At 25.3% G+C, this 144179-nt stretch overlaps 30 protein-coding genes across 32 annotated transcripts; 20 read left to right on the top strand and 10 right to left on the bottom strand.

The window, feature by feature from the left end:
- Positions 1 to 1943: 1943 nt before the first annotated feature.
- Positions 1944 to 4360, top strand: OCT59_023577 (uncharacterized protein; the record flags this gene model as incomplete). The annotated part of the gene is made up of 7 exons (XM_066134805.1): positions 1944 to 3038; positions 3109 to 3302; positions 3370 to 3590; positions 3774 to 4007; positions 4071 to 4113; positions 4192 to 4262; positions 4341 to 4360. The coding sequence occupies 7 exons, from the start codon at positions 1944 to 1946 to the stop codon at positions 4358 to 4360; spliced, it is 1878 nt and encodes a 625-aa protein (XP_065990891.1).
- An 8086-nt stretch (positions 4361 to 12446) lies between these two features.
- Positions 12447 to 13911, bottom strand: OCT59_023576 (uncharacterized protein; the record flags this gene model as incomplete). The annotated part of the gene is made up of 8 exons (XM_066134804.1): positions 12447 to 12628; positions 12695 to 12853; positions 12921 to 13098; positions 13176 to 13375; positions 13450 to 13543; positions 13613 to 13719; positions 13798 to 13826; positions 13898 to 13911. 8 exons carry the CDS (start codon positions 13909 to 13911, stop codon positions 12447 to 12449), a joined length of 963 nt encoding a protein of 320 aa, XP_065990890.1.
- A 6079-nt stretch (positions 13912 to 19990) lies between these two features.
- On the top strand, positions 19991 to 21981 carry OCT59_023575 (uncharacterized protein; the record flags this gene model as incomplete). The annotated part of the gene is made up of 5 exons (XM_066134803.1): positions 19991 to 20008; positions 20088 to 20288; positions 20358 to 20399; positions 20491 to 21196; positions 21281 to 21981. 5 exons carry the CDS (start codon positions 19991 to 19993, stop codon positions 21979 to 21981), a joined length of 1668 nt encoding a protein of 555 aa, XP_065990889.1.
- Positions 21982 to 27973: 5992 nt separating this feature from the next.
- Positions 27974 to 29105, top strand: OCT59_023574 (uncharacterized protein; the record flags this gene model as incomplete). Its single annotated transcript, XM_025333006.2, has 3 exons — positions 27974 to 28244; positions 28314 to 28708; positions 28785 to 29105. 3 exons carry the CDS (start codon positions 27974 to 27976, stop codon positions 29103 to 29105), a joined length of 987 nt encoding a protein of 328 aa, XP_025164218.2.
- An 8689-nt stretch (positions 29106 to 37794) lies between these two features.
- Positions 37795 to 39488, top strand: OCT59_023573 (uncharacterized protein; the record flags this gene model as incomplete). The annotated part of the gene is made up of 3 exons (XM_066134802.1): positions 37795 to 38996; positions 39060 to 39363; positions 39444 to 39488. 3 exons carry the CDS (start codon positions 37795 to 37797, stop codon positions 39486 to 39488), a joined length of 1551 nt encoding a protein of 516 aa, XP_065990888.1.
- Positions 39489 to 45213: 5725 nt separating this feature from the next.
- OCT59_023572 (uncharacterized protein) lies at positions 45214 to 46491 on the top strand (the record flags this gene model as incomplete). The annotated part of the gene is made up of 2 exons (XM_025329213.2): positions 45214 to 46233; positions 46306 to 46491. 2 exons carry the CDS (start codon positions 45214 to 45216, stop codon positions 46489 to 46491), a joined length of 1206 nt encoding a protein of 401 aa, XP_025187862.1.
- Positions 46492 to 46999: 508 nt separating this feature from the next.
- Positions 47000 to 47490, bottom strand: OCT59_023571 (uncharacterized protein; the record flags this gene model as incomplete). The annotated part of the gene is made up of 4 exons (XM_066134801.1): positions 47000 to 47012; positions 47105 to 47160; positions 47246 to 47342; positions 47414 to 47490. 4 exons carry the CDS (start codon positions 47488 to 47490, stop codon positions 47000 to 47002), a joined length of 243 nt encoding a protein of 80 aa, XP_065990887.1.
- A 1015-nt stretch (positions 47491 to 48505) lies between these two features.
- Positions 48506 to 48902, bottom strand: OCT59_023570 (uncharacterized protein; the record flags this gene model as incomplete). The annotated part of the gene is made up of 2 exons (XM_066134800.1): positions 48506 to 48574; positions 48702 to 48902. 2 exons carry the CDS (start codon positions 48900 to 48902, stop codon positions 48506 to 48508), a joined length of 270 nt encoding a protein of 89 aa, XP_065990886.1.
- A 2441-nt stretch (positions 48903 to 51343) lies between these two features.
- Positions 51344 to 53943, top strand: OCT59_023569 (uncharacterized protein; the record flags this gene model as incomplete). Of its 3 annotated transcripts, XM_066134798.1 has the most annotated exons (8): positions 51344 to 51667; positions 51735 to 52409; positions 52557 to 52720; positions 52967 to 53223; positions 53363 to 53410; positions 53488 to 53497; positions 53563 to 53621; positions 53699 to 53943. In XM_066134798.1, the coding sequence occupies 8 exons, from the start codon at positions 51344 to 51346 to the stop codon at positions 53941 to 53943; spliced, it is 1782 nt and encodes a 593-aa protein (XP_065990884.1). The 3 variants fall into 3 exon arrangements, with proteins under 3 accessions (XP_065990884.1, XP_065990885.1, XP_065990883.1); XM_066134799.1 differs by lacking the exons at positions 53363 to 53410; positions 53488 to 53497; positions 53563 to 53621; positions 53699 to 53943 and having other exon boundaries at positions 52967 to 53360; XM_066134797.1 differs by lacking the exons at positions 52967 to 53223; positions 53363 to 53410; positions 53488 to 53497; positions 53563 to 53621; positions 53699 to 53943 and having other exon boundaries at positions 52557 to 52724.
- A 1141-nt stretch (positions 53944 to 55084) lies between these two features.
- On the top strand, positions 55085 to 55628 carry OCT59_023568 (uncharacterized protein; the record flags this gene model as incomplete). Its single annotated transcript, XM_066134796.1, has 2 exons — positions 55085 to 55220; positions 55390 to 55628. The coding sequence occupies 2 exons, from the start codon at positions 55085 to 55087 to the stop codon at positions 55626 to 55628; spliced, it is 375 nt and encodes a 124-aa protein (XP_065990882.1).
- Positions 55629 to 57014: 1386 nt separating this feature from the next.
- On the top strand, positions 57015 to 58093 carry OCT59_023567 (uncharacterized protein; the record flags this gene model as incomplete). The annotated part of the gene is made up of 3 exons (XM_066134795.1): positions 57015 to 57164; positions 57260 to 57751; positions 57872 to 58093. The coding sequence occupies 3 exons, from the start codon at positions 57015 to 57017 to the stop codon at positions 58091 to 58093; spliced, it is 864 nt and encodes a 287-aa protein (XP_065990881.1).
- Positions 58094 to 63949: 5856 nt separating this feature from the next.
- Positions 63950 to 65360, top strand: OCT59_023566 (uncharacterized protein; the record flags this gene model as incomplete). Its single annotated transcript, XM_066134794.1, has 1 exon — positions 63950 to 65360. The coding sequence occupies one exon, from the start codon at positions 63950 to 63952 to the stop codon at positions 64949 to 64951; it is 1002 nt and encodes a 333-aa protein (XP_065990880.1). The 3' UTR covers positions 64952 to 65360.
- A 1237-nt stretch (positions 65361 to 66597) lies between these two features.
- OCT59_023565 (uncharacterized protein) lies at positions 66598 to 67711 on the top strand. Its single transcript, XM_066134792.1, has one exon. The coding sequence runs from the start codon at positions 66625 to 66627 to the stop codon at positions 67627 to 67629; it is 1005 nt and encodes a 334-aa protein (XP_065990879.1). The 5' UTR covers positions 66598 to 66624; the 3' UTR covers positions 67630 to 67711.
- Positions 67712 to 69304: 1593 nt separating this feature from the next.
- OCT59_023564 (uncharacterized protein) lies at positions 69305 to 70300 on the top strand (the record flags this gene model as incomplete). Its single annotated transcript, XM_066134791.1, has 1 exon — positions 69305 to 70300. The coding sequence occupies one exon, from the start codon at positions 69305 to 69307 to the stop codon at positions 70298 to 70300; it is 996 nt and encodes a 331-aa protein (XP_065990878.1).
- Positions 70301 to 78113: 7813 nt separating this feature from the next.
- On the bottom strand, positions 78114 to 78481 carry OCT59_023563 (uncharacterized protein; the record flags this gene model as incomplete). Its single annotated transcript, XM_025324141.1, has 2 exons — positions 78114 to 78397; positions 78469 to 78481. 2 exons carry the CDS (start codon positions 78479 to 78481, stop codon positions 78114 to 78116), a joined length of 297 nt encoding a protein of 98 aa, XP_025187861.1.
- Positions 78482 to 84229: 5748 nt separating this feature from the next.
- On the top strand, positions 84230 to 85012 carry OCT59_023562 (uncharacterized protein; the record flags this gene model as incomplete). The annotated part of the gene is made up of 1 exon (XM_066134790.1): positions 84230 to 85012. The coding sequence occupies one exon, from the start codon at positions 84230 to 84232 to the stop codon at positions 85010 to 85012; it is 783 nt and encodes a 260-aa protein (XP_065990877.1).
- A 1334-nt stretch (positions 85013 to 86346) lies between these two features.
- On the bottom strand, positions 86347 to 87321 carry OCT59_023561 (uncharacterized protein; the record flags this gene model as incomplete). Its single annotated transcript, XM_066134789.1, has 1 exon — positions 86347 to 87321. The coding sequence occupies one exon, from the start codon at positions 87319 to 87321 to the stop codon at positions 86347 to 86349; it is 975 nt and encodes a 324-aa protein (XP_065990876.1).
- Positions 87322 to 90767: 3446 nt separating this feature from the next.
- Positions 90768 to 91751, top strand: OCT59_023560 (uncharacterized protein; the record flags this gene model as incomplete). The annotated part of the gene is made up of 1 exon (XM_066134788.1): positions 90768 to 91751. The coding sequence occupies one exon, from the start codon at positions 90768 to 90770 to the stop codon at positions 91749 to 91751; it is 984 nt and encodes a 327-aa protein (XP_065990875.1).
- Positions 91752 to 92372: 621 nt separating this feature from the next.
- Positions 92373 to 92801, top strand: OCT59_023559 (uncharacterized protein; the record flags this gene model as incomplete). Its single annotated transcript, XM_066134787.1, has 1 exon — positions 92373 to 92801. The coding sequence occupies one exon, from the start codon at positions 92373 to 92375 to the stop codon at positions 92799 to 92801; it is 429 nt and encodes a 142-aa protein (XP_065990874.1).
- Positions 92802 to 93087: 286 nt separating this feature from the next.
- Positions 93088 to 93393, top strand: OCT59_023558 (uncharacterized protein; the record flags this gene model as incomplete). The annotated part of the gene is made up of 1 exon (XM_066134786.1): positions 93088 to 93393. The coding sequence occupies one exon, from the start codon at positions 93088 to 93090 to the stop codon at positions 93391 to 93393; it is 306 nt and encodes a 101-aa protein (XP_065990873.1).
- A 5162-nt stretch (positions 93394 to 98555) lies between these two features.
- Positions 98556 to 99393, bottom strand: OCT59_023557 (uncharacterized protein; the record flags this gene model as incomplete). Its single annotated transcript, XM_066134785.1, has 2 exons — positions 98556 to 98767; positions 99345 to 99393. The coding sequence occupies 2 exons, from the start codon at positions 99391 to 99393 to the stop codon at positions 98556 to 98558; spliced, it is 261 nt and encodes an 86-aa protein (XP_065990872.1).
- Positions 99394 to 100701: 1308 nt separating this feature from the next.
- On the top strand, positions 100702 to 101595 carry OCT59_023556 (uncharacterized protein; the record flags this gene model as incomplete). Its single annotated transcript, XM_066134783.1, has 1 exon — positions 100702 to 101595. The coding sequence occupies one exon, from the start codon at positions 100702 to 100704 to the stop codon at positions 101593 to 101595; it is 894 nt and encodes a 297-aa protein (XP_065990871.1).
- A 2072-nt stretch (positions 101596 to 103667) lies between these two features.
- OCT59_023555 (uncharacterized protein) lies at positions 103668 to 104693 on the top strand (the record flags this gene model as incomplete). Its single annotated transcript, XM_066134782.1, has 1 exon — positions 103668 to 104693. One exon carries the CDS (start codon positions 103668 to 103670, stop codon positions 104691 to 104693), a length of 1026 nt encoding a protein of 341 aa, XP_065990870.1.
- A 583-nt stretch (positions 104694 to 105276) lies between these two features.
- Positions 105277 to 106405, top strand: OCT59_023554 (uncharacterized protein; the record flags this gene model as incomplete). The annotated part of the gene is made up of 1 exon (XM_066134781.1): positions 105277 to 106405. One exon carries the CDS (start codon positions 105277 to 105279, stop codon positions 106165 to 106167), a length of 891 nt encoding a protein of 296 aa, XP_065990869.1. The 3' UTR covers positions 106168 to 106405.
- A 7960-nt stretch (positions 106406 to 114365) lies between these two features.
- Positions 114366 to 114777, bottom strand: OCT59_023553 (uncharacterized protein; the record flags this gene model as incomplete). The annotated part of the gene is made up of 2 exons (XM_066134780.1): positions 114366 to 114502; positions 114609 to 114777. The coding sequence occupies 2 exons, from the start codon at positions 114775 to 114777 to the stop codon at positions 114366 to 114368; spliced, it is 306 nt and encodes a 101-aa protein (XP_065990868.1).
- A 1187-nt stretch (positions 114778 to 115964) lies between these two features.
- Positions 115965 to 117079, bottom strand: OCT59_023552 (uncharacterized protein). Its single transcript, XM_066134779.1, has one exon. It carries the CDS (start codon positions 117022 to 117024, stop codon positions 116107 to 116109), a length of 918 nt encoding a protein of 305 aa, XP_065990867.1. The 5' UTR covers positions 117025 to 117079; the 3' UTR covers positions 115965 to 116106.
- A 1640-nt stretch (positions 117080 to 118719) lies between these two features.
- OCT59_023551 (uncharacterized protein) lies at positions 118720 to 121055 on the bottom strand (the record flags this gene model as incomplete). Its single annotated transcript, XM_025323384.2, has 5 exons — positions 118720 to 119914; positions 119988 to 120330; positions 120413 to 120597; positions 120683 to 120749; positions 120828 to 121055. The coding sequence occupies 5 exons, from the start codon at positions 121053 to 121055 to the stop codon at positions 118800 to 118802; spliced, it is 1938 nt and encodes a 645-aa protein (XP_025187857.1). The 3' UTR covers positions 118720 to 118799.
- Positions 121056 to 134748: 13693 nt separating this feature from the next.
- OCT59_023550 (uncharacterized protein) lies at positions 134749 to 136513 on the top strand (the record flags this gene model as incomplete). The annotated part of the gene is made up of 5 exons (XM_066134778.1): positions 134749 to 134762; positions 134960 to 135176; positions 135253 to 135832; positions 136192 to 136407; positions 136491 to 136513. The coding sequence occupies 5 exons, from the start codon at positions 134749 to 134751 to the stop codon at positions 136511 to 136513; spliced, it is 1050 nt and encodes a 349-aa protein (XP_065990866.1).
- A 1082-nt stretch (positions 136514 to 137595) lies between these two features.
- OCT59_023549 (uncharacterized protein) lies at positions 137596 to 138633 on the bottom strand (the record flags this gene model as incomplete). The annotated part of the gene is made up of 1 exon (XM_066134777.1): positions 137596 to 138633. One exon carries the CDS (start codon positions 138631 to 138633, stop codon positions 137887 to 137889), a length of 747 nt encoding a protein of 248 aa, XP_065990865.1. The 3' UTR covers positions 137596 to 137886.
- Positions 138634 to 140366: 1733 nt separating this feature from the next.
- Positions 140367 to 141244, top strand: OCT59_023548 (uncharacterized protein). The gene has a single exon (XM_066134776.1). The coding sequence runs from the start codon at positions 140866 to 140868 to the stop codon at positions 141133 to 141135; it is 270 nt and encodes an 89-aa protein (XP_065990864.1). The 5' UTR covers positions 140367 to 140865; the 3' UTR covers positions 141136 to 141244.
- Positions 141245 to 144179: the final 2935 nt, after the last annotated feature.

Genomic DNA, 144179 nt, shown 5'->3' with positions numbered 1-144179 from the left:
ATTCCCTTCCTTATCAAAACCACCTATTGCAACCTAGATTATCTATAATATGTTCAGGTTCATTCAGAGTCAAAAAATCTAAAAAGAAAAAAGAAACATGAGAATGTTTAACTTAACCGGAAACCAAAACACCCTCATATAGTATCTGCAATCGTCCAAGTCACCAAGGGTCAGTATTCCTACAAAAAAGAAAAAGAACTCCAAAATGTCTGACCTACATAAAAGAAAAGAATCATAAAACGTCTGATGAAAAGAAACCAAAACAACTTACAAGAAAAAAATCCAGAATCTGAACCAAACTTACAAAGAAAAAAGAAAATTTGAACTGACCTAAAAAAGAAAAAATCCTGTACCATCCTACAAAAAGAAAAGGACTCCCAAACTAATTTACAAAAAAAAGAAAAAAGAAACTTTCAAAAAAAATCTGTTGGCCTATAAAAAAAAGAGATAATATAAATAAAAAAGAAAGGGTAGTGAGTGGGGAATAAAAGAACAAATCAAAAAATATTTTTCTTTAAAAAGAGGGGTGACGAAGTTAGGAAAGTTAAAAAAATTTTTTTTAAAAAAAAAGGGAGGATGTCAAAGTTAGAAAAATAAAAAATTTTTTATAAAGAATAGAAAGAAAATTTTTTTTTTAAAAAAAAAGGAAAGGGCGGTGAGTGGGGAATAAAAGAATAAAGTCAAAAAAAAATTTTTTTAAAGGAGTGACGAAAAAAATTTTTTTTTAAAAGGAGAGTGATGAAAAAAATTTTTTTAAAGGAGTGACGAAAAAAATTTTTTTTTAAAAGGAGAGTGATGAAAAAAAATTTTTTAAAGGAGTGATGAAAAAAAAATTTTTTTTAAAGGAGAGTGACGAAAAAAAAATCTCTTTGTAAAGGGAGGTGACGAAGAAAAAAGAAAGAAAAATTTTTTAAAATAAAAAAAAAAACAAAATAACAAAAGACAAAAGAAAGGAAAGATAAAAAGGAAGATCAAAGTAATTGTTAAGGGTTTATATAAAAAACAAAAAAACGTATCATAACAAAACAATAAACAATCACGTGATCACGTGTTATGATACGGGATGATTGTAAAATTATTTTCTAAAATATTAAGTTTAAAAATTCCGTATACATTCCGCATTATTAATTTTTTCCGTATACATTTCGTATACGTTAGTTTTTTAAAAAAATGTTCAAAAATGAATTTCTTATTAAATATACGGAATTTGTATACGGAATCTATAGAAACGTACATAAAATGTATACAAAATGTATCCATTCCATATACAGATTTCTTATAGGGATATATTCATTGAGCATTAAAATATTTTTGTAAATATTCATAGTTATTGTGACTATATAAATTTTATTTTATTTTTTGTTTTATTAAATCATACTTTCTAATAATAAACATTATAATTACTATGCAAGTGAGAAATGGGTTCTTGTTAACGAAATGGCTTTTTTTGCATTTATTTTACGGCGAGTAATTTTCGCAAATGTAGATTTTTACTCAACTTATGATTCTGTATCAGATGTTTTTATTTGGTATTACAAAACAGTTTTTAACAGATATTATGAAAATCTTCAAATTTAGATCAAACATGGCATGGCGCCTTTATCTTTATTAATTTTATATGAAAGTTTTGCAATAAAAGAAAAATAAAATAAACAAACAAAAACACAGTAAATGAAATAATAAAAGATTATCACATTTACACTAGATCGTCCCCCATTCAAAATTAGCAAAATCTGCCAACATGTTAAAACAAATAAGGTTAGTCATACAGATCAACTTCATTCGACGAAGTACTTCTGTACCTCTAAATAAAACCGAATTTTCCGTAGTACCATAGCGAATTCACCGACAGAAAATTCCATAAGATTAATTATATATAAGAATTTGAAAAACTATAAATATGTCAAGTTTTCTATACTTGTTTATACTTGTAATATTATAAAATGGAACTTGTAAAATTAAATGATGAAAATTCTTTTGATCCAACACCAAAATTAAAATCTAGTCCCGTACCGATTTTTTTTGCTTCATTTAATTGGGAAGATAAAAATTGTTTTCATTGTGGAGAAGAGTATGAAACGACTATTTATCATCATCAAAGTTATTGCAAAAAATGTTTATCTAGTTATTTAACCAATATAACTGATAATAATATGTACTTAGACGTATATTTAAACACAAAGGAATTGGAATGTAATAAACATGAAGTAAGTAGAACAAAAGTACCACAAAATATCCAAGAATGCTGTAAAAATTGTTTGACAATATTATGTTTTAAACAAATAGCTGGGTATTATTTTTATTTGGATATGAGTAGTGTTCTATACAAAAATTTAATTGAAAGCGACAAATATTGTAAGCTATGTGAAAAATTATTATATAAAGAAACAGTCGATAGAAATACAAATGAGATAATATTGTGTTCAAGTTGTTATCTAATATCTTCCGGATGTATCGAATCAACCTTTACTAAAAAATTTATTTCAATTATTTATTTACCATGGTGGGATGATACATCTCAGTGTCATTATTGTGATGGAAAATTAGTATTTACATCAAACTGTCAAAAGTATTGTATGATTTGTTATATATTTTCTATTGGGTGTAGATACTGTTTAACAACAAATATGATTTTTGGATATACAAATCAATCGCAATGTAAAAAGTGCAAGAGAATATCAACTATTACTATTGATATTAGAAAGATTATTAGTGGGAATAGCGTTTTAGATGATTTTCTTTTTAGTACAAGATCATACTATCAATCAGCAATAACTAAATTTATTGGTAAAGTAAAAAATATTGATAAATGGTTCTCGTCAGTTATAACTGATTCTTTATATGATGGTATTGAAGCATATTTTTTTATGCATTATATACCATATTCTCAATTTACAAATGTAAAAGAATTAGCGGAAGGAGGATTTAGTATTGTGTATCAAGCAACTTGGTTAGATGGTCCAAAAAATAGTAATAAAATTGCTATTTTAAAAAGATTTAAAAATTCTCAGGACTTTAGCAAGTATTTTATAAATGAGGTAAATATTTTAGATTAAAAAATTCGTATTTGTTGTATGAAAATTTTAAATTTAATCTTTAAATTTACAGTTAAAGTCGAATTATCATTGTTATGATGGTTATTTGATTAAAACTTATGGTTTTACAAAAGATCCTCAATTAGATATTTATATATTAGTTATGGATTATGCTCAAAAAGGAGATTTACATAAGTATTTACGAAAAAACTTTACGGAAATTAATTGGCATCGTAAATTATTTATCCATAATTATATTGTAATGGGGTATTTATATTTTAAATATATTGATAAATGATTAAATTATAATACAATTTTATTAATTATTATTTAGGCTTCAGGGTATTCATGATGAAAATTTCATACATCGAGATTTCCACAGTGGAAATGTGTTGGTAAGTTCGGATAACTATTGTAAAATCGGAGATCTAGGATTATCACGACCTGCAAATGATAACCAATCTGATAATGAAATATATGGAGTGATACCTTATATTGCACCAGAAATATTTAAAGGGTCTGGATTTTCTAAAGAATCTGATATTTATAGTCTGGGTATGATTATGTGGGAACTGACAACAGGTTGTAAGCCTTTTGCTAATTTTGAACATGATCATAGTCTTATCTTTAAAATTATTGATGGTGTACGACCTGAAATTACAAAAGATACACCGGAATGCTATGCTAATTTAATGAAAAGTTGTTGGGATCCTGATCCCAAAAAAAGACCTTCTATAGATGAAATTGATGATATTAGTCATACATGGTATCGTCAAAACAATCATGCTGATCAATTGGTTCAGGCTGATTTAATAAGGAAAGAGTTAATAGATTCAAAGAAGCTTGGTCCTGAGTTCAGTGAAAAGCCTCATTCAAAAGCTATTTATACAAGTAGATCATTAAAATCTTACATTTCCAAGTGTTCATCTATATTTTCTAAATGTTCATCAATAAATTTTACATCAAATGATGGTATGTATTATGCCATTTAATAAAAGTAATCTTTGGATAGAAAAATTAATTTTTTTTTTATAGATTACATTTCAGAAGAATTAAAATTAGACATAGATATTGAAAGGTATTATAAAATTAAAATATTTGTCATTTATAATTTAATCAAATAACGAAGTCTTCAACAAATACAATTTTATATTAGTAGTGGACTCAACTCACTTGGAATTAAGAGAAATATTGAAGAATTAAATATTAATTCTTGTGAAAATAATGGTAAATATTTATTGGATTTAAAATATTAATAAAATTTGTTGCTTTTATTATTTATTTATTTTTTATTTTTAAAAATAGGAAAACGCATTAAAAATTAATTTCAGTTATTTATGAACTCCTCTTAAATCTCTCAAAAAAAAAAAAATAATGCAGAACTTTGTAAATCTTTATTTTTAGTAAAATGTTTAAATTTGATTTACAAGGCGCAGGTAAAATAATAAATATGTTGGAAAAAATTCTTACCAGTTAAAATTGACTTAACCAAACCCAAACTTGAAACGATTGACAAACCAAAAGTTGTTTCGTGTATAGAACTAATATTCACTTCAGCAATTTATTCATGAAAAAATAATGTAGGATTTGTAGTCAACATATTTTTCATTTATATTGTCTATTATAAAAATTTTTTATTTATATTAATTAATTATTTATATTATACTATATATTGCGTTAACGAATTTTTTATTTATATTATCTATCTATTATAAAAATTTTTTATTTATGTTAATTTCTGGTTATTATTAAAAAATGGACGCACATTTGAATATACATTTTGATTAAATTTGAAATAAGTAAAGTATTAAACATATATCGTAAAATACAACTAGAGTAACTTGGTAATTATTAGTGAGTTATAATCATTATACTGTCAGATTGACTCGAAAATTTTGGGTCGGGTCATCAAACGTTTTTATAATTAAATATAAAAAAAATTGATTTTTTTATTAAAAACGTCAGACTTGACGTTTTTATGATTAAAAAATCATTTTTTACGTTAGATTTGATTAAAAATCAAAAAAATTGATTTTTTTGGTTAAAAACGTAAGACTTGGCGTTTTTGTAATTAAAAAATCAAAAAAAAATGATTTTATTAATTAAAAATGTCAGACTTGATGTTTTTGTAATTAAAAAATCAAAAAAATGTTTTTTTTAGTTAAAAACGTCAGACATGACATTTTTGTGATTAAAAATAAAAAAAAATGATTTTTTTAGTTAAAAAATGTCAGACTTGACGTTTTTGTAATTAAAAAATCAAAAAAATGACTTTTTTAGTTGAAAAACGTCAGGCTTGACGTTTTTGTAATTAAAAAATCAAAAAAATGACTTTTTTAGTTGAAAAACGTCAGGCTTGACGTTTTTGTAATTAAAAAATCAAAAAAATGACTTTTTTAGTTAAAAAACGTCAGGCTTGACGTTTTTGTAATTAAAAAATCAAAAAAATGACTTTATTAGTTAAAAAATGTCAGGCTTGACGTTTTTGTAATTAAAAAATCAAAAAAATGACTTTTTTAGTTAAAAAACGTCAGGCTTGACGTTTTTGTAATTAAAAAATCAAAAAAATGACTTTTTTAGTTAAAAAATGTCAGGCTTGACGTTATTGTAATTAAAAAATCAAAAAAAATGACTTTTTCAGTTAAAAAACGTCAGACTTGACGTTTTTGTAATTAAAAAGTCAAAAAAAAATGACTTTTTCAGTTAAAAAATGTCAGACTTGACGTTTTTGTAATTAAAAAATCATTTTTTACGTTAGATTTGATTAAAAATCAAAAAAATTGATTTTTTTGGTTAAAAACGTAAGACTTGGCGTTTTTGTAATTAAAAAATCAAAAAAAAATGATTTTATTAATTAAAAATGTCAGACTTGATGTTTTTGTAATTAAAAAATCAAAAAAATGTTTTTTTTAGTTAAAAACGTCAGACATGACATTTTTGTGATTAAAAATAAAAAAAAATGATTTTTTTAGTTAAAAAATGTCAGACTTGACGTTTTTGTAATTAAAAAATCAAAAAAATGACTTTTTTAGTTGAAAAACGTCAGGCTTGACGTTTTTGTAATTAAAAAATCAAAAAAATGACTTTTTTAGTTGAAAAACGTCAGGCTTGACGTTTTTGTAATTAAAAAATCAAAAAAATGACTTTTTTAGTTAAAAAACGTCAGGCTTGACGTTTTTGTAATTAAAAAATCAAAAAAATGACTTTATTAGTTAAAAAATGTCAGGCTTGACGTTTTTGTAATTAAAAAATCAAAAAAATGACTTTTTTAGTTAAAAAACGTCAGGCTTGACGTTTTTGTAATTAAAAAATCAAAAAAATGACTTTTTTAGTTAAAAAATGTCAGGCTTGACGTTATTGTAATTAAAAAATCAAAAAAAATGACTTTTTCAGTTAAAAAACGTCAGACTTGACGTTTTTGTAATTAAAAAGTCAAAAAAAAATGACTTTTTCAGTTAAAAAATGTCAGACTTGACGTTTTTGTAATTAAAAAATCAAAAAAATGTTTTTTTTAGTTAAAAACGTCAGACATGACATTTTTGTGATTAAAAATAAAAAAAAAATGATTTTTTTAGTTAAAAAACGTCAGGCTTGACGTTTTTGTAATTAAAAAATCAAAAAAATGACTTTTTTAGTTGAAAAACGTCAGGCTTGACGTTTTTGTAATTAAAAAATCAAAAAAATGACTTTTTTAGTTAAAAAACGTCAGGCTTGACGTTTTTGTAATTAAAAAATCAAAAAAATGACTTTTTTAGTTAAAAAACGTCAGGCTTGACGTTTTTGTAATTAAAAAATCAAAAAAATGACTTTTTTAGTTAAAAAATGTCAGGCTTGACGTTTTTGTAATTAAAAAATCAAAAAAATGACTTTTTTAGTTAAAAAATGTCAGGCTTGACGTTTTTGTAATTAAAAAATCAAAAAAATGACTTTTTTAGTTAAAAAACGTCAGGCTTGACGTTTTTGTAATTAAAAAATCAAAAAAATGACTTTTTTAGTTAAAAAATGTCAGGCTTGACGTTATTGTAATTAAAAAATCAAAAAAAATGACTTTTTCAGTTAAAAAACGTCAGACTTGACATTTTTGTAATTAAAAAGTCAAAAAAAATGACTTTTTCAGTTAAAAAATGGCAGACTTGACATTTTTGTAATTAAAAAATCAAAAAAAAAATGACTTTTTTAGTTAAAAAACGTCAGACATGACATTTTTGTGATTAAAAATAAAAAAAATGATTTTTTTAATTAAAAACGTCAGATTTGACGTTTTTGTAATTAAAAAATCAAAAAAATGACTTTTTTAGTTAAAAAACGTCAGACTTGATGTTTTTGTAATTAAAAAATCAAAAAAATGACTTTTTTAGTTAAAAAACGTCAGACTTGACGTTTTTTAATTAAAAAATCAAAAAAAAAATGACTTTTTTAGTTAAAAAACGTCAGACTTGACGTTTTTTAATTAAAAAATCAAAAAAAAAAATGATTTTTTTAGTTAAAAACGTCAGACATGACATTTTTGTGATTAAAAATAAAAAAAAATGATTTTTTAATTAAAAACGTCAGATTTGACATTTTTATGATTCAAAAAATTATTTTTTACGTTAGATTTGACAATTTTGTAATTAAAAATCAAAAAAATTGATTTTTTTAGTTAAAAACGTCAGACTTGACGTTTTTGTAATTAAAAAATCAAAAAAAAATGATTTTTAATTAAAAACGTCAGACTCGACGTTTTTGTAATTAAAAAATCAAAAAAATGATTTTTTTAATTAAAAACGTCAGACTTGATGTTTTTGTGATTAAAAATCAAAAAAAATATTGGTTTTTTTTAATTAAAAATGTCAGACTTGATGTTTTTGTGATTAAAAATCAAAAAAAATATTGATTTTTTAATTAAAAACGTCAGACTTGGCATTTTGTAATTAAAACTCAAAAAAATATTGTTTTTTTTAATTAAAAATGTCAGACTTGACGTTTTTGTAATTAAAAAAACAAAAAAAAATGATTTTTTTGATTAAAAATGTCAGACTTGATGTTTTTGTAATTAAAAAATCAAAAAAAATGATTTTTTTGATTAAAAACGTTAGACTTGACATTATTGTAATTAAAAAATCAAAAAAAAATGATTTTTTTGATTAAAAATGTCAGACTTGACATTTTTGTTATTAAAAAATCAAAAAAATGATTTTTTTAATTAAAAAACGTCAGACTTGACATTTTTGTGATTAAAAAATAAAAATCAAAAAAATATTGGTTTTTTTTAATTAAAAACGTCAGACTTGACGTTTTTGTTATTAAAAAATCAAAAAAAAATGATTTTTTTAATTAAAAACGTCAGACTTTGACATTTTTGTGATTAAAAATCAAAAAAATATTGGGTTTTTTAATTAAAAACGTCAGACTTGGCATTTTGTAATTAAAAATCAAAAAAATATTGTTTTTTTTAATTAAAAATGTCAGACTTGACGTTTTTGTAATTAAAAAATCAAAAAAAATGATTTTTTTGATTAAAAATGTCAGACTTGATGTTTTTGTAATTAAAAAATCAAAAAAAATGATTTTTTTGATTAAAAACGTTAGACTTGACATTATTGTAATTAAAAAATAAAAAAAAAATGATTTTTTTGATTAAAAACGTCAGACTTGACATTTTTGTTATTAAAAAATCAAAAAAATGATTTTTTTAATTAAAAAACGTCAGACTTGACATTTTTGTGATTAAAAAATAAAAATCAAAAAAATATTGGTTTTTTTTAATTAAAAACGTCAGACTTGACGTTTTTGTTATTAAAAAATCAAAAAAAATGATTTTTTTAATTAAAAACGTCAGACTTTGACATTTTTGTGATTAAAAATCAAAAAAATATTGGTTTTTTTAATTAAAAACGTCAGTCTTGACATTTTTTGTTAAAAAATAAAAAATGAAGAAAAAACGTTTTTGCGTTATTTTTTTTTATAATTTTATATGGAAAAATGCCAAAACGTTTTTTTCTTAATAGTAATGCAAAAAAAAAGTTTTTGGCATTTTTTTTAATAATATTATATGAAAAAACGCTGAAACATTTTTTTTACAATTTTTTTATTTTTTTGCAATATTTTATGAAATTTTAATGATCAACAAAAAAATGAAATTATGCAAATATTGAATGATGCAACAATTTAACAGGGTCTTTTAGTGGCACAGGAAGAGTTTTTGCGAAAAGTTGGCATTAGAAGTTTTTTTCATTGTCATTGTCATTGACATTGACATTGACATTGACATTGACATTGACATTGACATTGTCACTGACATTGACATTGTCATTGACATTTACATAAAGCACCCCAGCCAAATGATCAACATACACAGTGAAATTCGATAAACCGGATATTCGATAAACCGGATTTGGGCCTAAACCGGACTTTTTTGCTGGAACCAAATCACGTATATTAAAATAGGCTCGATATACCGGAGTTTACTAGTAAAAGCTCGATATTCGCTATAACGGATCAATTTTCTAACCAGCTATAGTAAAAATGATTCGATAAACCGGATCACGTGACTGGTAACCAATAAAATTTAAGTAACGTGATTCGGTAAATTTTGAATTTGGCCGGAATTATAAAAATCTTAATTCCGGCTGAAGTTAAGTGTTACTTATATATTCAATTAAAATATTTTATATTCATTTTCATGACCTCTATAACTTAAAACTAGATGAAAAAATCAAATTATAGTGTATATTAGTTTTATTAGCATGAAAATTTTTTAAAAATTCAATAATAGATTTTCAATATATCGAAATTTTTTCGCTAAACCGGATATCCCGATAAACCGGATATTTTTAGTGGAACCGATAGATCCGGTTTATCGAATTTCACTGTGTAGTTTATAAGCTGGATGTTCGTGCGCTAACTTATAGCTTATAAACTGCCCATGGGCATATGTAGCCCACGGGATCTGATTGGTTCAGAATGAGGACAATAATGTCCCCGTAATTATGGACTATGTTGCGCCTTCAGTTTAAAAATGAGGACAATAATGTCCTCGTAATTATGGACTATGATAGTCCTTCAGTTTAAAAATGAGGACAATAATGTCCTCATAATTATGGACTGTGATAGTCCTTTAGTTTAAAAATGAGGACAATAATGTCCTCGTAATTATGGACTATGAAGTGCCTTCAATTTAAAAATGAGGACAATAATGTCCTCGTAATTATGGACTATGATATGCCTTCAGTTTAAAAATGAGGACAATAATGTCCTCGTAATTATGGACAATGACATGACTTCAGTTTAAAAATGAGGACAGTAATGTCCTCGTAATTATGGACTATGATGCGCCTTCAGTTTAAAAATGAGGACAATAATGTCCTAACGTAATTATGGACTATGACAAACCTTCAGTTTAAAAATGAGGACAATAATGTCCTCGTAATTATGGACTATGAAGTGCCTTCAATTTAAAAATGAGGACAATAATGTCCTCGTAATTATGGACTATGATATGCCTTCAGTTTAAAAATGAGGACAATAATGTCCTCGTAATTATGGACAATGACATGCCTTCAGTTTAAAAATGAGGACAATAATGTCCTCATAATTATGGACTATGATGTGCCTTGAGGACAATAATGTCCTAACGTAATTATGGACTATGACAAACCTTCAGTTTAAAAATGAGGACAATAATGTCCTCGTAATTATGGACTATGATGCGCCTTCAGTTTAAAAATGAGGACAATGTCCTCATAATTATGGACTATGATAGACCTTCAGTTTAAAAATGAGGACAATAATGTCCTCATAATTATGGACAATGACATGCCTTCAGTTTAAAAATGAGGACAATAATGTCCTCATAATTATGGACTATGATGTGCCTTCAGTTTAAAAATGAGGACAATAATGTCCTAACGTAATTATGGACTATGACAAACCTTCAGTTTAAAAATTAGGACAATAATGTCCTCGTAATTATGGACTATGATGCGCCTTCAGTTCAAAAATTAGGACAATGTCCTCATAATTATGGACTATGATAGACCTTCAGTTTAAAAATGAGGACAATAATGTCCTAACGTAATTATGGACTATGATAAACCTTCAGTTTAAAAATGAGGACAATAATGTCCTCGTAATCATGGACTATGATGCGCCTTCAGTTTAAAATGAGGACAATAATGTCCTCATAATTATGGACTATGATGCGCCTTCAGCTTAAAAATGAGGACAATAATGTCCTCATAATTATGGACTATGATGCGCCTTCAATTTAAAAATGAGGACAATAATGTCCTCATAATTATGGACTATGGTAGACCCTTCAGTTTAAAAATGAGGACAATAATATTCTCATAATTATGGACTATGTTGGGCTTTAGTTTAAAAATTAGGACAATAATGTCCCTATACATCATGGCGGATTTATAGAATACCCAAAAATTTGTCTGTCATGTCAAATTAAATAAATATTAGATGAGGTATTATTTTAGTCATCAAATTTCTATTTAAGTCCCAAATTTATTAGTGAACAGTCAAAAATGAGTTCTAAAAAATTTTTTTGTACCTTAAATCTTGCATCTAACCAATTTTCCCATTATCTAACCAATTATTTCAGTATTAAAGGCACATCATTATTTGACATTTTTTAGGAAAAAGCTTAATGTTTTGGTAAGTCAATTTTGATTTCTGAGGGCGCAGCAGGATTTTTGCCAAATTTCATAAATCCGCTGCAATAAATGATGGACTATGATGGACTTCAGTTTAAAAATAAAGGAAAAAATTATATAGTGGAACGGAAAGTTCACTATGACGAGCTTTGACTGTATAACTTTAGTTGCTTATTTAAATTTTTTTTTACTAGCTAGTACTAGTATTTTTAATTATCCAATCAAAATTATAGTCCAGAGTTTAAGTATTAAATAAGTTGCAAATTCAACTGTAAAGTTCTTTAATTAATTGCATATGGTTTAATATATTTAATTTCAATTTTTATATAATGATAATATACATGATTTAAAATGTACAATTAGCTTACTGGTATATAATGAATTGGTCTGTTCTGTTCTGATCCAGTCTGGTTTTAACAAAACTAGTCTTTTAACTAGAACTGGATCAAATCAGCCTTTGAGCCATTTTAAAGATTGTTCTTTAGACTGGTATAAAACTGAAATTATTTTGCTATATGTATGTAGCTTTGACTTAATCAGAAAGACAATGAAATTATCAGTCATAACTTAACAGTCATTATTTAATTATATCTAATTTGTAATAAACTGATATGAAATTTGAAATATGAAATTTTAATATTATATGATAATGAAATTAAATCATTTTATTGGATGAAAAATTTATAACCTTGGATTAAAGACCATAATAACCAGTTCTAGAACTGGGGAAATTATTTTATTACCAACTGTAATGCTAACTATTCTACTATTCACTCAAATTATTTATCTTAAAATATATGTTATTTAAATTACTTAATATCTTTTTCTTATCTTCAGTACTTAAATCAGAATAATTACAGAATAAAACATCTTCAGGCCATCCTATTATAGTATATTTAGTTTGGTTATACCAATTTTTATAGGGTATTCTTTCTTTTGTTATCAAATCTATAATTAATTAAGTATAATTATTATTAACTTTCCATTATATTTAAAATTATAATTATTACTTACTAAATTTCTCTTGTAAATATTTTCTAACTTTATCACGTGCATTCTTACTATTTGGACATTCTTTATCAATAATAGATAATTGATCATCTGCACTTTCTATCATAGTTATATCCTCTATATCTTTTTGAAATGTAACTTGTTTAATAATTTCATTTTTAGCTGATACAGAATAATATAAAAAGTTAGTTAATTTTTATAACATTTGTATAAAATAATATTATTATACCTGATTTTTTTAAACAAGAAAAATGATAAAAACTGTTATGAATTTCGTCTAGTTTTAAGCAGGACTTGTAAAATTCTTCACCAACTGGAGTTCCAAAATAAGAGATGTTCAATTCTTTGCTTAAAGGAATCACAAGTGTCAAAAATTCTACATCACAGGTAATTTGTAAAGTTCGATACTAGAAATCAAGCATTTAATAATTAATTATATAGAATTTTATATTTTAACTGATAATCTAATAATATATATACATACCAATTTTCTAATTTCACAAATTTGTTTATTTAATTCAGCTTTGCGAAGTCTTATACTTTCTATTAATTTTGGTTCTTTATTGAATCTATTTTCAGATAATTCTTCAGCTCTGTTTTTAAAAGAATTCAATTGTTCTTTATTAAGCAATGCATATTCTTCAGCACATTGTTTTTGAGCTCCTGGAGTAGTAACTTTAATTTCTAGTAAATATATAATTCTTTTAATAAGTAAATATTTTATGATAAATTAAACCAATAATATTTATAGAACATACTATTTTTTTTGAACCATTCAGTTTGAAATGTATTCCATGAACTAATACTGCGAGTCTTTTTTGGTGCTGGTTCTCGATTATCTTTCATGATACTCTATAATTTATAAAAAATTTGGTCAAATCAAAATAAATTATTCTTTGAATTGTATTCAAAATTTTTAACCTTTATAAATGCTAGCTCAAGTTGGCATTCATCAGATAACATTTGGATTTCTGCATCATGTTTTTGTTGTAAAGCAATAATCTTTTCATATTTTTCCTGTGTAAGACCTAAATTAAATTAATTAACTTAAATATAAACTGAAAGTATAAAGTATTTTAATATTTAAAACATTATATTGTAATTACCATCGCCTTTTTCTTTGAAAAGTTGATCACTAAAAGAATCAGATATGAGATATTAATACAAGGTAAATAATTTTTAAACAGTATATCAAAAAAACTTTACGTTGAAATATCCATTATGAGATGGGTGTAAAGAGATTAAATGATCAAAAAGATGAAAAGATTGTGATGAAAAAAGCATGAAAATGTTATTTTAATTGGCTGTCAGCTATTTTGATCAAGAATTATGATTGGCTAATAATCACCTGAAACAAACAAACAATCATTTGTACAATAAATAACGAAAAAAATATGATTCAAAGTTTTGGTGACATACTTTTAATTACTAACTTATCAAATTGCTTCTCTTTACTGAATTTTTAGAAAGCTTACTTATTCACTGTTATGGTATTTAACTCATTACCATTTCTAATATTTTCTCATTTTATTTTTTTAATAATTTTACTATTTTCTGAATTTTTTTGTTTTTATTATTTATACTTAACTCCTCTGTTTCTCTATCACTTCTTTTATCCTTCTCTAATCAAGAATCCCCTTATCTTTTAATCCAATTTACCTATGCTTTGAGACTTCTCAGAACTTACTACTTCTTGACATCTCATTTTCCAAATTTTTTCATATATATACGTCAAATATAAGTCACAACATATCTTCAACATCTTTGAATCATCTACTTTACAATGTTTATATTGCCAAATCTTGATGTTAGAAAGTCCACGCATTATCTCATATAGTAAATTCTTAATGTAAATAATCTTGATTTAACATTACTATGTTGTAAAGCTTTTCTCTTTCTTTATTATCTTCTGTAATTACATTGACTGCATCTATCCATAAATTAATAGAAGAATCTTGTTACAATGCTACTATATAGTAGTATGATCCCATGTTTCTGTTTCTTCATTACATCTTATACATTTCTCTGAAGAAGTTCCAAAAACTTTCCTTTGATATAATATTTCATATGTTGGCAATGTTTAAAGAAACTTTTTGATCCTAAAAGCTCTAATTTGAGTATCCATCGCATTAGTTGATGATTTTGATACACTTGTTTCATTACGAATTATCATAAACAAAATTGGCCAATTGATGTTAACTTATATTAGTTACAAATAGCTGTTCTAATTATTTTAATAACATAATTTTTTTCTTATTGTTAAGACTACTAAGGTCTTTGGCCCATTTCTATAACAACCTTCCATATTTTATTTTTTAAAAAAAAATTTGCACTGCATTTCTTTATTAAACAATACCATAGATATACATATTAACGTCAGAAATACCTAGAGGCATGTGAAAAAGCACATGACCCTATAGCAAACCAGTCTATTTAAATACAAAGAGCATATATAATTATATATACCTGAGCGTGCAAAAAGAACTAACAACAATATATAATCGATGTCACTCAACCCAAAAGAAACAATACAAAATAAAAAAAGAAAAACAAAAAACTTTCACACATAACATATATAAAAACTCTAGACCTAACAGAAAACTAAAATTTAACTAAAGTAAGATTACAAGTAACTTCCATTATACGGAAATGTGTTTAAAACCAAACGAAACTTTCATTAGTGACCACTCGCCCAGAATTATCACACCTCTTTTCCAACTTCCATCACCTATAATCCACTTATCCCTTTTTTTTATTTTTTTAATTTTAATAATGCATTTATTATCAATTACAAAAAGATTACATAAAAAAATTTTTAAAACACTAAAAAATAATTAAAAATTTTAATTATCTTCTATAACTAAAAGCATTTTATACTAAAAAATTTTTTTATACTAATTTATTTTAATACCCCCATGATTTCGTAATTGATATACCTTCCATTATTTCTAATATTGTTTTCTATATTTTTTCTTTATCTTTTTCTATATTATCTGCTGTTTTGTATTTTTTCTCGCTTTACCTCCTCCTTTTGCTCTTTTGATCTTTTTTACGTTTCTTTTTCTCACCTTTCTTTAAATCCTTCTTTTCTTCTATCGCCACTACATCTTTACATCTTTTATCCCATATTTTCAATCTTATATTCTCATAACAAAAACACCACAATTCTTCTATAATCATATTGTATTCTTTTTCTTCAAAATAAGATTGAAATTGTTATTATATAATCCTCTAAGCATCTCCCATTCTCTACTAAAACCTAATAAAATTCTTGTAGGCTTTTCTAATACTTGAACAAAATCCTATTAATATCTCATAATATTGTCGAATCATCAATCTTTTTTTCATCCTCCAACTTTTTATCGAATTCTCTATAATTTCTCTTACAGAAAATTCATTACACTCACATTTCCATTAATTATACCAATCTTCTTCTTCCTTATTGCATCTTGGGCAGGTATCATTATCAATCCAAATATTTTCCTTTTAAAAAGTACACTATATGTTAGTAATTCTTTTATCCAATTTTTAATTTTATACGCTCTTTCTTTTGTGTCCTCTTGCGCACATTGCCAAAATGTAAATTTGTTCCATTGCTTATAAATTTTAAAGACTTTACCCAATCGAATTTATTTCTGTAATTATAGGAAAATAAATCTTCAATCTTTTTACTATTTAAAATTTCGTTCTTCCATATCACTTCTGAAACTTTCTTTCGCCATCCCCTTAAATCTCCTAAAATCAAATTATATTTCCAATATAAATTGAATTCGTTGGTCACTAATCCCCCTTCATTAAAGTCTATCATATATGTTTCATTTTTGCTTTCTTTCATTTGCAATAGAATTTATCCATTTCTTCTTTACATATTTTTATATCGTTCGCCTCCTTCTCCGTACACGAAATCGTTCTTATATTCATTTGCGATCAAAACTTTTCTATTACCAATAACTCCATATTGTATTCATTATCTAACCTTCGTCTTGTACTTAAATTTTCTATAATTCTTTGATAATTCACAAAATTTCCCATCTAAACCTAAAATTAATTCGCTATTACTATTTAATAAAATGATACCTATTATCAAACATCTTAATAAAATTTTGTATTCATTCTCAAACAATACTTTAAATTTTCTGTTAAAATTAATCTCATTCTTTGTAACGAATTCTTCATGTCTTATCTTCCACATTACTAAATATTCAATCGATTTTTTCCCATTTTCCTTAACTTTACTTTTTAGTTTCATAACCTCTATCATTAAAAAATTTACCTTCCTCCTAAAACTAAAATCGTCTTTCTCTAAAATACTATTCTTTAAAATTCTATCAGATTTTTATTTGTATTAACCAAATTATCTATCATCTCAATTCTTGTATTAAATCTTTATTCTTTTTATTCTTCTCTTAAATATTTTTCCACCAGATCATTTATTTTTAATATTTCGGAATGTCTCATAAGGTTTGATATTCCAACCTTCGTTCCGTTTTCTAATAATCCTACTTTCTTCATTTTAAATAAATTAAACATTCAATTTTACTCTCTTTATTCATATTTTTTTTTACCTATATTCTTTTTACAACCCTTACATTTAATTAAAGTAGGTGAATCATCTATATTTATATTCTCATTTATCATGATCCAATGTATCCCTATCCTCTTATAATTTTTATTTCTTGATTTTTTCCTATCTTCTCCAAAGATAGGAAATCCTTTTTCATCATTCCATGTTATTAAATTATTTCTTGACACTTTCTCATTTTCATCAAAAATTTTCATATGAATATTATTTCTATCAAAATTTTTATTTTTATATTAAATTTCTCATCTCTTTATTTTCTCTCACTTCGTTTTCTACAATCTTAAACCAATTACTAGGTATTTTACCTCTAAAACTCAAATCATTTCCTATAAAACATGTTTCCACTTCATTATTCTAAATTGATTTGCTTCCAATAATTGTTCTAAAAAGAGAATTTCTTTCTTTCTTCGTGATAATGCACTTCTTTAAATTTCTGAATCAGGTAATAGATCTATTATCTCTATATTACCACCTTTAATCTTATGCCCTGCATTTTCGTCTAAAATCTCATGATTGCATAAACTCATGTTTCTGATTTCAACAAGTTAATTGCATCGTTAATCTAACAATTGCGTCCTTTTATTGCTTTACCATTTATATCTCCTATGCACACTGCGGTCCACAATCTCATTTATTCTTGCATTATCTTGATTTTAAATAAAGTACTCAATTTTTCATTACCATTTGCTAAATAAATAACATTCTTACTTAAACTTTCAAGTTGCAGATCGTAAATATTTTTTAACCCATAAAATCTTTCTCATATAAAATCATTTTTTAAAGCTTTCATAATTTGTCCCCATCAAAATTTTTCCTTCGTTAGAATTTTACTTAGTCATTTACCAGAATTTTCAAAAATAATTTTCTCGCTGTCTCTATTAAAGTAATTGGTTGTATCAATTTCAAATCTTGATTCCAGTCGGATAAATTAGACCTTTTTTCCATTCTCCTAAAATTACTCCACACTCCATACCCTCATTAATTATTCCTAACAAAAACCTTTTGTTAAATTTTTACAATATTTCCAATAGTCATATGGAATCCCACATTCCCACTAATATCTGGAGCTTTATTATTTTTTGCGTGCTGGCATCTCTATAAAAAAAATAAGAAATTTCAGAAACATTTCTTTAAAACAATTAAATTAAAGAAAAAGCTCTATCTCCTATAAGTGTCTACCTTCTTTGTTTAATGGCACCCTTTGAAAAACTTTAAATTTATATTTCATTTATACAGTATTCTCTATTGTCTCATGTTTTATTATACAAGTAAAGATTTTGATTATCTCAAATTTAGCTATAATAAATGATGGTACTGGATTATATTATAAATAGTTGATAGAAGCCAGGTGTAGAGTACTGAAATATTTGCAAAGAAATCTTAAAATAAAATTGGAATTTTAACAATTTAATTAGCGTTAATTAGGATAATCATTAAAAGCCGAAACCAAATTTACTTTTATACCATGTGAAATCAGACAATCAATACAAAATATGACGTAATAAAAGTTATTGGAAAAATCGAAAAATCAGAATTTTTTTATTTGATTATAATAAATATAAAAATAATTATTAAAAGTTTAATATTCAGTTTCATAATAAATATATAATATTTATATAACAACTTAATTAAAATTAACATCATGGCAGATTTATGAAATACCCCAAAATTTGTCTGTCATGTCAAATTAATTATATGTTTTATCACCAAATTTCTATTTAAGTCCCAAATTTATTAGTGAACAGTCAAAAATGAGCTTTAAAAATTTTTTTTTCCAGTGTTAAAGGCGCATCATTATTTGACATTTTTTTAGGAAAAATTTCTGTAAGTCAATTTTAATTCCCAAGGGCGCAGCAGGACTTTTTCCAAATTTCATAAATCTTTATAAATCTGCTGCAATGATGATAATCAGTAATATTTATTTCTTGAAAAAATAATCGCAAATGAAGTTAAATTTTTTCGCCTAATATGAAGAATTTTATGCCACAATAAATTTGCATCATTTTTGTGATTGATTTAATATATAAATTTGCACAAGAAAATAATTTTTACACAAAAACCCTATAACTATCTTTTTTTATTTAGTAATCATTAATTTAAATTTGATTGATGATATATTACATTTTATTTTCAATTGACCGTTTATGATTAAATAATCCTTTGTAATTTAAATTGTATTATAGTTACTAATTAAAAAAATTCAAATAAAATGTATAGATTTTTTTTTATTATTTTAGCCCCCATTTGATCGGAGTACAAACTATAAGTAAGTTTTCTATAATTTTTAACAGGTAATTAAAGTAATTATTCTATTTTGAGTTACAATCTAAAAATAGTATAGAAAACATTTCAAACATTTTCCCATTACGCGTTTAATTCTAAAAATAGTATAGAAAACATTTCAAACATTTTCCCATTACGCGTTTGATTCTAAAAATAGTATTGAAAACATTTTAAACATTTTTCCATTACGCGTTTAATTCTAAAAATAGTAAAACATTTTCCCATTACGCGTTTAAGTCATTTAATTCTATAAATAGTATAGAAAACATTTCAAACATTTTCCATTACGCGTTTAATTCTAAAAATAGTAAAACATTTTACCATTACGCGTTTAATTCTAAAAATAATTAATTACAAATGTACTAGAATAAAATAACATAAACAATCCCTATTTTTCTTTTTTTTTAACGTTTACGAAATTTTAAACTTTTACAATGTCAAATAATATAAAGGTAAATTGTACTTTTAGTTATTATAGTTAAATAAAATTATTTATAATGTATTTAATATGTTTATTTATTTAACTTTAAGGACAATAAAGTTTCATTATCATTATCTGATAATGACAATATAAAAATTTCAGAAGCTTTATCTTTTATTCGTAATAAACTTCAAGGCCGCCTTAAAAACATTTCTGTCATCAACGATCGTACAGCTGTCGTCATATATGGAAAACATAAAGATAGATTGATGATCGATTTGAAGGATAATAATTATTATGAAAATTTAGAAGTAAGATTATTAAAATTAAATTCTTTTTTTTCTCTATAATTTATATTTATATTTTTATATGCATATTAGGAAAAACTCGAAGCACTTAAAGCTGAAAATAATAATTTGCTGGTAAATAGTGTTATATATAATACAAATGTGTTTTAATTTTAAAATTTACATTTTATTAAAATTTTATTTAATATATTAAAATTTACTTTAGTCTAAATTGAAGAAGTTTGAAACCCTGGCGCGTTTTGATGGATCATTTTCAACAGTCGTATCATCAGATAATTATAATAACGAAACTAGTCTAGTTGATAACATATCTACAACTTCTACTGCATCTAATAATTTGCCATCAATGTCATCTCCGTCTATATCAACTTCTTCTAAACCTTTTAAATTAGAAGATTATATTACAGTTTTAAATAATGATTTAAATACCGTTAATCAATCAATTGAAGATGATTCTGATGAAATTTGGGAGAAATTAAATTCCAGATGCCACAAAAAATTTGGATATAATAACGAAATCAAACAACCTACAAGAGAGGATATAAAATGGGGGGCTGATATTCTACCTATTTATGCAGAATGGAAAAAACTAAAAGATTTTAAATGTTTAATAGAAAAATGGATCGCTAAAATCAACGAATATATGCAGAAAAATGATATGTTATCGTCGTCCCCAACTTTAATTTCATCTTCATCTTCGTTCTCAACATTAATTCAACCATCACCATCTTCAACATCAGTTCCATTATCATTTGTCTCTTTAATTAAAGGAAAGAAAGTAAGAGATAATGTAAATGAAAGCATAGAAGTTGTAAAAATTAATGTAGATAATAAAAATGAAGTGGACGAAGATGTAGAAATTATGGAGATTGATGTAGAAAATGACGATATACAAAATGAAGAAACTGAAGGTATTTCTGTTTTTTATTGAACTAATAAATATAATTATTATTAATTTATATTTATATAATCTATTATATTTCTTAAATCAATAGATAAAGCAAAAAAAAACCTTGAAGCTAAAGAATTAAAAGAGAAGAAATTCAAAAAATTTGGTGAAAAACTCCGAAAACTAGTTATGGATGATCTTCAATCAAATACTCATGATTCACCAGTTCAAAAATTGGCAGATAAAGATATGGTTAATGAATCGGATTTACAAAATAATAATTTAACGCACTCCCTTAATCTTTTAACTGCTGAACCAATTAAGATTATAGATAAAACAAGTGGTATACAAAGAGTCAAGCAGTGGGCCCTCCAAAAGAACCAAATAGAAAAAATTGGAATAGCGTTCAATGTATTCAAGTTTTATCATAGGATGTCCTTGATTGATATTTATAATGAAATTAATGTTGTGGCAGAATCAAATTTTCCAAATCAGAAGGGTAAACAAAGGACATTTGTAAAAGAGATTATTTGTATTCAAGAAGGCATTTCAGAACGTTCAGAACGACGTTTTAAAACAAGTGCAATGAGGTTACAACATATCGTTAGTGCAGGAATATCCTTTAATCAGATAATTAAAGTAGGAATGCACGTATCTGATTTTGAATCCACCAACCATTTTTATGAAATATTTATGGAAGCACTTGATATCAATTCAATAGAAAATTTAAATGAAGGAGTACGACCATTAAATACAAAAATTTTATTTGATAAATTGTCAGCATATGAAATAATGGAACTAGATTAATGAGTTTTAGCATTTATTAATTTTTAGTTAAATTTGTATTGTTTTTTTTTTTGAAGTAGGGAATTATTATAAAATCTTTACTAAATATTATTAAAATTATTGAAATAAAAGATTCTTAAAGTAATAGTTCAGTATAAATTAAAGTTACCGTGCATTGCTTAAAAGGCCCATTTTAGCTTCTATATTTAATACCGACCCAAAATATCATAATATATAGATTTTTTTTATTTTCTTAAATTAAGAATATTAAACCATTAAACCATTACTATAAGTTGAATGAAATCTTTCGTACATTAAATTTGTTTAATACAGCAGGATGTATGTATACACCCGATCTAATTAAATGTTTTAAACCTGGTAAATTGATTTATACCTAAGGTATTAGGCAGTGTTATAAGGTACTTATGGTAATATCTGCTAATCTGCTTTTATTTTATAAATAGATTTGATCTGCAGCAAGTAGTCTAATTGGCTAATTTAGTTTGATCAATCCCGAAAAATTTTTTTTTGTAAATTTATTCTTTTTACATATTTAATATGAATAAAGGAAATTTGAATAAAAAAGGTATTTATATTATTGTTATTAAAGAAATATATTTAAATTGTTACTTAATATCTTTTATTTTTAGGTAAAATTAGTTACAGGCCTTATTTAGTTTCTTCAAATAAAAAAAATGCAAAAAAAGTAGTTATTAATCGATATGCAAAAGGAAGTAACAAATATCGAGCCAAAAATTTATCTGAAAATATATATAAATCTACTGAAATAGTGGATGAAGATAGAAACAATGATGAATGGATAGATATTGATATTATAAAAGAAGATGAAAACTATAGTTCTGCTAAAAATACATATAAAAATGCTCAAAAAAATTTGTCCGAAAATTGGAGAAAAATCTCACCAAAATTATTTGACATTATGATAGAAAATAATGCAATTAATAAGGACTCCAAATGCTTCAAATGTAATTCACCTGCCATTTGTTATTGTTTAGATTGTGGTCTTAATACTTATTTGTGTTTAGAGTGTAATACTTTATATCATAAGGATATAAATTTATTTCATAGAAAAGTTTTTATAAGTAATATTTTTGATAAAGAAGAAATAAAACTACCACAATTATGTACAGGATTTTGTGAGCATGAAATTAAGGAAATATCAATCATTAATTTAAAAGGTAAAGTATAAATCTTATTTGTTATACTTTAATAAAATTTTCAATTAAATAAATATTGCATTAAATAGGAATATTTAAAGCAAAATTTCCAACTTGTGAAGGTTTGGTCGAAACATTAATCAGGCATAAATTATTTCCTTCCACCCCTATAAATCCACAAGTTGCTTTCTCATTTGAATTATTTGATATTTATCAAGAATTATTACTCGAAGCACATGTATCATATCTTTCATTTTGTCGAGTATTAGAATCATTATTCTCTGATCAAGATATAACTAGAGTTAAGTTTTTAAAAAATTTCATTATATTAATGTTATATAGTTTACTAATATGTTTTTATTATTATTAGAACATATATTATCTTTTTAAATCTGCTTTTCATCAATATTTAGGATTAAAAACTATGATTGAAAATACTATTAATAAGTTATTTAGTAGTAAATCACAATTTAATTGTCCAGCTTGTCCACAGGTAACTTTATTTTTTGCTTGATTTACTTCCCATTTATATTTTTAAAAACTTTTTTACATTATATTTTGAATTAATAAACAAATTTAATTATAGCCAGAAGAGAAAAACTCTAAAATTATAATTGCATTGGATGCTAATTTTCAACTTAAACGAATGAAAAGTGCTGGTTCTAATATTGGTGAAAGAATAATTGAAGAATCATTTATTTTAAACCAAAATAAATATGATGAATGGGTACAAAATTCGATTAATTTAAGTTCATTAAATACATTAAATATAAATAATAATAATGCGGTAAGTATTCTATATATATATTTGTTGTTTATTTAACTTCATTTATTATTTTAATTTGTTAATTATTAATTATTTATTATTTATTATTTCATTAAGCAAATAAATGTATGTGACAGCCATTTTAAAGCGGCTAATCAAACAAAAGCAAACCTTAAATCCAATTATTTGGACGATACAGGAATATTTGGAAGTACATGTAGGCACGGCATTCCTTTAAAATTTATTAATTTAAAAGGAATTGGTGAAAGGTAATTTATATATTATTGTAATATTAACATTTGATATTAACATTAGTTATTCATATTATATAATTACATTTTTATAGATTTTCTTTAGCAGAATATATTTTATCAGATTTACATAATATGTTTTATGAAGATTCTTCTACATTTATTGTCTTATATGATATTGCATGCAATCTTCATTCACATGTAGAAAAAAGTGAAAGTAGACTTTTTCCATTCAAATCTCGATTTAATTGGTGTGTTTCAATATTTCATGCCTATGCACATTCAATGAAATGCCAATTAAATTACCACCCAAGGGCTTGTAATTCCATAGGATTAACTGATGGGGAAAGTTTAGAAAGACTGTGGTCATATTTAGGACGCTTTTCTTCTACAACAAGATATATGAGACCACATCATAGATTGGATATTTTAGAAAAAGGAATTCAGCATATAAGTAGAAAAATGATTAGTAATTTAGGTAATGTTCAATTAAATTTATGATAATTTAAAATATTTATATTTTAATTTATATTTTTATTTTATATCAGCATGTAACTTAGTTAAAAGGTTTAAAAATGCTTATAAAATAATGAATGTATCAGTAAAAATATTAAAAGAAATGGAACAAATGCATGGAATTGATGAAAGTAAAATACTTTATTATATTCAGTGCCAGTATGAATCCAATTTTGGTAAATATTATGTATTTTATTATGCTAATTTTTTAAAAATTAGTTTTAATATATGAGATTTTTAGTTTTTAGGCAACATTTAATTGGAAAAGAGTTGTATTTCTTAAACCTAATGGAATTACATCGATATGAGTATGTACTAATTTTATTCAAGTAATAATTATTTTAATATTACTAAATACTAATATTATTTTTTTAGGATTGAAATATCAAAAGCTAACCACTGGTCGAAGTAGGGGGATGTGCAATACATTTACACTAGAGAAATTTTATATACACATCACATTTCAAATTGATTTACCAGTAATTTCAATTAATTCCAATTAAAGTGTATATTAAGGAAATTTGTTGTAAACTTGTCCAATTTCCATGAAGTGTATATGTCATTTGAAATTTACAAGTTTCTATTATATAAATGTATTTTAAATTGTGATAAAACCTTCTTTATATATCATTTAAACTTATAATACATTAAACAGAAATTTTTTATGATATAAGAAATGTTAATGAAATTTCGCTCATATTTGCAAATATATAGCTAAAATATTAACAATAAATACAATATAAATTTTATATAAATTTTATGTATATTATAATGAAACTTCACTTCTATTTAAGAATCATAAACTTCGTAGCCACGCTCAATTAAGGCAATGTATTACTAGACCTACACTAAAGATGACTTTAGCAAGGCTTTCTTTGTGAATTAAAAGAAATTTCATACATTTTGCCAGCTGGTGAGAAAGCCTATGATTTCTAACCTCAAACTTCTTTTCTACAAGATCCCTAAACATTTGATTCAGAGACCTAGACCATCTAAAAAAGAGAAAATTGAAATGTTAGTAAAAACATTTCATTGAAATGCATAATTAGAAACAAATCTCACCAAGTTTTCACGCGTTTAAAGAGTCAAAAAACCAACCATCTGAAAAAAGAAAGATGATGAATATTAGTGATCATTCTTTGTTAAAAGAAAAATTAAAGAAAAAAATTGAACTTATGAAATCCATGTTCAAAAATATCTCTGAATACCAAAGAGCAAGTCATCTATAAAAGAAACAAAAAGTTAGTAATCATTTTTTAATGTCAAAGAAAAAAAATATCTTACCGAAATCAGCCTCTAAAGAGCTGAAGACTTATCCAAATAAGAACGAAAATGAAGTTGTTAGGTTAATATTATATTAAAAAAAAAGTTTAAGAATATAAAAAAAAAGTACACCATAACCTATGTGTCTAAAGATCAAAATGAAGCCGTCTAAAAAACTGAATTCATTAAAAATAATAATTTAAAAATCACTTTCTCTTTTTTTAAATTAAAAAAAAAAGAACTTTAAAAAAAGAATTACCAGAAGTCCATGTGTCAAAAAAATCCACGTTAAAATAAGAGAAAAACTTCATCTTCCATTAACAAAATTCTGCTTCAAAGATCCAAAGTACCATAAGGCTAAAAAATAAAAAAAATAAAAATTTCATTAATAAAATTCTTTTAAAATAGGTTTCTTAAAGTCAATTCTGAATTCAAATAGCTTACCAAAGTCTGGAAATACAGAACCTATAAAGATTAAAAAAAGAAGCGTCAGACATTTCTTACAGATAAATGACGAATTCCTCTCAAAAGAAATAACTCACTATCCAAAAGTCTTTCACAGACAAGTCATTACCTACAAAAAAATAAAAAAAAGGAAATTTAGTATGTTCCTCATAATTAATGGCGAAATTCTTTTCCCAAAAATTTTACTTACTGTCCAAAAAGTCCCTCCAGAGAATATTACCTACCAAAAAAAAGAAGGAACATTTAATACATTTTTTATAGAAACTCTTTCCCCAATAATCACCAATCGTCTGAAGATTCTCTGTTACCTTTAAAAAATTAAAAAGAAAATTTTAATACATTTCTAATACTAATAATGAACTATTAAAACAAGACTAACTTGCCATTTATTTTAATTTCCAATTCTTGTTTTATTGTAAAGTATAATTTTTACTTTTGTTTTCTTCAAGTCCAGCTATCATAGGCTTGGAAAAAATTTTATGAAAAATAATAAGAAAAAAAAAGAAAATTATAGTAAATAACGATAAAACAAAAAAAAAATTCAAAAAATTGATAAAAATAAAAAGAAATCACCTAAGAGAGCACTATTTGCGAAAATGTTCAGTTCGTTCTCAGTTGAACTTCAACTTTGAGCCATTGGAGATATTTGTTCATTTCCTTTAATTTTTGTCAGTTGTTCATACCAATAGCTCATTGATGTCGTTGTTGTAAAAAAAAATTAATGAATGAGAAAGAGGGAAAGGAATTATGGGAAAGAACAAACTTTTTTTTTAAAGAAAGATTATCCGTCATTGAACTGCGCCTATCAGTTATTATATCATGTGATAAACATGACATTAATTTTATGTAAGATAGTAAAATAGGACCCGATTCCATTTTGAGGATTGATATAACACATTAAACTATTTTAACTATTTTAACTATTTTTAATCACGAATAAACTATTTTTTTAATTTTCTTTACATTTTCTTTTATACTCTTCAAAATAATAAACTGCAATTATGGTTTTTGATGCTTGGAATATGTTCAACTTAACCATCACAAAATGACACAAATAGCATATAATAATATAACATTAATTAATATAAATTGACTTGAGATTATTAGAGGTCATAAGCTTTCTCACCAGCTGGCAAAATGTATGAAATTTCTTTTAATTTCTCAAAGAAAGCCTTGCTAAAGTCATCTTTAGCATAGGTCTAGTAATACATTGCCTTAATTGAGCGTGGCTACGAAGTTTCATGATTATCTCTTTGCTTTTTTTTGTAATTTTGTAATAATATAAATTTTGTTTTAGTATAGCAAAATTTCAATAATAGTAGTAAATGGCTTGTTGCGAATTTAATATCATATTTCAAGTAAATTTCAAGCTATTATATGCGTAATAAACATTAATATTAAATTTAATTAAAATTTATTTAGAATTTATACATTATAATTAGCGAATTAGTTTTAAAATCATAAAATTTACAATAAATTTTACCCGTTTCAATCTATAAATTAAATTTGATGGAGATTTCTTAAGCGTAATTGAGATCAACAAATTTATAAGCTATTTATGGGCAATAAACTTCATGCAAATCATCCCACTTCGACCAGTGAACTCTGAAAGACAGTTGGAATCATTAAAAAGATCTCGCTCATTATATATAAAAAAAGTTGAAAAATGTGAATCAGATTTAGATATACCTGAATCAAAAAGATGGAATCCATTTAATCCTATATATTCCAAATATTTTCATGATTATTGTGAACGTAATTTGGATTTAATTTCTGATAAGCTTAGAAAATTTCGTAATGAATATATATTTAAAAATTCACAATTATATAATCAAGACCATATAGGTAATTATATATATTTGTAATCTTAACTTATTTATTAAAATATTATTTAACCATATTTATTTTTATTAGGTCATAAGTTAACATTAAAAATTAAATCAAGTATTAAAGATATTTCAAAACAAATTGAAATAAACATTTCATATTATGAATATTTCAGATTACTTGCACAAGAAAATTCATTTTGTAAAGATTATCCAAAAGCAATATTTAATGAAATAGTTAATCATACGTCAGATTTTTGGCAAATATTAGATATATCAATTAATGATAAAATGGATAATATACCTCGAATAGTTATATTCAATTCAATTAAAAATTTTAATAATTTACAACGGTCTAAAGAAGAAATATCATTAATTGTGCAAGAATTAAAAAGATTATATGATTTCTGGATGAATTATAAAATTAAAATTGAAAATAAATTACAACAATTACAACAATTTAATGAAAAAACTACAAAAAATGTAAGTATTATTCATTTTTATCTTGTAATTATTTTGAACAAGCTATTAATAATCTAAATAAAAAATTTGTTTGTAGTATGGAATGATTTGTATTTTGATGAAATATTATAAAAATGTAAGTAAAAATTTAGAAAATTGTCAGATAGCTTTAAACAAAATTGAAAATTACAAAGTGAATAATACTGTACAAGTAGTAGATGTTCCAATTTATGATTTAATTAATGAGATTGAGGAAGATAATCTTTTAAAAGGAGATTTAGCAGAAAATTTAACTGAATTAGAAATTTGTGATAATGAAGAATGTATAGAATATGAAGGGGAAATAGTAGATAAAAGTAAAGATTGTGAAGAAGAAATAATAACAGAAGGTGAAAGTATGGATTATAAAATAGTATAATCGATCCAAAAGGAGCAATATGAATTGAATATCTAATAAATCTGACAAATATTTTGATACTTAAAAAAATTAGTCATATATGATATAATATTTATTATAACAACTTTGAAATAAATAGAAGAAACCTATTTTACTTTAAAAATAACTTTTCTAACAATTTGATTAGGAGTTTAAAGCGGTAAAAAAATATTGCAATTAAAATATATTTTTATTTCTCTAAATTTTCTGCCATATTATTACCTTTTAGTTTAAATGGTTATGGCACAATTTCCTGACGGGATTACATTTGCCTGAAAGATTTGGCCAGTGTTATGCAGGTTATGCATGAACACGTGATCAAACGGCCAGCGTTAGGTTATTGGAAAAATGTCCTGTCAGGGAACAGTCCATAAGTGGTTTAAATAGACAATCAAATATGAAAATACATTTTAAACAAAAAGAACATGCTATTTATAATATAACCTGTTAATAGTAAGTTATATGAGTATACTACTGTTATTATTTTAAATGAGATCTATAATTATAAAGACACTATGATTGTCCATTTACTAATTAGGAGGTTCCTATAATCTATATATGAATACAGAAGCTGAATATAATTTAAATGAGAGGTCCAATATAGTCTGTAATTATGAGAGCTATTTTTAAACTAAAGGACTATCATAATCTATAATTACGAGGACATTATTGTCCTCATTTTTAAACTGAAGGCACATCATAGTCCATAAATACGAGGACATTATTGTCCTCATTTTTAAGTTGAAGGTCTATCATAGTCCATAATTACGAGGACATTATTGTCCTCATTTTTAAACTAAAGGACTATCATAGTCCACAATTACGAGGACATTATTGTCCTCATTTTTAAACTGAAGGCACATCATTGTCCATAATTATTAGGACATTATTGTCCTTATATTTAAACTGAAGATCTATCATAGTCCATAATCACAGGGACATTATTGTCCTCATTTTTAAACTGAAGACACTTCATACTAGTCCATAATTACAAGGACATTATTGTCCTCATTTTTAAGTTGAAGGTCTATCATAGTCCATAATTACGAGGACATTATTGTCCTCATTTTTAAACTAAAGGCTTGTCATAGTCCATAATTACGAGGACATTATTGTCCTCATTTTTAAACTGAAGGCACATCATTGTCCATAATTATTAGAACATTATTGTCCTCATTTTTAAAATGAAGATCTATCATTGTCCATAATTACAAGGACATTATTGTCCTCATTTTTAAACTAAAGGACTATCATGGTCCATAATTACGAGGACATTATTGTCCTCATTCTTAAATTGAAGGCACTTCATAGTCCATAATTATTAGGACATTATTGTCCTTATTTTTAAACTGAAGATCTATCATAGTCCATAATCACAGGGACATTATTGTCCTCATTTTTAAACTGAAGACACTTCATACTAGTCCATAATTACGAGGACATTATTGTCCTCATTTTTAAGTTGAAGGTCTATCATAGTCCATAATTACGAGGACATTATTGTCCTCATTTTTAAACTAAAGGCTTGTCATAGTCCATAATTACGAGGACATTATTGTCCTCATTTTTAAACTGAAGATCTATCATGGTCCATAATTACGAGGACATTATTGTCCTCATTCTTAAATTGAAGGCACTTCATAGTCCATAATTACAAGGACATTATTGTCCTCATTTTTAAACTAAAGGACTATCATAGTCTATAATTACGAGGACATTATTGTCCTCATTTTTAAATTGAAGGCACTTCATAGTCCATAATTACGAGGACATTATTGTCCTCATTTTTAAACTAAAGGACTATCATAGTCTATAATTACGAGGACATTATTGTCCTCATTTTTAAATTGAAGGCACTTCATAGTCCATAATTACGAGGACATTATTGTCCTCATTTTTAAACTAAAGGACTATCATAGTCTATAATTACGAGGACATTATTGTCCTCATTTTTAAACTGAAGGCACATCATTGTCCATAATTATTAGGACATTATTGTCCTCATTTTTAAACTGAAGATCTATCATGGTCCATAATTACGAGGACATTATTGTCCTCATTTTTAAACTAAAGGACTATCATAGTCCATAATTACGAGGACATTATTGTCCTCATTCTTAAATTGAAGGCACTTCATAGTCCATAATTACGAGGACATTATTGTCCTCATTTTTAAACTAAAGAACTATCATAGTCCATAATTATGAGGACATTATTGTCCTCATTTTTAAGCTGAATAAGGCGCATCATAGTCCATAATTATGAGGACATTATTGTCCTCATTTTTAAACTGAAGGCGCAACATAGTCCATAATTACGGGGACATTATTGTCCTCATTCTGAACCAATCAGATCCCGTGGGCTACATATGCCCATGGGCAGTTTATAAGCTATAAGTTAGCGCACGAACATCCAGCTTATAAACTATGTCGATCATTTGGCTGGGGTGACATAAAGTTATATAAGATTAATCTGAGAGTTTTTTACCAAAAAGGAAATTTTTTTATAAAAAGGGAAATGATTTTCAATTTCGAGGCAATTCAGCAGGTGTTTTAATAACAAATTGAGAAATGATTTCCATAGAAAATCTCGTGACAAAATTTATAATAAATTTAAAATAAATGATCAACAAAAATGATCAACAAAATCGTTACTAGTTTTATAAAAAACGCCCAATAATATCTTTTTATTGTTTTAAAAAGATTTCTGCTAATCTCGATCATATGATATTACTAAAAAGAATAGATCTTTAATAGCATTTTATAATCCACAATTCAACTCTGTACTTATTGGTAAAATTCAAGGAATAGATGAAACACAACGACCTGTTATTAAACATTTTCATGTTGATATGTCTCGATGTACTGATACACATACTTATATATATCAATGTATGGAATATGGATGTGCTGCTAATGCATCATTATCAACACGATCACCTTGTACGTTTTCTGCTGACTGGGAATGTTTAGTACCCTTATTAACAGATTCTCAATTTGCGCCTAGTCAACTTACAAACTTAATAGAATTCAATATTTTTAATATTTTTGATTTTGCAAAAAATAAATATGATATTATACATCGAGCGTTAACGCAAAATCACGTGATTTCTCCACAATTGCAAGAGAATATAATTTTGGATCTATTAGATTCTTCAACTTCAAGAAATGATTTGTTAATTATACAATGCACATTAGCTCCTTTTGACAACAACAATTATTATATTTTTGAGTTTTATACCGACGGATCATTAATAGAATTAGGTACTGAACAATGTAATATTAGTTGCGCGTTCGCTCAGATTAGTGATTTATTTGATATACCTCATGTCGAATTTTATTCTACTATTGATAAATGGCCTTCTGCGTATAGAGGAGAATTATTAGCTGTCCTTTTAGCATTAAGCGTTGTTCCAAAAAATAGCAAAGTTAGGATTAATACAGATTCGCTTAACGTTATTACACAATTTGAAACATTAAAGAAATCAAGATTTTCTCAAACCTCACGAGAATACTTTAAGGCTAATAATAATTTCTTATGGGCTATTTTATGTAGAATTATATTAACATTGAACTTGCATGTGGAAATGTTTAAGGTTGCTGCTCATGGTGAAGATTTGGGTAATAATTATGTAGATAATTTGGCGAAAATTGCGCATACTGATCAAGATCGCTATATAGTTTTTAGACGAGACGCTTGTTTGATGAAAGTTCTTCCTTGTTGGAATGGTATTATTATTGAAAATAAGCTGCGTTCATTTTTGAAAAATTTATGCAACTACAAAGGATTAGAAAAATTTATTAATCTGAATAGAAATTCTAAATATCGCACGTTAGAAGTTGACTGGACATCCACATTTAGTTGTTTAAATTGTGATATAAATAACAATGAAACTTCTGTTTCTTCTTCTAAAATGAAAGCTCAAAAAGTTCACTTGTTAATTGAAGAAATTCCTACAATTGAACAGATGAAGAAATCTTTGCTTGACTTATATGATGGTTGGATGTGCCCTATATGTGGATTGTATGATGAAACCTTTAATCACGTATGGACGTGTAGTGGTCATTATGATATTATTAACAATATTAGAGATAAAACTATTAATCATCTCTTGACTTGGATATTAGAATATAACGATAATATACAAGATTTCAATGCTCTTATGGCGCTTGATATATGGGATATATCATATGATCCTAATGTGTTTACTTTCATTGACATTATTAAAGGAATTATACCTATGTCACTTTCAGATTTGTTGAATTCTTGGACCACAAAGAAAAATGTTGCTGATGTTTTGATTCAAATGAGACAGTTTATTTTCAATGAAATATTTGAAGAGGTTTGGATTCCACGGTGTTCGCACTTGAAGGAATTTGAACGTTCGTTAGGGTTGACTAAAAAGAAAAAATTAAAGTTTAGAAGCGTTCGTTCATTACCTAATAATAATAGTAGTAATAATAATATTATTCATTATGATTCTTTAGATAGTGTTAGAAATTACATTTATTTTGGCAAAAATATAATAGAATTTTATACTAATCTTACTTCGTAGCGCCATCGTAGATTTTAGTAGTTGATTTATATAATTTTATAGGGTCAATTTTACTTTCTTCTGCAGGGTGGGCTTCAACTTACCAAGTTTCGGCTAGTGTATGGGAGGTAGTGGGTTAATTAAAGAAATGGTTTTTAGGTGTAGTTGGTTATATCTTTAATAGTTTCGTATTTAATTGCCCCACCGTCGAAGTAGATTCTTCTGATAGTTTAGTTCATTTTTTTATTTTACTTTTTCATTTTTGATATGTTTATAAAATTTGTTTTCGCTAACTATTACTGTTTAATAAAAATAAAAAATAAAAAGATTTCTGCTAATGTCGTACGTCTGAGAAAAATTCTGCTGTACACTTTGGCAATTTCTCAGATAGTTACCGTACAAAAATTTTCATATTCTTATATTCTTATTTTTAAAAATAGTTTGCCAAGGAATTTCCATAATATTGATATATTAAGTTTGTAAAGTAATATACTGTCATTGAGAACATATTTACTGAAAGTGATAATAAATATAAATTTTAATTAATCCCATTTAGTAACACGCATGTAAGTCGATTTAAACGGGATTCTGATCGTCATGGTTCCCTTGAAATTGGATAATTGGAACTATTGATAATAACAAATATACTTATACTATTATAATTTATATTTTTTCAAAAAATATTACAATGAATTACGAATAAAAAGTATGCATTAAATGAAAAATAATTTTTTACGTAAAAGTTCTTTGTTTATTTACAGTTGATTTTAGAATTTATGAATCACTTCACAGAATTCAACTTTTGGATTTTCTGGCACAGGTTTATAAAAATAATATGGCTAGAAAAAATTTTTGTTAATGTAAAATTTTATATGTACAGTGGCCTGCCAAAAGTAACCGACCACCTAAAAATTAATAAAATCAGTTATTTTCATTAATAATTTTTATATTTATTTTAAAATTAGAAATATAAAAACCTATTTTAAAAAGTATTTTTATACTTAATTAATAATAAAATTGTGTATAAATATCTAATTTTAATGTGAAAAAAAAATTGACTTTTTAACCAGAGCAGCTAGAGCAAAATAGATAGCAAAAATCGATTTTTCAACTAAAAATTAGCTTATTTTCAAAAAATCAGAAAAATTTGATTAGTAATTGCTGAGAAATCCCCTCCTAAAAATCGGCAAAATTGATGATCTACATATAAAAATTATAAAATTTCACCAAAATTCATGATTTAAAAGCAGATTTTTCCAAGAACTGCTGATTAAAACTTTCTGATTTTTTGAAAATAAGCTAATTTTTAGTTGAAAAATCGATTTTTGCTATCTATTTTGCTCTAGCTGCTCTGGTTAAAAAGTTAATTTTTTTTTTACATTAAAATTAGATATTTATACATAATTTTATTATTAATTAAGTATAAAAATACTTTAAAATAGGTTTTTATATTTCTAATTTTAAAATAAATATAAAAATTATTAATGAAAATAACTGATGTCATTAATTTTTAGGTGGTCGGTCACTTTTGGCAGGCCACTGTACGTCTCAATAAATAAATATATCGGAATTCGTTTGTATAGACGTAATTACGTTCACTTTAATTGGGTTAAAATATTTCCGTCAAACAAAAATGATAAATTGATCAAACTTCAAAAAAAAAAGAAAATTGATATTATCGTACGTTATACAAAAATATGAAAAAAAGATTAAAAAATTTAGAAAATTGCTAAACATAGCCTGGGTGATCATCGCCTTTACCAGCATTAGGATGGCATTTTGGGCGGAGTTACATTCATATTCTTAATTCTGCCCCAAGTTCTATCCTAATGCTGGTAAAGGCGATGATCGCCCAGGTGATGTTTAATTTCTAAATTTTTGATGATATAAATAAATATCCTTTTTTTTTGTATTACATGCATGCTTAAGATTTACGAACTTAGAATTAATCTTTATTGTAATATATAACCTAAATAAAATGGATATGATCACGACTATGCAAGCCAGATTTATCGAAGCGTACATACAAATATTACATTAATAAAAAATTTTTCATTTTATCTCATATTATGAACTATAGCGCTTGTAAACTCAAAATTAAATTTTGTGCTCATGAATTTTAAAATTAATTGTAAACAAAACAAAGTGCTTTATAATTTATGTGCGTAAAAAAATTGTTTTTTCATTTATTGCAATCTTTTTATTTGTAATTCATTGTAATATTTCTTGAATATATATAGTATATTATATAAACATATTTGTCATTATCAATAATTTACATTTTCAAAGGAACCATCCAATTTCAAGGGAACTATGACGATCAGAATCCCGAACCAAACGTTTCTGTAATATTACTTGAATATATTTACATTACAATTATAGTTAGTAAAAATATCGGTCACCTGTACATTATTATTATTATTATTATGCATGTTACACAAAATCATAAGTTTTCGGTACGTTCTTATATAATAGTTTGCATTTCGAGAGAACCATCCAATTAGAGGTAACTATGACGACCAGGAACCATAACCATGAAGATTAGAATTTCAAGAGAATTATAATCCGTGACTATAAGAATTTCGAGGGAACTGTAACCATGACGATCCGAATACAAGGGATCATAACCATGACGATCAGAATTTTAAGGGAACCAGATCAAAATTTTGAGGGAACCATAACAATGACTATCACATGACGATCAGAATTTTAAGGGAACCAGATCAAAATTTCGAGGGAACCATAGCAATGACTATCAAAATATTAAGAAATATTAAGAAATATTAAGGGAACCAATAGCCATGACAATCAGAATTTCGAGGGAACCATACCCATGATGACGATCAAAATTTCGAAGGAACCATCCAATTTCGAGGGAGCCATTCAATTAGAAGGAAGCATGATAACCAGAATTTCGAAGGAACCATCCGATTTCGAGGGAACCATGAACCCATGATGATGTTTTAATTGTTTACTTGTTCCACAATTACACCATAATAATTCCCGAAAATTTAAAATCTGCCAAAATTGCGTTTACCAAAAAAAAAAAAAAAAAAAAAAATCTGCCAAAATCCAAATTTGGTAAGAAAAATATACTAATATAGATTATAGAGTCATTGTAAAATAATAAAAAAAAAATTGGTAAAAAAAATTTGAAACGTATTTCAAAAGATCGGAAAATAAGAAATATATATATATAAATACAAGGAAAAAAAGTTTTCGTTTTCAACAATTATTTTTTTCTTTGAAAAAAAAAATTGATTTTATTTATTCAATATATTATTAATATATTATACCAATTAATAGCCTTGATCATAGCCAAAATTGGTTCGAGAAATTTCAAATGGACGTGAATGCTGACGTGCAAGATGATATTGATATAACAGTTCAAATTATACATGTTGCCGAAACTTTTTTTCAATTTCGGCCGCATTTCGGCACCAAAATATAGCTACTTGTAGATATATCAATAAAATTTTTTAAACCTCAGATAATTTGGGCCAGATCTGCAGCAACTTTTGGCAGACTTCAGAAAATTTCGGCATAATCTGCAATAATTTCGAATCGGACTTTAAAGTTTTGGCCATATATTAAATATATGTTGTCCGAAATTCCAGAGCCCTGCCGAAATTATGTAAGTTGGTCGAAATTCCTCAAAAGTTCTTTCATAGGTTCTTCAGACCCAGATTAACCTATTTGAAGCCTAATTTCAGCCAAATCTATGAAATCAGATGATCTTGCTTTGAAGAGTTTGTCACGTGGGCGAAATAGCCGAAATATTTCGGCAACATGTATAGTTCAAATAGATGATCCGCAATCAAAACGTGTATTAGTCAGTTTAAATCTTAGAGAAAAGTTATCAAATATTCGTAAAAAACTTGAACAAAATAGCAAAGTTAAAATGAATGATACATTTTCGTTCACAAATAAAGTCGGTCAAATTAACAATAACAATATTTTAGCTGAAATAGCAAAAGAAGACGAAGAAGGAGTAACTTTAGAAAAAATCATAAATAAAAGGACAAAATCTTATATTTAAAATCCGAACCTGATTGGAAATTTTTGAAAGATAAACATAAATTAGAATATGGGATTGCTTCAACATTAGAAAAGGCTAATAAGAAAGCATTTACAATAATGGAAGATTGTAAAATGACTGAAATTGTTGATGGTTGCAAATACAGTACGATTGAAATTGATTCGGAAGAAGATCAAATCATGAAAAATGATTTACTTTTAGCTGCGGACATTGACACAAAAGATTTTGTAAAGTTAAGCACGTCATTTGGAAGATTTAATATTAAAAAAACTAACTGTGACGCTAATTTAACTTGTACCATAAGTGAATATGGTAAAGCAACTTTAAAATTTAGATTACAACCAGATATAGAATTTATTAAAGAAGTAAAAGACGCCATAGAATCCAAAGACCCTAGAAATTTTAAGAAAATCATTGAGGAATATGGTCAGTTCATTCCAACAGAAATTACATTTGGCGGAAAAGCTTATTTTAAGAGATCAAATATTTTAAGGCATTGTTCTGAAGAAAATTCAAAAAAATTTAATATAGGTTTAGCTTCTAATATCAAAATAGAAAGTACTACTGAAAATTTAAACAATAATATTAATAATTCTAAACGTGAATGTTTTAAATTAATTGGAGGGCAACAGCTTAATGTTAATAATTTTGATGAAGAAGTTTGGGCTGGATCTTTGAATGATTTCAGATATTGGAGTTGCATAAAATTTAAGAATCCAATTAGTATTTTTCAACCTTTACCCGAAAATTTGCGTAAACGGGTCTTATTATCAATTGGAAAAAAAATACTTTATACTAATACTGAATATCATGATTATTCTTTAGTTGAATATGCAAAACCAAGAGTATTTAGATTAAATATACCAGAAAATATTTTAAAAATTATACAAAATAAAGATGCTGATTGTAGTATCTTTGCAACAGTAATTGACAAAAAGGAAAAAGCTATTTTTAATTGTCAAGTCATTTGGCCACAAAGTGAAGACCCAAGTCTTGTAATCCATTGTATTCAAAAAAAATTTAAAAAACGTAAATATAAATTGAGAATTAATTGGATGATTATTGGTTATGATTTAAATTTTGAACTTAATCATTCAGAATTTAATATTCAATTAAAAGTTCAAAATGAATATTTTAAAGCAACAGGTCATCAAACCATAATTAAATCATTAGATTTGGATGATGATTCATCAGTTCTTTGTTTTGGAATCCCTGTACTAAGCAAATTGAATTCTTCAAATAATTCTCTTGTCATTAATCATCATTTTTTTAATGATCAAAAAAATGGAAAAATTGGATTGTATGCATTTTCTTATTGTTTAGAAAAAAATCATTATGTCAATTTACCTGATTTTACTTTTAGTATTCTCATTATTTCATCTTACCCCAATTCTGATGATTATGGAATATTACCCATTAAAAATAATAATAAGATAAGAAATCTTATTAATTCTATTAAATTTAATCCACTAAAACGGCAGAGACCAAAATTTATAAGTTTATATTCTATGGGAGAAAATTGTGGCCCTAAATTTCTAAAACAAAAAATTAATCAGATTAAAATAAAATCTCTTGATATAAATTGTAATCAAAAAGGTTGTATTTGTAAAAGTAGAAAAAAGGATTCAGAAATTAATTTGAAATTTGCATTCTTAAATCCAATTGAGGTATTTTTAATTTCTTTTATTATTCAGTACAATTGTTTGATAACCTAAAATTGAAACAGATGTTTTACCCTTTCCTTTAGATTAAGACTGCGAAAAGAGAATCACCTTGGCTATTAAAAAATTAAATTTAAATTTTTATTATAATTTCAGATATTAATTTATATAAACGAACTAGTGTACTTTTGGATATAGTGAGTGAGTTTTATACTAATACTACTAATAAATTAATAAAAGATTTTTTTATAACAATAGATTGTGTTTAGTGAGATTTATAAAAAATTTAATGAGATTTCTTTTTAGTAATAGTTTGGTATAAAAAAATTTTCTGGGATTTTTTTTTAATAACAATATGTTGATAGTAGACAATTAACTTGTTAATAATTGTTTTTTAGTAAGATTTTTTTATAGTTCACAGTAACACTAATATTACTAGTAAGTAATATAAATGAAAGATTTTTATAACAATAGATTACATTTAATAAGGTTAATAAAAAAATTTTCTGAGATTTATTTTAATAACAATAGGTATGATAAATTTTTGGTGATTATTTTTTTTAGTAACAATAGATTGGTAATAGACAATAAAAAATGTTGTGAAAACATTAAAAACTGAACTGATAATGAATTGGTAAATCAGATCAGTTTTGGTCACAGTAATAATTGTCTATTACCAATCTATTGCTACTAAAAAAAAAATCACCAAAAATTTTATCATATCTATTGTTATTTAAATAAATCCCAGAAAATTTTATATATTGTACTATACTAATTTGTCATAAAAAAATTCCAGAAACTGATCTATTATATTAATAAAAAATCTAAAAAATTTTTTATATCTCTCCATTATAATATAGTACTGATCTGTTGTTATCAAAAAAATTTTTTATATTGATTTATTGACTCTATTGTTAAAAAAAAATTCAGAAAATATATTTATATCAATCTATTATTAAAAAAAAAGTTAAAATTTTTTTATATCTATTCATTGTACTATACCAATCTATTGTTATTAAAAAAAGTCTCAGTAAATTTTTTGTATTGATCTATTGTTATTAAAAAAAATCTCCCAAAATTTTTTTTATATGTCATTAAATATAATCTATTTATAAAAAATCTTTTATTAACTCATTAAACTAACTATTAATACCTATTAGTAGTAGTATTACTGGAAAAAATCTTACTAAAAAACAATTATTAATTGAACAAATTAATAATCAGTTGTCTATTACCAATCTATTGTTATTAAAAAAAATCACAAAAAAATTTATTAAATTAGTCCATTGTACTATACCTATCTATTGTTATTAAAATAATCCCAGAAAATTTTATATCTAGTAACTATTGTACTATACCAATCTAGTATTATTATTAAAAAAAAATCCTTAAAATTTTTTATTTCTATCCATTATATCATACTGATCTATTGTTATTAAAAAAAATCCAGAAAATTTTATACTGATATAATGACTTATTGCTAAAAAAAAATCCCAGAAAATATATTCATATCAATCTATTATTAAAAAAAAAATTCAGAAATATTTTTTTATATCTATACATTGTATTATACCAATCTGTTATTATTAAAATAGATCCCAGAAAATTTTATTATATCTATCTATTGTACTATACCATTCTATTATATCTCAAAAAATTTTTTTATTAACCTTATTAAATGTAACTAAAATCTTTTATTACCATTACTTATTAGTAATATTAGTGTTACTATGTTGAAGATAGGGCCGTCTGGCTAAGATAACGCATTAAAAATGTTGTCTACCTACTGAGTCTAACGATCACTCGACAGTGCACACGTGGGGTACTATACGTATGACGAGTGGTTTGTAGTTTAATTATATTAGAGTAGCTTTTAGAATCATACTATGTATACATATTCTTTTATTTTTCTACTTTAATAAAACTGCAAATGCGCTGCGATTAAAAAAAAAAGTAATATTAGTGTTACTGTGAACTGTAAAAAAATTATTAACTTCCGTTAATAAGTTACCAATCTATTGTAATTAAAAAATAAATCACAGAAAATTTTTATTATATCTATCTATTGTGCTATACCAATATATTGTTATTAAGGAAGAATTCCAAAAAAAATTTATTATATCATCTATTATATGATACCAATTTACTGTTATTAAAAAAAAATTCCAAAAAATTTATTACATCTATTTATTGTATAGTTAACCCTATTGTACTATTACTACTATGCTGATATATCGTTATTAAAAAAAATTCTAGAAAATTTTTTATACAAAGCTATTCTTATTAAAAAAAATTTCATAAAATTTTTTCATAAATCTCACTAAACACAATCTATTGTTATAAAAAAATCTTTTATTAATTTATTAATAGTATTAGTATGCTTTTAAAATAAACTCACCCATTATATCCAAAAGTACACTAATATAATTAAAAAAAAATCATTTTTTTTTTAATTTTTAATAACAAAAACGTCAAGTCTGACGTTTTTAATTAAAAAATATTTTTTTTTGATTTTTAATAACAAAAAACGTCAAGTCTGACGTTTTTAATTAAAAAAATATTTTTTTTTTGATTTTTAATAACAAAAAACGTCAAGTCTGACGTTTTTAATTAAAAAAATCACTTTTTTTTTGATTTTTAATAACAAAAAACGTCAAGTCTGACGTTTTTAATTAAAAAAAATATTTTTTTTGATTTTTAATAACAAAAAACGTCAAGTCTGACGTTTTTAATTAAAAAAATCACTTTTTTTTGATTTTTAATAACAAAAAACGTCAAGTCTGACGTTTTTAATTAAAAAAATCACTTTTTTTTGATTTTTAATAACAAAAAACGTCAAGTCTGACGTTTTTAATTAAAAAAATCACTTTTTTTTGATTTTTAATAACAAAAAACGTCAAGTCTGACGTTTTTAATTAAAAAAATCACTTTTTTTTGATTTTTAATAACAAAAAACGTCAAGTCTGACGTTTTTAATTAAAAAAATCACTTTTTTTGATTTTTAATAACAAAAAACGTCAAGTCTGACGTTTTTAATTAAAAAAATCACTTTTTTTTGATTTTTAATAACAAAAAACGTCAAGTCTGACGTTTTTAATTAAAAAAATCACTTTTTTTGATTTTTAATAACAAAAAACGTCAAGTCTGACGTTTTTAATTAAAAAAATCACTTTTTTTTGATTTTTAATAACAAAAAACGTCAAGTCTGACGTTTTTAATTAAAAAAAATATTTTTTTTGATTTTTAATAACAAAAAACGTCAAGTCTGACGTTTTTAATTAAAAAATATATTTTTTTTTATTTTTAATAACAAAAAACGTCAAGTCTGACGTTTATAATTAAAAAAAATATTTTTTTTTGATTTTTAATAACAAAAAACGTCAAGTCTGACGTTTATAATTAAAAAAAATATTTTTTTTGATTTTTAATAACAAAAAACGTCAAGTCTGACGTTTTTAATTAAAAAATATATTTTTTTTTTGATTTTTAATAACAAAAAACGTCAAGTCTGACGTTTTTAATTAAAAAAAAATCATTTTTTTTGATTTTAATAACAAAAAACGTCAAGTCTGACATTTTTGATTAATAAAATCATTTTTTTTTTGATTTTTAATAACAAAAAACGTCAAGTCTGACTTTTTTAATTAAAAAATTTAATTTTTTTTTGTTTTTTAATCAAGTTTTTGACATTTTTAATTAAAAAAAAAAAATTTTCACATTTTAATAAAAAATGATCAACATACTATTTCATGATCTGTCAAGTTAACATTCTTTTTGAGCAGCACAGTTAAACTCAGCGCAAAAAGTTTCCATAGTGAATGTTCACTTTCTCTGTACATGTACATGTACATGTTCATGTTCTTGCTCTTGTACTTGTACATGTACATGTACAGTACTGTACTAATATTTAAGATTAAACTGAGAGTTTTTTACGAAAAAGGCAATTTTTTTTGTATCCATGGCAACTATGCATGTGGATGATTTTCAAAAACGGAATAGAAAATTTTGGTGAAAATCTGACTGAAATGAAATGATCAACCAAAATTTTTGCCTTTTAAAGTAAAAAATCGCCTTAAAATCCTACTTGGGTGTTAATCTAGAAGTAATTTAAACCTAATCCCCTTTACATTTTATGTTTTTTACATATAAGGTTTTATTTTGAAATTTTAGATTTAAATCATGGTAAAAAAAAAATTGAGGAATTTGTAAGGTTACACCTAAATTAAGATTTTTTTACGTTTAAAATTTGATTGTTTATTAAGTACTGTATATAGATTTTTCATGTAATATATGTCAATAAAATTTTAAAATAATAATTACCGTTGAAAACTTTAAGAATCAGCGTTAAAATTGCATTATCAACATGCACCAGAAAATTATACTGAAGAAATTTGGAGACTATAATTCCATCTTATATTCATCTGATCATTTTTACATCACGCGATTTGATAATAAGCGAATAAATCAAAAACTGATATTTTTTATTGTAAACGCAATTTTAGCTATAGTGTGTTTATCACGTGACAGTATATAATAAATATATATATTGGATTTTTTGTTTCCTCGATTTAAGTGATCAACATATGCAACAGCAAAAATTAAAATGATCAAATCCTAACATGTGAGGTACAACGGCTGAAACCAAAACAAGGTTAGAATGAATAAATATGCAAGATGGCGGGATAATTAGACCGACATTGATTTACGCAATTAGAAAGTTTATTTTTTTCGTGTAACTAAACGTTCAATTTACTTAATATGGTACATATATAATGATGTTTTTTTAACAAAGAATTTTCTTAGAGGAACGGTTTTTGTACAATGTAAATAAATATCGATTTTTTGTTCTTGTACTTATTTAAAATAACGTAAACAATTATAGATTTCGATTTCGTATTTTTGAATCATTTTTTATATATATATATTTTTTATTATATCTATAAATAAAAAAAAAATGTTTGTGTAACCGTTATTCGATTCAGCGCGTGATTCATCTGCGCCTGTTCTATTAGGTTGACATTTTAATATGAAAGTTTTGGCTATATTTATTAACAGTATTTACTAAAACATTAAAACATTTGTTTATTTATTAGATTTATTAAAGAAAAAATTAAATTTATTCATGAAATTTATTTATTAGAATTTGTTTACTAAAAAAAATATTTACAGAATGATTTATGCGATTAAATTAAAAAAGTATACTATAAAATTAATAAAAATGTTATATTAATATATTAGTAATAACAGATAATGAAAAAATAAACAGAAAATATTAATTAATAATCAATTAAAACATTACAGTAGCTGATCCATTTGCACATCTTAAAATAAAGTTATAAGACCGAACCAAACTATAAAAAAAATAGATTTAATATAATTTAATAAATTGGTAAGAATAATAATTTTAAAAAAATAAAAAAAATGTTAATATTTAATAATTAATAATAATCAAAAAACACCCTATCTGTTATTAAATTTGCTGCAGTAGCTGATCTGTTCATCCATCCTGACATGAAACTATAGGGCCAAACCTAAAATCGTAAAAAAGTATATATAAAATATAATTTAAATTAGTAAATTGGTAATAATATTAAAAGAATAAAAAATACTAATGTTAATAATTAATAATCAAAAATACCCACCTGTTATTGAATTTTCTGTAGTAGTGGGTCTAAACCTAAAATTATAAAAAAATTAAAATTTATGTTAGTAATCTTGTAGTAAAAAAATATTAAATAAAACATATTAATTGCCGATCCACATGTGATTGATAGACATTTAATAGTAAATTGCGGCGTTATGTTAATTAATAATAAAAATACCGTTTGAAATCTCCGTTTCCCCAATAAATTGACAATGATAAATACACATATAACTCCAGGAAAACTTGTTGCAACTGGTGCTATTGTGTCAGAACTTCATTATGGTCCATATTCACGCGACTGGTGGATTTTTTCAGACGAAAACGCGTTTTATCCTATTCCTTTACGACTAGGACTTGAAATTATGTTGCAACTCAATAGACAGCCTTTTATTATTCGTATAGTTCGTCATGTTCACAGTCCTTTGCAACCAGGTTATATTTGTGAAGGGAAAGGGCAAAGTAGTGGCGTTGTTGAAAGTGCTTCAAAGGCCATTACTTCTGTTTACCAATCTGTTTTTGGTACCAAAACGAAATATGCTGGACTATCTTATTTAGGTTTAGAACAGCTGGATACAGTTCAAAAGCTATTAGAAGGAATTATATTTCGTCCTTTTATTATTGAGACAGAAAATATATCCATATTTGTTGGCTGTCTTGGTAAAATTCGGTCAAATACAAAAGTAATTGGTCATAATTATTCAGCATCTTTATTTTACAAGTATAAAGGAAAGCAATCAGTCTTTTTTCAATGTGTAGATCAAAATTCATTCTCAATTACAATTTATCAGAATAGTCAAATTATTGCTGTATATAAAGACATTTCACCTAATGCTGTATGGCGTAAAACTGGAATTCTAAAATCAATCTCAGGTGATACATTATTTGCGATGAATCATACTATAACTTTACAAAAATTAGGGCAAGCAGTTCTTTTATTACAAGTATCTATGCCTAATGAATGCACGCTAGCAGATTGGCATGATAAAACAATTATGGAACATTTGTTTAAATTTCATTTAAAAAAAGTAGCTAGTGGGTCAGTTGAAGAATGGCATCAAGTGTTTCAGAATTGGGCACAGCAAAAAAGTAATATAATTGAACTATTTACTCATATTGGCAAAATATATAATTCAAGTCATGAGTTTCATGAACGTGAATTGCGAGGATGGCGTGCAATGTTTCGTGCTGCAGGATGCACAAATATTACTCCACGCGAGAAAGAAATTTCTAATGTAAGTTTAAAAATAATAAATATATATGTGAATGGTAAGTCAATAACTAATATAAAAAGTGTTATATTATAGGTTGAATTTTGGACAAATGCGACTAATCCTGAAAAAGATCGTGAAACAATTGCTAATTTATATGTGGGAGGATTTCTGAATATAACTATACCTTCTCCAGCTGATGTATTTTGGAATTGCTTTCGTGATAGTTATAATGTAAATCCTAATGGAACAGATGGCAAAATACATTGCAGAAACCCATGATTTGTTACCATGCAGTTAAGTGATCGCCAATAAATCCCGACGATTTAGTATCAGACACGTGACTATCGTGGTGTCGGACTATCTCGTGGAACCATCGACGACAGGCTTTTTCGTAGTCTTTTCGAAGTCGTGACGTGGTCTTAAATAGATAGGAAATATCATCGAAAATTAGCCGAAACAATCAATCTAATATACTTTTTCGATGCATTAAATATTATTTACCGATTTCTTTATTTCTTTATTTTTTGTCACATTTATTTATTAAATAAAGTTGTGTAATAAAATTCATTTTAATAAAAAGCCGATTATATATTAGTAAAAATTTTTACTAATAAATTATACTTTTCTAATACTAATAATTGTGAAAAGCGTATTATCTGTTATATCATAATAGGAATATTTGCTATATAAAACATATAAAAATAATAAAATATTAGATATATTTTGATATATTTCAACAATGAAAACGATATAATGAAGGTAATCTATAAATCCACAATGGAAGAAGCTATGGGGATGGTCTAAAATTGAAAAGTCAAGATGAATTGATTGGTAAGAAAGGAGTTTGTAGGAAAAGGATCAAAACAACTAAATTTAGTGCGCCTATACATACAACATCTGAGGGTGAAAAATTTGTGGACGCACCAACAGCTCCTTTATCGACGATACCTAGAAATAAAGAAGTACACGAAGAATTGGATGATTTGAATAACAAATTCAGTAAAAGATTAGTTAAAATGAAAGATAAAGAAACCTTTATTTCAAAAAAAGTGACGATAAGTGAAGGAAAAGATAAATTCAACGAAAACAAAACCGTGTTGTGATGACACAGGGACGAAGAGAAGAAGAATCTGACAGTGAATGATTTCGTCTAGAAATAAACAAATTTATCCTTAATGAAAGAACAATTTTTAAGATTAACGTCTTTGGTTTTGCGTTCAGATTTGGTTGAAGAATATCACGGACGACTATGGAATTTCGGCCGGTTTTTGGATACATTTCTATCAAGGGCGCAGATTTAGGGATTTTGTTTCTTAATACTTATATTAATTTCAATTTTGTTTTTGTTTTATTTTGTTTCTTTTTATTTTTTAGATTTTTAGAATATGAGAGCTAAAATTTTTTTTCTATATCTGCGTGTTTTATTTTTTTGAAAAGATGAGAAAATTAGAGAAAACGTAGGATAATATTCAAAAAAATATATAAAAAAATTTTAAAATATTTTAGATTAGTAACGTCTATAACAGTAGATAGATTTAAAAATAACAATTATCAGTTTTTTAGATTTATTATAGTTTTTTAGACTAGAATGAACTCAGTTATAGAGGGAAGTAGGTCTTGTCTGCTTCTTTCTAGGTGTTTTAATTTTTATGTAACTATTTCTTTTGATTTGTTCATAAATAAAAACGCGTTACTGTTTTTTTTAAAAAAAAAAAATAATAATAAATATACTAATACAACGTATTGTATTTTAATATAGAGATTATGAAAAAAAGCGAAATTATTTCTCTTTAAATAATAAATTTGATTGTACCAATCTGGCGAAACTGATTAATAAATTTGATTGTATCAACTTAATTGTTTAGTATTAGACTTACATATAGACTTAAACTTTTATATACTTCTATAGCAAACCATATTTGGTTATAAATAACTATATCGATATTGTGTGGGAATGGAATGAGAAAAATTATCAATATTAATATGGCGATACCCTTTTCAACAGATATATTTTTATCTCTGATCTACAAGTAACGAAACACAATTGCGTATTAGCTTACTAAGAATGGTCAACAATATAACCTATATAAGTGATAATTTCGAACAAATTGTATTTTTTTTCTTCAATCGAAAGTTAAATTGTTAAATTTTAAATTATATTCGAAACTTATATACTTATATTACATTTTAGTGTATTTTAGTGTAAATCGAAAGTTAAAATTTAAACTATATTAAATCAAAAGGTAAATTTTAAATTATATCGATATATTCAAAAGCTAAAGTTAAATTCAATTTAAGCTATATTATCCCTTTCCTCCTTCTCTTTCTTCCCCTTCCCTCCTTCTCGTTCTTCCAGCATTTCCTTTTATAATTTCAATAAATTATAAATTAATAATTATACCTTCAATGGGTTACAGTACGTCAAAAAACCCTTTTAAACCTTCTTAATAATAAATTACAGTTTGTAAATTAATTATATTACATAATACCTTACCCCTTCTCATTCTCTCCTTTCCCCTTCTCGTTCTTCCCTTTCCCTCCTCTTTTCCCCTTCTCTTCTCGTTTCTCCCTTTCCCCTCCTCGTACTTTAATTTCTCTACTTCTCGTTCTTCCCTTTCTCTCTCTTTTGTCTTCCCCTTTGCTCCACGTTTCCTCTTCTTTTTTAGGTGGCTCCTCGGCTCTTTGGACATAGTATTTCGCTGAGTTTTGCAATGTCTTTTTAATTTCTTTATTTCGTCTTTTAAACAACTACTAAATTCTCTTTTTATTTCTTTTTCTTAGAATGATCTTTGGATGCGTGGGAATTCGGTGGGATGGAATTTTAACGAAACGTTTTACAATGTTTCCTTTTTAGGTCCAGCTTTGAAGTATAATATCAAATTTTTTCTTTAATTTTTTAACAAACATTTGCTAACATTTTTATTTTTTATTTTTTAGGTCCAGGACTCCATTTCAATTCATTTTGAAATGGACTAAGATTAACTTTGAATTTTTTTTCTTTCAGGGGGTTTTTTTTAACGAAATGTTTTGAACATTTTCGTTTTTTTTTTGTAAGTTAAAGAGAACATTTTAAAGGCCGTACTCATTTCAAAGGTATAAGCTTCGAAATCGTTTTATTTTTTTCGTTTTTATGCAATGAAGCGTTAACTTTTTTTCCTTAGTGAAAATGGAACCACGCAACGCGGAACCATATCATACGCACAAATAACATAAAGTGTCCAAAACCAAACTTGACCCCTGTTTTATAATTCCCGCGGTTAAATTTCTCGACTATCTATAACTAATACTAAAACTAATCTAAACTCAACTATAAGTTTGAACCAGCCCCTAACTAAACCTTATTCCACCGGTTGACTACAATCTAGTTCATCTGATTATTCCAGCAGTTCCCCCTAACAACCATATTCGTGAACACCACCTGGCTAAACTTCGTTCACCCCTCTGTATGTTTAGGTAACTAAATTTTTGTACCTATATTTAAAAGTTATAACATTGTGAACTTCTCTTAGTTCCGTAACCTCATCCCCCTATATAAAGCAAAAGCAAGAACGACTAGTTGTACTTCAAAGCATCCCGCCTGTTTGAAAGAACCTCAAATGTCATTAAGATTTAGCGTCAGAAAAATTTTTTACATAATTAAACGTGACTTCGACAAAAATGAGCAAATCATGATTCAGAATCAAAAACTTTCCATTTTGGTCATCCCATCACGAGTTCAAATTTTTTTGCTGCGCCACAAAAGGATGACGAAAGTCAAAATATTCCCAAGAAACTGAGTCCAAAGAGCTAAGAACTAAAGTAAAGAAGAAGTACCGTCTTGTCACTCTTGTCTAATGTTTTCAGCATCTTGTTCAAATTACTAGCCAACAAAGGTTTTATGGTAACACCGTAACAGTGAAGCTCTGGAACTTTTTGAGCAAGTACCTATTTTTTTTAGAATCGAAACTTTGCAAGCCAAAAAAATATTTTTGTGACATAATAACTCCCTCTCAAACTAGTATCAAAAAGAACCTAAAGGAATATATAAACAGTTAGTAATGTTTGTCCGATGCTAAAAAATTTTTTTTTTATGACTTTTGGACCTTCCGCCATTTTTATCAGCCTGAAAATTTTTGGACTGAATGATCGGTGGAAAGAGTTCCTCGAATGATCGAATGACCATGAAACGTTAACTAACAATTTTGTAAACACTGGCTCCAAGAACCCTGGAGCCAGGAAGTATCAAGTATGTTTTCGAAACACTTTCAAAAACTTTCTTTTAAAAACGTTTTAACAACTTTAATTAATTTATATATTTAGTAGGGAAATAGCTTCTGCAGGAATCCCAAGTTTCGAACAATTTCAAACCTTCTTTAAAAAAAATGAATATTATACATAGAATTAATAAGACATTTTACACTTGTAGAATAATTTATATTAATATTTATAGATTAGAATAATAATAGATTTGAGTAAGATTAGATTTAGAATAGAATACTTTAATATTTCTTTAATAAAGTTTATTGAACACTTTACAACTTATTAAAAATAAATTAACAATAACTTTACTACAATTTTAATAAAGTTTATAGAACACTTTACAACATATTTAAAATAAATAAATTATAACTTCACTACAACTTTAATATTTGTTTAATATAACTTAAACATATATTTATTATAACTTAAATATGCATTAACTATAACTTTAATTTGTATTTTATGATTTCAATACTATTTTTGTACGACCCGATTAAATCAGGTGCCGATTTCCTTAATATGCAGTAACTTTATACATACGATTATGTTAAACTTATCGTGGCAATGTGAAATCATATCGTGACTAAGTCTTGGTTATAATCCCTACGATAAAATTTTGACATGGTCACGATATGATTTCGATTTTAAAAGTTTCTGCAATGTACGCATATTGTCAATAATTGGAGAAAGCTTTATATACAAGGATGAGCTAGAGGTAAAAAAAATTGTATATTTTTCATGTAGTTTTTTGTATAATAAATGTGTCAGTTATAGTTAAAAAACATATATTTTTTAGGTTTCACCTAATTCAATTAATGCAGCACGAAAATTTTCTAGAATTAATGGACCAGGATGTGTTGCACTAAAAAAACCAAATATTACACGCTCAAAAATGTCTGAGGTTAAAGAAAAACAATTTGAATTATTTTTTGCAGACAAAGAAAATGTTAATATGAGCTCATATAAGGTGGATGCAAAAACACAATTGCCAGTTCTTTATCTAAAAAATCAGAAAAATGCACTTTGGGAAAAATTTTCCACTACCTATCCTGATGGAATGAAGCGTACTTCTTTTATGGCTCGTTTGCAAAATGGCCGGTTTAAATACCGAGAAGATTTAGAAGGTTTATGTCTAACATGCAATGACTATGGATATCAACCAATAGAGAATTTGATTGAATTAGTTAATATGAATTTTTCTGATAAAATATTACGGGTAAGTCAAATAATAACTTCTTTTATTATAAAACTTGTGATTAATTATAATTATATTTCTTATATAGGGTATTTTGATTCACAAATTAGAGCTTTTACGTCGTCATCTAAAGCGAGATTATGAAAAAGAATTAGTCATGAACGAAGATGGCACAACAGATCATGTGGATTGTATTAATCATTGTTTATTATTTGCATTTGGAGAATGCAAACAACAACATTTTTCACGATGTCAGGAATGTGATACATTTTTTACTATATTTGAAGATCTAAGATATCAGCTTGATATTTCTCATCATACTAAACTCCAAGAATATCAAGAACAATTGAAATGTTATCTAGCCCATCAAACTCGTAAAAAATACCTCAACGCTCAATTTAATTCTACATTAGTTGAATTAGATAATGAAGGAGCTGTTATTATTGTTGATTATAAAATGCGAATTTTACCTAAAACATCTAGAGAAACAAAAAGTGAATTTTTTGGTAAGCGTGGTTGGACACTTCACACTACCCTTGTATTTCGAAAAATCGATGAAGATTTGGATATTCAAGCTTATGATCATTGGAGTTCTGACACAAAGCAAGATGCATGGTTCACAGCATCTTGCTTTGAAGCAGTGTTTGAAACAATAAATCCTAAACCCCGTTGGATAAAAATAATATCGGATAATGGAGGGCATTATCACAATTCAGAGTTGATGGCGATTATTAGTCATTGGTATTGCTGGTACAATGTGGAAGTACGTGGTTGGATTTTTCTTGAGCCAGGGGAAGCGAAAACGACGGTCGATTCCCATCATGCAACGGCAAGTAAATTTGCCATATCATATATATAATTAGATATTTTTAGCATTTTATTAACCAATACTTTTATTCACAATTTATAGATTGCGCATGCATCCAAGAGATATGTTAGAGTTGGATGTGATCTTGTTGATGGAACCAATATTGAAACGGCACTTCAAGATCTAAGTGGAACATCAGTAGCACATATAGAACCAAATCGGGATCAATTATCAGGGCAAATAGCAGTAGAAAATGATACATCAGGGTAAACACTTGTTATCAAAATTGTATTTATTATTAACACAAATATAAATCAAAATTGGGAGTAAAAATTTATAGTAATACGAAAATAATAAATCAAAAAAATTAACATGACGTGAAAATAATAAAAATCAAAAAATTAATACGACGCGAAAATAAAAAAAAAAGATTTAGAATATTCATATCATATGACATTCATTAATGCAAGTTTATTTTTTGCGATATTATAAATTTTGGCTATTTACATCAGTAATAAAAAACAAAATGAAAAAAGAACTAAAACTATCCCTGGTATATCAAAATGGTTTGAATGGAACTGGCCAGTAACAGGACAATTTGCAGGGTATATTCGAGCACGTCCCCTTCCTAATATTGGTACATGGACTGAATTTTCACCCGCACAAGTTGCTAGTTTTTGTGGTGCTAGCTATAGACCGTCTCCCACAATTTCTGATCCAACTATACCAAAAAGTTCTTGGGTGATGCCAATTCCCGATGAAAAAAAAGGTAGTATTAGAATAATTGTTTTAATAAAAGATAATTATAATAGAGAAAAAAATGTCAAATGTAAAATTTTGTATTACCTTATAATAAAACTAATTACTATCCACAATCAATCACCTGTTATAAAAACCCGAAACTAAAGATTGGACAAGAAACCCAATTACTAATAATAATGAATCAGATATTGGGGGTAATTATTATTTGTAACATACCTTTGTTCTATTTTCTATACATAAAACTAAATATGCACATATGTTTCGTCACAAGAACACATAGGGTAAAAATTTATTCACGTGCGAAAAATCTCCAAAGACTTAGGCTAATAACATATTCTAATAATAGTGCCGACCCAGAGTTTCCTTTTGATGCAGGATGGGCTTTGAAAGAGAATCTACAACTTGGTAATAAGGGTGGAGGAAAGCGTATATCAAAAAAGGTTGTTCAATATTTGCAAGGTTATTTTTTAGCGGACCTGCAGATCGTTATTCACCTGAAGCTATGCATGCGAGTCTAGAAAATTTGGTTACAGAAGGTGAACTTGTTTCGGAAGAAATACCAACAATAAAAACTATCAAAGGTTGGATCGGAAGGTATAGTAAAAGTTTCAAAAAAGAAGCGTCAGAACGTGCACTAATAGAAACAAATGGCGTCGTAAACAATAGTAATAGTAGCGAGAGTAGCACTAATAGGGCTAGTAAACGTCAAAAGACAAATCCAGCATAAATATAATAACACTCACTATTAGACTATATGTTATGAAATCTGTCTTTCCTCCATATAAAACTTTTTGAATAATAAAAAATAATAAATTTTTTTAGCTCGGGTGGCTTATTGAAGATCCTAAAATCACATTACATTCATTTATTTAAACTGTTGTATGACAAATTAATCCGAATTATGCATTACAATCTAATGATCTACATCGTTCATATAATAAAATTGCGCCGCATTTTACTATAGAAATTCTATCCCTTTAATGCGGATCGGCAATTAATTAATAATCAAATAAGAAAGCCAATCTGTCAGTGGAACATTATACAATACCTGAAAAGACAGATATTTTCTCCTTTCTTTGTCTTTAAAACGAACTGTTGGAACCAAGATCTATACCAATGATACTCATCTAAAAAAAACATACACTCACATACCTATCATCAAGTAAAAAACCAAACCTCAATTGCCTAATCAGAACATACCTCAACTTCGTATTTTCCTTAAACAGACAATTCTCATCTGCAACTGTAACAAAATATTTTAAATACCTACGAGACTTAATCAAAGATAAATTTTTTGCCTTAAAACAACGACTAGAGTCGAACAAGCCCAATAATCGATGCACAAAAACCTACATACGTTTTAATTCTGGACAAAACGTGATATACTTAGGAATTTATTTGCGCTGCGGCTCGAACTGTACCCTCCCCGCAGCATTCGCCATGTCAAACAATCGTTGGAGATGCAATGAACACGTAACTAAAACATCATTATTACACGTTGACAATCTGTTGGCACGTGACCCACGGTTTTACCGAGAATAACTCACCATAACTAACGAAATGCACGATCAAAAACGAAAAAAACGTAAAAGAAGTCCATTCCAATCGTCTAGGTATTTTCCATCAGGAAATATAACACCAAAAAGGGAGAACGTAATCCCGAACTGAAAAAAGTCATGAAAATGCCAACTATTAAAGACAACATCGAGACCAAGCGGGTCTACTACAAAGAATACTCTAAATTGAAATTTGATATCGTCCGTTCACCCAAACAAGTGTAATGATGGAATCGTCTCACAAAAAGTATCCTCGGTTATTAAGGATACCACAATGACAAAACTAAACCTTACATACTTCACCGTTCTACGATGCGCCTACCTAATCCTACAGTGTTTAAACAGATTCATCATTTACCTGCAAAATACGAAATATACTCCAAACAACCTCCACTTTGTTATTCTTCAGATCCTGAAAAAGAGAAAAAAGCTCAACGACGTGAGAAAAGTTGGTTACGTCACACTAAAAAAAGCGTAATAAAGAGAAAAAGCCTCTACCTCCTTTACCGCCAGGCACTATTATCGCAACACTTACAATATCAACCTTTTTGACTACAAAATTAGACACCATTTTGACGTCAGTTCCATTCCTCAACACAATTATGGATATGTAATAGCTCTAGCGGTCAGACAACGATACCAACAAAGACAAATATACCGTACAGATGACATTATCACTAAAGCGAACACTACCGCTTTCTGTTCTATTTCCAAACATGATCAGGCTATATATCATCAACGCTCCGGACGTGTTTTTACGAAGAACTCCCATACAACCATGAGTGATTTATCATACGTATCTGCTCCATCATCAATCGATACCGTTATCTATCCGCTGACACCAGCACACGACTGACTAAATTGATCATCCTTAAAGTCTAATAACGGACCTCTATATAACTTACTAAGGGTGCACCCTTAGGGTTACGTCATATATCATGTGTCTACATGTTTAATTATAATATAATTAGTAATAGAATGCAAACTTATCCACTTCTGAGGGTTACGTCCTAATTACGTCTATGATGCGGCTTAACTAAGAGTTACGTCACATCATTAAGTTTGCACCTTTATAACTTACATTATTCTAACCTGACGGTATTTACGTATAGTGCCATATAGGTAGTAGAAGAAAAATACGATTAGCTTATCTAGTTCGAATTCCTTTTTTTTGCTTTTTTGTTCGCGATGATATAGTTAATGAGCCGATAGAAATTAGGTCATGCCTAGAATTTTTCAATAAGAGGCTGGACAACTTCGTTAGGGAGTTGGCCGTTGGGTGTTAACTTTTGTATAGTTTAATTCACTATTTGTAATGGTGCTAACTTACAGGAATTCCCTTGTTATCACCCCAGTCTACGTCTTTATTTAATAAAATAAAATAAAATAAAAAATTTTGAGTGATTAAAGTCACATTTTAATTAATTAAATAAAAAATTTTTTTCTTAATTCTGACCAAGAACCGGAATTAAATAATACCGAAGAGTTACGGTATAAAAAAAAAATTAGCAAATCGTATATTCGTATTTATTATGTACAGTACATAATAAATCTTCGATTTCAAAATAAAGATTTCGCTTTCAATATCACGAACTTTACAATATATATAAACATAAAATAAATAAATCGATGGAATAATTAATGTAAGAAGTTATTTTATGCTACTTATTAAAATAATCCAGCTTCATATGGCTGTTTCACCTATATTGTTGGAATTTGAGTGAATACTGGAATTAAATGATAAATATGTCACGACTATAGCTATGCATAGTTTTGAAACATAATTCATCTGCGATTCGACGATGTTTTAGAAATTGGCCCATCATATAATGATAATTCCTTATACAATTTTTTTTTGCATTCATGTACAAAATTAATACTCTTAATGAATAATATATTTTTTAAAAAAAAATTGAATGATGGAAAGAAACTAATTATTGTTTGAATTTAGCTAATCATCATTTAGTTATATGATTTTGATTGGTTGATATCCCCTATAAAAATCCGAATATTTCTGTAATTTCCGTAGAAATTCTGTGAATCAACATTTTTTACAGGGATCTTATTACATGATTTTTATTGGAACAATAAAATTATCACGTGATTTAGACAGAAATGATGTAACAAAAGCCGACCTGCAAACTGCAGTATCACCATGAAAAAAATAAATATCATTGCAAAAGGTGACACAAATTATACCTTTTCTTCTTTTTCTAATTCCAAATTATGTACTTCGCCCATCATGCAACTTAATTCGGATTTATCTAATACTAATAATACATTACATAAATTATCTCGAAATGTTCAAAAATTTGATAAAATAAGAATAAAAGAAATAGAACCTACGATTCAAAACATCCATGAAAATATTTTTGAAGAAGATATAGGTATTGTAATTGATAAATTAGTTCATATTTACTTTGAAGAATTGAATGAAGGAAAAGAAAGAAAAGTAAGAAAGAAGAATATTCTTGATAATTTTAATAGTTTCAATATAAATTTACAAGAGTTAGTAGTATTGATATGAAAAAAGCATTTAAATTATTTCAAAAAGCAGCAAGTTTAGAAAATAATGCAGCCCAAGTTTACCTTACTAATATGTATATTAATGGAGAAGGCACTGATAAATATTATGATAAAGCTTTTGAATTATCTAAAAAATTAGCAAAGAAAGAACTTTTATGTGGTATAAATCTGCTAGGACATTGTCATGATAATGGAATTGGAACTGACACAAATATTCAAAAAGCAATTGAATTATATCAAAAGACAGCAAATTTAGGCAGTTGTTTAGCACAGCATAATCTTGCTCATATATATAAGAATGGGGAAGGCGTTGAAATGGATTATTATAAAGCTTTTGAGCTTTTTAAGAAATCGGCTGAAAAAGAATATTCAGGTGGGATAACTATGTTAGGGTATTGTTATAATAATGGAATTGGAACTGATGTTAACAAGCAAAAAGCATTTGAATCCAGTGTTGTTAAATTGCCATGTCATTTGCCCATTTTTCAAATGACATTTGTCATTCCTCATACTTTTTCATAGTAAAATCGATGTCATTTAATATCATTTGATGTCATTTCAATGTCATTTCAGTGTCATTTGACAACACTGTTTGAATCATATCAAAAGGCTGCGAATTTAGAAAATCATTATGCTCAATATAATCTTGCTTTAATATATGAAAATGGTGATGGAGTTGAAAAAAATGTTAAACAGGCTATTTATTGGTATAAAAAATCGGCTAAACAAGGGAGTGCAAGTGCTCTAAATAAATTAGTAGAACTTACAGAAGGAACAGTTTCTAAGATTACATAATGTGGTTTATTTTTACATTTTTTGCTTCATACTTTTTTTTAAACTTAAAATACTTGTATGGTGGAAATGCTCATAATTCTTTAAGCCACTTCTTTATTTACTTCTAATAATGTGATTGCTTGAGGTATTATATTAATATAAAAGAGTGTATAATTGCTGTACTATAGGAAATTTTTCTCAAAATAAAAAAAAATGCTCCATTTTATTTGATCAAAGTAAAATGCAATTATAGCTTTCTAATATATTTTCATTTGGTCATTTTATGAGTTGATTATTGCATGTTACTTCTTTTAAAATCAACAAAATTGGTTTATCGATAAAATTGCCAGTTTGTATAAAGCTTGGCCTTTAGTAAACTAGTAGTGTCACAATGTGATAGATTTGTAGTGAAAAAAGAACTCTTTCCTTCCCTTTAATATTAGGATGACTTATCAAACATCAATAATAAGTAATAACTCATTACATCAATTCTACTAACATATTATTCATTAATGTACGAATATGGGGACGGATAAACAAGGAGATAATTAAATTGGGAGGACTTTCAAATGAATAATTTCGCGATAGTATACTTTTAATGTGATAGTTATTGATGATCACTTTCCAAATAAATGTACTTTTTCGCTTAATTTGGTATTTGTTGTGTGATCTTCAAGTATTTTTTCAGAAATTTGGAAGTGTGCAACGCGAACTTTAGAGTTCAAATTTATATATATATAAATATGCATATTGCATATTGTATTGCATATGCATATTCGCAATTTCAATAGTAATACATTATTTAATGCTAATATTTCAAAAAATATTGCTATATGCAAATATTGCTTCTTTTGACATCATTAGAATAAAATCATAAATTGGGCACTTCTGTGATACTCTTATTGCTTGTTAAGTTTAATTATCAAATAATAAACTTTTGTAAAAAAAAAATTTTGTTGATCATCTTTTTTCTTTGATCATCGTCAAAGAGATAAATAAAAAAAATTAAAAAAAAATTAAAAAATGATAAAACAATTAAATTTAATTAACATTTAATTAAATAATGAAGTTTTTACTAAAATTTATTAAATAAAAATAATATATTGTTTTAATTATTTTATCCATTACAATATAATTTTTATATTAAAAATTAAACCAATAATACTAGTGCGTTGATCATTTCAATGATCAAAACATTGAATAATAATAAAAAAGCTCCGAACAGTTCCAATTTTCAATTCTTTTTTAATTGGTTAGAATCATTTTCACATAATAACTCACCATCCAGTGATTGTAGAAAGACGATTAAGAGCTCATTAGAATCCTCTTATTGAGAGCTTTCAAATGATGCCAAAATCATCATTTTAGCATCGATAGATGGCGAGTTATTTTGACACATTATCAAAAAAAATAAAAATTGGAACCATTTGGCCAGGAGCTTTAAACAATACGCAAAATAATATTATGTACTGATTATTGACATTTACTGAACATTATTCACTCAAGAATTGCTCATTGTATTGTTCAATGCTATATTATTTTTTGTAGAATTATTTTACTTTTTATTCAATACTTATCAATTTTTAAACTTCACAAAAAATTTAATGCATATTTAATCAAAGGTCATCTGATTTAACTTCAAGAAACTTTCAGTTAGTAAAGTTAACCCAAAATTAAATTTTTCATAAAATTTTATCCATTTAACTTTTATAAACCTAAATTAAATATGTGTTATATGTTCAGATAATCCAAATTTATCAGAAAATAAAAAAATTTTTTTTATCATATTCAAAAACAAAGATAATAACCAATTCTTTTTTTCAATCACTTTTCAATCACTTTTTTGTTAAAAAAAATTAATAAATATATAAAGTGGTTATTTTAAACAGTAAGTAAAAAAAAAATTATTATTCATAAGAAAAAATTATTTTTTATTTGTTTTAACTTCAGTTCCCTACTTTTTTTTATATAAAATATTAAAAATATAAGCTATAATATAAGATTTTTTATTTTTTTAAGTTAATAAGATTCTAAAATTTTTTTTTGATAAGAAATGATAACTTTATGTCAGTTTATGCAATTAACAAGTTCATTAATATCTTGGCATTCACATATGCTAATCAAATAATTTTAAACTCATTTGAAAGGTAAGAATGTACTTTATTTTAGCATTACTAGGCATGGTGATATCAACAATCAAAGATAAATATTAAAAAAAAAATATATATTGAATGCATTTGCTTAGCAACCAGTGAATCAATTCATTTGTTTTTGGATTCATTAGATAGGTCTTAATTTTCTCTTTTGGATGAATATAAATTCATCCATTTATCTTACATAGACATCAAGTTATTTGCAATTTTGTTCCAAGAATTTTATAATGATTATTTAAATTTTAATAATGGTGTATTAAAAAAAATATGATTAACAATTTTATTCATAGATTATTATTTTGTGCAACCGGTAATTTGGTAAAGTTTGTTTTTTAGAATCAAAAAGTGCTAATTCCAAAAATTGGCATATATGAACAAATGATATGCTTAGGGGACGAAGTCCCCCTTATTTAAGAAATAAATAAAGTTAAAAAAAATTAAAAACGTATAGATGATCATGCAGATCTTGTGATAATCAATTAAAAAAGTGTTAGACGAAATTTTTTTTCAAAAATTTAAAATTTTTTCTTTTTTTATAAAAACATCATAAAATTTTTTTTACATTTTTTCTATTTGTAAGATTAAATATTTGGATATTACATAATTACAAATTAAAATTATAAGTGTATTTTTTTTAAAAAATACTGTAATATTTCATAAAAAATATTTTTTTTTACTATTTTTATTTTTAAACTACTTGAATTTATAATTAATGAAAGAATTAATTTAAAATTCATGTTATTTCAAATTTTTGTCAACTCAGTTCTTAATTTTTATATTACATTTTTTTTTATATAAAATTTTTTTAAATTAAACTTCTTTTTCCAAACACACTATAATCTCCACTTTGGACAAATGAAATCAACTTTATTTATTAATTGAAAGTTGTTCAGGCGGGTTAAAAGCACTTGAATATTAATTTTCATGAATGTAGATGTAGTGCTTAGAGAAGATTGCATTTTTCTTGATGATATTAACTCTCTTTTCTGTTTTTTTTTAATTTAGAGCGTAATATCTCCACTTTGGACAAATGAAATCAACTTCATTTATTAATTGAAAGTTGTTCAGGCGGGTTGATTCTACTTGAATATTAATTTTCATGAATATAGGTGTAGTGCTTAGAGAAGATTGCATTTTTCTTGATGATATTAACTCTCTTTTCTGTTTTTTTTAATTTAGAGCGTAATATCTCCACTTTGGACAAATGAAATCAACTTCATTTATTAATTGAAAGTTGTTCAGGTGGGTTGATTCTGCTTGAATATTAATTTTCATGAATATAGGTGTAGTACTTAGAGAAGATTGCATTTTTCTTGATGATATCTCTCTTTTCTGTTTTTTTTAATTAGAGCGTAATATCTCCACTTTGGACAAATGAAATCAACTTCATTTATTAATTGAAAGTTGTTCAGGTGGATTGATTCTGCTTGAATATTAATTTTCACGAACATAGGTGTAGTGCTTAGAGAAGATTGCATTTTTCTTGATGATATTAACTCTCTTTTCTGTTTTTTTTTTTAATTTAGAGCGTAATATCTCCACTTTGGACAAATGAAATCAACTTCATTTATTAATTGAAAGTTGTTCAGGTGGGTTGATTCTGCTTGAATATTAATTTTCACGAACATAGGTGTAGTGCTTAGAGAAGATTGCATTTTTCTTGATGATATTAACTCTCTTTTCTGTTTTTTTTTTAATTTAGAGCGTAATATCTCCACTTTGGACAAATGAAATCAACTTCATTTATTAATTGAATGTTGTTCAGGTGGGTTGATTCTGCTTGAATATTAATTTTCATGAATATAGGTGTAGTACTTAGAGAAGATTGCATTTTTCTTGATGATATCTCTCTTTTCTGTTTTTTTTTTAATTAGAGCGTAATATCTCCACTTTGGACAAATGAAATCAACTTCATTTATTAATTGAAAGTTGTTCAGGCGGGTTGATTCTACTTGAATATTAATTTTTATAAGATTTCATTTTTTTGTAGCTGTATTAACTTTAAAACACTTATTACAACTTACATAATTATTTTAAATCATAAGAATTAATTTATATTATTGGCTAATTATAATCACATTGATACTAAGGATTTTTTTTTATTTTTATATTTGATTTAATAATTTAATAAAATATTATTAAAATCAAATTCATATAAATGCAACTAATAATATTAATAATTGTAATTTAAGTAGTAAATTCATTAACCAAATCATGTAAATTCTATGCTTAAAGTATGTAATTTCTGAATATAAATTCAGCATAAATTATGGTCAAATCATGCAAATGATGCATTTTGTAATATGGAATTGTGCATTTTCTGTATTCCTATATAGATTAGAAATATTATTTTTAATAAAAAATTGTATAAAACCTTATTAAAAACATGATTTTTTATAGGATCTAATTATAATAAATTTTATTATTCAGTAATATTTTAGTGATTTTACATACAATTCAATTTATTTATATCAAAGAATTTTTTTAATTATAAATGTTATATTTGGGGGACGAAGTCCCCCGGCAAATCGCATATTCTAGTTTTTTGAGATTAAATAATACAAATAGGTTAAGTTAAATATACAGTGTTTAGTAATTTAGTTTTGTGCTGATGCATTTTGTGCACCCTTAGCGTCGTTTTTTTTACGCGTGTGATTATAATTTTACAAAATTATATTTGTCAGATATTTTTGTGGTTTCCATGATTCATATTAACTACGATCACGTGTTTGATAAGTTTTTATATGGCTTCATTTTACTTTCTCATGCTTCTTTACCTTTCTTTCTTACACTTATTATTTACAACTATAACAATATGGGTGATAATGAATCTATGTCCACTAACAACTCTGTCAGTATCTTTTTTAGAATTTCTTGAGAATGTTCAATATCTTAAAAATATGGATAATTCACCAGAATTGATCAAGATAATATTAGAAAATCCTGCGCTAGATGTTCAAAGGGTAGACCACAGGAAATTCCAGATTTAAAGGGCCCTTAAAGATTTCAACAAATCTAAATAAAATAATTAATAGATAAACCCAAATGTGGTTCTGTAAAATATAGAACATGATCATTCAATTCTACTTGATAATGAATATTAAAAATTTATTTGGTAAGTTATTATGGGTTGAGTTAGCGTCTGGATTAGGGTTCGGGAATCGGGATTATGCTAGGATTAGGATATTAGTTATTAAAATTTACTTTTATTCATTTCATTAGGAAAAACATAGTCTAATTTTCACACATTTTTCACTCTTAATTGCTATCTTATATTTATGGCGAAAAGTTGCTAACTAATAAATTTTTTATTTTATTCAAATTTCATGTAATGCGCAAAATTTTAATTTTTATAATCATATGCACCCTCGCATTTTGTGCAGGTGTATAAAAAATAAAAGCCATAATATTTTCTTTATAAAATATATTGTTATACTATAGTTCAGCGTTCAAACATCTGTATATGTAATGAGATAAATCAGGTATAAATTTATATAAAGATTTTTTTTAAGTTATAAATATTTGAATTCCTATACAACAAATGGTGGATTTCTTCCAAAATTTTTCACAATAAAGATTATTGTCACGTGAATTAGACGGAAGTTGATGTAACAAAAACCGATCTGCAACTGCAGTAACTGCAGTATCACCATATCATTAAATAAATATTGTTGCAAAAAAGTAACACAAATTTTACTTTTCTTCTTTTCATTACCTCACTAACATGCAACTTAATTCGGAAAATGTTGACTTATCTGATACTAATAATACATTACATAAATTATCTCAAAATGTTCACAAATTTGATAATAAAATAAAAATAAAAGAAATAGAACCTACAATTCAAAACATTCATGAAAATATTTTTGAAGAAGATATAGGTATTGTAATTGATAAAATAGTCGATATTTACTTCGAGGAATTAAATGAAGGAAAAGAAAGAAAAGTAAGAAAGCAAAATATTATTGTTAATTTTAATAATTTCAATATAAATATACAAGAGTTAGTTAACTGGCTTTTAAATAATCAAAATGACTCAAATTCTATTTATTTGCTTGGATATTTTAATTATCATGGAATTGAAATCAGTATTGACATTCAAAAATCATTTAAATTATTTCAAAAAGCAGCAAGTTTAGAAAATAATGCAGCTCAGCTTGACCTTGCTAATATGTATATTGATGGAGAAGGTACTGATAAGAATTATGATAAAGCTTTTGAATTATCTAAAAATTTAGCAAAGAAAGAACTTTTATGTGGTACAAATCTGCTAGGATATTGTCATGTTAATGGAATTGGGACTGATATAAATATGCAAAAAGCAATTGAACTATATGAAAAGACAGCAAATTTAGGTAGTTGTTTAGCACAATATAATCTTGCTCATATATACAAAAGTGGAGATGGTGTCGCAATAGATTATAATAAAGCTTTTGAGCTATTTAAAAAAACAGCCGAGAAAGAATATTCAGATGGGATAACTATGTTAGGGTATTGTTATAATAATGGAATTGGAACTGGTCTTAACAAGAAAAAAGCATTTGAATCATATCAAAAGTCTGCAAACTTAGATAATCATTATGCTCAATATAATCTTGCTTTAATGTATGAAAATGGTGATGGAGTTGAAAAAAATGTTAAACAGGCCATTTATTGGTATAAAGAATCGGCTAAACAAGGGAGTGCAAGTGCTCTAATTAAATTAGAAGAACTTATAGAGGAATGACGTTGTTAAGATTATATAACGTAGTTTATTTTTCACATTTCTTTTGTTTCTTCATACTTTTTTTAAACGTAAATTACTTGTATGGCGGACATGCTCCCCAGTTCTTGGGCAACTTTCTTGAACTAAAACCTGCTTCAAATAATGCAATTGCTTGACATGTTACTCATATGTTAGCTGAGCCATTTATATTAATATAAAATAATCTGGGAGTGTGTGAATAATTTATTTTATTATATAGTTGCCACTTGCTAGCACTAGAAAATTTTTCTCAAAATAAAAATATACTTCTATTTTATTGGATTAAACTGTTTAATTTATTTTTCATTTGATCATCTTGTAATAAACTATTAAGTATTACCAATCTAAAAAAAATTATAATAAACTTGGTTTTAAATGGTAGTTAAAACTATATTATTCCAAGACTGCAAAAATTATTGTATTGTACTTATCCCAATTTTATTAATAAAACTGCCTGATTCTTATATGGATTACTATTTAATAAATAAAATTGCCAGTTTTCATAATGAGATAATTCGTGTGAAAAAGAACTCTTTCCATCCTTTATTAGGATGACTTAATAACTCATTACATCAATTCTTTCATATTATTCAAATGTAGAAAAAATGAATATAAAAATACAGCAGAACCTACTAAAGTTGAGAACTTTTTTAAAACAAAGTATCAAGAAAGAAATTTTAAAAGAATATCGGTAAATAGGAGTACAACAAAAATACTTCTTACCGAATGGAGCGAAATTCTTTCATCAAACATTGAATATCAATCCAAACATATTGACGTTGGATTTTACAAATCTAGTATTTATAGAAATATTGAAACATATACAATTGTTGTACAACTGTTAATTAGTACCGAGAATATTAATCTAATAATTAGTATTAAATTCAAAATTTCAAAAGTTTCCATAGTACTAAAATCAATTTTAAACACCAAATGATGCAAAATGGCCTATATTATGTGCTTTTGATTTTCTAATTTTTTGTATCACATTATCCAAGAGGTTACACCAGTATCAGTTTTCCAGTATCGACATGTCAAAAGTTTCAGATTTTATCATGTCACTCCTTTGTAATGTTGACATTAATTCGGAAAGATATCATCAAACTTAGAATGTTCTCAAGCATAGATTGATGAGATCTTGATAAAAAAATATCCGTAAGTTTCAAAGAATTTCGGAGTGTTTCCCATTTTGATGAACATTGATAGAAAATGTTCAATCATCATTTCAATTTATTTTATTTAATATAACAAAAAATGGGGTCCAGCAAGATTTTTTTCAATATAGACATTATTATTTTACTTTTAATGTAAGAAGATAATAATAAATATGAAACAAAATTCATTTCTTTTTAACTTATTATCATTATCATAAAAGAAAATTCTGTTGCTTAATGTCAACCTATAAAAAATTCATGCTCTTCCATTGATCTTGATTGGACATTTGAGCATAATGACATCACTATTTAATCAAATTGAGAACGGCCTTAATTGGCTACACAAAAATTGATTTATGTGTAACAGTACTAAATTTGCTGCGGAATATAAGGCTGATCTTTGGTAAACTAAAATGCAGTATCACCATGCGATACAAAATAAATATGGTGCGATTGGTGCGTGTGAAAAAAAATATTCATTTTCTTTCTCCCCTTATTACAATGCGACTTAATTCAGATGATGATCACTTATCAAATAATATTAATTCACAACATGGATTTGCTCAAATTATTCAAAATTTTAATAAAATGAATATAAAAGAAATAGAACCTACTATACAAAAAAACATTTATGGAAATGTTTTTGAGGAATATATAAGTTTTGTAATTAATGAATTATCTTATCTTTACTTTAAGGAATTAAATGAAGGAAAAGAAAGAAAAGTAATAAAAAAACATGTTCTTGATAATATAAATAGTTATAAAATAAGTTTACAAGAAATCCACAATTGGCTTTTAAATAATCAAAATGATCCAAAATCTATTTATTTACTTGGATATTTTAATTATCATGGAATTGGAATTAACAGTAATACGCAAAAAGCATCCAAACTATTTCAAATGGCAGCAGATTTAGAAAATGGTGCAGCCCAATTCGTTCTCGCTAACATGTATATTGATGGAGAAGGTGTCGATAAAAATTTTGATAAAGCTTTTGAATTATCTAAAAAATTAGCAAAAAAGGGATACTCATGTGGTATAAATTTGTTAGGATATTGTTATATTGATGGAATTGGAACTGATATAAATATACAAAAAGGAATTGAATTATATCAAAAGACAGCAGATTTGGGCAATTGCATAGCACAATATAATCTTGCCTATATGTACAAAGATGGAGATGGTGTTGCAATAGATTATAATAAGGCATTTGAACTTTTCAAAAAATCAGCTGAAAAAGAATATTCAAATGGGATAACCATGTTAGGGTATTGTTATAATAATGGGATTGGAACAGATACTAACAAGCAAAAAGCATTTGAATCATATCAAAAGGCTGCAAATTTAGGAAATCATTATGCTCAATATAGTCTTGCTGTAATGTATGAAAATGGAGACGAAGTTGAAAAAAACCTTAAAAAGGCTATTTATTGGTATAATGAATCACTTAAACAAGGAAATGTAAATGCTTTGATTAAAATAGAAGAACTTTCAGAGGATTACTAATAAAAATACTTTACTCATTAAACAGCTGTTAGTAAACATAGAAAATATTTTCACAATAAAAAATGTTCACTTTAGTGGATTGAAATAATATGTAATAATTTTCATTTGACAAAAAATATTGTGAAATTTAAGGATAGGAATATTATGCTTCATATATATAAGAATAAATAAACTAAATAGAATTCCTTTTTTATTAGTAATTTTACCAATTTTACCTATAAAATTTATATGTGATATTTAAGCTAAATATGTCAAAAATATTTACGCAAATAATAAATTATTTCGAAAATTCAAATGCATTTTATTTTGAAAATCACTTTTAAAAACATCAAAATTATTTTTAAAAAACTAATATTTTATTAGTCAATTAGTTTACAATATATCTTATTTATGAAGTAATTTCTAAAAATATCGCATGCTTATTGTTGTCTTTTCAAGTACGTGGATTTATAATTTTCTTTCCTACTTATTAGTATCAGTTACGAAATTTTAATTTATTACCAATATTTTCTTGATCACTCTACAATTCTCAATGTAATCTTTAAATAATTACATTTTTTTTGATCGTCATCACCGTCACTTATTGAATTTCCAATTGTAAATTAGGTAGATTCATCGCTAATTATTCGCTATTCATCACGTTCGTTATATTATATTACCTAAACAAAGTTAATAAATGAATAATATTAGTACGCATAAAATAGTAATTATTGATTGGATTAGAAAATGGATTATGAATTGATTTTATAAAAATATAAAACTCTGTTAGTCATATCACAATTACTTTTTTCGTTACCTTATAACTATTACAAAGATGAAAATATAATTATAAGACTATTTCCTCGACTATGCCGAAGAATACCGGTTCAGAATTTGCTTTTTCATAGACCAGTAAATCGAGACTTTTGAGAAGTTCGTTTACCAAATTAAAAAGTACAGATCCTCGAATTGGACTTATGTGGGAAGTGGAAAGTTTTATTTTTATTTTTTATTTTTATTTATCAAAGTGAACAAAGTTACAGTAAAAATTGGGAAGTGGAAGAGTAAAAAAATACATCATAAATATTTTATTTTTTATTTTTAATTTCCATGTGAACAAAGTCACGATACAAATTGCAGGGACAAACTATTCGTAAGCCTAAAGTAATTCTAAATTAAATCGTGTACCAAACCGCCAAATCTGACAGCGCCACCCTGGTGTCGAAAAATAAACCTGTGGAGGGATGCGTCTAAACATGTCCTGCCCACTACGCATGAGAATAAAAGGCTAAGGAAAGAAAAAACCAAAGAAAGAAGGCTATAAAAAAAGGCAGTTCTGACATAATCAATCTCTCGTATTATTCTTTCGTCCGAAGACGCCACACGTAAATACTGTCAGGTGTGGAATAGTGCATAATGTATATGTTATTGTTCTGTCTTATTTTTAATCGTGGGCCGGAGTTAAATACATCATAAATAAATAAATTACAAAAATAAAATCATGTGATATGAGATAATCACATGATTTACGCAGTAGTTATTTGGCTACACAAACGTCAACACTTCGTAATTGTTTACGTAAATCCTCTAGCACAAAAGCCGATCTGCGTGATGCAGAATTAATAAATACGGCATGACGGCATGTTGAAAAAAAAAATTATTTTTCTTTCCCTTGTTTTAAATTACTTCATTTAATATGCAATTTAATTCAGATAACATTAACTTATCTAATAAAAATAATATATTGCATGAACTTTCTCAAAATTTTGATAGAATGAATATAAAAGAAATAGAACCTACAACGCAAAAAAACATTCATGAAAATATTTTTGAAGAAGATTTAAATATTGTAATTGATGAATTATTACATATTTATTTTAAGGAATTAAATGAAGGAATAGAAAAAAAAGTAAGAAAGCAGAATATTATTGATTATATCAATAATCACAAGATAAATTTACAAGAAATTATTAAATGGCTTTTAAATAACCAAAATGATTCAAATTCTATCTGCTTACTTGGATATTTTAATTATAATGGAATTGAAGTTGATGTTAATAAACAAAGAGCATTAGAATTATTTCAAAAAGCAACAAATTTAGGAAATATTATAGCTGAACTTAATCTCATTAATATGTATATTGATGGAAAAGGTGTTAGCAAAGATTATGATAAAGCTTTTGAATTGTCTAAAAAATTAGCAAATACTGGATATCCATGTGGAATAAATCTGCTAGGGTATTGTTATTATAATGGAATTGGAACTGTTGCAAACACGCCAAAAGGAGTTGAATTATATCAAAAAACAGCAAATTTAGGCAATTGTTTAGCAGAATACAATCTTGCTCATATATACAAAGATGGAGAAGGGATAGAACAAGATCATGATAAAGCTTTTGAGCTTTTTAAAAAATCAGCTGAAAAAGATTATTCAGATGGGATAACTATGTTAGGGTATTGTTATAGTAATAAGATTGGAACTGTTGTTAATAAGCAAAAAGCATTTGAATCATATCAAAAGGCAGCAGCTTTGGAAAATCATTATGCACAAACTTATCTTGCTTTGATGTATGAAAATGGAGATGGAATTGAAAAAAACATAAAACAAGCAATTTATTGGTATAAAAAATCTGCTAAACAAGGACACGATTTTGCTAAATTTAAAGTAGGAGAACTTTCATCAAAGGAATGAGTTTTCGTTTTTACATAATTTAAACAACTTATTTTATTTTAGTTATTGCACTATATAGAAATTTAAAATTTTTTTTTAAAAAATAGAATAACTCAAATTTTATCTGACTACAACAAGAGGTAAATCTGTAATTTTCCTTATGTCCATAATTATTTTAACTTTGTATACGGGAATTAACATTAATTTCTAAAATTGACCAACAATAAATAAAAATGCGGTAACACAAAAATTTGCTACACAAAGTCTAATACATTGTGAAAAAATTTCCCTTATCGTTATTATTAAATTACTTTATAATACAACATAATTCGGATACCGATGATTTATCTAATATTAATAATTCATTACATGGTAGGATAGGATTTTGTTATGAATAAGGATTGATACTGATGCTAATGATCAAAAGTATTTGAGTTCAAAAGCAGAAAATTCGGAAATTATTATGCTTAATATATTCTTTTATTTAATTTATGAAAGGGAATAGAATTGAAAAGATATGAAATCAAGTTTATTGATATAAAATCTGAGATTTAGTTGCTCAAGCTAAAAGAACTTTATAGGGTGAATTACATATGTTTAATTTAAAGCTTTAAATAGATGGAAGTTTTCAGGGACGCAGTAATTCAACAAGCAATTCAGCTGTTAATATGTTCGAAATGACCTAAAGATCTTTCTCAAGTATTACACCTCAATTTACTTATTAGCCGATTGTTTGAAACTTCCACTAGATGGTACACAAAAGAACGCATTAGATAAAGAACCAGCTGCATCTACAGGTAAATCATCTGGTAAAAAGGAACCAGTCGATAAGGATAATTCCCTTATGTTACAAAAAGAATAAATTAAGGAATTGTCTACTACCGATTCTGAAAGTGAAATTTTGCAGTCTGAACACACCTCCGAATTGTACACTGGCTCAAATATTTTTCTCGATCTATATAACAATATTGTTACCGGTGAATACCATCCTAGTAAGACAATGCAAAAAGTTCTTCGCTATTTTAGGAAGCATTAATAAAACAGTAAGAGCATTATAGAACATTGAAATTTGTGGAGTTACTGATCACTGATGAAATAAGGACGAAGCTTCCCAATGATGTTTAGAAGAAGCTCTTTGAGAGAACTGAAGAAGCTCAAAAGGTTTATGGTCTCATCGTGAATGCAGGTAGTTTTGACAGTGATAAGATGAGTTAAAAAGTTTCCTATCATCATGACATCAAATACATGATTGCTAATTACTCTACTATTGCTGTCCACTAGTTCATTTTCAAGCATCAAGTGAACCAATCCCTTCTGGAGATTTTGCAGTCATTGATCAAGTGATAAATTAAACAAATAGTAGATGAAAACCTGCAATTAATAAACGGTGGACTATAGGATATTTTAAAAAGCTGAAGTGGCATCTGTATTTTAGTATAGATAGAATCATATAATTGGGCTACGATCTTGAATTTGTACTTAAAATTTATTTTTCGCAATAAATAACAATAGATATTGGGTAATTGTCTAATAAATGTCAGTGGATTTTCTGAACTGGTCAACTACTGGTCAACTTGAAATAATAAAGCACCTTAATAAGAAAAAATTGTAAGAATACTCAGGAATATGCTACAGGTAGGGACGCCAAAAGTTCGGTAATAACTGATCATAACTGGTTTTTATCAGTTCGGTTATCGGTTCAGTTTCAGACCGGTTAACCATCAGTTTTATATATAAAAAAACCAGTCAAAACCCGATTGGTTAATTGTATTATGAAAAATGGTTTCTTTTATCATTAAAAGTTTTGGGTTTAGTATTTTTTTTTATATAATATTCGAACTTAATTTCACGTGTTAATCACATGATTTTTCTTTTCTCTGAAAAATGACGTAAATTTAAAGGACATTATTCAATAAAGCTATAATTAGTACTTTCTAACTTTATTTTATCGGGTTTGCAGTAGTTTTGCAATCGATTTTGTAGCCCAGTCCAGTTTTATCGGTCGGTTTTGCGGTCGGTTCAGTTTTGGTTGAAAGCTGCAGTTTTAAAACTGAAACCGAACTGAACCGACCGTTGGCATCCCTAGTCCTGTACAAAAATTTAGTATTAAAAGGAAAGAGTTTTAAAGAAAAAAAGCTATATTAATTTCGTCTGAAAACTAACATAATTTCAAAGCAGACGATGTGTTTACATCGTGATTTCTATTATATTTATGTAAATCAATAGAAGCTAAAGCAGCCGAAATACCACTTCAATATTACATACCATGCTGACTAACTCATATAGTATTTGCTGTATTATTTCAAAATTGCAAATTTGTAATAAGGCTGTTGCTATACAGAATTTATATTTTAATTGTAAAAATAATTCAATATTCGACTAATTACAGTCAGAACGTAAATCTATATTCTACTAATTAACTATATTTTTTTTTATATTTGTCTGAATTATTTAACTATATTTTTTTATATTTGTCTGAAAACAATTTTTTATTATTTTGTTTTGAATGTAATTTACTAAATGTTTATTATCAAAAAAAATGGGTTGAGACGTAATTTATTGCAATTATTGGATTTATTGCGATATTACCTACTGTATGCTGAATGCATAAAAAATATAAATTTTCGTTTACCATAGTTAGACATTTCATTGCTATTCAATAATTAATATGATGCTTTATTAATACTACTTATTTATTAGTTAGAAAATTAGATTTAGCTGCAATAGAAAAATGTCTGACGTTAAATCTATCCCAGACTCTATTTTGACATTGTTTTAAACAGATTTATTTTTCATTTTGTAAGTGAAGCTTAATCAACTCAAACAATTCAAAAGCTACAAATGAGAAATTAATTGATCAAATGTACGATCAATCAGAAATTGATTAGATTTATCACATCATTTTTAATTCGCTTTTATGGTATCTGAAAGGTAAAGGTACTGAAAAAATTTAGGAAAAGCATTTCATTTGATTGAAGAGGCGGCAGAAAAAGGAAGTAAAGATTCACAACATTATTTAGGTACAATTTATCGACATGATAAAGGTGATATAGAAAAAGCAATTGATGGTATAAAAAATCTACTGAACAAGAATATAATGAGGTACAAAATAGTCTGGGATGTTTATATGAAGAAATTTATCAAGATTTAGATAAATCATTGTATTGGTATGAAAAAAGCAGCAATGAAAATGGTAGAGGAATGCAAAAATATATAAAGAAAGCAATTGAATGGTATGAAAAATCAGCTATACAAGAGTATAATAATACACAATATAGTCTAGGATATTTATACGAAAAATGCAAAGGAATCGATCAAGATTAAAGTAAAGCAATCCCTATAAGAAATATGTATACGGAAAGGATACGTTTTGTATACATTTTTTGTACGTTTCTATAGATTCCATATACAAATTCCGTATATTTAATAAGCAATTCATTTTTGAACATTTTTTAAAAAAACTAATGTATAAGAAATGTATACGGAAAAAATTAATCATGCGGAATGTATACGGAATTTTTAAACTTAATAACACGAGATCGCATGATTGTTTATTGTTTTGTTATGATACGTTTTTTGTTTTTATATAAACCATACTTTGATGAGTTTGATCTTCCGATCTTCCTTTCTGTCTTTCTCTTTCTCTTGTCTTATTTTTGTTATTTTTTCTAAATTTTTCTTCTTTCTTCGTCACCCCCTTTTAAAAATAATTTTTTTTTTCGTCACTCTCCTTTGAAAAAAAATTTTTTCTTTTATTCCCACTCTTCTTTTTTTTAAAAAAAATTTCTTCTTTCTATTTCTATTTCCTCTATAAAAAATTTTTTATTTTTCTAACTTTGACGTCCTCCCTTTAAAAAAAAATTTTTTTTAACTTTCCTAACTTCGTTACCCCTCTTTTTAAAAAAATATTTTTTTTGGTTTATTCTTTATTCCCCTTTCTTTTTTATTTAATTTCATAGGCCAGCAGATTTTTTTTTGTAAGAATATTCAGTTTCTTTTTTCTTTTTTGTAGATCGGTTTGGGAGTCCTTTTCTTTTTGTAGGATGATTCAGGATTTTTCTCTTTTTTTAGGTCAGTTCTAATTTTCTTGCTTTTTTGTAAGTTAGGTTCAGATTCTTTTCTTTTTGTAGGTTGTTTCAGTTTTGTTGCTTCGGAGTCTTCTTTTTTTGTAGGTCAGTTTTGGATTTATTTTGTTGTTTTGGTTTCTTTTTCATTAGACGCCTCATAATTCTTTTCTTTTATGTAGGTCAGACATTCTGGAGTTCTTTTCTTTTTTTGTAGGAATGCTGACCTTTGGTGACTTGAACGATTGCAGATACTATATGAGGGGGGGTTTTGTTTCCAATCTTTTTTTTGTTCTTTTAGGTTGTTTGACTCCAAATGAACCTGAACTTATAGATAATTTTGGTTGCAATAGGTGGTTTTAATAAGGAGGGAATTTTCATAATGTATCTGTACTTTGTTTATTTTTTATTTTTTATTTAATTTAATAAAGTAAAATTAGATTTATGTAAATACAATTATAGTAAACTGTAATACAAATAGTAAATTCAGTGACCAAATCGTATAAATTTCGTGATAAAATCAGTGATCAAATCATGTAAATTCCATATAAATCCCGTGCAAATTCCGTATCCAAACCATATTTTTAGTGATACGGAATTGTGCATTTTTCCGTATCCTATTATGATACGTTATTTCTAAGGAAAAAAAATCGTATAAAAACTTTATAAAAAACGTATCCAATTTTTTTATAGGGAATTTATTGGTACAAAAAAGCAGCAGAAATGGATATGAAGCTATATATTATTTGTCTAGGTAAATGTCATCAAGATGAAATTGGTATCAAAAAAATGAAGTTAAAGCATTTGAACATTATAAAAAATCAGCTGAAAAAGGATATTTAAATGGAATATATGTACTTGGATAAAAGGCAATTGAATTGTATGAATATGCTGCTAAAAGAGGAAATAAAGATGCACACAAAGACTAGAAATGATGAGTTCATAATTTTACATTCTTTAATCAGTCTAATCATATTTTATATTGTTTCTAACATTCTACTATTTTGATTACTTTTTTATTTTCTAAAATTATTATATATTTTGTATAATCTATTATTTATTCTATATTTTATCATACTAATATTATTATATTATTATTAAATGAATGACTTAATATTATAAATTTAATTAATAAATAAAATATAACTTAAAATCATCTTGGCGAAGCAAGTATCTTAAATTGAATTGTATCTCGTTATATATTGGCGATGTAATGGCGGAGTCTTCGTTATGCGATTCAAGATTTGCACATGCGCAGAATTAAAATTTTGTGAGAAATAGTGATAGAACAACTTTTTTACGTCCGCAGTATACAATTATCACGTGAAATAAGGAAAGAAATTTCTATTTGATAAATGTCAAAGACCTGCTATGGGTAATTGCAGTTCTCTTACCAATAAATTAAAGAGGATATTATTTTGTATAGCTTCTACTAATTTAAATAAAGATTATAGTAAATAACTTTCTATTTAATTATTTCTGCGTATTTTAATCATTTCAATAACAAAACGTTTCTAAAATATAAAAAAAAACATTTTGCTTTCATATCCCACCTGAGTAGATCTGAAGAAACTTTGTATCGTTACATTATTCCTCATGTCTCTTTGCGTCATCTAATAACAAAATATCAAAGTAATTAAAATTGATCTTTACCTATTTAAAAGTAATAAAGTGGGTGTTTGACAAGTTTTATTGCGTGTTTTTTCAAATTTATTATAATAAGTTTTTTTGATTAAGTAAAATAATAATAATACTTTACATGTTAATTATGAGATTAGATACTGTAATATCGTTGACTTTATATGAGTAATAATACAAACTAACATGTTTTATCGATAAGTTATACTTACATGTGCAAAATTTTCTATATAACTTATGAGTTATGATTAATATGATTAATAAGGAATAGACTTTTAGTAAACTTTTTTATTGTCTGAAACGTAAGTATAGTATACTTCAGGTACACTCCAAACTAAATTCTAGGATCTTGAATAAAAATTTTAATAAATTTATTTTAATTAATAAGAGTTCATGTTTAAAGGGGAGTTAGGATTATAAAATGTAAAATATATGAAATGTGATTTATTTTGAACTTGTTCATTTCCTAATAAAATCATGACATTCGAATTTATAATAAATATTTTTTAACCATAATTGAGTTATAAATTAAATTGTTAATTGAAAAATTTACAATAATTTATTACTTTTAATACACACCAAAGGAATGAGAGAAATAAAAAACAATTAAGAAAAACTTATCACAAAATAGATTATGAAGGGAAAATTTTTTTAAAAAAAATCAGTTTGAAAAAAAAGATCAAAAAAAAAAAATCTGAATATTAAAACAAAATATATATATAAAAAATGGTTATAATACAGTAAATCGTGTATCAGGCAAAAATCGTGTATCAGGCAATATTTAAATCACGGGATACCGGATAAATCACTTATTCGCTAACGCTACCTAAAGGTAGCTTGTTATATGGGAATCAAATTTGATTGGTTGATCTCGGGCTTCTGCGGAGCCCGGATCAACAAATCAAACATGATTTACCCAATATATAAGTTATTCGCTGAATAATTAATTATTAATTATTTGTCTACAATTCTAATAATTAGCAAACCAATGATCAAGATGCACGGGAATGATCAAAAATCCATTGATTTTAATAATTAATAAAATGTGTTACTAATTTTTTTTTTTAAAAAAAAAATGACAGTTATACAGATTCAAATAGTGAAGGTGATGAATAATTTATACTAATTATACTACAAATTTACAAATTTCTTACAAAATATTTGAATGTAATAAAATTTTATAAATTATGATTAATTGAATAATAGCTACAAATTTAAATTATTGAAAAATTGTCTTAAATTTTAATAAATCTTACAAAAATTATACATTTAAATTTTAGTAAAAACAAAATTTGATTAAACTCTACAAATATTGAATAAATAATTACAAAAACTAAATAAAACTGTATAATTTTCATACGATGACTTTTTACTGGGGTATGTTATCATTTTTCGGAACCTGTTACTAGGTTCTCTTATACTGCGTCTGATATTTATCTTGTAATTCATTCCTTGTCTCCTCCGTTAACGATATCCTTCCTATAAATTATTTTATCCGTTATTTCTGTAAAAAATGGTCCGTGATATAAGGTAATTAATTCCGGAAATATGAGCCTTTTGTGGAAAAAAAGATGGAATATTAAAAATGGATTGACTTTTTTTACGGGTCCTTAAAAAATTAGTTTTTGTCAGCGGAGGAGTATCTCAATCACCCATAAGGGAATCTTTACTAGTTTAGAAATTTATAAGAATGTGCGTGGATCATGGAATCGTAAATATATTATTCAATAACATAATTGAAATGAGTAAAACTGGTAACGGGTTGGTTGACTTAGTTCAAATATATTATAACAGAATAGTTCAGAAAAATGCTTAATAGTTAAATAATAATTTTATTATAAAAATTATTACCAAATTGGTAAATATAGTTATGTTTTTCGCAAATAATAATAAAAATTATGAAAGTTATTATAATGAGTAATTTGATTATAGTTTTAATTACACTACATTAAATTTGCTACAGAGAAATTTCGGTAAAATTTTTTGGTAAATAATTTGCTGAAAAATTAAAAATTTTTTGTATTAATTATTAATGATGCCATATTTCTAGAAAATAATTAATTATGCAACTAGAGAGACAGATTTAATTGGTTCACATCTTCAACATACTGAGATAATATCCAAATAAACGATTAACAAGATGTTTGTTTAAAAGTCCAATCATCAACATCGCCAAATATACTAAAACAGGTATTTTCATTAAAAGGTCCTCGTGCTTTCTTTTTCTCAAAACTACCTTCAACTTTAGCATGAACCGTGTACGTTTGGTTTGGAAAATAAATAAATTCATAGTCATCAGGGTAATCAGTACAATCAATGTATTTTTTGTTACCGGCTATGCGATGACCATTTGAATCCTCTATCCAAATTCTACATCTGCAGAGAATCATATCCAAATCCGTGGCGACAATAAATGCTATACATTAAACCAAAAAGTTGAATCATTAGAAAAGAAAATGGAGAACATATTGAATGTAAGGACTTTACCTTTAACGTCCATTATATAAAAACACATGAAAAGGACAGTAAGAAGGTAAAAGCTTTGAAGTTTCATATTAGTTAATGTTGTTCGATAGACCTGAGGGAGTAGTAGTTTGGGTAGTTGTCAATTTGGGAGTTTAAAGTTTCAATATCTGCTCGATTCTGTAAAACAAAATTTTGGTGACAGTGGTTATATATAATTTCAAAACCTAGATTTTCAATGATTTTCTGCCAAGAGCTATTACTTGACTTGATTCGTTTTGTTCGTTTAAATCAATCTATATAATTGACAAAAAAATTCGCACATCCCAATCAAGGGTTCATTTTAAAAAAATATATTTATTATAGTAATATATTAGTTAAATAATAATAATCAAATAATTATTAAATCTAATTTAATAATTCTATTCTGTTCTATTTCTTTATATATTCATTATTTTGTATTTATTATTATTTATTATTGTCTTTTTTTTTTAAGAAATAGGAGGCGGTCAATCTTGTCACATGAATAAAGTTAGCCTAATAACCAAAAATATTAAAAATAAATTATTTATGAATTTTACTATATTTAAGATATCAAAATTTTTTATACCCATTTAAATGATTTTAGTTTTACGATACTGACATCATTTTACCGACATGAATATTACCTTAATAATTCCTTATTGCATTTTAATTTCAAATTATTTGATTACAATTAAAAACATTCACACAATTATGCATATTTCATTACTAAATGATTTCAAAATTAGTTTTTCTTTGTGAATAGTTAAACACGATTTAAACAAAAATACAGTTTACACTCAACTATCATATAATTCATACCATATCAACAAATGAAAATATAATCTGTTAACTAGCAAAATATAACATAACCGATACATTACAAAGAAATATGGTGTTACCCTTTCCGAAAAAAATAATCCTGAGTCATTAAATTATCACGAACGTATTTATTAAAATCAATTATTTTTGTACATTCTGAAAACAAATATTGTGTTTAGCGAATTTTTTCCTTATCTAGAATACTATAATCATGTCTATTAATATTGACCCTTAAAAGTGTTTCCAAATTTAAAAAACATTAATAAAATATGTTTCGGTTAATGACCAGAAATCTTACCAAAAACGGTTTAAAAAAGTCATAACAGTAAAAATAAAATGTATATTTGTGCTCATATAATAAATGTCTAAAAAAGCACCATTTTCTTAATTTTTGTGTCATAAATTGGACAAAATGAAGCTTTTTTAGACGTTTTGTACACATAATCATAAATATGAAACGAATTAAGGTTAGGCTGTTAGGAGTATCCGAACTTTTTGCTGAAGTTCAATTCACAGAAGCTCATTTTGCCGAAGCAAATTTTGCCGAAGGGATGTTTTACCGAAATGCCATTTTCCCAAATAGATATTTTACCGAAAATCATTTCGCCAAAGCCATTCAGGCGAAGGAACTGTAGTTTGAACCGGTTGCACAAACCGGTTGTAAATTCGGTTTCCAACAATGATTAGGTTTGAGCCGGATTTAGTTTGATACATAATCTCTTAATTAACTTGCACTAAACGCTTCTTTAATTTTTCTTTTTGTACAGTTTGCGGACAATTAACGAACCATAGTCACGTGATCATTTGTGATCGACATGAAAATTCCTAATTCAGAATTTGTTTAAATTATGACCCAGAATTATGTATTTAGCTGAAATTATGGGTTAAATCGGGCCGGTTGTACCCGTTTTAAATTTAGTCTGCGAAAATATAAGGCGCAGTATTATATTTGGTTTAAGTGTGTAAAATTTTAAAGTATTTTTATTTACTGCAGTCCGGAATGACTTTAAACTTTCATATCAACAATTGGTGCTTAACGCCCGTGAACTATTCTTGTGTAAATGTGTTTTATGTATTTTAATTTATATGTGTTATTTTAAGTTGGTTATAATTTTTGGTAACGTAATTTTATTTGTTCCAACAATGAGATACTCATTAAGATCTCGAAGGCATAGGGGAAATATTATAAAAAAGAAACGAATACTTAGTTTTAGAAAATTATTCGACTCCACGTAATTCCATGCATAATTTTCTTATTCAATTCCTTTTGCCTTTTTTTTTATGATGAAAAAGTGCCTCATTAATTATTTTAATTAATGATTTATAGATTAGATATCAAATATAACTATCGCATTTTTAATCTAGAATTTAAGAAATTTTTGGGAGTATAAGGAAAAGACTATCATATTAGGCATCCATTATTTATATGATTTACGAATATTACGAAAGATTTAAAAAAAAAAACAAAAATAGAATGGATATGAGTAAGTAATGCTAAAACTCAAATAAAAAAACCTATATTCAACATTTTTTTATGTGAAGAGTGATACTAACCTATTTTGAAATTTCTTAATATCCGAAATGGGTTTATTATGGATCGATCTACTTACTGATCAGAAGTGATTTACCATTGTACAAAACAAAAAGAACTCTTGTCAAAATTCTATTATTTTAATTTAATATTCACTGATTTTATTGTGAATTCTAAGTTTGAAAGAAAGTGATCAGATACGGTACGATTTCCCTTCCCGACGGGACATTTTCCTGTCAGGTTTTGCCAGAGTTATGAAAAGTTATGCGGAGTTATGAACGAACACATGACCAAGCGGCCAGCGGTAGGCTGTTGTGAAAGCATGTAGCGTGTTTCCCACATTTACTTCTTAAAAAATAATAATGTTAAACCTACTACGTTATACTTTTTCAGGTATTGTCAATGATTCTATACTAAATGATACTAAATTCTCATTTCTATTAACAAGTGGTTATCATGCACCACTATCATATCATCCTACATTTGGAAAGATTATTTGGTAATACTGTTTATTTTATTAGTATATATTCATTTTTGGTTAGTAAAGGGAAAAAAGTTAATAACGATTAGAATTCAAAATAGAATGAATTTATGTATCTGTAAAAACTTCGTAAAATGAGCATTTCACGGATTCATTCACGGAAAATAAAAATAATTCGATAAATTCCGTGATATAAGGTTATTAATTCCGAAAATATGAGCCTTTTACAGAAAATAGATGGAATATAAAAAAAAGGATCGACTTTTAGATATGTTAGTGTCAATCATGTACGAAATTTAAAAGGGTGCGGGTCCAAAACCCTGACGATCAGAATCTCGTTATAACACAAACCTAACGCTCACAATCTTGACAAATTATAATCTCGAAAAATTAAGATCATTCTTATAAAATGTCCATAACTATATATATATCCAATATACAATATAAATTTGTTCATAAGTATAAAATTTTATAAATTTATAAACCATATATATAATTTGTATCTACATAACTAAAAAATATTTCTTTGACGTTTTAAATAACCTCCTGTATAAATAAATAAATTGAATTGTGTAACGTGAAACGCGTGATATACGGTTAATGAAATTATGATCTTAATCATTGCAATGCCGTGACTCAACTAGTAAATTCAATAATTATGGGGCGCAGTATTATATTTAAAATAAGTGTATAAATTATTGTAGCTTAAAATTGTATGACGTTACAAATGTAACGTCCGAGATGACGTTAAACTAGGGAACAAGTGGAACTAGGATCGGAGTATTTACATTTTAAGTAAAGTAATAATTTTGAAATTGTAAAAATAATATTTTTGACGGAAAATATGGTTCTGAGAAAAAGGATTGTTAAGGGCAAAAAATTGAAAAATTGAAAATTGAATGATTTGAAAATGGAAAATAAAAAAATTGTTTCTTTAAAGAGAGGTTCTATTTAAGGAAATGCTATTTAATATAAATAGCCATGATTTTGGACGAAGTTGGGAAATTTTTAATTTTAATTTTATTTTTTATTTTTAGGTGTATTTTATAGTTAAGATGAACCAAGCATATTATTGTATTTATTTATATTATCAATAAAGGACTATTTTGTTAAGACTGCGGTGGCAACGTGGTTTATCACGGGCGTAGCCTTACATTATCGTTTTTGGGACGATGCGATCGGCCATTGGCTTTTTCTTGACCCCGACTTTTTTTTTTTAAAAAAAAAGAAGAAAATGTTTTTGTATGAAATAATTTAATTTTTATCTTTTATTTTATTTAAAATTGCTTATCGAATGTGTAATTAAAACACCATTATATATAACTGATAATTATAAAGAACCTTGGGAAAATGACACATCTGAAATACAAAATGGGAAAATATTTTTGCAAGCACAAATAAAGTTCAAAAAGAAAAAAAAGAATAATGAATTGAAATAACAGGTAATTAAAATTCGCATAGATAAAAATATATCCATGTTATAATATGAGTAAAAAGTACTCACTACTAAAGTGAAAATTTAACGCCGTTTTTAATTTATCTTGTTAAATATAGAAAACCAGGTAGATTTAACGCTTTATTAAAGTTTATTATAAACTGTTCTGTCATTTTATTTGACGAATATTAATTATATATATACTGTATATATAGTTTCTGGGAGTTAGGCGTATTACATTAATACCAATGGCCTAACTAAGACTATAGAAGTAACCCAACGACATTAATAAGAAATTAGTGGAATGTAGACAAAGAATCATCAATGGACTTTTATTAAACAGTATGCAATTTTAAAATTTAACACCGCGTTATATAGAAACATAGACATAATTCAAATGTATAAAAAATTAAGCCTTATTAAAAAACAAAAAAAAGGAAAAAATATTATCTGTTCAAAAATTCCAGTATTTTTAATACGAAGCTTATCAATTCTGGGGATTGATCCTGAACTCCTGATAAAGGTCACCGAAAATACAGTAATTTGGACTAAATGTGTAGATTAAAGATTAATGATTTTTTTAGGTAGAAAATAATCTTTTGTTTATTTTTTTTAGTAATATTTTTAACATTACTTATTTTCTTTTTTCTTTCAGGGATTACTGAGATGAACTGTATTCCTATATTACAAAAAAATGATCACATGGCAAGGTTTGTAAATCTCACAATCTCCAATATTTTTTGCGCAAATCCAATAAAATTTGACACAATATTTATTTAATCCAAAAATGTTTATCATGTTACTCTGACTCAGATACCTGAAAGATAACCCAAAGATTAACTGAAAAACATTTTACCAAGATTGAGTAGTTGTTGATGATGAGAATATTATAAACTGTCTAATTAAGGAAGTAAAACAAGTTATGACGGAATTTATGATTGTTTCGCTGCAATAAACTTTAAACTGAATTTATCCAAAAATTCCTCTAATTTATTATTTGGATTTATTTCAAAATCTGATTTATTGTTTTTCAATAAAATATAATTTTAGAATATGTAATTTATTTTTCCATTTCAAATATTCTTTATCAAAAACTTGAAATATGTCAAAGAAAAATAATGTAAGATAAATTCTAAAAAGTCAACTAACAATCAATTTAAAATTAGAAATTATATATAAAATTATAAAGAAAGAATTTTAAAAATGAATTAATAATAGAAAAAATCATACAAAAAATGTTTATGCGTAAGGATTTTTTTGTTTTCAAGCCACATTACAATAAATTAACTTCGAGTTAAACATTTTGTTATCATATAAATGGTAATTGAAGTTACCCTAATTAAGATCACGTTACCAATAAAAAACTTTACGCTGCGGACCAAAAACAAAGATCTGCGGTAAATTCAACTGCAGTATTACCATACACTAAAAATAAATATTACGCAAAAAAAGAAAAAAATTAAAATAAACAATTTTTTATTTCTTACTACCCGAAATGTTGAAAAAAAATTCAAATAATGTTAACTCGTCAAATATTAATAGTTTTTTACATAAAAAATTATCTCAAGTTATTGAAAATTTTGGTAAAACCAATATTAAGGAAATAGAACCTACAATTCAATATATTCATAAAAATATTTTTGATGAAGATATGAATATTTCAATTAATGAATTGGTCAATAGTTATTTTAAGGAGGTAAATGAAGGAAAAGAAGGATATGTTATAAGGGAACATATTATTGAGTATATCGAAAATCTTGGGATAGATTTACAAGAAATGTTTAAATGGCTTTTAAATAATCAAAATGATACAAATTCTATTTATTTACTTGGATATTTTAATTATCAGGGAATTGGAATTAACACCAATATACTTAAAGCAATAGAATTATATCAAAAAGCAGCTTATTTAGATAATAATGCAGCTCAATTTGACCTTGCTAATATATATGTTAATGGTGATGATCAGGATTATGAAGAAGCTTTTAAATTATCTAAAAAATTAGCAGAAAAGGAATATTCATGTGGAATAAATCTTTTAGGATTTTGTTATGATGGAGGAATTGGTACTGATGTTAATCTAGAGACAGCATTTGGTTTATACAAGAAAGCAACAGATTTAGGGAATGGTTTAGCTCAATATAATCTTGCATTAATGTATGAAAAGGGATCTGGAACTGAAAAAAATATAGATCAAGCAATTTATTGGTATAAAAAATCTGCGGAACAAGGAGATGTAGATGCTCAAAACAAATTGAAAAAACTATTGAATGAATGAGTTTTTTATCCACTTTTTGTTTCATGTTTTACATCATTTACATTATTAACTAAAAAGCCTAGTGCAAAATTGTGATACGATTTGAACTATTTGGAAATATACTTTATATATATCTTATGATAATACGAAAGTAATGCAAATATATAATTCTGATGTTCTTCGATATTATGATATATATATCCAAAAAAAAATTAATCTAAGGCCTAAATAATGACCGTTCTTAAAATCAAATATATACTAATGGGTTTAGTTACAATTATAGAAATTTCAGGCGGCTATTATTAATAGTCAAAAATTTATCTTGAGAAACGTTCAATCTGTCTTTCTAAAATTGTTCTAAGTACCTACTTTTTTTATGAAAATTCTGTTTTCTTGACAAAAATAAAATATTAGTATACAAGCATTTAATAATTAAGTAACAAACTTACATATTATTTCCGATTGATAACAAAATTAATGAGATATATTTTTGAAATATGGTATATCGTTTTGTATTTTGTTTATATATGAAAAAAAATTATAATCTTAGATGTGGAACATATACAGTCAATTAGTTGGTGGTGTGAAAATGACTTTTTGGGTAATTTTCATTTAGGGCTTCTCACTTAGCCACGAAGCGCCCAGACGGCTTGCTTTCTAGGTACACTAATTATCAATTTGCCATTAAAATACAGTATTTAATATTTATTAAGTATATAAAAAATTATGACAGAAAAATTATTGGATTTGTTAGAATTTATTAGGTATAGTGCATGATAAAATAATGGTTAATAAATACAATTGGTAAATTCTTCAAATTAATTTTATGACTAAATAACTTACTTACATCCACTACTTCTATGAATAGTTAATAGAGTATTACTAATCAGTTATATCAGTTTATAATAAATGCCATTATATACAAATTCAGTCAAATAAAGAGCCAACTGAAATATCTCTCCGAAGACAGTTGTTAATGGCTGATCGATTACATATTATTTTACATTTTATATGCCTCTACTAAATCCTCATTGAATACAATAATTTTTGTGTATTTACTATATCAAAGGTTATTAACCGGTCAAGAACTATTAATAGCCAACATTGCCGGACTATGAGATATAGAAGTAATTGTATGTAACTTGTTTACTTAGCACAATTTAAATTATAACAAAAAAAAAAACGTTTTCTTATAAATTAAAAATTATTAAATCGATATATTTGATTAAAGAATATTCACACGAATACATTTTAAATAATTATTTATTTGTATTTAAATTAATATATGTAATGACGTAACAAACTCCTAATTATATGTATAATAATTGAATAAAAAATTGAGTTTGATAAGTAGATTATTTATTTAAAAGTAAGTCCAAATGTTTTTTAGCGTATTCGTGTCCTTGTTTAGCGGATTTTTTATACCAATAAATTGCTTTGGCTATATCTTTCTTAAATTCATTTCCCTTCTCATATATCAATGCAAGATTATATTGAGCATAATCATTTCCCAAATTTGCTGCTTCTTCATATAGTTCGAATGCTTTTTGCTTATTGATATTAGTTCCACACCCAACGTCATAACAACATCCTAAACTATTTATTCCATTTGCATTTCCCAAATCTGCTGCTTTTTGATATAACTCAAATGCTCTTTCCTTATTAACGTTAGTCCCAAGCCCATTTTCATAACACCATGCTAGATTATTTATTCCATTTGTATTTCCTAAATCCGCTGCTTTTTGATATGATTCAAATGCTTTATGTTCATTAGTATCAATTCCGATTCCAAAATCGTAACAATATCCTAACCTATTCATTGCATTTGGATTGCCTTTTTCTGCCAATTTTGTCGACATTTCAAAAGCTTTATCATAATTTTTTTCAACTTCATTTCCACTTATATACATATCAGAAAGATCCAATTGAGCTACAATATTTTCTAATTCTGCTGCAACTTGATATAATTTAAACGCTTTTTGTTTATTATTATTTGTTTCAATTCCATGAAAATTAAAATATCCAAGCAAATAAATGGAATTTGAATGATATTGATTATTTAAAAGCCAATTATAAATTTCTTGTAAAATCATTCCATGATTAAAAATATAATCAAAAAGATGTTGCTTTCTTACATTATCATCATATCCTTTATTTAAATCATCAAAATTAATATTAACCAATTCGTCTATCATAATACTTAAATCCTCTTCAAATATACTTTTATTAATATTTTGAGTTGTTGGTATTATTTCTTTCATATCTAATTTATCAAAATTCTGAATTATTTGAGTTAATACTTTATGTGATGAATTATAAATATTTGACATATTTATCTGAATTATTAGCAAAATTCACTTTAGTGTTATTTGACAATAAAAAAAAATAAAAAATTTCACTGCAGGGGAAATTTAATGATTACTCCTTTATATTTATTATTTTGAAATATTATTATGGTAGTACCGTAATACAATTATTAAACAAATTAACTGTTGCGCTACCGTAGATCAATTTTCTACGCAACCGCAGTCTACTGACGTACAATTTACTCGACAATTGTTGATCATTTCTACTAAAAGTTACTAAATTTTTTTTTTATGTCATATTTACCTTAAAATGTTTTATTGATGTTCTTTTTATTTACATTATAAATAAATTGCAATAGTTGACATTCATACTTTTCTGAAAATACATTATTAAGTAATTAAAAATCGTCTTTTTATAACTTGTAATTCATGCTTGACTATTAAATCCAATCATATCCCAAAAAACTATTAAATGATAACCACAAAATTCAACTAATTCCGATCAAAAATATTACTTCAAAATACACTTAAATCAACTTACACAATCAATTAATAATTTTTTTCTTTTTCCTACAATAATTCTGGAATTTATTTCGAGTAACGTAGTTATTTAGTTATATTGTGCATGACTATTCCAATAATGAAGATTCACATTTAAAAAGTTGAATGATAGAATTAATTATTTCAAATTTTTATTTGAAATTTGTTGACACATGCTTTGATTACCAGCTTGATAATGATCAGCTTTGCACGATTGGTGAAGCAGTTAAACCCGAAAGAACTATACTTAAACCTCAAAAAATTATTAGAAAATAAAAAGTTGATATACGTATGTAGGTTCAATAATTTAGTAATAAATTATTCCCGTTATAATTTGTCCAGATGTGAAATTATTGCCAAAGAAATTCCCCAATGACCTAATTCTGAATGAGACGTTGATATCTTTATAAAGAGACACATTTTTCTTGTTTTGATCAGCTATTTTGTAAGTTTTGTTAATATTTTAAAATTTTGTATTGTTGGCAATAATGCTTGGTTACCATTTGGACTAAGTGTTCATGGTATAGGCACGATAAGTCTTTACAAGTCTTCATTGTCAACTATTGATATGATTTATTTACTAAATTAATAATTTATAGTGGTTTGATCTGGATAGGGAATTGTATTCAGTATTTGGGCAAGAATTTTCTCTCTGTGAACACACTGGTTCAAAGTGGAAGTCACACTCAAAATCTTCTCTAATATTCTCAAGGTATAAAAAATCTTGAAGAGGTATGCACTAAAGTTTAATTGAAGTGGTATGTGCTGAGAGAGGTTGAAAACTGGTTCTTCATGAAAATCATACAAAATTGGTGATGCCTGGATTTCTATCATCATATCTTTTTATGTGTGCAATTATGTTAAAGGTGGAATTTATGCATCTGTGAATTTAGTTGATTTCTACAATGATTATTATATCCCTCCGAAATTTTATGATTAATTCCATCAAGTTTTTAATATAGGTTTAATATAGTTTCAGCAGTTTTAACATTTGATTAGGTTTGCTAATATTTTAATAAGAGTTCATCATGGTTTCACCAAGTTTCACCTTTTCAGCATTATGCCAACTTGCCAAGCCTCTAGTTCGTTTCTTCAGCAATCTTTAATTATAATTGAGTAAAAGATTAATATAAAATTGATTTACTTATAATTAATGAATAAAATTGCAAGTTTATTAAAAATATAATGTTAGCAAATAAAGTTTGCTTATAATTGATACCATTGTAACTGAGAGCCTGATGAACCAGTGACCAGTTGCCCTCTCTCAGTACATTTCAAATACGACATTAATCGTACTTGGTTTATCACAGTTTACTAAGGACTTTTTCATTAAACAACCACTTTATTATCCCATTACAATTTTCAATTGACGATAAGTGAATTTTTCCATTATTAAACTTTATAATTTTTAATTAACAATAATTACTCTTTAATAATTGAGCAAAGCTCTTTTAACAATAATTTTATTTTTCATGATGGCCAAGGCTGAACTAAATCATTTTAAACTAAGGCACTTATAATTCTTTAATATAGTTACATCATTTTTATAAAATTTTACAAATATTTTGATTTATGACTTATAATTTGCAATGATCCTTTTTTCTAAAAATAAATGTTCCTAATGTTAAAGAATTTTATCAATATAATTCATTTTTCTTTAACTATTAACATTATAAACTGATCTATCATTTCCTCCATTATCTACGTTTGTTTCCAATCAAGTTAATAAATATTATTTTATTTACATCACTTGAACATTTCGTGCAAACAATTGTGTGTTTGTACTAATTTGTCGATCACTGTGCGTTGCTGCGCCAATAATCATCTGATTTCTGTGCCAAACAATCATGTGACTGCCGCATCTTTACTATTTTTTATTTTTTTATTTTATTTTTAAGATATAGACTCGACTGGGGTCGAACGCTAAATAGGAATAAACATGGTCTAAAAGATCAATAAATTCTAAGCTAGTGTTCTACCCAACCTCTCAGGAGGAGCCTGAAGGGGTCGTCTTGCCCATTATTCTATAGAACAATCAAGCATAACCTGGAGTCTAAAACGGGCTATCAAATGCAAAAGAAGAACTAAAAAAATTAAAATTAAAATTACATGAAAAAGAAAAATTATCTATATCTAACTCAAAACTACTAGGGTGCCGGACAGAAGATAACCATCCACCAGAGTGTAAAAAATTACAAGTGCACAAAATCAACCACATCGGTACTTGCGGTAAGTGTCTTTACTATTTACCCAGTATCACCGACACTTTTATAATTAAAATTCCACCCCACGTGACCGGTGACATTTAAAGGGACGTGAAAAAATAATTTTGCGAGGCTAAGTCCCTCAGATAAATATAAACAGTGAAAACGCGATGGGGTGTGATGCCGGTGATGAATATTACAAAATCACGTGGGGTGAAAAAAGTGTCGGTGATACTGGGTAAGATATCTTTACTGAACTACCGTACTCTAAGCTTCGTAATATGCTTAACTTTGGCTAGCTCTAGTGGTCACCATATTACTCCGTTGTTCAATAAATAAGTTATTATTGTAAAAAATACAAACTATTAAATATCCTCTTAAAAATATATATATTATTTGATGAGAAGTATCATGATTACCAATGAAAGGCCCTGTGACGGGATACATACGTCAATTATGTGTAACCCTGTATTATTGTTATGCTTAATAAAATATAGTTATAGTCTATTGTAAATCTGCATGAACTCATTAGGCTGAACGATAAATGAATTTATTGGTTCATTAACTTCATTAACTGCAGACAGAAAATTTGATCTGCAAATCCAATTATTGTTGCACTACCCGTCCTGTATGACTGTACTACTGTACTACGGTATACTAAAATAAATAAAGACGCAGTGAAATATTGTTATTGTTATTCATAAAAAGTCATAAAATTCAAATAATATGAATATATCAAACACTTATATTTCTTTACATGAAGAGTCAAATAAAATTATTCAAAATTTTGATAAAGTAGATATAAATGAAATAAAACCTACAATTCAAAATATAAATGAAAATATATATGAAGAAGATTTAAGCATTGTAGTAGATGAATTGATTAATCTTACTTTTAATGATTTAAATAAAGGAAATGAAAGTATTGTAAGAAAAAAACGTATTCTTAATTATATTAATGAACATAATATAATTTTACAAGAAATTTATAATTGGCTTTTAAATAATCAATATCATTCAAATTCCATTTATTTATTTGGATATTTTAATTATCATGGTATTGTAACCGATAATAATAAACAAAAAGCGTCTAAATTATATCAAATTGCAACAAAGTTAGAAAATATTGTGGCTCAATTGGATCTTGCTATTATGTATATAAATGGAGTAGGTGGTGAACAAAATTATACTAAAGCTTTTGAATTATCTAAAAAGTTGACAGAAAAAGGTAATCCGAATGCAATGAATAGATTAGGATTTTGTTATGATCGTGGAATTGGAATTGAAGTCAACAAGCAAAAAGCATTTGAATTATATCAAAAAGCAGCATATTTAGGAAATTCGAATGGAATAGATAATATGGGGACGTGCTATGAAAATGGAGTTGGAACTGATATTGATATTAAAAAAGCATTTGAGTTATACCAAAAAGCAGCGGACTTAGGAAATGCGAACGGAATGAATAGCCTAGGATATTGTTATGAAAATGGAGTTGGAACTGATATTGATATTAAAAAAGCATTTGAATTATATCAAAAGGCAGCAAATTTGGAAAATCATTATGCTCAATTTAACCTTGCTTCGTTATATGAAAAAGGAATTGAGACTAAAAAAGATATAACTAAAGCAATTTATTGGTATAAGAAATCTCTTGAACAAGGGCATAGTTATGCACAAAAAAAATTAAATGATCTTTTATTAATCTTGTAATATGGTATTAATAAATTCTTTATATTTAAATATTTAAATGTATTTTAAGTACTTAGGTAATAAATAAAGATTTTTTTTTTAACAATTCAATGTTAAACATTAAACGATTCAAACCAGTGTTCGGCAAATGACTTGAAATGACCAAATGATTCAAATGACAGATGACAAATAACACGTCATTTCAATGTTCAAATGACAAATGATCTTGGTCATTTGAATGTAATTTTGGCCAACATTATAATTTTTGCCTACACTACATTCATTATTTTTTTTAATTATAGTCACATGATTATTTTGTGATAAATATTAGCCAATCACTAAATGACAAATTATTATGAATAATAACAAATGATTTTTAAATGGTCAAATGACCAGTCATTTCCGAACGCTGGTTTAAATGACAAATGGAATATTATTTATATCATTAAAAATGGCCGTTAATAGATTATGGTGCCACAAAATAACAAAAATGTAACAAAAGGCTGATCCACAGTAACTAAACTAATTAATTATAGTGCTACAGTACAGTACTACTGTATACAATATAAGCAATATAAATACAAAGCAAGCTGATGCATGAAATTTTTTTTCGCTTTACCTAACAGTAAAATTGTATTCACAATGACTGAAATAAATGTTTCCAATAATTCAAATAATGAGAATGTATCAAACAAATATAATTCATCATTTGGACTATTAACTCAAATTATTCAAAATTTTAATAAAATAGAAATAAAGGAAATAAAACCTACGATACAAAATATTAATGAAAGTATATATGAAGAAGATTTAAGCATCGTGGTTGATGAATTGAATAATCTCACTTTAAATGAATTAAATAAAGGGTGTTCAGCTAAAGAAAGGAAAAATCATATTATTACTTATATTAATAATCATAAAATTATTTTACAAGAAATCTATAACTGGCTTTTAAATAACCAATATCATTCAATTCCATTTTTTTGCTTGGATATTTTAATTATTATGGAATTGCAACCAATAAAAGTAAGCATAAAGCATATGAACTATATCAAAAGGCAGCAGATTTGAAAATATTGCAGCACAATTAGATCTTGCTAATATGTGTATTCATGAAAAATGGATTGAAAATAACCAAAATAAAGCTTTTGAATTATCTAAAAAGCTAGCAGAAAAAAACAACCCGAATGCAATAAATAGGTTAGGGTATTGTTATGATATTGGAATTGGAACTGAAGTCAACAAGCAAAAAGCATTTGAGTTATATCATAAAGCAGCTGATTTAGGAAATTCACATGGAATAAATAACTTAGGGTGGTGTTTTGAATGTGGTTATGGAACTATTATTAATGAAAAAATGGCATTTGAGTTATATCAAAAAGCAGCAGATTTAGGGAATATAAATGGAATGAATAGTCTGGGATGTTGTTATAAAAATGGAGTTGGAACTGACGTTGATAACCATAAAGCATTTGAATTATATCAAAAAGCGGCAAATTCGGGAAATGATTTTTCTCAATATAATCTTGCTCTGATGTATGAATATGGAAGTGATACTGAAAAAGATATAAACCAAGCAATTTATTGGTATAAAAAATCTGCTGAACAAGGACATGGATATGCTCATGCAAAATTAGCAGAACTTTTAGAAAAATTGAATTAAATATTTTTAATTATGTAATGTTATGTGGTAGTCTATTATTAATAAGTTCATTATATTTAAATAAATTTGATAATAAGAAACAAAGAATTTTTTTCACATTTGGTTTTAACTAAAAACAATTAATTATTTATAGCTCTATAGTTCTGAGCTGGTCTAATGGATACCAAAATTCTTCTGATTAGCCCATTATTAGATTGAATAGAGAAACAAATCTCCATGAATTATTATAGCCTTTCAATATGACTTTTTGTAGATTGTGTTATTACAAATTTTATAGAATATAGCTGTATGAAATTTTTCCTATAGTAAAATTCGTCCAATATTCAAAAAAAATGGATATATCAGATGTTTATAATTTATCACATGGAGTTAATAAATAAGGTTTTTATTTTCTACGCACCTGCATAAATTGTAGGGTGCATATATTATATATAAAATTTTCGATTTTTGAATATTTTACGCACTGGTAAAAAAATTTAAATAAATTTTCTAAAAATAAAACAATGCATATGTATTTCTGTACGCATCCCTTCTATTACATAAAAAAATTATTTTTTCTATTAATTAAATTATATGCCGAAAAAGTATCAAAGATAAGCTCATACTATTAAAATACTATTAAAATGCAAACAGGCGACCGAAGGGAGCCATTAAATTACAATGATGTTTTCCTTTTCTTTCCATTTGGATTTGAAGGACAAGTTGTACGATTATGTCCAACATTATTACACAAACTACATTTATTTTGTTGATTTTTTCTTTTACAGGTACCTTCGTTAGGTTTAGATGATTCCTCTAAAGGATTTTTGTACCTTGCAACTCCCGGAGGTCTTCCCTTAGGCCGCCAAATTATAGGATTTCCAAGTTGTTCAGCATTTTCCTGATCAGGTTCTAAATTAATCAAATCTTGAGATCGATTGTTTAATGATCCAAGTTGCGCCAACTCCAATGCTTCATGATTTTTCTTGGTAATATAATCCTCAAGTAATGTAACAAAAGATTCATCACAAGTTTTGCAAGCAACACAACTTGTTTGTTTAGACAAACCTTTAATATTCATATAATATAACTTTTGCTTACTAAGAGTGACATACGGATTATTTCTATTCAAAATATTTTCATTTATTGAATGAAGAAAATTAGGAGGATTATTAGATTCTAAATATGGAATAACCAAATCCATTTTAAACTTCGAAGCAGGACAGAATGGACGACTCCTAAGATCTGGAGAAGTTTCAACAAACCACCGCGGATTAAGGAATCCAATATGGAATTGAGCTTGAGATGTTCGTAACATTACACAGAAATAATGCCTACAAACAGTACCACGATTAATCAGAGACATACACGAACATTTATACATCCCATTATCTAATAAAATGACTAAATGGTGTGTATCGGAAGAGGTTAAATAGCTAACGCCCCAAAGACTTTTAATTTCTTTCTGGTCACATGATAGTAAAAGTTGCTGAAAGGAAAGTTGCCGTACTTCTTGTTTTTCAATAAAATCATTAGCAAATAATAAATCCTAAAAAAGAGTTAAAATTTGTTACATATCAATCTGAAAAATAAATGAACTTAATAATTAACATCATACATGAGAATCTTCATTATTAATATAAGATTGATCCAAAGGTCTAGCGTCATAACTAAATGCCAATTCCATTTCATTATTATGAATTTTTTGAATTGAAGGAGTTGTAAAATCCTTGAGTTCGTTAATTACATCAGTAAAAGCATTAGAAGCTATTGTACTGGATTGAATTGTTGTAAGAGAGTTCTGCCAATTTAAATAATCAGTATTATCTTACTCTTCTTCTAACCGCTCTTCAATAGTAAAAAATATATCTACAAGTGTATTATTTGAATTTTGTAAGAGATTTTTAAATGTGGCATTAACAGATTCACAACGTGATGTTGTTTGAATATCTATTGTAAAAATCATGACACTAAATGCTCGAGCCAAAGAACATTTAGAAGGATAAAGAAACTTTTCAAGATAATTAGCAGCATTTGGATAGTTAATAAGTAAATTTGCCCAACGATGTTCAAATATTTCTTGTTTCAAACTATTCCTACATTCATAAAAATCTTTTTTAAATTGGTCAAATAAACCACCAAGCTTTGACTTAAGACGTAAAGGTAAATTCTGTCCAATATGCCAGATACAATGAATAGGAAATGTGGATGAATATTTTAACCGAATAGCTAGATCCATACCAGGATCAGCATCTGTTATGAATACTTTTGGAATAATTCCTGTTGCATCAATTGTACATTGCAAAACCCAAGCGTACGCATCCTTTGTTTCACGATCCATCAATGCTTGTGCTACAATTCGAGATTTCATACTATTGTCTATTGCTACAAAAAAAGAAAGAGACATTTCATAACGATTTGTTTTTGAAGTATTATCATTAAGAATTACATCATTATAGCGATACCAAGTTTCTAATTGATCAGGATTCATCCAAAAAAGTTTCGTCAGTGTGTTGGTTTCACGGTCCCAATCTTTATAAATTATCCAACGTGGATCATCTTCCTTACATTTTTCAAGATACTCAAAAAGTTGTGAAACATCATTGCCTAATTGATCAATATTGCGATGGTACTTGTAAATTATTTTATAAAGATCCTTGTTATAAACTTTACGTTTATATTTAGCCTTCAACATTCGTTTAATTGCTAATGGCTTTAAATGACCATGCACATACATCCATTCAATATCATCTAACATTGGTTTTGTAAAAGCTTTATCTGCTTCAAATCGACGTGCACAAGGATCCAAACTGTGTCCAGAATGTTCATCAACAATTGTAGTAATGAAAATCATAGAGTTTTGGTTATTTTTTGTTGGCCGAAAAAGATTAACATGCCATTTGCAGTTTGTGCGATGTGTTTTTGATGGTTTGTTAGTTTTTTTTGATTGATTATTATAAACCCCTTCACAGAAACATACAATTGTTTGTTTTCTTAATTTAGATTCTATTTTTTCTGATCTTCCTTTGCGTATGCCAAAGCCCTGTTGGTGAGCCCATTGCTTGATGTGGTTAAATGCAATCTTCCAGGTGAGAAAAGCCATCCCAACTTCCAATTTCAGAGTTTCATTGGAGGAACCGCCATTATCTTCACCATCAGAGTCACTGTCGTTAGGAATATTTTCAATAAAATCATTATCAAAAGCCTCATCGAAAATTTCATCATCGCTTGACATAAATTCGGAGTCACTCATTTTAGTTGTAATAAAATTTATAAGTGGGAGAAAGAGGTTGAGAGGAGAGACTAGAGAAGAAGAGGGGAGATAGGAAGAGAGGAAGAGAGGGGAAGAGGAAAGATGATAATCGTTGGGAAAAAAAAGTAAAATATAATTTAAACACATGATCATGTGAAATAAAAAAGTCTAAATTTAGACGCGTATCAAAAAAAGCTGCGCATGAGACAATTATGATGTATTTATTAAATAATTTAAATACCCATGTATATCAGAATTACTATGCATGGGATGCAATTTATGCATCCCGCATAAAAGTCAAATTCCTAATAAATAAAGTATTCTAAAGTTGTTGTAAGTTTTACTTAGGAAGTTGAGTTTGCGCAAAATGGATTGTAGATCATTACTTTTTTTGGATAATTCCAGCCAGACTCTGCTAGAGTTTTGTGACACCTTAAATCATCTACTGGCATTATAGTCTCCGACCAGAATTAAGATACGTAAATGTGCGCTGATCATTTGTTGATTTAAGCACCACTATGATAGAATGATGTATAATAAAGAGAATAATACAAGTAAAGAAAAAAAAACAAATCTTGATTATATCAACAATTATAAAATAATTTCATGTCAATTTAAATCGTATATCTTACTTATTAAATTTTGCAAATTGCTTATGTTAAATATATTATAAAAGAATATAAGGCAAATTAAAGATTTGGTTTATTAGAATAAAATTTATGGAAAAAGAAATGAGCATGTTCTAGAAGGATTAAAAAACTTTTTTTTTTTTTTTTTTTTTGTTAGTGACACGCATTCTTTTATTGTATTGTATAATTTATAAATTAAACCAATTAGTACGTATGTGTATTTTTTTTGTTCGTACGTACATTTACAGCTAATCAATTTTTTTATACTAATACGTACGAAAGTTTTGAAATTTTTGTACTAATTAGAGTTTTCACGACTTTGCATTTTTGTATTTTTGAACTTCGAATATTGTTTTTAACAAAATATCTTACTAATTATAAAATTGAATGTTAAATTATAAAATTAAAAAAATTCTTTGAAGATAAGCTAATAAATTTTCATTCCTTTAAAATATTCAGATCCATAATAATAAAACTGACCATTAAAACTAAATTTTATTGGTTTATTTATATTCGATTTTTTCAATTCTTTATCATATTTTATTTTTATATAAATTAGACAACCATATTTAGCATTTACAAAAAAATTAGTACAAGAAATACTTTAAAAAAGTCATAATACATAATTATTTTTTAATATAAAAACCTGTTCAAATTCAGGATTTACTAGCTCAAATGGATAATCTTCAACATCGGATATATTATAAATATCCATATTTCCAATTATTTTTCTTCTTCAAAGAAGTAAAAAATTAAAAGAGATATTTACGATGACAGAACTTTTTTTTTTTTTTTAAACTGTAACGCATCTTTATTAGAATTTGACATAAAATATATACTACTCTAATAGTAAAGATACCTAGAGCCGGCCGTGACAATCACGTGTCAACCCTATAACAGAGTATTTATCGAACTATAACTATAAGATACATTACAAAAAATAATATAAAATAAATACTATACCGGTATACAAAATAATAGCAAACTATCTATTTATCGAAACCTAACTATTTATGATCTAATTTAATGTGTAGGAAAAAAGGATGAAATATGTAATAAAGTCGAGTCTGCCTATATGGCAGTTCCCAAGGAGGGTCCCAATGTACCCACACTCAACTTGTTTTATTCCACCAAATCTTCCTTATCCTACAAAAAAAAAGTTAGTATTCTATCCTACATTCTACAAGATGGAAGGAGCTATATTCGATTTTCTTTTTTATCGGAAAAAATTTTTTACGTGAATCACGTGACTTCGATTAGAAGTATAGTTCCGCCCTCTTCTTACTTCTCCTTCGTTTCGTTTATTTCTTCTTGTTTCCCTTTTTCTTCTTCTTTATGCCGCTTTGTTTCTTTGATGGTGATGTTTTGGTAATTCCGTCTTCTTTTTCTTCATCTCCTTCTATTTCTTCGCTACATCCATATGTTTCTGAAGGCGAAGAGGGTAAAAGTTGCTCTCGTTGCCTTTGTTCCTTATACATTGCTGTGAAAGCTTTGTTTCTCTCTTCTTCGTCTTCTATGTCACTCCATTTACTCGGCGATTCTAGTATTGGTCTCTTCTCTCCGGTCTTCTTTTCGTCTTGGTAGCGATTTTCGTTCTCCAATCTTTGTTTAAAATTATCGTTTAGGGTTGTATATTCCTCGAATATTTTTGATTTTTCTGCTAAACTTATAATTTTATGTCCTAGTCAGAAAAAATTATTTTACGATGACAGAACGTTAAAATCATTATATTACAAATTTATAAATTAATCAGATTGATCATTACACAATTATTATATTACTCAAATATTGTGTACAACATATTTATCTCAAAAATTTGATCACATGATGTTACAATGTAAAATATTAGTATAAATTTATTTTTAAAGGTCCGTTTGAGTACGCGTCCGTACTAATTTGTATTACTGTACAGTACTAATTTACTATATACTCGTATAAATACTATCTACTAACTCCATATTATTTATGGAAATACTAATAAAAATTAATACTTAAACTATACTAAACTATACTAATATGCTATTGTTAATCTAATATTAATGAATACTATAAATTATACAATTCCGGTCTATGGACAAAATCCCATGTACCTTGATAAGGTCTATTAATGAGTAAGCTATTACCAACCATATTTTCCATTATAATTTCTTTTTTTATTCTTTTATTAATTATTTTCATATTTTTTCTTTGATTTTCTATTTTTTGTGTCTTAGTCCCTCTTCGTCACTAGCAGATGATAAAATTTGACGTTTGCGTTTCTTATCTAATTTTGTTATCCTTTGCTTTTTTCTATCTCATTAATTTTATCGCATCTTGTTAACCAAATTATTTTCCTTACGTTTAAATAAAACCTCTCCCACACTTCTTCCATCATTCCGCGTTCCCTTATCATTGCATATTTTGTAAAGCTCGGTATTAAATAATCCTCCAGAAGGATTAAAAAACTTTCAAAGAAATCAAAGAAATAAATTACATATTAAACATCTGGAAAAGGAACGGTTTTATTTTTATAATTTTATCTTGATTTCTTTGATTATTATTTTGTGCTGTTATTAACGTTAAGTTTATTAAGTTCTCCAATAATGCCGTTCGAATATGGTTTCATATTTTCCGTTCACATCGAAATATCTTTTCATAATTCTAGAATAGCTGCAGCTGAATTTTGTGATGGTGACATGGTCAATATACTGTAAGATATTCATTTGTTACACACTTACACTCGCATCCGATTATCATTTCTCTGACAATTGTCCACACTGTTCCAAATTGCGACTTAGGAGTTGACATTAAAAAAAAATGGGACTTGCACATTAAGGAGCTAAAACAATAATATAAAAATTAGTTATATTGAACTTTTTTGAATAATTCTTACTTTGCTCGCAACCAAAAATGATAGAGCAGTTATCACTCGAATTTTGAAAGCGCCTAAAAAATAATGTACTGCAGTGATGAAACTTTTAGTTATCTATTTTATTCACTATTTATTTTTTATTTTTTTTCATATAAAAATAATGGGGATGTTTTAAGATATTAAATGTAAATTATGTAAATTTCTAAATTACTAATTACACAAATAAATAAAGATGAAAATTAAGTGTACATTATAAATAGAATTCAAATTGTAACTAGTTTTTTCAAACAGATTGACTAAGTGTGCGTTTGATCAGTAATTTATTCATTTGTTTCCGGATTTCTTTATGAGAGTTGCAAACGAATAAACGGTTTATTTTTTTTTTTGTATTTAGTTGAAACAATGCTTACTAAAACAGTGATGTTTATATAATTACTCATCCATAGAATCATTATGTGGTCAATTTTTGTATATCGAATATCATGATGACAAAAATTTAATTTCCACTTATAGTACTGCAGTACTACATCAAAATATATAAATATGCTGTATTTCGTAAACTTTCAATCCGTTCACATGTAAAATTATTGTTTACAATGCCTGATAATACAGATAATAATTCTTCTAAATTATCAAATAAACAACAATTAATTCAAAATTTTTTTAAAGTAAATATATTGGAAATAGAACCTACAACCCAATATATTAATAAATATATTGATGATGATTTAAATATTATGATTGATGATTTGATTAATCTTCATTTTCAGGAAATAAATAATGGAAAAAATATAAGCGCAAGAAAAAAGTTTGTTCTTAATTATTTTAATAGTTACAAGATTAATCTACAAGATATTTATTATAAATTACTAAATGATAAAACTACTTCAAATTCTATTTATTTACTTGGATATTTTAAATATCATGGAATTATAACCAATGAAAATAAATGGGAGGCATTTAAATTATATCAAAAAGCGACGGAATTGGGAAATACGTTAGTTAAATTTGAACTTGCTCAGATGTATTTATATGGGAAAGAAATTAATATAGATTATAATAAAAATAATAAAAAAGGTTTTGAATTATCTGAAGAATTATCAGAAAAAAAATATTCATGTGGAATAAACATGTTAGCAGATTGTTATAATTCTGGAATTGGAACTAGTGTTAATAAACAAAAAGCATTCAAACTATATCAAAAAGCGGCAGAATTAGGAGATATAAAAGGCATCTATAATTTAGGACGTTGTTACGTAAAGGGAGAAGTAATTGACTTAGATTATACAAAAGCATTTGAATTATTTCAAAAGGCAGCAAATTCTGGATATGAATTAGCTCAAATAATTCTTGCTCGGAGGTATGAATATGGACATGGAACCGAAAAAAATATAGATCAAGCAATTTATTGGTATAAAAAATCTTCTGAACAAGGAATTGTTTATTCTGTATATTCTCAAGATAAATTGAAACAACTTTTAAAAAATTGAGCGAGCTTTAGTTTTTTAGTTCTAGTACCAAAGTATTCAAAGTATTGTATTATTTGAAATTGTTGGCGAATAAAATTAAATAATCATGTTATGTCAAACTAAAAATTGTTATATAATCGCATTTGTATATACTATTATATATATATATATATTGTGCTTATTATTATCAAGCAAATATTATTTTAATTATCATCAAGATTTTTGAATTTATTTAATCCTGAATACTTGTAAATAATTATGTTTTCATTATTAGTCTTTCATTCAATTCATAAATAATAATAATATATCAACATTATTTGTATTCTTTACTAGTTTATGATGTTGTGACTGAATTTTTTTTTTTAAAAAAAAATTTAACCTTTACTAGTATTGCGGAAATTTCCAAAAACATAGACGTAAAAAAATACATCATATCAATAAAGGCATCTATTTAAATACAACAACAAAACAACAACATGAAGGGTATATTTCAACCCTCAACCTAGTGCTATAAAGGTAGTAGCGAACCTATGAATCTAATCCCAGAATAGTTGTATTCTATACGCTTACGCGTGTTAAACAACAGAAAAGACCCGACGACCCTTGTTGTCAGTACTATCTAATAATCCAGTGTCACACTACCACTTTGTTTCTTGAAAACTTTTGTACGTGACTTGAGAAAATAAGATCCTGTTAACGTCATCTTTCTAACTTTAATTCCAAAATGTAATTTATTAAAATCAAATACAAATTGAATCCAAATTTAATTATAATTTGAATCTAGATTTTTTGATTCAATTCAATCAATTCAAAATTCAAATGTAATTAAATTTGATTCGACTTTATCCATAAAGAACACTAATAATAATACAGGATTATTATATTTATCCATTTAGATATAGAAAGAGGCAAACTACTCAATCCGCAATAATCCAAAAAAAGCGTAATGTTCTCAGAATACCAAATTTTATTAATATCTCATTTGCAGTATCTTATCATAAAAGGTTAAATATAAATAATAGGGTAATTAAAATGATTTTCTACATTTTATAGTTTGAATCTATACATAAAAGTTGACTCAATAATAAATTAACAATATACTGTAATTTGCTTAAATATTATTTAAATGTAATGAAACTTTGGAAAAAAATATCAGTTTAAGGTTAATTTTGTAATGAATTTACTGATGTTAATAAACAGTGCAGTTCATCCAGACCAAGAAATTTTCTTTAATACATTAATAAACAATAATGATATAATTAATATAATTTAAATAATATTATATACTTCTTGTATATTATTTAAATAAAAACGTACTGGTTTTAATTGGGACCATTTGACAGGCTCAGATTGTCCACATAAGTAACCCAAATCGAATACGGCAGGGTATTGTCCAAAGACATATATGATAAGACGATAAGTGTTTTATTATATAGACTTCTCATGATCACACTATAGAATCAATAATGATTTTAATAGCTTGATTTTTAATAAAACAAATTATTTATATTAAATTATTTATAATGAATTATCACGTGAACAAGGCGGTATTGATTTATTAATATATCATTAACAAAGCAATTCAATAAACATAAAAAAAAAATGTTATAGTGTAATAGATATATAATAAAATTTATATATAATTTTCAAACATATTCAAATATATTAATAATGATTTGATAATAAATAATGTTTCTTAGTTAAATATTTTTTTTTCCTTTTTCAGAAAAGAAAAAATATTTGTAATCGTAAAAATTATTGTAAAAAAAAATTAATTTAAAATATTTTAAATGTAAATAAAAATAGAAATTGATTATTTATTTATTTTATTTTTGAAAATTCTTTATATTTTTATTTTTTAACAGTATGTATAATTGTAAAGCTAATTATAACTATGAATTGCGGAAAATATAAGTACTTTAAATAGATTAACAGTTTTATTAGACGCAGCTCAAAATTCATTAAAATACCGCAGGAATTGATCTGCGAAAAATTGACCGTCGGTTGTACAGTTGTACTACTGTATACAAAATAAATAATCACAAATATTCCCAATTTTTTTTTTCTGCATTCTATCGCTATTATTATTCATAATGTCCGAAATCCATGTTACTAAAAATTTAGATAAAATGTATACATCAAACTCCTACGATTTATCACATGAAAAAATGATTCGAATTATTCAAAATTTTAATAAAATAGATATGAAGGAAATTAAACCTACAACTCAAAATATTAATGAAAATATTTATGAAGGAGATTTAGGTATTGTAGTTGATAAATTGATTGACCTTAATATGAAGAATTTAAATAAAGGAATCGATAATAATGTAAGAAAGAAAGAAATTCTTGATTATATTGATATTCATAATATAATCATACAAGAAATCTATAATTGGCTTTTAAATAATCAAAATAGTTCAAATTCTATTTATTTGCTTGGATTTTTCAATTATCATGGAATTATAACTAATACTAATGAACAAAAAGCATTTGAATTATATTACACTGCAGCAGAATTAAAAAATATGGTAGCCCAATTAGATATTGCTACTATGTATATATTTGGAAGCGGTATTGAAAAAAATTATGATAAAGCCTTTGAATTAATTAATAACTTAGCAGCAAGTGATATTCCAAGTGCGGTAGAAAAATTGGGATTTTGTTATTATAATGGAATTGGAACTGATATTAATAAAGAAAAAGCATTTAAATTATATCAAGATGCAGCGGATTTAGGAAATTCACATGGAATATATAGCTTAGGGTGTTGTTACCATTGTGGAATTGGAACTAGTTTAAATAAAAAAAAAGCATTTGATTTATATGAGGAAGCAGCATATTTAGGGAATACAAGTGCATTGAATAGTTTGGGATGGTGTTATAAAGAAGGATTTGGTACTGTTATTGATTTACAAAAAACATTTGAATTATGTCAAAAGTCAGCAAATTTAGAAAATCGGTTTGCTCAATATAATCTTGGTTTGATGTATGAAAATGGATATCAAGTTGAAAAAGATATAACCAAAGCAATTTATTGGTATAAGAAATCTGCTAAACAAGGACATAAAAGAGCAAAAAAAAAGTTAAAAATCTTTGGATTTATTTCAGAAAATTGAATCAATTATTTTTAAAAACGTATGGGGTTGGTTTATCGATATTAATTTTTATAAAATTTATGTATTTTTAAAATATATCAAACGATCAAAAATGTTTTTTAAAAATTCAAATACTTTTGAAATTCATTGATAGGAAGTTAAACTTAACTTTATTTTATCTTATTTTTATTTAACAGTGTATTAATCTTTTGATAGGAAGTTAAACTTCGATAGAAATTAAATTAACTAAATTTATATCTTTAAAATCACGTGGTAAAGTCGTACAAACAAAATTTTTTAAAAAATTTTCTTTGTGTTTAGTTATTATATATTATTTAGCTATTTCTATTTTGAAATTATTTTGTAATTCTAGCTCGTTATTAGTTTCGCACTATGATTGACTCCTAGTGTTCTTTAGCTCTTAACTTAATGTCAAATCAAATAAATCACATAACATATGGTCAGGTGACTGTGTTCATAGGTTGTGGCTTAAAAATTGATCTGCAATACTAAACTAAATTAACTGTATTGTTACCTGTACTACCGTATACAAAATAAATAAACGTATGTCGATAGAAATTTAAATTTTCTATAGTTTTTCTTTATGACTAACAACGTTAAAATGTATATTATTAGCAATTTAGAGGTGTCAAATATTTGTAATCCATCACATGGTCAAAATTTTAATAAAGTGAATATGAAAGAAATAGAACCTACGACTCAAAATATTAATAATAATATATATGAAGAAGATTTAAGTATTGTAATTGATGAAATGATTGATCTTTATTTTAAGGAATTAAATGAAGGGAAAAGTAAAAAAATAAGGAAAAAACATGTACTTGATTGTATTAATAATTACAGGATAAATTTACAAGAAATTTATAATTGGCTCTTAAATAATCAAAAAGTTTCAAATTCTATTTATTTACTTGGATTTTTTAATTATTATGGTATTGGAATTGCTATTAATATACAAAAAGCGTTTGAATTATATCGAAAAGCAGCAGAATTAGAAAATAATGCAGCATTATTTGACTTTGCTAATATGTGTATTGATGGAGTGGGTGGTGATAAAGATTATGAAAATGCTTTTAAATTATCTAAAAAGTTGGCAGAAAAAGAATATTCAGGTGGATTAAATCTTTTAGGATATTGTTATGATAATGGAATTGGAACTGATGTTAATATGCAACAGGCTTTTAATTTGTATCAAAAAGCAGCAGATTTGGGTAATTGTATAGCACAATATAATCTTGCTCAAATGTATATCGACGGATTAGTTGTTGAAAAAGATTATAAAAAAATTTTTGAATTATTTCTAAAGGCAGCTAATTTAGGGAATTGCTCTTCTCAATATAATCTTGCCTGGATGTATGAAAACGGATATGGAACTGAAAAAGATAAAAATAAAGCAATTTATTGGTATGAGAAATCCTCTAACCAAGGAGATGAAGATGCTCAAAATGCATTAAAAAAGTTATTGAATGGATAAGTGAATTATTTACAATAATGTTGTAATGTATTATGATTAGTGTCAATTATAATTAGTGTATTATGATTAGTATCAGTTATGTTATTATGATTAGTGTTAATTATAATTGGTGTAAATTATGATTAGTATCAGTTATGTTATTGATTATTTTATATTTATGTTTATATTGTATATTTAAGGATACATATGGCCATTATTAGGTAAATATCAATAAAAAATAAATTTCCCATTAAACAGGAGTTTTTTTTTTATTTCCCGCTTGATTAATTTCTAATTTACTTCATAATTATTTTCTGCCTTTATTTATCTCATCATTTAATTTCTCGGTATTTTAATTATTTTAATTTGGGAATTTAAATAAATAATTATTTATTATGGGTTGAATAAAAAGGTCGCATATATTCGTTTGTCAAATTGCAAAATTAAAATAAAAACTTCTAATAATATTGTTATTTCATTGGTATAGAGTAATGTAAAAATAAAATTTATAAAAAGTTTTATGACAATATGAATTACTACTTTTAAGTAATATTTTTATTTTTAATTTATTAATTAATTTATTCTATAAAAAATTATTAACAAACGGAAGTATATTTGAAAATACAACAATTGACAGGACGAAATAAAGAAACAACTGATTAAAAGTTTTGTTGATAAGAATTAATGCTGAAACTGGTAGTTATTCTTCTGTTAATAGAAAATGCACTTCCTTTCATTCACGTTTAAGTGTACAACAATTATACCACTCTCTCCGATAATCATTTTATTGGAATAGACAGGCAACGGAGTTCAATTTTCTTTCAAGACTTCCCTATTTTTAGGGTAATTCTTTGGTATAAAGAATAAACATTGCATATTAAAATTTTTCATTTTAGATAAGCATGTGATAATTGTGTCATAGAATATTGTTAACAAAAACTAAATAAATTTGTATATGGCTATGTGGTAGTACAACATTCTGAATAGAAATTTAAAAAAATTACATGATATGTTTATGTGGCTTTCGTGGCTTTTCTCAAAAAGCATATCAAATATTAATAAGCATATAATCATAATTGTAAACAAATTACAACTTGCCAAATGCTAGATCTGTCATTGATAAAAGTTAAAGATCAAGTGGCTATGCCCACTTCTAACTTAGCCCTAAACTAATATGTGTATATATGTGGCTTTGTTAAAAGTCATCATGAACAATGTAACTTCTCAGTCAAAATCAATAAGCCACAAAATTTATTCAGATATAAAATCAACAAATTCTCCTGATTTACAAAATTATCTCATATAATGTTATCCCTATAAAAAAAATTCTGAAAAAAACTCTAATAAATAATCATTTTTCTAGTTTTTATTCTGAAGAAACTCAGACACGTGATCATTTTTCTGAAAAATTTTAGGATATCTGGAGAATGGATTTTGATAACCACTCTTTAGAAATATAATAAATGAATAAAATAAGTTTAAATATGAAAATATATGATTATTATTAACCACTTATTCCACCCATGATGGCAGATTGGGCTATCAAAGATCTTTTGATCAAATATACTCAGCGTTTCCATAAGATAATACTATATATAAATGATATATATATGCTAAACGTTCCATATATTATTATGATCTTATAAGTCAAAATATAGTAAATGAAAAATATATTCTTTTCAAGTGATTATGAGAACAAAATCTAACAATCAAAAAAGGCTAAAATTAACAAATCATGAAATCAATATTGAACAATAAACCTGATAAAATAAAAGAATTTTATAAAATTCTAGCCATCAAGGGAATGGGCTATTTTAAACAAATATTTTATTATCCTACAAATATCAGCTTATAAGTCCTGGGAACTGCAACGGTATACACCAATGATCACATAAATCCAGATAATTTAGAGAATGTTAGAATGATTCTTAGGTAGAAAAAATCAAGTATTTACAACGATTGGAATTACAGGCCTATATGTAGTGTTAACATACATTGATAAAAAGAGACAGATTCTCTCTCCGTTATAGTGCATCTACCATAACTATCTAATGACCATGATCATATAGAAATAAAGAGTACAATGCTCCAACCAATCAGTTAGAAATAATAATAAAATCAATTCATTAGCCATTAGAAACAAAAATTTATGATACACACCAGTAAAATCATCCACTTCCAAATACAAAGATCCTTTTGTATTACCAACACAAAAACGAAGTGATGTTAATAATAATTCAGTAATCACAATAGATGATATCGAAAATGATGATCCCCATGAAGACTTACAAATGGATTCAGTTGCAATAGATAATTGTTTGGATAATGAATCAACTTTACAATCATATAACTCAATTTCTGGTCTACCAAAACGTGCTATACATTTAAGTATTTAACATCATATGAAAACATTGGTAACTACAAAGAAATTAAAACATATATAGAATTAGTGAATGTGACGATGGTCTTCACCAATCTTTTCAGCTGATATATAGCAGTAAAAAGTATGAAAATGGATTATTTTGGATATAAATTCTCATATTATTAAACTTTTAAGATAGAGTTCACTTTACTAGAAATTGAATTATCAAACTAGAAACTTAATAGAAATGATAAAACTAAAAAAATTTTTCTCCTGAATTCTCCTGAAAAATAATTTTTTAATGAAAATTTTTTCTAAAAAAATTTTATAACAAAAACTTTTATAAATATTTGTTCTTCATAAAAAATGCCCACTCAAATTTTCAACTATTTTATATATATCTGAATATAGAGAAAAAACATCAAGTGGGTATTTGGTTGATAACACTATACCACCTTTAGAAGAATAACTATGATCATCTCCTTATATATTTAAGTTTAAACAGAAAAACAATTTTATTCCCAGGACAAGGATATGATCATTGGTCATTTAAGAAATTAAACAACCATGGGAACTGAATGGGGAGTTTAAATGGTTAGATAATATGAAACAACTTCAGATAGAAAATCCCACTATTGAAATACAAGAAAGAAATTCTACTGATAGAATAATCGAACTTCAAAATCACATTGCAAAATTAGAAAATGAAATCAATATAAAAGATCAATTAAATGAAGGTCTGAGAGGTATATTTTGATCGTTGTGGCTTCGAATAATGCATTGGCTTGAAGGTCATGGTAATGCAACTGTGCAAAGAGGTTAAATTTTTCAAAATGTACAACTTGAAGAAACCCAAGCTCAACTTAGTGAAACAGCAAGAATGTGCAATGAGAATGCGACTATGGTAATGGATGCTCAAGGATGGATGAAAAATTAATATTCCTAGCTTTAATATAGATATTATTACTTTTATTTTCTTAAACAAGTTGAATACAATGTTCCAATCAATCAATAACAATATTAAATCAGTTAGATACAACAATAATATTAATTCATTATTCATTAAAAACAAATCCTTGGAAAAAAATTTATGATATAGTCATTTAACATGATAGACAATCATATGGAAAATTGCCAATAGGTATAACTGCAAAGAAATTAAAAAGATATAATATTTTTTATTCATAAGTTGACTTTACCAGCAAATTATAGAAAACTCAATTAAGTGTATGAAACTATATTTATGTTAGGTAAATTGTTTTAATTCAAATTTTAAATTAATGAATCATTAAATATTGGAGGCTCTGTATGGGAATTCAGAGAAGGGATTAGTTTCATAAAACAACCATTAACGCAATTATTAATAGTTCATAATTCCAAAATAAGAAAGGTGGTCTAATCCTTCTATTGAGATAGGCATAGTTACAGCAAATTTTAAACTTCAAAATGCAATATCAATAATGGAAATAAAAGCTAAAGTATTAGCATTATGAAGTACTATTGATGAATAAATTATTTAATTTTCCATTATTTTACTTTTTGTTTAAAGAATGACATATCTCAAGTCATATAATGCTATGCTTGATTGCTATAACCATTTTAGAATTGCATATAGAAAATTATTTTTACCACTTTTACTATCAATCATTGTAACTTATAGACTTATAGTACAAATAGCCTGAATAATCTAACAGTCCTCAGACCAATAGTGATACGGGTGATGCAGATGACAATAATAGTGATAACGTTGAAGTAGCTCAAAAAAAATCATCAAATAAGGGGAAAAGAAAATTATGCAAACTGCAATTAAGCGACAATAGTGACACCAAAAGTGACTACTCAACCAATAGTGAGTTTGAAGTAATTAGTAGATTGAATTGTCAAAAGAAGCAAACACAATGCATAATAATAATTTATAAAGCATATGCAATAATGAATTACCATAAAAATCTAAGAGATGAAACAACTTTATTAATAATTATATAGTAAATATAGTTATAACAATAATAATAGAGGAAAGTTGTTTTGCTTTAAAAGAAAATATCTGCATTTTTAATATACTTAGTTTTTATTTATTTTAGTTTGAGAACACAAAAAAATTCAAAATAAAAATAAACTCTGAAAGTAATATATGATCACACAAGCAATAGCTTGTTTTTACTAAATCAAGGGTTCAAGTAAGATAATATTATTTAAAAATTATATATTATTGATGGATTTTTCAAATAGTCTTACAGCAAATCCATCAATAGCCAATACACTCAAAAAATATGGCCTAAAACTAATGTCATGTCATCAGTACGAACAAAAATAACGTCAAAATTTGAACCTGCTGTGGAAATTGATAATGCTAAAGCACAATAATGTAATCATGCTCTTACTAGATTTTCATATGTTGTGGTATCCCATTTAAGACTGTATCAAATCCATTTTTTATTGATCTTATTAAAAGTTTATATCCATCCTAACAACTTTCAAATCAGACTATATTCACAAAATTAATACATAGTGCAGAGTGAATATAACTTATTATTTCTTTTTCTTAATAATATAAAGCCTACAATTTCAAGAACATCAATCAAAACATTATTCACCTAAGTAAGGGAATGCGAGAAAATTGAATGATGATGATTTTAAGTTATATAAGGATTCATCAGGATGTTCTAGTTTAAGATGTGAAGGGGATCACTTTACATAGAATAAATACCCTTCCGAATATATCTTTCAGAATTAAACATAAAAATTATAATTCAAATAAAATCACCAGTAGTATTTATGGTCAAAATTTGCAAAAAATACATATTTGACAAATATTTATATTAAATAATATTAAGATTAATCAAAATTTATAACGGATGGTAGCAAAAATTGTTTAAAATATGATTTAATGAATAATTCAATAAATATACATTGCAAAAGAAGAAGATACAAAGTGAAGTCATAATGTGCATCACCATGATAAATCTTCAATTACAATTTATAAACTTGAGAGATAAACATTACACTTTTCGTGAAACTTATCATCAGAAAATGGAGATAGAACCCAATATATGACATTTTTCCAAAACAATTTGGGTTATTGTAACTATAAAAATCTACCATCTAATATATTATGCACTACTTATATGAATAGAAAACATGAAATAGTGATATATTATAACATTAAAAGTACAATATCAGTTGCATTCTTCCACTCTAAAAATTTCATCCAAATTAATATACATTAAGAACAATCCAATAGATGAATTAGTTAATGATGAGATCATTTTCCAACAGGATAATGATCCCAAACATACTAGTGGTTCTTATTTGAAATTAAATTTATTAAATTGAATTAACACTTTATAAGAAATGGAGATAACAACCAAGAGATATTGAGCTTTTATAGTGGCTAATTTACAAATCAATCATGACAAATACAAAATTCTCATTTGTAGTTTAATCACTTTCGTTATCTTCGTAAATTTTTTCATCATTGTCATCTTTATTATCAGCTTTTTCATTGTTTGGTGAAAAATACCATTACAATACAAAAATATAAAAAAATTGGTTACGAAATATTAATTGTATTAATGTACACCTTAATTACCTGATTTAAACGTATTATATTGAAATGGACAGACATTGAAGAAATTAGAGGATTGGGCTTAAAAAGTTGATGTAATTAAAGCAAAGAGATGTTATAGAAAAATAGTTTAGTTTTATTTTTCAAATCTACTTATAAACAGAATACTTTAGGTGAGATAATAACATTAGTACAGGTTCAGTACAGTAAGTAATAATGCTTTAGCTTCATATAATGATGTCAGAAATTTAGTGAATCATGTGGTACGCATAGCATTAGAAAAAATAAGTGAATCTGAACAGAAATCAAAGGTATAGGTGGACCATTGAACATTATTACAGGAATTGACCAAGAAGAATCCATATGTCCTTTACTCTGGGTCATTTATTATGACCCAATGTTTGAAGCCATTAATAACTCACCACACCCAGGTATATCTTATACAGCCTCATTACCTACTTATATACCATCTGCTGATTCCATTGACATTTACCAATTAAAACTAGAATACAAATTACAAGGATACTTAGATGACACTACTTGGATCACAGATAATATCCCATAACTCAGAGCATAATTTATCCATAAATGATGATTTTTACCAACTAGCAAACATCAAAATCAACAAACAAAAAACCAAACCATGTTCTTAATGAACAACAAAATATGACCAAATTTAGCATAAACTCCATTGATATTGACATGCTCCCTTTGGGAAAGGCAACTAGGATCTTATGAGTTTATATTAGCGCTAATTATTCCAACAAACCACTATTACAAAAGTTAATAAGATGGTCAATTACATATCATTTCTCATCAAAAAGAAAAATTCATATAACCTACATAATCAAAGTCATAACAATCAAATACTTAATACAATATATGTTTCTCAACCCTTCACAATGCCTTAAAATAAACTCAATCTTATGTTCAACTTTCTAATAACAAGCAACACAATTACCAAAAAATATTTACAACTCCATAACTCGTAGCATCATTTACCTGCATATAATTAATATTTTTGACAATCAAATTAAAGCACAAGCTTAACTTTTCGTAGCTCAAGCAACTCCCCATACACATCCAATACATCAAAATTTTTAATTTTATTATCACGATATAGATTTGGTTATCTAATAATCCTATTCAATATTTTTTGCTTTTTGTTATACTATTACATTTGTTTTCTTGTATAGAATCTTTATTTACTTCTTTTCATTTTTATAATCTATCACTTTTGTCTAACTTCCATTTTAAAGTAAAAGGAGATTTTCATCCAATAGCACATTTTGTTATCAATTCCAAAATTTTTATTTGCACATCTAAAAAGTTTAAAACAAAAAGGCATCATGTTTTTAGATCAAATTATTACTATTGACTCAGCCTATTTATTAGACCACAAAGATATTAAGCGTAAAAATATTTCGTGCTCACATGAATATTTTGTGTTACCATTCTCCATATCTACTATCCGGATCGATTTGGATCGATCTGGATATTTTTTTTTCCGGATATCTGGATTTGCGAATCTTATCAATAAAAAATCAGGATACCTCATTGGTATACTTTTTTGAGATAATATCTCACCTTACATGAAAATTCTGACAGACTTAATATTAACCTCAGACAACAATTAATTTAAAAATCTGAGAGTTCAAAGACCAAAATTTTCATCATAAAGCAATGAGCCCACTTCACATACAAGCTGACTTAAATGGATAGCTTCATGGTTACAACAAATTTCTGATGTAATTTATGGTAAACTTAATACTTGTTGAATAGTTACATATATCCATTAAAAATCATCATAATCTTTTTCGGTAAAAGAAAGATTATGTCCCATATATTCTATTGAATTATTTTCAAACGGATTAATTTCATCAATAAATTTTCGAACGTTATATCCAAATTTGTGAAATTGATCATTTGTTAGGTATAGAATTAATCGTAGTTTTATCATTGAATCTATATCCGAAAATCGTAAATTTCTTTTCTGTAAAAATTTACTCAAGTGTCGGTGATACATGTTCTAAAATATAAAGAAAATATAAAATGCTAACATTTTACAAGATGTTAATTTAATATAATTCTCAACCTCCATCATTCTTTGCTTCTTCAAAAACTTTAAGTAACGCAGGAATCGATTACAAATATTTTTTAATAGCTTCATACCAAGCCAACGTATCTCATACAATCTCTTTATTTTTAAAATAGGACAATCCAAAAGATCCTGAATTTCTCTTAATTTTTGAAATATGGGAACATGAATTTTTAAAATAACCATAAATTTTTTTAACTAATCTTTGTAAAATTCAATATTCTAGAAAGTTCTGCTGCAACATCCTCATTTTTTCCTAACATAACTGAAGCACCATCTGAGGCAAATGCCGCAAGTTTTGATAAAATCTTTAAAACTTGTGTAATACTTTCTGCATCACATACAGTTAAAGGTACAAGACACAAAAAACGCGTCTCTTGTTTTGTTACATATGAAATATATATATCCAAATGTTTTCGTTGTTGTAATATCTGTACTTTCATCGATCATTACTCCAAATGCTGTAGCATCGGACAATTCTTCCCAAATTTCATATTCAATAATTTTAGATATTGCTACTAAAAATTCGCGTCCAGAAATCTCGTTCGTATATGTAATTGAACCATCAGAAATATGTGGCGTTCCTAATTCTTTCATTATTTCCATAATGGAAGGTAAAAGTCGGAGAGGCGGATCCCTTTTTGCTAAAAAATACACAGCTCGCATTACAACAACATGTTCGACATTTGCATCGGAAGAAAAAATTTGATTTTGCAAAGATTTTATTCGAATATTTTAAACTTTGTCTGCAGATTTTTTTGAAATATTTGCTGCACCTTCCGAAGCGAATTTATTTTCATATTTCTATTATCATCATAACGTAACTTGTGGATTTTCAGAATTTTTTTCATTTTCTTGAGTCAAATTATCATTAACTCTTTGACGTTTAAAGAAATAAAGACATAATGAAAAAATATTTGAATCAATATCAAATATCGATAAAAAAATAGATCTATGACAATAATTCTGATTAAATTTTTTTAAAAAAAAATCTGGCAATATTTTATTGGTAATTTGTTTATTCCGGTCATATGTTCTGGCGCAAAAAACGAATGTCCAGAATTTTTAGTTCAATAATTAATTAATGACAATGATGTATAAAATGTCACAATTAAATAATTATCTGAGTTCAATATTAAAGTTATTTATATTTTAACATTTCATTAAATCTTTAAAGACCAAAACAACTATAATAAAAAATTTCTCCTAAAACTTACATTAAAAGATATAGGCATAAAACTATATAAAATAATTTCCCTCCTATTATCTATACACTTAATAATAGTATAGTAAATTTTTACATATATTTTCATGTAGGAAAACTGTCAAGGATACTAATTTGTTAGTACTTAGCTTTATTTATAATTATATTCAATAAATTTATGAGATTTTAGCATATGCTTAAAAGCTGTCTTTTTTTTTTATATTATGTTCATAATATGATTAGTTTAATAAGATATGATGTCAAATGATGCATAAAGTTTAAATCATGGTCAGAAATCATCATGATCAGATCAAGGGTCAAATCACCAAAGTAATGTGACTTTAAACTAGGTAATAAATTGCATATTTTATTAACTGGATCTTTCAAGACGGGGCTAAATTTTTTTAAGCAATGTAAGCATCAAGAACATTCAATTTTTTTCATCAGAATGGCATATCAACTTTATTGACGACTTCAAAGCATTAAAGTATTGAAACATAACAAAATCGATAATTTATTCTTTTAGCAACTTATCCCTCGTTATTTTATGTTAAAATAATGGAAATATTATTTAATAAATTTTGGTTTTATGTATACATATATTTTTTAATGTTTTATTTATTTGATTTATTGTAAATGTATGTACTCAAAATTGTAATAATCGAGATAATGTAAAAAATTGTATATAAGATAGTAAATAAGATATTAAAATTTCATAATGACTTAAGAAATCAAATAACACATTTTTCTAAAAGTTTAATTAATTTTTTTTTAGCATATTTATGGCCTTGATTAGCAGATTTTTCATACCAATAAATCGCTTGATTCAAATCTTTTTTAATATCATTTCCTTTTTCATACATCACAGCAAGGTTATATTGAGCATAATCATTTCCCATATTTGCTGCCTTTTTATATAATTCAAATGCTTTTTTTTTATTAATATTAGCTCCAAATCCACCTTCATAACAACTTCCCAAGTTATTTATTCCATTGGAATTTCCCAAATCTGCAGCTTTTTGGTATAATTCAAACGCTTTTTGTTTATTAATTTCTATCCCAATTCCAAAGTCATAACAATATGCTAATCTATTTATTGCATTTGGATTATTTTTTTCTGCCAACTTTTTAGACAATTCAAAAGCTTTGTCAAAATTTTTTTTGGTACCCTTTCCATATATATACATATTAGCAAGTTCTAATTGAGCTACGATATTTTCTAATTCTGCTGCAGTTTGATATAATTTAAATGCCTCTTGCCTATCTTTACTAGTTACGATTCCATGATAATTAAAATATCCAAGTAGATAAGTGGAATTTGAATGATATTGATTATTTAAAAGCCAATTATAAATTTCTTGTAATATTATATTGTGATTGTTAAGAAAATTTAGAATATGATATTTTCTTAAATTATTTTCACTTCCGTCATTTAAATCCTTAAAAGTAATATTAATTAATTCATCTACCACGATACTTAAATCCTCTTCATATATACTTTCATTAATATTTTGAGTCGTGGGTTTTATTTCCTTTATATAAATTTTATCAAAATTTTGAATAATTTGAGTTAATTCTTCATGTGATAAATTGTAAGTATTTGATATTGTCACATCATTTGTACGTATTTCAATATTATTATTAAACATCGTGAATAATTATAAAATAATTTTACTCTAAGGGAAATAGAAAAAATTTTTTTTTTTCATGCATTTCGCTCAATACGCTTATATATTTGTAGTACTAGTAAGTGATGACACGTATCACCACGCTATAATTTAATTAGTTACTACTGCAGATCAATTTCTAAGCCACCGCAGTCTGCTATTCACCCTTACACAATATTACAATCGTTACATTCGTTACAACGTAACAGTCATAACAGGAAATAAATATCATGTGATTTCAAATTTGTTTTGGTTTTTTCTGTTGCTCAAAATTCCATAAAATTTTTAATCGTTCGCACAAATTATTCGTTACATTTTACGATGTAGGTTAATACGACACTTTAATAATCAAATAATAAGTGAGCTCAACGGAAAATTAAACTATATATTCAAAGTATAGTGCTGGAAAGTGCTTTGAAAATAAAATAAAAAATAAAATAAAAATGTTGTTGTTTAGTCGATTAGGAATATGCGGGATTTTAATGACGATATTTTTGTGAAACATAAACGTTATTAGTAACATTAATTCCTATTGGTCATCACATCACAGTATTCCTAATGGTTGAACAATTCATTTATTAGCCCTGTTCAATTCCGGTCGGTTGCATTCTTCGGTCGGTTTTGTTTAATTTTGATTTGTCTGATTTTTGTGTAACACATGAAATATCCGAACTTTTGACCCATAAAATTTTTGCGTTTTTTTCGGTCGAGCGCGTTTCACTAATAGAATGGTTTATTTTGTGCATGACCGAAAAATGTAACCGACCGGAATTGAAAGGGCTATTGAATGAGAGATATCGGTCTTCGATCGATATCTTTTTTCCCCTATCAAAACTATTTATTATTGTAGTTTATTTATTATCATTATAGGAGTTATTAATTTTGTAAGTTGAATTATGTAGATTGGGCAAACGATAATGGATTTTAGAAGGTATTTATAAGGCGTTCACATTAATATCTAAATTTGAAATTTCACAACATTCGATACTAACGTTACATGCCAATATCAATAGGAATGTGTGCCTTTATCGCTTTTCAGAGATAGATTTTATTTTTTTTTAAAAAAAAAACTTATTTTAACTCACTTATAATGCATAATTATATGGTAAAACACAAAGGACTACCAGATATACCTACAAGATTTTAGCATTCCGGTATCGAAAACTATTCTCATCTAAAAGATTAATAATGTTACGTTCACCTCATCAATTCACGTTACGAATTTACTAATTGTTGAGCGTGGAGCAGAATTGTGATATTCAGCTAAGTGTCTTGATCACATCACATTACCGCTGATTCTGTTTTAGTTTTTTTACCTTCACGTCAGACATGATTATAAAATCCATTATGTATTATGAATTATTATGAATTATTATGATCAAAAAATTTAGATGATTTATTTTGACTATTCCGTTAATATTTGATTTATTTTAAGCGCTTCTCAATTATATAATAAATTTATCATCAAACATGATTCGTATTTACTTTATGCTATAATATAATAAAATAAGTAATAATTTATTCACAAAATTTTTTATGCCAATATTTTGTCACGGTAATTGTATTCTTGTTTTTATTTATTATAATATTCGGATACATTTACAACGTTTTAAAAAATGTTAAAGGTGATAAAAAAAAGTTAAACTTTATTCATAATACTTTCTAATGTAAATACATATTTTATACAAAATTTAAAACTTACAATACAATTCATATAATTCTAATAAATAAAATCCGTAATATATAAATGTATTTTTTTATAAGTACCTTGATAATCTAATTTGAGCATTTTGATATCCCTGTTCAGCGGATTTTTTGTACCAATAAATTGCTTGATACAAATTTTTTTTAATTCCACTTCCTTTTTCATACATCATAGCAAGATTATATTGAGCTATACGATTTCCTAAAATTGCTGCTTTCTGATATAATTCAAATGCTTTTTGTTTATTAGTACTAGTTCCAAACCCAAGATCACAACAATATCCTAGCATACATATTCCATGTGAATAATCTCCTGCCGCTGATTTCTCAAATAATTCATACGCCTTAAAGTAATCTTTTTCGATACCCTTTCCGTATATATACATCAAGGCGAGATTAAATTGAGATCTAAGATTTCCTAAATTTGCAGCCTTTTGATATAATTCAAATGCCTTTGGCATATTAATGCAAGTTCCAAATCCACACTCATAACAATAACCCAACAGATTAATTCCACTTGAATATTCTTTTGTTACTAATTTTTTAGATAATTCAAATGCTTTATCATAATCTTTATCAATATCTTTTTCATAAATATACATATAAGCAAGTTCAAATTGAGCCACACTACTTCCTGATTCTGCTGCTTTTTTATATAATTCAAACGCTTTTTGCTTGTTAATATTAGTTTCGATTCCACGATAATTAAAATATCCAAGTAAATAAATAGAATTTGAATGATATTGATTATTTAAAAGCCAATTATAAATTTCATGTAAATCTATCTTGTGATTACTAACATAATCAAAAACGCATTGCATTCTTACATTATTTTCCTTCCCTTTATTTAATTCTCTAAAATAAAGATCGACCAATTCATCAATTATAATGCTCAAGTCTTCTTCAAAAATATTTTCATGAATATTTAGTGTTGTAGGTTCCATTTCTTTTACATTCATATTATTAAAACTTCTCATAATAGATGATAATTCTTCATGCGATAAATTAATAATATTTGAAATACCAATATTATCAGAATTCTCTGATGATTGAGGAATTAATTTATTATTATCTATTATTATACTATTTTTTGTGTTGATAATTGCATTCAATTTAAAAACTACTTGATCCATAGTCGGCCTATTATTTGGTTTGCTATCCCAACATTCTAAACAAGAAACAAAAAAAATAAGACTTTATAAAACACAAATTACAAAATTAAAATTAAAAATTTCATTTACCAGTATAAATATTAAAATAATCAGTAGGAGTATCTGGAACCATCGTTTCTCTACGACCTTGTAAAATTTTCATTACTAAATCTGCATCATATGATTTATCTTTAAATGGTGGTTGACCACTTGATATTTCCCATAGTATCACTCCAATACTGTAAACATCGCTCTTTTCATTTAATGAATCTTCTTGTACTAAATTATTACGGCAATTTAACCATTGTGGGTCAATATAAGGAACAACACCAAATAAGTCTGATTGTTGTTTAGATGCCCCTTTGATTCTTTTCGATAAACCAAAATCCGCCAATTTTATAGTATCTTGATGAACAAATATATTATTTGTGTGCTATTTTTATATATTTTAAACAAAATTTGAGTAAATATTAAGATTATTGAAAGTTCTGAATAACTTATGGTTAATTACTTACCAGATCACAATGAACAATTCCTTTTTCATGTAAGTGTGATACGGCACTAGATAACTGATGTGCTAACTTATATTTATTTTCCCAAGTAAGATCCTTAAACTTTTCTTCCAAATAATTTCGAAGAGAACCGCCATTAAAATATTCCATTACTAATAAATACTGTCTTAATTGAATATTTTGACTTTCTAATTAAAAAGTAATAATTAAAATTATTAACGCATTTTATATGAATAAAAAAAAACAAATATTTATATATATATCTTATTATACCTTTATTCGTTATTCCAAAAAATTGAACAATATTTTCGTGAAAATTGACTTTACGACGCAGTTCAAACTAAATTTTTAAAATATAACGACGTAAATATTAATATTGTAAACCAAGATAAATTTTACTTACGCTACTGTAAATTACCTCACGTATAATTTCTTTTACAGTTATGTTGTCAAGATTAAACGATTTTAATGAAAAATACTGTTTCGAATTTTTCCAATTTACACGATAAACATTCCCAAAGTCATAACTGTTAATTTCAATATTATGAAAATCCTTATATTCATAATATTTAATATGTTTTTTAGAAATAGCCTCTTTAATCCAGTTAGTCCATTCATTTGGATTCATTTCAATGTTATCGGTCATTCTATTCTATTGTATTTTTATTTTTGTTTTATTATTTTTCTATAGAAGTATCGGAAAAGTAAATATATAATGAAATGATTTTCTCAGCCACAGCATATTTCATTTGAGCGAATGTAGTACGACAGTAGTTGATCACCAATTATAGTTTAGATGATTTACATTAATTTCCTGCGGCAGCATTCTGCAGTACCGCAGTAATATTTATTTACGAACGGGAAAATAAATGGTTGGTGAGTCAACCTTCAGAAAAATGTTTTATTAATTTCAATAAATTCGACTTGCTCTTGTGCATTCTTTGGCAATCCTGATTGTTATGATTCTATCTGTGCCAGTCCATTTAGGTTTTAATGTCGTAAAGATAATTTTAAGAATATCGAGGCACAGCAAAAAGTCTGTTCTTTTAAAATTTTTTTTTTAAATAATTTTGGAAAAATAATAAATTATCTTTGAATTATTTATAAATTTTTTTTTAAAAAATAGAAAATTATTAATATTTACGGCGAACTTATATTTCTTTCACCGGGGAAAAATGGAACATTGATCCCAATGACTTTGACGTAAGAAGACAAATCATTCATGTGATAAAGTACCACTTTCGTGGCTAAAAACTTTATCCAAACAAAACTAACTAAACCACATTCCAATTAAATAAACAGACTAGGCTAACACCACGTACCAAATAACTACTCGGCCTTTTTCAACTAACCTAAACGCTAAAACAATCAATGTAATTACCAAATATACAGAAATGACTTGGTCGCATGACCTTTAACCGTCGTTTCCATACAGGCTCCATAAGCAAGGCGAACACCGATCTACAAAATTCGATCTTCGAAATTCTCGTGTCCGCCGCAGATCGTCAGCTAAATTTTTGTCTCCGTCTACTTCGAAAACCTCTTCAATAGCTAAAATAGAGAATATTTTTAAGCTTCTAAACTGTTTGATAAACTTAATATAACTTTGTTAAAAATATCGATGAACCTCATTTTCTAAAATTTAATTCGTTCTTCTATCCATACAACCTTCTTTTTTGGTTTTGCCGCCATGTTGAACTTCTCTTTCTTTGCTGCGCCACCCACAGTAAACTACGAAAATCGAAATTTTTCTCACCAAGTTAAACACTACAAGCCAAAAATCGCCTTCTTACTTCGTAAAAACTTTAGATAGATCTGATATTTGTTACACTTGCTGATCTTGTATCCCTTTTTGTTCCTTTTGTTTTTCCGAACTTCTTCTTCGCTCATTATTGCATCCAGATGTTGTCATTCCTTTATTATACTTTATATAGATTTTCGTCGGGTAATTTTGTAAATAGAACAAACAAACACATATAACTCTTCTTTTTTTTTCAACTTGAAAATTTTTGATCGACAGAAAAAGTCATTTAATGGATCATCGACGACAAAGGACGATCCGTAGCTGGAATATATTAATTTCAATTATGTGCCTTCTTAATATTATTATTTTATAAAGGTAAAAATTTTTTAATAATGAAATTCTATATAAATTTAAATAATAAAATACATGATATATACAGTATGTTCCTGTTTGCAAAAAAAAATAAATAAAAAACAAAATAACTTAATAATTTTACTTCAGTTCTTATATCACAAATTTTGATTCTCTGTATTATTAAAATAACTGGATTGCTATTTTTTTTGTTTTCTGCCTACTGAAAATACAGTACTACATACCTTATGATAATCTGTAAGAACCCGTTTAAATAGTTAATTATTTTTCGTTCACTTAATTCTAAAACCATAGATATCAAATAATTATGAAATTATCATTTAAATTTAATAATCGAAATTTAATTTACAACCAATGAGAAGTGACCCATTTAGAAATAGTATTGATGGTTTTATGTTTTGAAGATTTCAATAAAACTTAGCATACCAAAGCTTCATGTTATTTTTTTTTTGTCACGCAATGCAATTTTTTGTGTTGATTGTTGATCAACATAATTGCACTTGTTTGTAATACATTCTTACTGTATTAAGTAAATCTGGCTGTAACCCTGTAACCTGAATACTTGGTACTACCCAAATAACTATCCCAAATAACTATATAAATACCCATATTCATATTCGTTTAATAAATATACGCTTTCTTTTAGAAAGAAATATATAATAATGGCTCATAGAAATGATGAAGGTAAAAGAATATAACATGAATGTATAATACAAATTAGAATTATATAATTATTTTAAAATTTTGTAATAAATTTGCAATATTATAATAAAACTAGATTCAAGCGGCGCTATGGAATCTGAAGGTAAATATAATTTGCTATACAAGCTGTAATTCAAATATATTTATGAATTAAAAGTTTCTTAATTCTATGTGATATACACAAATAATAGGAACTAACTTATTTTTATTTAAATATTTTAGCTCGTAAGTCAATAATTGGTCATCTTACAATTTGAATAATAGTTGAATTACTTACAATATTTTTTATATTTATGACTAAATAATTTAAAATTATAGTTAGTAAGTTATTAGTTATTTATTTTTTTAATGCATTTTATATGATATTCAAATGAAATAATTAACTTTCATGTTCAAATAATCATTAAATGATTAATGATATTATAGAAGGTAGGATATATTATACTCATGTGTATTTTATTTATATAATATCCACGTTTAATTCAAACTAATTTGATTTTTTATTTAAAATTAGATTGTAAGTTATAATTTAATTATATATACTTTTATAATAATATTTACGTCTAGTTAATTAACGATCAATAATATTATAGGGTGTAAGTTATAGGTTGTTTATGCTTTTATTATTATTTATATATTTAACTAAATTTTTAATCAAAATTATTTGGTAAATACTTAGTTGGTAAGTTACATAATTCTATTATATACAATATTCAGTCTATATTGTATACTAACTAAGTTTTTTATTTAAAAATGAATTATTTAATAATGTAGAGAGTAAGTTATAAGTTATTTATTTAATTCTATTATTATATACTTAAATAACTTAAATTAACCAAATTTTAAAAAAAATATTGAAATATTATAGAGAGTAAGTTATTTATTTGATTCTACCACATATATTGTAAATAACTTAAACTAACTGAATTCTTTCATTCAAAAAAAATTATCTAATAATGTAGAGAGTGAGTTATTTATTTTACTCTAATATTATAATATTCACATATAACTAACTAATAAAAAATTAATTTGGTAAATTATTTTAGGTTGTAAGTCATAAATTACTATTTATTTAATTTTATTATTACATATTTATATAATATTTATATAAAATTATTTTGGTAATTTGATTTAGACTGTAAGTTACAAATTATTTATTTAATTTTATTATTGCATATTTATATAATTTATATATTAACTCTATAATTTAAAATTATTTGATAATTTATTATAGTTGGTAAGTCACAATTTATTTATTCAATTTTATCAATATGATTTAAACTAACATTTGAAAATTATTTAATAAAATAGGAAGTAAGTCTTATTTAAAAATTCTTTAATGTAGAAAGTAAATTGTTTATTCAATTATTTTATACAATTATATACATAATCTAAATTACCAAATTCCTTAATTAAAAATTATCCAATGATATAGGGAGTAAGTTTTAAATTCCATTATCATATATTTATACAATATATATGAACTAAATTCTCTATTTAAAAAATTATCGAATAATATAGTAGGAAGTAAGTCTTACTTAATTTCATTATTACATCTTTATATTATATCCATGTATATAATAATTTAAAATTAACAATTTTCTTATTAAAAATTAGGAAAAAGTAAGTTATTTATTTAATTTTATTATTGCATATTTATATAACATACATAATATTAATCAATCAAATTTTTTATCAAATATTTATTTAATAATATAGTACGTAATTACTCATTTAATTTTATTATAAGATATTTACATATAATTTAATTAACCAAATTTTTATTGAAAAAAATTATTTAATAGGCCTAACAAGTGAGTTATAAGTTATTTAGTCTAATTGCTACATATTTTTATTATAGCAGTATAATATAAGCTTTTAAACTAACTGAATTATTTACTTGATTAATTATCTAATAAATAGAGAGTAAGTTGCTTATTTTTTTTATTTTTATGCATTTGTTATAATATCTATACACAATTTAAATTAACAAAATTCTTTAAAATTATTTATTAATGTAGGAAGTAAGTAATTTATTTATTTGTGATAAACTTGGTTTAACCTATAACCCAATATTTTAGTCTCAACCTGATAAGACATATTTAGAGCTTGTATAATGCTAATATATGATTTAATCTAATTAAATTCACTTATTTATAATATTATATATTTGGTAATTTATTATAGATGGTATGTTATAAATTATTTGTTTATATTTATTATTAATTATTATAACAATTAGTACATAAACGAACTAAATTTTTATTTGTTAATTTATTTTAGATCGTAAGTTATTCTTTAATCCTATTGTTATATACCTATATAATAATTACTTAGTTTAAACTAACAAAATTTCTTATTTGTGAAATTATTTGATAATTTATTATAGGTTGTAAGCCATAAATTATTTATTTAATTTTATTATTATACTTTTATATGATATTTATATACAATTAAGGCAACTAAACTTGATAATTTATTTTAGGTTGTAAGTAAATTTATTTAACCTTATTATTATATATTTATATAATAATTATTATAGTTTAAAGTTTAAACTATCTAAATTCTTTTTTTATAAAATTATTTTTATTGTAGGGGGTAAGCCACCATAAATTACTTATTTAATTTTATTATTAGACTTTTATATAAAAACAATCAAACAAACTAAATTCTTCAATTAAATTTATGGTATTAATTTATTACAGTTAGTAAGTTCACATTATTTTTATTTTTATACTTATATATATATATTAAATTAAACTAACTAAATTCTTTAAATTTGGTGGTTTATTATAGCTAGTAAGTTAGAAATTATTTATTTGTTACTTTTATAAATTACATATTTGCATAATACTTACATATAAATTAATTATATTATTTAAAATTTATTATAGTCGGTAAGTTATAAATTTTTATTTAATCTATATTTATAATTATTAATAATGCAGTTTAAACTAACTAATTTCTTTTTTTATAAATATATTTAATTATACTATAGTTCGTAAGTTATATATAAGTTATTTAATATTTATATATGCTTATAATATTTACATATAATTTAAACTAACTATAATCTTTATTTTTAAAATTTGTTAATATATAAATAATATAGCAAGTAAGTTAGAAATTATTTATTTATTAATTTCATATTCATATTTGTGTGCCCTATAAAAAATTTTTATCCGAATATTTCCATTATTTCTCAATAATAAATTATCGCTATAATTCCAATTGATGTATCGTGTCTTCCGTAAAAATTCCGTGAAAATGATACATTCACGGAAAAAACAAACACGGATCAGATTTTTTACAGGGGTGATATTTACATATAATATAAAGCTAATATATTATTTATTAATTTATTATAATTTGTAAGTAGAAGTTACTATTCAAATTTATTATTAGATAATTATATAATATTTTTATATAATTTAAACTAAGTTAACTCTTATAATTTATTTGTTAATTTATTATAGATTGTAAGTTATATATAAGTTATTATTTATTTAACTATTAAACATTTGTATAAGATTTACATATAATTTAAACTAACTAAAATCCTTATTTAAAACTGTTTAATAATGATATGAATAATATAGCAAGTAAGTTAGAAATTATTTATTTATTATTCGATAATTAATATTTGTAAGATATTTACATATAATATAAGCTAACTATATTATTTAAAAATTACTTGTTATTTGATTGTAGTTAGTAAGTAGAAGTTATTCAAATTTATTATTAGACATTTACATAATTAATGGTCCAAGCTAAATTCTTTAATTAAAATTATTTGGAACTACTTTATTATAGTTAGTAAGTTAAAATTCCTTCATTTCATATTTATATATATATATCTATATATAATTAAACTAACTAAATCCTTAATCAAAAATTATTTGTTAATTTATTATAGCGGGTAAGTTGTAATTGTTATATTGAACTTTATTATTGTATAATTATATATAATTTAAACATTAATTTATTATTTACTAGTTGGTAAGTTAAAATTGTTATATTGAACTTTATCATCATATAATTAATATATAATTTAAACTAACTAAATTTTTTATTTAAAAATTATTTAATAATATAGCATGTAAGTTATAATTGTATATTTATTTATATGATATTTATAATTACTAAATTCTTTATTCATATGGTAATTTATTATAGTCGGTAAGTTATATCTATTATATAATTAAATATGATCTACTAAACTAACAATTTATTTATTTATAATCATTTATAATATATTAGTATGTAAGTTATAAGTTATTATTTAATCCTATTATAATATATTTATAAAATAATTATATATACTAAGTTAAACTAACTAAATTTTATTTAAAAATTATTTAATAATAAATAATATAGTATGTAAGATATAAATTGTTTTATTATATTTAAATAATATTTACATATAATTTAATTATATTTATACAATTATTTTATCATAGGGAGTAAGTTATTTATTTAATTTTATTTAATGTAATGATGTAATCTTTACATATAATTTAATTAACTAAATTCTTTATTTATGTAATTTATTATAGATTGTAAGTTATAAATTATTTATTTAATTCTATTACTATGTAATGATATAACATTTAATTAACTAAATTCTTTATTTATGTAATTTATTATAGATTGTAAGTTATAAATTATTTATTTAATTCTATTACTATGTAATGATATAACATTTAATTAACTAAATTCTTTATTTATGTAATTTATTATAGATTGTAAGTTATAAATTATTTATTTAATTCTATTACTATGTAATGATATAACATTTAATTAACTAAATTCTTTATTTATGTAATTTATTATAGATTGTAAGTTAATATATACAAATTTATTATACAGAATTTACAAATAATCTTAACTAACTTAATTCTTTAAATTATTTAAAAATGCAGATGGTAAGTTAATTTTAATGTTATTATGACATATTTATTTATTTGATATTTACATATAATGTTAATTATTTTAATTCTTTATTTATGAAATTGGTGATTTATTATTATAGCTGGTAAGTTATATAAGTGATTTATTTTAATTTATTATTATGGATTTAATTTTTTTTGCATATGCGATACGCTCCCTTTTGGCAATTTTTATATAATGAATATGCCAATCTTTGCCGATCTTAGCCAAAAATTTTTCACATTTTTGGCGCAAAAACTATGTACCTATTGTAACACTTAAAAAACCATATAGTATGCTTATTTTTGCCTGCTTTACAATTTTACTTAGTATATCAAAGGGTTTAGAATGCTGTATTTGACTTTTATATGGGTGTGATATATTGCGGGTGTGATAAAAAACAAAACCTGTTATTTATTTAATCACTAGGGGTGCAGACTTTTTCTTTTTTTAGCTACATCACTAATGAAAGGTTGGAACTCGTGATGTAGCTTAATATTATATAAATTATTATAAATTTCTATGTAAGCATATTGTCGTAGCTTTTTTATGGCAGTTATGTCAGTAAAGTTTGCACCTCTGTTAATTACATTATTAAATTTATATATTTGCATATATTTGCTTAATAGTTATATTAACCAAATTCTTTATATATTTATTATAGATGGTGGTAAGTTATAAATTATTTATTTAAACTTATATATAAATAAATTTACATATAATAAGTTTAATTAAATTTTTATTTCTGATAATTACTACAGAAAGTAAGTTAATAAATTACTTATTTAATTCTATTCTTATCATTATGGTGCTGGAAGTCTATACTTAACAATGTTTCAAATTTCTAATCCATCATGTGAGTAAAAAATTGGCCAATAAAAATCCACAATTTTATATGAAAAGTATAACAATCAAGCATAAAAAGGAAATTGGCAAAAAAATTATCATAAGATTGCAACAGTTTTGGCATCTGTTTCAGAAAATCAAACTGATAATAAGCTGAATTTAAATATTGGAATGTTTTAAGCCTTAGAATGGTATTCAATAAATAAATGTCATTAAAAAATATTGGCTAAATAAAATTGAAATCACATGATTTTAAGCTGATTATATAAAAATCAACATATTTTAAATACTTATAACTTTTATGTAGTCATTTTTTGAAATCTGACTGGTAATATAATAGTACTCGTCTTGTAGAAGAAAGCACCAGTTTATTTCTTTAAATTTTATGCAAGTATAGACTTCTGGTACTATATAATATTTACATATAATTATAATTTATATAATTTATAATTAACTAAATTCTTTATTTATTATAGTTGGTAAGTTATGAATTATTTATTTAATCTTATTATTATAATATTTACAAATAATTTTAACTAAATTCTTTATTTATATAATTATTTGGTATTTTATAATAGTTTGTAAGTTATAAACTATTCATTTAATCCTGTTATTATACTGTATATTTGTATTTTAAATCACCATTTTTTTTTTTTTTTGGTAATTTATTGTAGTTTGTAAGTTATAAACTATTTATTTACCACAAAAAAACGGTAGCCAAATCTGTTATTGATCTAATCGATCCTTTTACACCACATAAATTCCTTATTTATTATAGGGAGTAAGTCATATTTATTTAATCCTGTATTATTATATAATCATGCAATATATACATACAATCTTAATTAGCCAAATTCTTTATTTATTATAGTTGGTAAGTTATAAATTATTTAATACTATTATTATATAATTATATAATTATTTTGATTAACTAAATTTTTCATTTAACCTTGTCATTTAGTTTGTAAGTTATATAAATTATTTATTTAATTTATTATTATATATTTATATGATCTAATTAAGTAAATCTGACTAATTTTATTATTTAATAATATAGATCGTAAGTTACAAATTACTGTATTATTATATGATAATTGCATATTTTTTAATTTACATAAATTCTTTATTTATTATAGCTGGTAAGTTATAAATTACTTATTTAATCCTATAAAATTGCATATTTTTTAATTTACATAAATTCTTTATTTATTATAGCTGGTAAGTTATAAATTACTTATTTAATCCTATAAGTCATGCAAACTTAATTTTTTGGTTCTCATAACACGACATAACCTGGCAACCTGGCTTTGATTTTTTTTTAACTTTTATAAAACCTTATCTGGTATAATAATAATATAAAAATTTTTTTTTTGAGATTTAACAGAAACTGACCCATCCAGCTGGGATATGAGAACTGAAAAATTAAGTTTGTATTGCCTAATTATGTAATAATTATGTATTATTTCAATTGTCTAAATTCTTTACTTATATAATTGTTTGGTTATTGTTATAGTTGGTAAGTTATAAATTATTTATCTAATCCTATTACAATATTACAAATTATTTTAGTTAACTAAATTCTTTATTTATATAATTATTTGGTAATTTTCTATAGCTAGTAAGTCATAAATTATTTAATTATAATATTATATAATCTATAAATAAATTTAATTAACCAAATTCTTTATTTATTATAGTGGGTATGTTATAAATTATTTATTTAATTTTATAATTATATAATTATACAGTAATTATATATTATCTTAATTAATATAAATTCTTTATTTATTATAGCTGGTAAGTTATAAATTATTTATTTGATCTTATTATCATATAGCTATGCAATATTTACATATTATTTTAATTAATTAAATTCTTTATTTTTATAATTATTTGATAACTTATTATAGTTGGTAAGTCATAAATTATTTAATTATATATATTTACATATAATTCTTATTAACCAAATTCTTTATCCACCACAGCTTGTAAGTTACAAACCATTTATTTAGTCTATTATTATGTAACAATATTTACAAATAATTCAAACTAAATTCTTTATTTATTAAATTTATTACAGTTGGTAAGTTATAAACTACTTATTTATCCTATTATTATATAATTATGTAATATTTATATATTATTTTAATTAACTAAATTCTTAATTCATTATAGTTGGTAGGTTATAAACTACTTATTTAATCCTATTATTATGTAATTATACAATATTTATAAATAATTTATTAACTAACTAAATTTTTAATTCATTATAGCTTGTAGGTTATAAACTATTTATTTAATCATGATATTATAATTATATAATATTATTACATAATTTCAATTAATTTAATTCTTAATTCATTATAGATGGTAGGTTATAAACTATTTATATTATTCTATTATTATATAATTAAATAATACATATCATTTAAACTAATTAGATTCTTTATTTAATTAACTATATGGTAATTTATTACAGCTTGTAAGTTATATATTAAATTTATGTTTATTTGTATAATATTTATACAATTTACTATAATTATTTAATAATTTATAAAGGTACTGGTAAACTATAAGTTTTTATTATACACGTATATTTATATAAAATTTAAATTTATCAAATTTTATTTAAAAAATTATTTTAAACATAGGAAGTAAGTTATTCATTTAATTTATGACATTGCATATTTACACATTATATAGGCAACTTAATTGCTTGTTTAACAAATACCACTCCTCAAATTTTGATAATATTATATGATTAAAATGCCCCTTTAATTTTAAATTACAATTTCTAAAATTTTCTAAAATTTCCAAAATTTTATTACATTCGTTTTATTTAATACATTTAATGAAACTACCCTTTCCTAAAACTCTCAGTAAATCCATATATTAAACAAACAATTAAGTTGAAATATGCTTATATAATTTAAACAAACTAAATTCTTTATAATTCTTTATTTAAATAATTACCTGATAATACATACAATAATAGGAAGTAAGTTGATTGTTTATTTATTTTATTATTATAAATTATTAATATATACATATAATTTAAACTAACTAGTTGGTTTTTTATTTATATATTATTTTATTATTACACATTTATATAACATTTACATGTAATTTAAATTTTATATTTAATAATTAGAGTGTAAGTTATTTATTTTTTTAATTATTTATACATATTTATATGATATTTATGTGTAATTAATTTTAATATTTAAATAATTATTTAATAATTAGGGTGTAAGTTATTTATTATTACACATTATATTATTATATTTAACTATAAATTAAACTGACTAAATTTTTATTTAATTACTATTTAATAATTAGGGTGTAAGTTATATATTTAATCTGCAGTATATATAATAATAATAATTATATAATTTAAAATATTTGATATTTTGAAAATTATTTAATAATACTATAGCAAGTAAGTTGGTTTTATTTTACTATTATATATTCTATAATTTAAACTGATAAATTTTTATTTAAAAATTACCTAATAATACAGAATGTAAGTTATAAATTAGTCATTTAATTAATAGTTATTTATAGTTTAAGCTAATTAAATTTTATTAAATATTATTCAATAATAGCATGTAAGTTGTTTGTTTAATTACATTACTACACATTTGTGTAACATTTATTTATAATTTAAACTACTAATTAAAATATGATTTATAATCTTAGCTTGTAAGTCATAAATTATTATTTAATTTTACTATTATATAAAATAACTAATTCTTTTATTTATAAATAAATTGTTTATAGTTAGTAAGTTATTAATTCTATAATTATATATTGAATTTATATAATAATATTTAACTATGAATTAAACTGACTAAATTTTTATCTAAATTACCATTTAATAATTAGGGAGTAAGTTATATATTTAATCTGTTATTGTATTTACTACAGTATAGTATATAATAATTATATAATTTAAATATTTCGAAAATTATTTAATAATATAGCAAGTAAGTTGTTTATTTTATTCCACTATTATATATTTTATAATTTAAACTAATTAAATTTTTATTTAAAAATTACCTAATAATATAGAATGTAAGTTATAAATTAGTCATTTAATTAATATTGATTTATAGTTTAAGCTAATTAAATTTTAATTTTTTCATTATATTTTAGCTTGTAAGTTATAAGTTATTTTATAATATTATTAATATGATTTAATTAACCAAATTTTTTACAATTTACTAATGATTATTTAATATTTATATAATATGTATAAATTAACCAATTTTATTTAAATAATTACTATTTAATAATATAGCGGGTAAGCTATTGTTTTTTAATTCTGTTATTATTCATTTATGATATTTATATAAATTTAAAAATTAAAATACTAAACTCTTTATTTAAACAATTATCTAATAATAGGAAGTAAGTTACTTATTTAATTTTATCATTTTAAATTATAATTTTACTTTACATATCTATATAATATTTGCATATAATATAAACTAAAATTTTATTTATAAAATTATAGTGAGTAAGTTATTTATTTAGTAATGTTATTATAAATTCAAACTTACTAAAATTTATAATTAAAAAACTACTTAATACTATAGGACGTAAGTTATTTATTTAATTCTATTATTATTATTTATATATTTATGTAATAATTATTTAAAGTTTTTAAAGTTTAAACTAATCACATTCTTATTTAAATAATTAGGGTGTAAGTTATTTAATTTATTGTGTATATATTTTATATATTATTAACTAAATTTTTTATTTCATAATAATAGGGAGTAAGTTATTAATCTTAATTTATTATAATAAATTTATATGATGTTTTTATATAATTTACTAAATATACTTTTGTATAGAATTATTCAATATTATAAGGAGTAAGTTAATTATTTTATTTTAATTATATATGTATGTGATCTCTAAACTAACAAAATTATTTATTACTTGGCAAGTTATTATAGTTAGTAAGTTGTAATTTAATTTTTTACAACTATATAATTACATGTACTAATTTTTACTATCTAAACTTTATTTAAATAATTATTTGACGATATAGAGAGTGAGAAATTTACTAATTTAATGTTATATATTTAATTTATATAATAATTACATGTAATTTAACAAAAACTTTTTTTAAAAAAATTATAATATTTTTACTTTTGATTGTAAGTTATAAGTTCACTATTTAAGTTTATTATTACATATTTTGCAATATTTATTTACGACTTTTATTAATTGATTTTATTATTTTTTTAAAAAAAATATTGGACAATTAATTTAGTTGGTAAGTTACACTAAATTATATATACTGTAGGTTATTATATATTATATATGTTGTGCCTCAGATTGATTCTTGCCTCAGATTGAAGCTCACGCACCTCAGATTGAGATTGTCATCTGACGCACCTCAATTGCTAATAAAAATGTGCTATAATTAAACATCAAAATTTCCAATTTTAATGTATTTTTAAGTACTAAGTAAACTTATTTATCATTATTTTAAGTATACAATCCTATAATTTCAGATTAATTGGAATCATACTTATTAAATCTTTTCATTTGAAAAATGACTTAAAATTTAATGATTTTTCAGATAAAACACAAATATAAACTTCAATATAAATTGGATTTACATAAATATTTCAGGAAACATGTAACTCGTTATGGTGCACAAGTTTGTTTATGTTACAAAAAGTGGTTTAATTAATGAGAAAAAAAGTTTACTTATAACAGACTTTATTGAATGATTCAAATGAGGTGCGTCAGGTGACAATCTCAATGTGAGGTGCGTGAGCTTCAATCTGAGGCAAGAATCGATCTGAGGCACAACATATATATTAAAATCATATTAAATTTTTAAATTTCTATTTAAATTTAAGAGTAAGTATTAGTATTATTTTTTCTCTTAATTTGATTTTAATATAAATTTTGACTACCTTCGTTTAAATTTGCAGATTAGGAGAAAGCGGAGATACGGTTTTAGATAGATTTATTTTTCATACGGGATTAAAATGGTTTCCTTATAATAAATTTAAAAATGTTGAATATCTTGATAAAGGAGGGTTTAGTACTATATATAAAGCTATTTTGTCAGATAAGCGTAAAGATAAAACAGTAGTTCTTAAATGTCTTGATAATTTGAATGAAAATTTAAATGAATTTTTAAAAGAAGTATGATAATATATTATTTATTTTTTTATTTTAGCTATAATTTATTTATACTAATATATTAAATTTATATTTATAGTGGCAATACCATATAATTTGTTCAATTTCATATAATTTTATTTATTTATATGGATTTACAAAAGATCCAGATACTTCAAATTATATGGTAGTAATGGATTATGCAAACAGAGGTAATTTAAGAGGAAATTTAACAAAAATCATTCAAAATAATTGGAAACAAAAATTATATATTTTGTATCAAATTATTTCTGGGCTAAATGAAATACATGAACAAGAGCTTATTCATTGCGACCTTCATGATGGTAATATTTTATTTCATGAGTATAAAGAGGATGTTAATAATAAAGTCGATAATAATAAAGAAAATGAAGTAGATGATAATAATAAAGAAAATGAAGTGGATGATAATAATAAAGAAAATGAAGTGGATGATAATAATGAGGGAGAGGATGATGATAAGAAAGAAAATGAAGATGATCATGATAATAAAGAAAATGAAGAGGATAATAATAATAAAAAAAATGAAAAGAATGATAATAACAATAAAGAAAATCAAAAAAATAAAGTGGATATAGTTTATATTAGTGATCTAGGATTATGTCAACCTGCAGAATCTTTTTTAAAAGATAAGCTATATGGTGTGATGTCATTTATGGCACCTGAAGTTTTGAGAGGAAAACCTTATACTCCAGCAAGTGATATTTATAGTTTTTCTATGATTATGTGGGAATTTACATCTGGAGTTCCACCATTTAATAATAGAGCACATGATATTCAACTTAGTTTAAGTATTTGTAAAGGTGAACGTCCTGAAATTATTGAAAGTACTCCACAATGTTATGTAGATTTGATGAAAAAGTGTTGGGATGAAGATCCATTAAAAAGACCATCATCTGAAGAAGTATTAGATATTATTAAAAAATGGATCATGATTCCTAATGGGAAGAAAATTAAAGATATTAATGAAAGTTAAAACGCAATGTTATGGAATTTATAGATGCACCCCCAGTATCATCAGCTACACCAGATTCAGCACTTAATGGTACCCCTTTGACTTCAAATTTAATTGGATGTAGCAATCTCAATACTAGTAAATTTCATTCACAAGCATATTATACAAGTCGCTTACTTAATTTTACTAGTGGAAAATTGAATGGAATTCTAGAAAGTGAAAATTTGGATGATTATATAATTAATGATATGGAGTCATTTGGTATGTATATAATACTGTATGTACAAAGAAGTATTTATTCACAATTATTTTATGTGATGTAATTTGTTTATTTAATTATTTAGAAATCAAAATAGATGAAAATTAATTTGAATTTTTAAAAAATTTACAACACTTTTTAAGTGATATTTGATATTATGGTATTATACATTAAACAGAGATTATTCGTTTTTTTTTGTAGAATTATTTAAACACTAAGACTAGAGTAGTAAAATATTTTGCAAATTTCTTAGTATGTAATTTAAATAATTCTTTTTTTTTATGATTTATCCAATATGTATTCTCTTTTTTAGGATTATTTAAACACTAAGGCTAGAGTAGTAAAATGTATTACAAGTTTCTTAGTTTTGTAATTTGAATAATTCAACATATCAATAAATTTGATTTTTATTTACAATATCATTAATAACTACATGTCATTATATACATGCAACAAATTATTAAATATTTTATTTTATATTCGGTCAGTTAAATGATTTCCATATACAGTATTTACAATTCAATTCACATTGAAAATCTGTATCATACTATTTTGAGAAAATATAAATTCAATGAGATATTAGATCAATCGTAAGATATTGACTTTTTTTTTCGTAGAAAAAAAAATTGTAATTAATTTGCAAAGTATATTTGTATGATATATTGTGTAGCAAAATTTCAAATTTCTTGAATGAACGGTCGATAAAAGTAGTAATTTATTATAAAGGAGTTATATATGATAATATTTATCTGAAATACTGTAGTATACAACTGAGTATAATAATTATAACAAAAACTATTTAACTGATATTCAAATATTCAAATATCTATCTACATAAAAACAAAATTTGAAAATAATGTAAAAGGTTCCAGTATGAACTTGTATGTCCAGAAGATTATAATTTCATGTAGCAAATTTAATTCACCCATTAATCAATATATCCTATATCCGATGAATTTTACTAAGGAGGAAATAAAATAATATCTAGTAAACAAATATTATTGGATATCAAAAACTATTAATAATTAGTGCGCTAACCATATATTTATAATATACTAAAATTCATACAATTTTTAAAGCAATTTTTAACGACATAAATATGGGATAAATACATTCAATTAGGGTTAGACTGGTCTTTTGGACTGAAACCGGACTAATATTTAACATTATAAAATAGTTACCCATAATTTGTAATAAAGATCCCGCTTAAAGTTAAGGATTCATTTTTATTATTGTAGTTGTGAAATTTATTGTAAATGGATCTTAATTCTCAAACAAAAAATTTAACATTTTAAATTTTTTTTAAATTGTTTTTTTTGAAGTGTGAAAAATTAACTGAAAATTTTGATTTTTGAAATGGAAAAAAAACTAAAAAAAACTAAAAATAGACATATTAATTGAACAATGATGCATATGAACATGAATTTGTTCTTATGACTGGCCAAATACCAGTCTTTGCTGAGACCGATCCAACCCAACATTCAATTCAATATTTCTAATTTTTTTTGAGAATATTGATATCCTTGTTCAGCAGATTTTTTATACCAATAAATAGCTTGATCCAAATCTTGTTCAATTCCTTTTCCATATTCATACAACAAAGCTATATTATATTGAGCTATACTATTTCCCAAATTTGCTGCCTTTTTATATAATTCAGATGCTTTTTCCATATTAATATCAGTTCCAACTCCACAACCATAACAATATCCTAACATATTTATTCCAGCTAAATGTTCCTCTTCAGCTAGTTTATTAGCTAAATAAAAAGCATTATTATGATTTTTCTCAAGTCCCTTACCATGTACATATATATCAGCAAGAACTAATTGTGCTGCAATATGTTCTAATTCTACCGCTTTTTTATATAATTCAAATGCCTTTTGTTTATTGATTTTAGTTCCAACACCATAAAAATAAAAATATCCAAGTAAAAAAGTTGAATTAGAATCATTTTGAGTATTTAAAAGCCAATTATATATTTCTTGTAAATTTAGTTCATAAGTATTTATATAATCAAGAATTTGTTGTTTTCTTATATCTTCTTCTTTTCCTTTATTAGCTGCTTTAAAATAAATATCAACTAATTCATTAATTAAAGTACTATAATCTTCATATATACTTTTATTAATATTTTGAATTGTAGGTTCTATTTCTTTTATATCGATTTTATAAGAATTTTGAATAAATTGAGTTAATGAATTATCTGAATTATTTACAGAATGCATTTTATAATTTGTGAATAATAATATTCCTACAGAAAATAAAGGGAGAAAAGGAAAATCTTTGTTTGAACGGGCTCATTATTTATTTGTAGTACAAATCATTTGTACGCAACCACCGATCAATCTTTTATAGTAAGTGAGAGTAACATGAGTACGTAACGAAAAATCACGTGTAATCGATTTAAACCTACAGATACAATGTACATCAAATAGATTACCCGTCAGATATTTTCCGAGTTTTTTTTCGTCTTAATCGCTTTTAACATCAAGAATTTATCTTACAAAATTAAAATGTTAATAAAGAAAATTTAAAAATACATGTATGTAAGAATAATTAATAAATCAAATATTTGAAACCATAATTCTTACCAACCGCAGGATTAATTTTCTATAGTTATATTCATGAACGAAAATTCGGAAAATAAATGATTGGTGAAAATCGTATGAATTGCCAATCTTCAATAATTTTTTAATAGATGATTTCCAATTTGGTAAATATCAAAAAATCTGATTTTGATTTATGCATTCCTTTGAACTAAGATTTCTGACCGTAAGTAATAATTACGACATTTTGGATTGCAATACTAACGAAACCGTAAATCAAGCTTACATATTGCAAGTTACATAATTACGTTTTATGACACTTAGGTCGTAAATGATTGCAACATTACGGCAGGTTATGATTCTAAACTGTGACAGCTCATTAAAGTTTATAGTCACGTATTAATAATGTTAAGAATATTTGGAGCCCAGCAAAAAAGTGTTTATTTCGTTATTAATTTAAATTTTTTTGATGATTTCATCTATTCTTTCGCGCATTGATGAGAAAGATGAATGTCAAAATTTGTTGATACTTTCATAAAAAATAAATATTTATATGAATGTTCCGGTACATGTTCTTATATATAATCTTTAAAAAAGATATCGCAAGTAAAATTAATAATGAATAATCATAATTATCACTAATGTTATTTTTTATAAATTTTTCTCTAATTATCGATACAATATTTACAGAGAATTTTTGGTTTCATGGATCATTTATGACAAATATTCGCAAAAAAGTTGAATATCTGCCATACTTTTTATATGATTTCTTTAATATTATTACAAAAAAAAAAATTTCAAAATTAAATTGCAATGTAAACTCAGATAATAAAATAGACATTATAAACTAGAAAATTAATAAAGCGTTTCGATTGGTAATTGGTTAATTATTAGGGATGGGATGACTCGCTCGATTCAGTACCGATACTATCGAAAAAACGAGTGAGCAAAGTCAAACAAAAAAAACCGGTTCGGTTCCATAATTACTTCGATCTAGATTTGAGTCAGTATATATCAAAATTTATTACAGCTGATTTCATAATGTACGGGACACTTAGCAAATTTTAAAGAACTCGGAAATATTTGGTAGAGCTCAAAATAAGATAAAATTATAACACCATTCTCGGGACAATATTCCAAAATTAGCTTATGATTTTTATTTTATATTAGGCTTTACCGAATATTTCCGAGTTCTTTAAATTTTGCTAAGTGCCCAAACCTCTTTGAAATTAGCTGTAAAACTGATTTGGGAACCGATTACCAATGTACCAAACCGACCGACTCAAGTCACTCAACCCGAACTTTTTCAATCCTTATTAATCATGCATTGGAAAAATTGCGATTTTTACGATTATTATTCAATTGGAACAAACAAAATATTTATATTCAAATATAAATTGACCGATCAATAATTGATAATTAATTGGTTTATCTTTTTTTATTATAAAAAACAAAAAATTTAAAAGTAAAAATAAAAGTATATATGTAACATTATTTTATTGTTGTTTATAAATTAAGATTCGTAACGATCTTATTATTTTATTTTATCCTCAGTTGACTCCGAATCAACAGCATATCATTTGAATAAGCCATGAAATCAGTTAATGATATAAAGCTTTAACCGGTTAAATTAATCTAATTTTTTGACAGCAAATAATTTGTTTTGACTCATATACTTAGTTGTAGGGCTTTATTACCTTATTACAGTAATAAATTAATAAAAATTCTCAGAGAACACGTGATCTAAATTTACAAATCTCCGAGCCGCGTTAAATAATTTGACAAAATTATAACTTTAATCGATTAACCAATTTTTACTGTCTTAATCGGTTAATTTATTGGTTCCAACCAAAAAAGAAAAGGAAAAAAATAAAAATACTCCAGACTTTTCGTAATGACCTTCGATATAAAATGATAACAAAAAAGGCTCTGTCGCGAAGAACAAGAAGGGAGAACCCAATTAATAATCCTAAACCTAATCAATTAGATGGTCTATCCGACGATATAAGGCAAAATTCTAGCATTGATAGATTTAAATTTGCCAGAGATAGACGTAGGTTTAATTTAGTTGGTAATTCCCTTGTTCAAGCTGGTATTGAGAGCTCATATTTATTGAAATGCCTCATCAACATATGTTCCTCTTTCATCGGCATTTCGACAACTTCAAAACTTTTTGTATAGAAGGTTAACGAAATTTGTGTGTGTTCTCTTGATTTCACATTGTTTTCGTTCTGGGAGGTTATATTTGCCTGAGAGCCAACTGTGAACAGTGAACGATTGTGGTGTGTATCATTTGGTATTGCGCGTCCGGGATATCATATATCAAGATGCTTCGGATATTGGCTTTACTTTTTTCCGGGTTCAAGTATTTCTTTGAAGACTTCTCTTTTTATAGTATGATAGGCTTATTATGATCATCCTTTTTTGTTGGCTGTGGATTTTAGATTTACCCGATAAATCTTTGCCACATGAAGATTGACTTTATGAAAAAGCCTCAATATCCGATTGGTTTTTAGAAGTTCCGAAACAAGTATGGTGTTTGTTGTTATGCCACTACATTTTTGTGTCCATAAACTTTTTTTGTTTGGTAACATGCATTTTTGAAATTAAACAAAAGTGTATCGTTTTTGATTTTTTCTACCCCACATGTAATTATTACCACTTATTTTGCGTAATATCTTAGAAAAAATTTTATCGCATCTTTATTTTAATAATCGAAAAAGAATTTCAAACTTTAAAATATTTCATACTTTTAGAATATAAAAAGTTAACAAAACAAATAAAGATATGAGTGAAAATTTTATGTAATTTTCTATTAAACATTATAGAGTAAATACAGTAAATAAGTATTATTTGGAGAGTGTGGAAGTTGTAAGTTTTATTACTAGAAAGTTGTAAAAATCAGGGTATTTGATTTTTTATTATTAGGAAGGAGTAATGGAGAAGCGTGATATGTGAAATTTTCTTAATAATTGATTATTAATAAAGGCGTAGATACGAAATTTTCTTCACAAATATATAAGCTAAATTCAATGAAAATGATATATATCATAATCCGTACCCATTAAATAACTTTATTTGGTCTCCATATAGTTTTCAAGTTTCCAAATCTATATTGCCCTCATACAATTTTTGGGCGAATTGGTTAAGGAATTTTGATTGATTTTATTATTTTTTGTTTAGAGTTTTTGATTTTTTATGTAAAAAAAAATGTAATTTGTGTAATTTGTGTAATTTGAATTAAGAATAGAAATTTTAAGAGTTTTTTGAGACGAGAATGAATTCATTTTATTGTGTATTTGATTTTTTTGTAAAAAAAAATTTTTTTTAGGTTTTATCAAGAAGAACGGTATACTTTGACCAAAGTACCAAAACTATGCTCTAAACTTTTGCATAAAAAAAATATAAAAAACAAACCACCAATGGTAAAATAAATAAAACACAATAATACAGTCGGCCCTGAAGTAGGCGTCCGGGCCGATCAAGCTTTCGTTATGAGAAAATTCGTTAATATTATAAGCCTATAACGAATTATTCGGTATAGTGGAAATTTGGCATAATGCAGTAAAATAGAACATTCGTAGAACGTGGCAAAGGAAACTCTCGAAACATAAATTATCCATCTTTTGATAAAATGAATTAAAAGTGGTAAAATTGTTTATTGTATAACAAAATTTATCTTGCAAAAATCTTTGTTATAATAAAAAAAAAATTCGGTTTAAAAGAAATTCGTTATGAAAGAGGTCACTTACATCTGTGAATTTATAAGTTTTTCTTCGTTAAACGTTATACTGCATTTTATTAGTGAAATTCGGGTACCACGCTAAAGATTCGTTATATTGTGAAATTCGTTATATCAAAATTCGCTATAGAAAGGGCTTACTGTAACTACTTTTGTACTTTTATTTGAAATTTAAAAAGAGGCGGATGTACCGTCACAAAAAAATTTTTTCAACAAACAAAAACTATCCAATTTTTTTTTTAATAATCATAGTTGTACAACCAACTTCTATAATCAAAAAGCATCACCTCCATGGTATGCCTACTAGGGTTGTGGCGCTATCTAGGGTCACAAATCTATCTAAATCTTACTGTTTTTGTAATTTTTCAAATTTATAATTTTGTAATAAATTGCCTCAATATTTCTTTCTTTTTATACCTTTGTATGATTCACTAAATAAGTCCTTAAATTCTGTTTCTCTATTTCAATATCCTTTGTTATCATCCTTTAATTTTTGCAGATTCATTCTAAACATCTTATCCTATCTTGTGTAACGTACCATCATAATTTTCTTCTGTTTTGTCTATAATCTTCTTATGACTCATCGGCTCATCTTCACAATCTTGCCTTTTATATCATTTCCCGTGGGATAGTTCGTCTCAGCATGATGTTTCGACGATTGGACTATCGTTCGATGGAAAAAAATTGAAGTTTTCTTTTATATTTGATATATCCATAAATTTTCTAAGTCATTCTCTTTAATAGATTTTTCTATTGCTTTCGTCATAGTGTATCTTCACTTTTATATGCTACATTGCGACTGCCAATTTGTTGAGCTGGACTTGAGCTGACTCGAGCTGGCTCGAGCTGGACTTGAGCTTTAACTAAAAAAAGAGAGAGAAATAGCGTTAATGATGTTTTATAACACCATTACACAGACACACACTCACTAAACAACACCTACCGCATATTCCATATCCGGAGAGATGAAAAGGAGTGATAAGAGACAAAAAGAAGTAATGGGAAGATGAAGAGGAGTGGTGGGAGACGAAAAGAAGTGATGGGAGACGAAAAGGAGTGATGGGAGACGAAAAGGAGCGATGGGAGATGAAAAGAAATGATGGGAAGATGAAGAGGAGTAAAAATTTATTAAAATTGTAAAATTTAATAAAAATTTTCCAATAAATTTTCAATCAATTTTTTATAAAAAAAAAGATCTCTAACAAAATTCTCCATCAAAAAAATAAATAAAATTTTCAATCAGCAATTCTCTAATGAAATTCTCAATCAAAAAAAATATCAAATTTCTAACAAAATCTTCCATCAAAAACACATTTCCCCTATTAAAAAAATTCTCAAAAGAATTACTATATAAAAAAAAATTCCCTTCTATTAAAAAAAAAATTCTTTACCGAAATTCTCTATCAAAAAAAAAAATCTCCCATGTTAAAAAAATTTACACTAACGAAATGATCTATCAAAAAAAAATTCTTACCTATTAAAA

Source organism: Rhizophagus irregularis, chromosome 4 (assembly GCF_026210795.1).
Source record: "Rhizophagus irregularis chromosome 4, complete sequence".
Taxonomy (NCBI): Eukaryota; Fungi; Glomeromycota; class Glomeromycetes; order Glomerales; family Glomeraceae; genus Rhizophagus; species Rhizophagus irregularis.
The sequence above is the reverse complement of the archived record's forward strand: the minus strand, read 5'-3'. Positions and strand labels throughout refer to the sequence as shown.

Coding starts and splice junctions, on each gene's coding strand:
- OCT59_023565 (XM_066134792.1), top strand. CDS start 66,625: ATGCGACTTAATTCAGATGATGATCACTTATCAAATAATATTAATTCA.
- OCT59_023548 (XM_066134776.1), top strand. CDS start 140,866: ATGATAACAAAAAAGGCTCTGTCGCGAAGAACAAGAAGGGAGAACCCA.
- OCT59_023552 (XM_066134779.1), bottom strand. CDS start 117,024: ATGTTTAATAATAATATTGAAATACGTACAAATGATGTGACAATATCA.